The 111,093-nt window shown below is 38.2% G+C and overlaps 9 protein-coding genes across 15 annotated transcripts; all 9 read left to right on the top strand.

Annotated features, from left to right (window-relative positions):
* Positions 1 to 234: 234 nt before the first annotated feature.
* LOC144667505 (gamma-aminobutyric acid receptor subunit alpha-6-like) lies at positions 235 to 7,236 on the top strand. The gene is made up of 8 exons (XM_078528932.1): positions 235 to 317; positions 1,411 to 1,481; positions 1,917 to 1,990; positions 2,416 to 2,636; positions 3,728 to 3,810; positions 4,087 to 4,215; positions 5,259 to 5,608; positions 6,241 to 7,236. Exons 1-8 carry the CDS (start codon positions 241 to 243, stop codon positions 6,559 to 6,561), a joined length of 1,326 nt encoding a protein of 441 aa, XP_078385058.1. The 5' UTR covers positions 235 to 240; the 3' UTR covers positions 6,562 to 7,236.
* A 3,842-nt stretch (positions 7,237 to 11,078) lies between these two features.
* On the top strand, positions 11,079 to 24,835 carry LOC144628606 (gamma-aminobutyric acid receptor subunit alpha-6-like). Of its 3 annotated transcripts, none has more exons than XM_078486736.1 (10): positions 11,079 to 11,168; positions 18,026 to 18,080; positions 19,852 to 19,932; positions 20,058 to 20,131; positions 20,558 to 20,631; positions 21,524 to 21,744; positions 22,411 to 22,493; positions 22,917 to 23,045; positions 23,704 to 24,053; positions 24,486 to 24,835. In XM_078486736.1, exons 3-10 carry the CDS (start codon positions 19,856 to 19,858, stop codon positions 24,798 to 24,800), a joined length of 1,323 nt encoding a protein of 440 aa, XP_078342862.1. In that variant the 5' UTR covers positions 11,079 to 11,168; positions 18,026 to 18,080; positions 19,852 to 19,855; the 3' UTR covers positions 24,801 to 24,835. The 3 variants fall into 3 exon arrangements, with proteins under 3 accessions (XP_078342862.1, XP_078342860.1, XP_078342859.1); XM_078486733.1 differs by lacking the exon at positions 11,079 to 11,168 and adding an exon at positions 17,270 to 17,345; XM_078486734.1 differs by lacking the exons at positions 11,079 to 11,168; positions 18,026 to 18,080 and adding an exon at positions 11,309 to 11,882.
* Positions 24,836 to 26,698: 1,863 nt separating this feature from the next.
* On the top strand, positions 26,699 to 38,670 carry LOC144667432 (gamma-aminobutyric acid receptor subunit rho-2-like). 3 transcript variants are annotated; one of them, XM_078528844.1, is made up of 10 exons: positions 26,699 to 26,827; positions 27,124 to 27,211; positions 32,083 to 32,170; positions 32,359 to 32,429; positions 33,537 to 33,610; positions 34,061 to 34,281; positions 35,012 to 35,094; positions 35,768 to 35,896; positions 36,438 to 36,784; positions 37,851 to 38,670. In XM_078528844.1, the coding sequence occupies exons 2-10, from the start codon at positions 27,202 to 27,204 to the stop codon at positions 38,160 to 38,162; spliced, it is 1,335 nt and encodes a 444-aa protein (XP_078384970.1). In that variant the 5' UTR covers positions 26,699 to 26,827; positions 27,124 to 27,201; the 3' UTR covers positions 38,163 to 38,670. The 3 variants fall into 3 exon arrangements, with proteins under 3 accessions (XP_078384970.1, XP_078384971.1, XP_078384972.1); XM_078528845.1 differs by lacking the exons at positions 26,699 to 26,827; positions 27,124 to 27,211 and adding an exon at positions 29,338 to 29,609; XM_078528846.1 differs by lacking the exons at positions 26,699 to 26,827; positions 27,124 to 27,211 and adding an exon at positions 29,338 to 29,613 and having other exon boundaries at positions 32,085 to 32,170.
* Positions 38,671 to 42,039: 3,369 nt separating this feature from the next.
* On the top strand, positions 42,040 to 50,153 carry LOC144629339 (gamma-aminobutyric acid receptor subunit beta-3-like). The gene is made up of 8 exons (XM_078487576.1): positions 42,040 to 42,160; positions 42,364 to 42,428; positions 43,105 to 43,178; positions 44,617 to 44,837; positions 45,353 to 45,435; positions 48,588 to 48,722; positions 49,052 to 49,401; positions 49,695 to 50,153. Exons 1-8 carry the CDS (start codon positions 42,063 to 42,065, stop codon positions 50,007 to 50,009), a joined length of 1,341 nt encoding a protein of 446 aa, XP_078343702.1. The 5' UTR covers positions 42,040 to 42,062; the 3' UTR covers positions 50,010 to 50,153.
* Positions 50,154 to 56,240: 6,087 nt separating this feature from the next.
* LOC144629340 (gamma-aminobutyric acid receptor subunit beta-3-like) lies at positions 56,241 to 67,323 on the top strand. 2 transcript variants are annotated; one of them, XM_078487578.1, is made up of 9 exons: positions 56,241 to 56,365; positions 59,773 to 59,858; positions 59,994 to 60,058; positions 60,718 to 60,791; positions 61,529 to 61,749; positions 62,293 to 62,375; positions 64,507 to 64,641; positions 65,619 to 65,968; positions 66,660 to 67,323. In XM_078487578.1, the coding sequence occupies exons 2-9, from the start codon at positions 59,779 to 59,781 to the stop codon at positions 66,966 to 66,968; spliced, it is 1,317 nt and encodes a 438-aa protein (XP_078343704.1). In that variant the 5' UTR covers positions 56,241 to 56,365; positions 59,773 to 59,778; the 3' UTR covers positions 66,969 to 67,323. The 2 variants fall into 2 exon arrangements, with proteins under 2 accessions (XP_078343704.1, XP_078343703.1); XM_078487577.1 differs by lacking the exon at positions 56,241 to 56,365 and adding an exon at positions 58,507 to 58,598.
* Positions 67,324 to 70,887: 3,564 nt separating this feature from the next.
* Positions 70,888 to 79,148, top strand: LOC144629342 (gamma-aminobutyric acid receptor subunit alpha-1-like). Its single transcript, XM_078487579.1, has 8 exons — positions 70,888 to 70,995; positions 74,640 to 74,710; positions 74,806 to 74,879; positions 75,610 to 75,830; positions 76,418 to 76,500; positions 76,767 to 76,901; positions 77,560 to 77,909; positions 78,772 to 79,148. Exons 1-8 carry the CDS (start codon positions 70,919 to 70,921, stop codon positions 79,078 to 79,080), a joined length of 1,320 nt encoding a protein of 439 aa, XP_078343705.1. The 5' UTR covers positions 70,888 to 70,918; the 3' UTR covers positions 79,081 to 79,148.
* Positions 79,149 to 81,123: 1,975 nt separating this feature from the next.
* LOC144629343 (gamma-aminobutyric acid receptor subunit alpha-5-like) lies at positions 81,124 to 88,732 on the top strand. Its single transcript, XM_078487580.1, has 9 exons — positions 81,124 to 81,211; positions 84,172 to 84,253; positions 84,568 to 84,642; positions 84,749 to 84,815; positions 85,454 to 85,674; positions 86,270 to 86,352; positions 86,893 to 87,027; positions 87,479 to 87,828; positions 88,016 to 88,732. The coding sequence occupies exons 2-9, from the start codon at positions 84,177 to 84,179 to the stop codon at positions 88,325 to 88,327; spliced, it is 1,320 nt and encodes a 439-aa protein (XP_078343706.1). The 5' UTR covers positions 81,124 to 81,211; positions 84,172 to 84,176; the 3' UTR covers positions 88,328 to 88,732.
* A 2,158-nt stretch (positions 88,733 to 90,890) lies between these two features.
* LOC144627999 (gamma-aminobutyric acid receptor subunit alpha-3-like) lies at positions 90,891 to 97,096 on the top strand. 2 transcript variants are annotated; one of them, XM_078486038.1, is made up of 9 exons: positions 90,891 to 90,957; positions 91,970 to 92,082; positions 93,116 to 93,204; positions 93,322 to 93,389; positions 93,885 to 94,105; positions 94,598 to 94,680; positions 94,995 to 95,123; positions 95,662 to 95,993; positions 96,675 to 97,096. In XM_078486038.1, exons 2-9 carry the CDS (start codon positions 92,003 to 92,005, stop codon positions 96,981 to 96,983), a joined length of 1,311 nt encoding a protein of 436 aa, XP_078342164.1. In that variant the 5' UTR covers positions 90,891 to 90,957; positions 91,970 to 92,002; the 3' UTR covers positions 96,984 to 97,096. The 2 variants fall into 2 exon arrangements, with proteins under 2 accessions (XP_078342164.1, XP_078342163.1); XM_078486037.1 differs by having other exon boundaries at positions 95,662 to 96,002.
* A 3,668-nt stretch (positions 97,097 to 100,764) lies between these two features.
* On the top strand, positions 100,765 to 110,373 carry LOC144627960 (gamma-aminobutyric acid receptor subunit alpha-6-like). Its single transcript, XM_078485986.1, has 8 exons — positions 100,765 to 100,822; positions 102,275 to 102,360; positions 104,383 to 104,450; positions 105,683 to 105,903; positions 106,689 to 106,771; positions 107,349 to 107,477; positions 108,287 to 108,642; positions 109,551 to 110,373. Exons 1-8 carry the CDS (start codon positions 100,767 to 100,769, stop codon positions 109,854 to 109,856), a joined length of 1,305 nt encoding a protein of 434 aa, XP_078342112.1. The 5' UTR covers positions 100,765 to 100,766; the 3' UTR covers positions 109,857 to 110,373.
* Positions 110,374 to 111,093: the final 720 nt, after the last annotated feature.

The following is a 111,093-nucleotide window of genomic DNA, read 5'->3' as shown; positions in this document are numbered from 1 at the left end:
GACAGCATTGTAGAGGGAGTTCATAAACGTGAGTGTGAGGTACAGTAAAAAAAAAATAATAAAAAAAATAAATTACCTCTATTTAGACACGGTGAGGTTTAAAGCTAGAAGCTTGTGGGGCCGTGTATTCCCGATCGAATTGGGAAGCGAAAGTTATTATACGACTATGATAAAATTGGTAAAACTCTTGTAAAGGCTTCAACCATGTATTTTCACTGTTCGGTCCTTAGCTATAAAAAAATGAAAGCAGTGAACGAAATGCAGGCGTTGGGGAAGACGTATTTGTCAATCATGTTGTTATTGGCCTGTTCAAGATCGTAAGTACTTCTCAATAAGTTGTTTCTATGTATATATATCCTTGTTTGTTTTCTTTTACCTCATAGACACGCGTTACAATGATGCGTGTAACTGTTTTCAGTTGATGTCATCACACACACATACGTGGTATTTAAATTCGCCCGACATTTATTGCTTACACCACAAGCAAACATTGAAAAACCGCAAATCAAGAAACTGTGTACTGCATGTGTGGTACGAACAAGGTGTAACATAATTATGATTGATGCACTTAAATCCGGACTTTTCGGGACTTGTTCTTTCTCTTCAACAAGCGCGTAAAAAATGCCATAATGTGGCATTTTTATGCACCTGATGAAGAGACAGAAGTCTCGAAACGTCTGAATTTTAGCGAATCAACAATACTTTTGTTTTTACAAGCAATGATTGACGTTTACAGTTACGTACATCTAACTACAGTAGTGACAATAGCCGGACCAATTAGCCAAAACAAAAAAGAAACAACTGCGGCTTCTTATTATTACTTTGGACAGACTATAGCCAGAAGGCAGGCTGCGTAATTGTTTAAAGTTTTGCGCAACTGCGCGTAACAACATTTCGCACCATTGTGCGCAATGCAGATAGTCTAGAAGCTAAGTAGACTGTTCACAACCTCTCTATTTTTCAACGCGAAAGAAAAAGCACGCAGCACGCAGTACGCAGCACGCTCCCCGCCCCCACCCCTAAGAATGTCCACAGCCCTCTGTTTTTTCGTATTCTTTCAATCGTTGAGCGCGGGGAAAGAACGGCGATAGAACTGGACGCCAGCACGAAACGAGAGGCGCGAAAATAGACAGGCTGTGGACAGTCTACTCACTCCCTCGAGCGACTTGTTTTCTCACGATTCTTTTTCCGTGTTCAACGAACGAAGAAAATTACGAGGAAATTGAGAGTTGTGAACAGACACATGGTTAAAATTGTTGCGCAAAATGCATAGCATGCGCAGCTGCACAATTGGAGTAGAAAGTGATTTTAGATGTACCTCTATAAAAGTACATGTATAGCGCGCAACAACTTCACGGAATTTCAAACGGCATTAAAAAAATTCTCACGTACCTTTATTTACTATTGTAGATTCAGTTATGGAGAAGACGTTGTAACCAAATTCTTTACTGACTATGACAAAGCTGTACGACCTGGTTTTGGTAAGTAGAAGATATTAATTTTAACTACACAACAAATTAATGGATAGTAGTGAAAATATGGTTTAAAGCGGTTTTCACTTGAGTGTCGTAAGTAATTTGCGTTTACGTAAGTTTTGCATTACTACCCTTAATGATTGGTTTAAAAACACTCGCGCCATTTTCTCAGCCAATCAGATGTAATACCAAAAGCCAATCGTAACTCGCTCACAAACATTTTCGAGTCGCCCACTACCTCTCGGAACGAGTTAATTCATTGGTTCTTAAAACAATAGATAACAATAGAGGTTCCAGCGAGGTAGGTATCTTGCTGACATTTTCCCGCGCTTCGCGCCAGCTACATGTATTTATTTCGAGTTTTGATTAGCTCACTGGATTGTTTTATAAAGAGACAAATATGAATTTAATTGCTATAAACATTTTTTTTTCTTTTAATAGGTAAGGGAAAGCCAACTACCATCATGGCAGAAATATACGTGGAGTCCTTTGGCAACATAGAAGAAGCGAATATGGTGCGCAAGTTTTTCTAGCTTGTTTTTTTTTTTTTGTACAGCCCTTTACATCAGTTAAAATATCAGCCCATTTTTCTGCAAACAGCAAATGTTCCAGATCGCGGATCACAAGTATCAGCTGAAAAATGCGTCATCTCTCAGCCGACAGTTGAAATTTTGACCAATCCTTTCTGAGTTACCAGTTAACTGGCCCCATTCAAACCATCTATTAGTCTTACCGAAAGCTCCACAACTGCCCGTGCTTAGTTTCTGTTTCTGGAGTTTTTAGCGACGAGGAGTATTACTACTCCCCCTTGCTAGTCAATCTCAGGGTTACTCCAGCCTTTTAAATTCTGGTGCTAAACAATTTAACATATTTCACTTTCTCGATTTTTTTCCCCAAGTAATCCCCCGTCAATTTCCAATATGTTTTGCTTTGTGTATAGGAATACAAAGCATACACCTACTTCCGACAAAAATGGACAGATTCCCGTCTAGCTGGAAAACTAAACAGCACCCTTACCATAAAAGGAGCTGAGATTGAAAATATCTGGGTCCCAGATCCTTACTGTTATAACGCACGTGAATCAAACATGATGATGCCAGACGCTGAAATCCACAGTAGTGTCAGTATTCAACCCAGCGGGGATGTCTTATACAGCAAAGGGTATGTACCCATCTGAAACAGATATAAGGGACCTTTAGATACATGAAGCAGTACAGAGGGTCTGAATGGGGTTTAGTGTTTAGTGTTATTTGCTCATAATTTTTAGTGCTTGCTGTTACATTGGCTAATTTTTTAATGTGTACTGTTTTCGGAAAAAAATACTGTTAAGTGTTTGTAGGTTTTTCATGAACAATTTTAACATTGTTAATTCTTATCTGCTCTTCAAAAATTGAATTAAATCACTCATGAACTTAGAGAAAAATTTTTGGCTTTCTTTTTGGAAATCTTCGGTAGTCTTCGGATATCTTCGGTAGTCTCTGGACATCTTCGGTAGTATTTGGAAATCTTCGGCAGTTTTCGGAAATTTTCCGAACCGATCGGAAATCGTCGAAAAATGGCCGAAAACTTCTTCATATACTAAACAAAATAAAATTGGCCTTTTTGGAGCCGTTTTTGTTTCTTTTTGGAGAAAATTTACTGTTACAGTCAAATTTTTTTACTATGAGTGTTAAAATGCCTAAAATTTTACTGTTTCATGTTACAGAGGCAAACAATTATGTGTTTAGTGTTATCGAGGTACTCCCATTCAAACCCTCAGTACAAGAAAGAGATTGAGTATGAGTACGACTTTCGAATTTCAATCCACTTACGTTCCTTCCACTCCTCCCTGTTGCCGACTAGTTGAGTAAGAGACTATCGGTAAGAGAATGGTGTGGAATTTGATAATCGAATCCATACATGTAAGCACAAAGTTTGAAAAGTCGTACTCATACTCAATCTCATTATCGTACCAGCCGGTTATGAGAATTCTTAAAATGAGTTTCGACGCAGATGGCGCAGATATCACTGCGAAACGTGCAAATGTTTTTTTTTTTAATTATCAAACGTTTTACTCTTTTCTTTGATTTCAGTGAAAAAAAAAATCCAATTAAAACTCAAAATATAGTTATTGTTGTTGTTATCATTGTTATTGACAGCACAATTACTTATTTTGATGCCGATGCGACGAAAACTACGTACGCTACCACGATCCAAACGGTTCATTTCATAGTTTTATTTTTAAATTTTAATTTTGTTATTACCTTTCACAGAGTTACTTTGCTCGCTTCTTGCATCATGGATCTGCGGAGTTTTCCACACGATTCACAAACTTGCCTCCTAAAGTTTGGAAGTTGTAAGTACAGTACATGATAGAAATAAAAAAACAATGCAAATACAGCGACAGATCAATTAGAACCAGTGAAAATACATATATTCTTAATGATGAAGCTTTGAAACGTGATAGCTGCTAATTAAAGAATATCCATTCATAGCGTTGTTTATTGAATAACCAATATCAGGTATCGAGAGTTAAGTCGTGTTTTATTTTGATAATTTTATAGCACTTCGACAAAAATATATTTAGTGCTTTAAATTGATGTTAGGTTATTATTTTTCGTGTTAAATACAGATAGCTATACCACGGCGGACATCGTGTTTAAATGGAACGCGACTGATGTGAATGTAGGAACAAAAGAAATGGCCCAATTTGAGTATAAGGGCGCTGAGCTATCATCAGATATAGAGGTCTTCACCATAGGTTGGTAATAGTATCCCTTTCTCTCGCTCAAACAGTCATTTAGACCCCTCCCTCCCTTCTCCACACCCTCGTTTCTTCCCTCCATCCGTTCCTTTCTCCCTCCCTCCCTCCCTCCCTCCCTCCCTACCCTCACACCCTAGTTTCCTCCCTCCCTCTTTCGATCCTTTCCTCCCTCCCTAACTCCCTCCCCCTCCCTCTCTTCCTAACTTCTTTACACCCTCTTTTCCTTCCTCTGTCTTTCGTTCCTTCTCTCCCATTCTCCCTCTCTCCTTCCCTCCCTCTCTCCTTCCCTCCCTCCCTCCTTCCCTCCCTCCCTACCTTCTTCACACCCTCGTTTCCTACCTCCCTTTCTCGTTCCTTTCCTCCTTCCTTCCCTCCCTCCCTTCTTCATACTCTCGTTTCTTCCCTCAATCTCTAGTTTCTTCCCTCTCTCTCCGTACCTCCATCCTTGGATTTTCCAATCCCAATCTTTATCTATCATCACAACGCGTTTACGCATGCAAGTTGAAGGAACTGAAACAGACTGGGGGGTACTCCTTAAAGTGGACTATACGGGACTCCGCCCGAAAAAGGAATTTTTTTCCAGGCTGTACATGAAGGTTCATAAAAGGATTGGGATACACGAGTTGGAGTACATTGTACATGTACAGAAGAGTAGGAAAAACGAGACCTTTCAACTATCTCGAACAGACCCATCGAACAGTCGATTCATTTAAGTATTTTAAGGTTATTTTGGTTAAAAATTAAGAAAAATGATGGTATCCCTTTTGTAAGTATGTGTAAGGGATATCCTTTTCCAATCGAAGGTAGGGGAGGGTCTGGACCTTAGGGTGGAGATTCCCCATTTAAAATTTTTGAGTACTTCCTCTTCCCGGAAGGAGGGGAACAAGCAGAATATAGTTTAGTTATTTAGCGTTGGGGAGGGCAGACACGTACAAAAAACAAGCGCAGTGACTTACGAGAGTATGTTGCGTTCGTTGAATATAAAATAAATGACGAAAATTAAGCAGATAAGAAATATCCTGTATGATTTCCTTTTCTAGGAAACTACTCCACCATCACAGTGACGTTCTCCTTCAAAAGACGAATCGGTTATTACCTGATTCAAGTCTATTTTCCAGACATCTTTGTCGTAGCACTTAGCTGGATCGTTTTCTGGATGGATAAAGACGACATGGGCAACAGGATGGCTCTGGGAATCACCACAATCTTAACCATCATGTTTCTCCTTGGAGCTTTGAACGGAACTCTCCCTAAAGTCAGCTACCCGAAAGCGTTAGACTGGTATCTGTTGGTGTCGTTCGCGTTTGTGTTCCTGTCGTTGGTGGAATGCATGATCGTGTTTATTTTGAATTTAAGCGCTACTGAGGATAAAGAACAAATCAAATGCAAGGTAAGTTTAAGCTAAAAAAATCCGGAAAATGACGGTCACAAGCTCCCTTCATCGTTTGTATCCCATCCCACCGCCTCCCCTTTGCGGTAATAGACCTATCTGCCTCTCTCTCCCCCTTCCAAGTTTTCCATTTAAACTACTGTACTTTAAATAGAAACGGCTTTTCAGTTGTTCCTTTATCAGCTTACTTTTTACGATTTTTAGTCTTTGATATTTTTTTTTCTCGGATATAAGCGCTCCCCCAGTAATACGTCTGCGCAAAACCGCTAACCAATTTGTATAAGTCCAGGGCTTCCAAACATCACGGCAGTAACCTTTCACTCATCTTGGGAGGCGCCGTGGCCCATGCAGTGGTTAGTGCGCTGGGCCCGGATCGAGCGGTCTGGGTTCGTACCTTGACTGGGGCATTGCGTTGCGTTCTTGGAAAAGACAATTTACTCTCAAAATGCCTCTCTCCACCCAGGTGTATAAAATGAGTACTGGCGAATTTAATGTTGGAGGTAAACCTGCGATGGACTAGTACGCAGGCTTTACCTTTTGCCTTTTTTCACTCGTCTTATCTTTAACTATTGGTCACTCTTGTTCTCGTATGGCCCATACTTTAATTCTTTTTTTCTGACTTCCTCTTCCAGGTCAACCGTGTCCCAATCTCAAGAAAAATTTCCCAATCCATAAAATCTGCCATGGGTACCAACAAGGACGCAAAGACCCCGGCAGCAAACGGCAATGTCATTAAAAACAGGCGCTTCGAAGATGACGACATTGAAATGGCGGACCAGGCGAGCAAAGCAAACAAGTCTGTGATGGACGACGTGGCGATTGAAGATTTTATTGGAACCAGCAAAAAGGAAACGGCTGCTGACTACATTGACAAGGCATCCCGAGTTCTATTTCCTTTGTCATTTGTCGCATTTAATGTTGTATACTGGGTTTATTTCACCATTACTGGCTAGAAATTGATTTGGAATCACTATCGGGACTTTACGCGTGAACACGTCGTCCATGAATCGTGGCTCGAAGGATTCCGCGTAAAGGGTTCTTGCTGTCGACGCGACCACACCCTGCAACATTTTGCGCAACATTGCTGAAGGAGCAAGCGAATTGTGATTCATATTCTCTTGTTGTGATGAAAATAATTACGTAATCAAAATGGCGACTGCAGCCGTAATCAAGTACCCAAGAAAAATAAACCACAGCTGTGAAAAAGTCCTAGCCCTTGATTTGAGTGGCTCATTTTGAGCTTACCAGTACTAAAAATTGTTGAGGTTTTAATTATTGGAAATAACATAATTGCTTGAGTGTTTTAGGCTTTGACTTTCTCCTTGCCGTCAAAAGAGCCAAAGAGTATGCTTACGCCTGAATTTTTTTGCTGTAAATTGGTCGTTGTCTGAGTTGTAATTAACACTGATTGAATATGGCGTCAACTACATGTAAATTGTTATTAGTCGACTTATTGCTTTCATTTTGAAATGACGATTGCAGCGATCCAGCATTTTTCATTGAAAATAATAATAAAAAAAAACACGCAAAAGATAGCAGTTGAGTAAATAATAAAGACGGTAAATTTTAAGCTCGGTAATAAATAATGAAGATGAATTTTTCGACATGACACGAGCATGGGACAAAGAAAAATTATTTATTACCGAAAAATTATTTATTACCGAGCTTAAAATTTACCATCTTTATTATTCACTCAAACTTGATGATTTCGACACTGCTGATCCTAGCAGTATGCAGGACGCGTGTCACATATCAATAATAATTTATACATTTATATAGCGCTAAAACTATAAATATTCTAAAGCGCTGTTTACTATATGTAAAAATAATATAAAAATATAAAAATTAGAATGAACCTACATACAAATCAAACTAGAAACAGTGTAATTGAAAAGTTAAAACGCTTAAACGCGAAATGCTTTCTTAAAAAGGAAAGTCTTCAATTGACTTTTAAAAGTCTCCACTGATGACGCTTTGCGAATGTCAACAGGAAGCTCATTCCACAGGGAGGGGCCTGCCTTGGCAAAGGCTCTATCCCCAAAAGTTTTCAGCATTGTCTTAGGGACAACTAGCATATCATGGCCATCGGAACGCAGGTTGTACCGACCAACAGGCTTGGCCTTCAAAAGGCCAGAGATGTAAGGCGGAGCTTTTGCATGAAGGGCCTTGTACACCAAGTAGCAGTATCTTAAACGTCACCCGGTACCGAACAAGAAGCCAGTGTAGTCTACTTAAGATGGGAGTAATATGGTCAAATTTAGGGAGCAAGCAGACCACACGTGCCGCGGCATTGAGAACCCTTTGTAGACGGTCATATTGGTATTGTGGGAGACCAGAGAGTAGTGAGTTACAGTAGTCGAGATGTGAGGTGACGAAAGCATGCACCAAAATCTTCGTTGTTTCCTCCGAAAGGAATTTCCTGATCTGCCGGATGTTATAAAGACTGCGGAATGCCTTACTACACACTTTCCCAATGTGAGAATTCATTGACATGTGGGAATCAAACCATGCTCCAAGGTTGCGCACCATCTTCACAGGTTCGATCGTTGACTCTCCAACTGTAATCTTGTCGATATGAATCTTGGACAATTGCTGCCGGGAACCGATGATTACAAACTCGGTCTTGGTGTCATTGATCAGAAGGCGGTTAGAAAGCATCCAGGCACGGACATCAGCAACACAGTTCTCGATACTCCCCAGCGCAGCATCCTGAGACACAGGTGGGTGTGGTCGGAAAGACAGATAGATTTGGGTGTCGTCGGCGTAACTGTGTAGGTTGGGTAGGTGTTTCACATATCAACCTAGTAAATGGCCCAGCTCACAACGAGTCTCTTGTAGCTCAGTTGGTTAGAGCGCCCAACCGGTATCTGGGAGGCCATGGGTTCGATTCCCGTCGGGGACTCAGAATTTTTCTTTGTCCCATGCTCGTGTCATGTTGAAAAATTCATCTTCATTATTTATTACCGAGCTTAAAATTTACCATCTTTATTATTTACTCAAACTTGATGATTTCGACACTGCTGATCCTAGCAGTATGCAGGACGCGTGTCACATATCAACCTAGTAAATGGCCTAGCTCACAACGAGTCTCTCGTAGCTCAGTTGGTTAGAGCACCCAACCGGTATCTGGGAGGCCATGGGTTCGATTCCCGTCTTTTTTCTTTGTCCCATGCTCGTGTCATGTTGAAAAATTCATCTTCATTATTTATTACCGAGCTTAAAATTTACCATCTTTATTATTTACTCAAACTTGATGATTTCGACACTGCTGATCCTAGCAGTATGCAGGACGCGTGTCACATATCAACCTAGTAAATGGCCTAGCTCACAACGAGTCTCTCGTAGCTCAGTTGGTTAGAGCACCCAACCGGTATCTGGGAGGCCATGGGTTCGATTCCCGTCTTTTTTCTTTGTCCCATGCTCGTGTCATGTTGAAAAATTCATCTTCATTATTTATTACCGAGCTTAAAATTTACCATCTTTATTATTTACTCAAACTTGATGATTTAGACACTGCTGATCCTAGCAGTATGCAGGACGCGTGTCACATATCAACCTAGTAAATGGCCTAGCTCACAACGAGTCTCTCGTAGCTCAGTTGGTTAGAGCACCCAACCGGTATCTGGGAGGCCATGGGTTCGATTCCCGTCGGGGTCTCAGAATTTTTTCTTTGTCCCATGCTCGTGTCATGTTGAAAAATTCATCTTCAAGATAGCAGTTGTAGTTTTTAAACAGAAGAATAAAGGAATATTTTTACTCCTTGCAAGGCGAAAATCATGAAATTAAATTGAAATGACAAGCACTGATCACTAACTGGAACAAAGGGCGGCGACATGTTTTCTCTGTATTTTCCAACTGGTCCTCTCGATTAATCTCCAACACGGATGACGCTGTTGGAGTTCTTATTCTACTGTCTTGCGCCATGTTGTTTTTGGTCTCCCTCTTACAGAAATCACAAGGAAAGGGAGGTTCCTATACCGGGAAACAAGAGAGGATTATCTTCCCTTGCAGGAAACACTCAGCTAGGAAACGCGCCTATCTTGGGAGCAGCAGAAAACAAAGCGACATCCGGCATAAGAATAATAGCCTCCTGCGCAGACGTTCTCTGGGATTGTCACGCGTTTCTGACGAACCCAAAAAAAACCTCTGCGTAGGAGGCTACTAAAGGAAGGAAAACAACCTTTTCATATGCTCCTTTACTCGGCGCTCGTCGCTTAACTGTCCCACTCTCTCCTCGATCCCCCTTCCGCCCATGTTCTTTCTCGTGGCTCGTCCCGTCCCAGCCTTCCCTTTCCCAGTTTTAAAGTAATTTTATGAAAGAAATTGTTTCATACTACTAATCTTAACAGCAGAACACCTGAGGTTCAATTTAATTATGTAACGGTGTATAGAACCAAAGTTTTTTTAAAAGGAAAGGAATTCAAAACAAATTGCTCTAATGCAAACATAGTAATGGAACTTTTTAACAAGTAGTAGCTATACAACACATCGGGTTTTAAAAGGCAGCTGATTATATACTGTTCAATAAACTCCTCAAGGAAATAGCAAAAGCTGAGACTAGCACGTTAAAGTGGATGAAACCCGAAATTGTTTAGAGAAAAGGAATTCAAAACAAATCAATCGATAGTTTATTTATACACGTAGCGCCCTGGAGCTAGTGAGCTCGTCAAAAGGCAAACGAGTGTAAACTAAACAGTGATGGCGTTTGCGGAATGAGCAACTTTTAAGCAAGTTGCTCCCATACAGCGTGTTAATAACGATAGACAACCAAGAAAAGCAGAGGCAAGCACGTTATGGTGGATGGAACCAAGCTTTTTTTAAAAAAGAGAAGGAATTAAAAAAAAACAGTCAATCATTCAATCAAATGATCGATCGACTAATCAGTCCATCAAACAATCAATCAATTGGTCAATCAATCGTTTATTTATATACATTAAGCACGTAGAAGCTGTTGAGCTCGGTAAAAGGTGTACGTGTATATAAACTAAACAAGATTAATAAGATATGTCTAAAGTGATGGTGTTTGAAGAAGTAGTAAATTTCTAACAAGTAGCTATACGACACACCGTGGTTGTTAACAGTGACAGGTCTACCTCAGCCCCAATCAGCAAAATCCCCAAGAAAATAGCAAAACCAGAGGCAGAGAGGCTACCACGTTACCGTAGGTAGAACTTAAGCTTAAGCTAGCTTAATTTTTTAGAGAGAAAGAATTTAAAACAACTAAATCAGCTTTCTTATAGGCAAGCATACAGCGAAAGATGTTGTTCGGGCAAGAAGCAACTTTTTTAGCAAAACAGCTGGATTATAAAGGCAGCTTACTTATTCCCAACCGATATTTCTTTGTTGATCGACAAACCACCTACGGAAATACATATAAAAAGGAAATTTAGGATGAAGGCGCCAAGTTGTACCAAGTATAATTAGCATAATTTATTTTGCAAATTGTCGGTCAAGTTCAAAGTTAACAATTCTTTTCGGTGGGCAGTTGAGGTTTTTTCGTTTTACGTCAGTTGTCCGAGTCATCAGGAGTTTGTCACTGTTACCCAGGGCTTTTATAAATGTAAGTACATTGCTTTAGCAGTCATTTACTTTTTGGTCTTCTAACGCTTTGGCATATACACTAAAGTAGTATTTTTTTGTGTCTGCGTAAACCGTGAATTTCTGTTAAGCGTGTAGCGTTTTAACCTCACTTCATGGTTCAACAGTTTGCGGAATGAATCGCGATCATTGGAGTCAAAGACCTTTTTTAAAAGCTTAAAAGCACTGAGTTCTCAACGCAAGAATCCCAGTTCTCATTAGAGAGAGTTTAGTTGCGTTTCTAAAGAGAAAAAAATAGACTAAGAAATCAGTGCTTTATGATCAGTCGTGTGGAGTGTTTATTAATAGACATGCAAATCACTGAAAGCAAACACAAACTGTGAACATTCTATGTTTGTCTTTTGTGACTGTCGATCTGTTACAATTGGTAGGTCTGTCAGCTTAATGTCTCTCTATGTTGTTAAGGTCATGTGTTTTGCTTAGCTTCTTGTTAAAAGCTTCATTGTGCTTTGTCTCAGTGGCATTCTCTGAATATTAACCCTTGCCTTATCTTTTCAGTCAATCAGCTTTAATAGCATTGTTCTATCATCAATTGTTGGTTATTTTACATTCCAACGTAGCCATCAGTTCTAAGGAAACTGTTGAAGTTGTCCACTGACTGTTTGTCAACTTTTTTTTCAATGTCATAAGGCGGTGACGAAAGGGCAATAGGGAAAATGTGAGTGCTGTCTTTCAGGTCAGTAGTTTAGTAACAAAAACTTCCTTTCAAATAATTCCTGCACAAGGCTGCTTATCAGTAAAGCGAACAAAGCTGGCGAGTAGTTTCTAAAGGAACTGCTGTGTTACCTGCGTCGGCGGGCTATACAGCTAATTATCTACCTGAAGTCGATAAAGGATGGTCAAACTCCGTAGCAAATTTGGAAAGTTTGAATTTGGAAGTTAATGCTGTTAATCTACCGTAAAGTTATTAACCTCAAGTTGTATATAAGTGTTTGTAACAATCAATGCCTCTTAGGCCCTTAACAGGCAGTTTTCATTTAACGCTTTTGCGAACACGCGAGGAAACTGCATTTAAAAAAAAAACTGCGTCAGTGTGAACTTTGTTATATTTAAGATCTACTTGCCTAATTTTTTCGACTTTTTTTGCTTGTTTACAAGCAAAAAGAAGTAGAATAGCGTTTACCTGGGCTAAAATCTGAACCGGAAGGGATTGCATTCTTGTTAACTCTCAAGGGACTGTTTTAATTTCTCAAGGGAATACTTTCCGCTGTGGGTGATCAAAGCGCGTGACTTGTAAAGTGTCACTCTATAGTTGTGCTTCAGCACTTCCGTTCTTGTAGAAAAAACGTGACTTGTCAAATTTACAAACATTATATAAGAATAAAAAACGTGAGTAGCCCAAATCTTACGTCACATAACCAATTAAGAATGTAAGGGGTTCAGCGCTCGAAGGCAGCGAAGTTTAAAACGATTAAGAACGCAATTTTTACTAGTACAAGTCTTTAGGCGCTAATATTTATTTAACCTAAAATCACATAGCGAAAACAAAGACCGCTTGGACATGTCCAAGCTATGTAAAACTACCACTACGTCAGACCCATGTCACGCGATCTCTCGCTTGTAGCTATAAATAATCATTCACCTATTTTCAGTTTGAATACTCTGCGCTCTGTTTGTGTGAAATATTTATTGTTGTGTTACTCAAGCGTTTGGCTCGGAGCGAGTACAAGTCGTACAATTTACCCGGAACGTGTTAAATATTGCAAAACAACGACTTATTTTCTGGATATCCCAATTTTTGTTTTGAGTTTACGGTATTTTGAGAATCGAAACGTTATCGAAACGTAAGTTGCAAGCTCAGCAAGAATGTGTCAAAGCACGGGATACACGTCATCGCGCCAGGGGAATTACCAAAAGCTTGTCGGAAGACGCTAAACGGAGAAACACAATGGGATAGCCTTTATAGTCTACTCTTTATTTTGGCGTGATTTGGCTTTCTTTTAAATGAACTGGTTTGGGTTATTTTATTGAACATTCGGAACAAAATAAATATTTGCATGCGTAAGCAGGCATTTTTCCGGCTAGGCATGTGGTTTTAAAAAGCAAAAGATGACGTGGTAAAGGAAATTCATGTCACGTTCACTCCGTGACTAACGCAAACACGACTTGTGTGTTTCTCAAGTGACTGCTTTTCTAAAGATTTTACTGTGCGGCGCCGTGCCTTTAATTTAGCCAAAGCACTGAAAGAGGTCAGGAGGTCAAACATTACCCGCACGAACACACTAAAACGTTGCTAATAGTTAACCAAAGGGAACTCATTTCGTGACAATTGATTATTTCTGCTGAGTTGCACAATTTAGAATTGCAACATCATCTAGCAAAGCGCACTATTACTAAAAATAGATTTCGCCACATGATACCCCCCCCCCCCCCCTGCGTGAGTCGGACAACAATTTTAGTTTTGGCAAAGGCTTTGTATGGTGGGGACGCATTCTTGACAAGAAAATAAGGGCGAGAAAGGCACAATTTGAGGCCGAGATTCTCGAAAGACTCGAAAAATGATAGATTTCAAACATTTTTGCTTTAGTAAGTGAAAAACAGATTGAAGGTATCCAAAAAATGGCCCAAAATTGAATTTATTAGTCGAAGATCCGGTAATGACACCTTGATTTCCACTGCAAAATTATTCAGGCTGCCGAGAAATTTAAGCGGCGGATAGCGAATTACTATCGAATTATATAATTGCGAAGGATAGCACTTGTATGTTTGCTTCATTTAGGCACCGGAAAGATCGTCGGTTGCAAGAAGTTCAGAATTCTTCCCGAATTTGACGGCACTGATCGCCGGCCATCCGATCTGTTTCGACACATGATAGATAGAGGGCGAAAATATTATGCTATTCAAACGCCTTTCTAATGGAATTGACGGCGGGTTTGATTTAAATAAAGCTATTATTTATCCCCATTACTATTACAGACTGCAGCTACAGTTGCCGAGCTCGAACAGTGTATATTAAATAGTATTTGCCGCGACAATTGTGCCCGGGGGGGGGGGGGGGGGGACTCCCATATGAGAGTGACGGGGATGCTCGTCGTCTCGCTTAGGGGTATAAATGTCGGACTTTGGGTCTCGCTTAGGGTGTTCTGAGGAAAATGCAAGAAAATCACAATATTTTTAGCCGTCAGGGTCTCGTTTAGGGTTACACACGAAGAAATATACCAATATAAGTTTTTTTTCTCAGAATTTTGGTATCTTTTAGGGGTTTAAAATAGCTTGAGCCACGCCCAGATTGGTCTCTTTTAGGGGTTCTTTTCAAAATTTCCGACGAGCATCCCTGTCCCTTTAATATGGGAGTCCCCCCCCCCCCGGGCAATTGTGTAACGAAATTGACCTCTTTAAATATTCGGGTCAGGCAAGGGGACCGATCGGACGAGCGTTTCTTTGTGTAATTTTGTGGTGGCATAAATCTGAGGTTAGCTCTGTTGTGTTGCAAAATGTGCCACTAAGAACAGTGTAAACGTTTTGCATTTCTCATAAAAATAAATGTTTTCTTTCAGCAAATCCCGGCAGCAAATCGGGCCTTTATAATCCATTCAATAACTGAGAGTAAAACATTTTACACATTTATTGAATAATCGCTCTGTTTGACAAACCTTTTGTTTCAAACCACGGTTTGAGCTTTCTACGTTGCACAGGTAAGGCTTTCCGAAGTCCGAGCCAATCTGGCCATGGTTTTGTGAAACAATCGCTAAATATGCCTCCAAAGTGCCCGCCAACCATACATTGCTCTTACAGAGCGGTTTGTTTGTCCGAATTTTGACTCACACCGGGGGTCAAATTCTGTGACGTCATTAGTGCGCTTCGCTAATTGCAACATTATAAGTGTTTTTGTAGCCTGTTGTGAAATTACTTCCGGTGGAAGCAGTAAACGTTAAACGTTTCTTCCGTTCAGAAGTTAATGCATCGCCATAAGAAAAATAAACAGCAACTGTTTTGCTGGAAATGTAGTCGTTAGAAATGGGATGTGTAGCCGTAAGGTAAAGAATAACGAGGAGAAGCGGCTTTTGGTAATATCCAAACGAAAATTTACTTCTCAATGTGGGGTTAAGATTGCGTGACGAGACAAAAGGTAACTCTGTCGTGCGTAACCTAACCTGCGATCAGGCGTTATTTTTCTGCATTAAGCCGAGTAGAAATCTTTCTAACTCGAAAGGAAACAACTATTTCGATTAAACATGTTAAAGGCAAACGTCAAAGTTTACCTTTTTTAACCAAGCCAAAGTATATGAGTCGCAAAGCACCCAGCCGTCGCAACTGACAAGTACAGCATTTACTCCGCGAAAATAAAAAAATGCTTGAACTGAAAGACGTTTGAATTCTCCCATGATATGTTCGAACAACAATGCCCAGGATAAACCTTCTACTCATACTAACTTCATGCAAAAAAAGTCGATATCTCGAAGAGATCTTTGATTTTACTAAGTGTTATATTCTTGCAATCTCTTTGGAAACTTTCTTAACGATGATAATTATGACAAAAATTATATTAACGTTTTTAATCTGCCCATCGATGCACATTTTATCCATCAATTACTCTCAATGATTACAATAGAAAAAAATTACTTATCTCGTGAAACAATTCCAAGTATTCTATAGTCGATCTATTAGTTCCAGACACCAAACAACTTCATTTAGACTAAAAAACGTAATATTATATGCTAAGCGGTATTTGCTGATTAAAAAAAAAGTGCCAGTGTACTGATGTCGTCAGTAGGTAGCTATCATGCAACTGCAGTAATATTTGTGATTATAGCCCACCGATTAATTTCCGCGTGCTCTTATCGGCCAAAACATACCACGTGGTACAAAATCGGACGACGGGTACGAGACAATATATAGCCAACCAAAGCTTTCTGGAGCAATAGTGTAGCAGCTCTCGAAAGTTTGTAACTCTACTGTTCCTCTAATGTAGACGGTTGCTATTGTTTTTGGGACTAGGGGCATTGTTTCTGTTGTTTGTTCTATTGTTCTCTCGAAGAGTACTGCGAGCCATTCATGTGAGACCTTGTGAGCGCTGCTACCCGATCCCAGTGGTGAAGCAAAATGTAATATTTGTAGAGTACGGAATGTATTGCAAAATATCACACACAGTCATACAATTCACGCTATTATTGGTCTTTATTATATGGAAGAGAGTGTTTTTACTGGGAACTAGACCCCTCGAAGATTCAATACGCCACTTCATCCGGAACTCGAGAGGCGTATTTTCCGTATGTCACTCTTGCGAGTGTCGTATCGCTAATTGACGTCACGACTCTCGCCTATGATTGTGTTTGGGGAATGAGCAACTTTAAATCACTTAAGCCCAACCACTATTATTTTTCATACGATAGACATCCCAAGAACAAAGCAAAAGCAGAGGCTAGCATGTTGTGGTGGATAAAACCAAGCTTTTTAAAGAGAAGGAATTCAAAACAAATCAGTCAATCAAATGACAATCGATCAATCAATCAATCAATCAATCAATAAATCCACCAATCAATCAACCGTTTATTTATATACATTAAGCACGTAGGAGCTATTGAGCTCGGTAAAAGTTGTATATGTATAAACTAAACAAGATTAAAAATTTTTGTTTAAAAGTGATGGTGTTTAAAGAAGTAGTAAATTTCTAAAGAAGTTATAAGACACAGCGTGGTTGTAAAGGCAGGGCTGGCTCAGCCCCAATCAGTAATATCCCCAAGAAAATAGCAAAAGCAGAGGCTACCACAATACGGTAGATAAAACACAAGTTTAGGTTTTAGAGAGAAGGAATTCAAAACAAATCAGCTGTCTTAGGCAGGCATACATTTTTTTAAACGTATTGTCATCTTAAAAGATGGTGTTGGGAAAAGCAGCAACTTTTTTACGACACAGCATGGAAGGCTTAGAAAGGTAGCTTACTTATTCCCAACCGATATTTCTTTGTTGATGGACAAACCACCTCCTGAAATACATATCAAAGGGAAATTTGGCGCGGAAGGCGCCAAGTTGTGCCAAGTATAGTTAGCATAATCAGCATAATTTATCTTGCTAATTGTCGGTCAAGTTCAAAGTTAAATATAACATTTCATTTTCGTGGCCAGTTAAGGCTTCCTGTTTTACATCAACTGTTCAAGTTATCAGGCGTTTGGGACTATTACCCAGGGCTTTTACAAATGTATGTGCATTGCTTTTGCAGTCATTTCCTTTTTGGCCTTCTTGCGATTTAGCTGACACCATAGTTCTACTTAATATTTTTTGTGTCTATGTAAACCGTGTATGTCTGTTTAGAACGTGTAGCGCTTTAACCTCAGTTCATGGTTCAACAGTTTGCAGAATGAATCGGCGATCTTTGGAGTCAAAATCCGTTTAAGCATTGAGTTCCAAACGCAAGAACCCCAGTTCTCATTAGGAAGAGTTTAGTTGCGTTTCTAAAGAGACAAAATTAGACTAAGAAATCAAACAAATCTTCATGATCAGTCGCGTGGAGTTTTTATTAATTGATATACATGCAAATCACTGAAAGCAAACACAAATTGTGAATTTTCTTTGTTTTGTCGTTCGTGATTGTTGATCTGTTGGTAGATCTAGCTCTGTAAGCCTGATTCTTGTCTTTTGGTCTTTCTAGATTACCAAGGTCATATGTTTTGCTTTGCTTAGCTTCATTGTTAAAAGCTTCATTGTGCTTTGACTTAGTGGCATGCTCTGAATATTAACCCTTGCCTTATCTATTCAGTCAATCAGCTTTAATAGCATTGTTCTACCATCAATTGTTGGTTATTTGACATTAAAGCGTAGCCATCGCTTCTAATGAAATTGTCAACGCTGTCCACAGGCTTTTTTTCCACCTTTTTTTAGTGTCATAAGGCGGTGACGAAAGGGCAATTGGGAAAATGTGAGTGCTGTCTTTCAGGTCATGATCAGTAGTTAAGTAACAAAAACTCCCTTTCAAATAATTCCTGCATGCTGCTTATCAGTAACTAAAACGAACAAAGCTGGCGAGGTGGTTTCTAAAGAAACTGCTGTGTTACCTGCGTCGGCGGGCTATACACCTAATTATCTACCTGAAGTCGATAAAGTAGGTTAAACTCCGTAGCAAATTTGGAAAGTTGGGTTTTGAAAGTTAATGCTGTTAATTTACAGTTTAGTTGTTAACCTCAAGTTGATATAAGTGCTTGTAACAATCAGTGGCCCTTAACAGGTATTTTTTATTTAACGCTTTTGCGAACATGCGAGGAAACCGCATTAAACTGCGTGTGTGCCATTTGTAATAGTTAAGATTTGCTAGCCTAATGTTTGTATTGCAAGCTCTAGCTTTCTTAACGATGATAATAATGATCAAACTTCCATTAACATTTTAAATCTGCCCATCGATGCAGATCTTATTCATCAATTACCCTCAATGTTTACAATAGAAGAATTTTACTAATCCCGTAAAACAATTCCAAGTATTCTAGTCAATATCTATTCAACCCAGACACTAAACAACATCATTTAGACTATAAAACGTAATATGCTTAGCTGTATTTGCTGAGTAAAAAATATGTGTAGTGACGTCATCAGAAGATAAATAACATTGATCAACTGCAGTGATATTTGTGATTATAGCCCACCAATATATTTCCGCGCGCTCTTATTGGACAAAACATACCACGTGGTGCAATATCGAAAGACAGGTATCAGACAATATATAGTCAACCAAAGATATCTCGAGCAGAAGTGTAGCAGCTCTTGTAAGTTTGTTATTCTACTGGTCCTCTAATGTAGACGGTTGCCATTGTTTTTGGGACTAGGGGCATTGTTCCTGTTGTTTGTTCTGTTGTTCTCTCGAAGGTGTAGCAAGCCATTCATGTGAGACCTTGCCAGAGCTGCTACCCGACCCCATTTTTTTTTTTTTATATATATAAAAAAAAAAAAAAAAAAAAAAAAAAAAAAAAGTGCTGTATAGCCAAATATCAAATACAATCATACAATTCAAACTATTATTTGTCTATATTAAAGACAAAAGGCAAGATATTCTTGCTGCAGTGGCAAGAAGAATTTCATCTAGCTGATTCCGGCAAATTGTCTTGTAAGCACACAAGTTTGAACTTTGAAATTTGAAAGAAGAGTTCATTAAAATGTCGTCCTTGCTTATCCAAAACCTGCACCAAAACATGCATAGAAATTTTTCCGCCATCTTGGTTCCTAAATCTCCTTTTCTGTTACAATTTCCATATATGGAAACTTCACTTCCATTAATGGAAACTGACATTATACCACTGTCACTCAACTGTTCAGTGCTTGACCACGACTGAGCAGCCTTAGAACACAAATGGATTTTCAATTCATCATTCAGTGACAACTACAAGCCAAAAAAATTCAATTTAGAGTTCTTTTGCAAAATTGCAGAATTCGTATTTCTTAATGGATTATAATGAGTTGAATGGGGAAATTTTTGAGCCTTTTGCCGATATTACAAAAAACGACAATGTGTCATTACAATGTGAGACAGCTTGGATTATTACAAATAGCAAAAACATTCGTTATTGCAAAAATACATCAATCAGTCTCAATTTACGACAGGTATAATAAAAAGCGACAATATTATTATTACAATTCATGACAAGTTAAGTATTGCAGAACGTGACTTAATATGATAATGTACGACAGCGAAAATACCACTTTCTCTGTTACTCTTGTAGGAAAATGAAAGCAGGCTTCAGAATGGCGAGGATTACCAAAATATATTGGTCAGTTGTGTTGCTATTGGGCTTTTTTAGATCGTAAGTATAGTACACTGTTCTAAAATTGAGGTAGATTGACTCCCTTTGTTGCCTGTAGTAACTTTTTCAGCGAGCGATGTATGAAACAACTCAAAAAAGATTTTTTGTACGTTTATTCTTTACAGGGTTGGTTGTGCCGAAAATGATGTGATCACCAAATTCTTTGCTGGCTACGACAGAGTTGTGCGACCGGATTTTGGTAAGTTTGAGCAACGCGCGATGCTAAATCTTACTCGCAGTATGAGCGATGCATGTTAAGTTGGGTCGGTTAGTGCAACAGTGGTGTTTCGAAGGCAAATCAACTTATATGTATGTTGATTGCAACAAAAAGCGTTGTTGTAGGATCAGCCAAGGTTTAAGGTATACGGTTTACAGAGGGATTTTAAATTGGGTGTACAGTATTTATACGCCAATATTGGGCCTTTTGTGGGTATAAAGTATACTGTGTTTTTCCAACTTTTGGTATTTTGCATAATTTAGCGGGTAAATTTTGGGTGTACTGGGTACATTTTTTTAGGTGTACAGGTATACCACTTGCCACCAAAACTGGCAGACCCTGTTTATGAAGAAACGTGGGCTTCTTTGCTTAGAAATCAAACTTAAATTGTATTTTTTACTTTACTAGACGAGGGAAAGGCGACGGCTATCATGGCAGACATATATGTGGAGTCCTTTGGAAACATAGAAGAAGCAAATATGGTGCGGAATCCAAAAGTTTTAATTATTCACAAAATATAAGAAATTTTGTATTGATTCTACAATAAGCCACGCTCTAGAGCATTTTATCACTATTTCACTGTTGCCTACCACTAATTTTAGAAGAGCCTGAAAAGTTATCAATTTATACCAGTGTAAAACGCCTGTTATCAAAGGTTCAAACTATTAAGCATTCAATACCTCACTACTGCAGCTCACTAGAAAAATAGGCACTATTGACAAAATGTTTGACTGTTGCCAAGGGCAAAAGATAAATGTAGTTAAGGCAAAGAAGTAAAGCAAAGTCAAAATACAGACTTTGAAAAGAGAAAAGCACATTTAACTGGCCATACTTAAAAATTGACTTGAAACTTTTAAGTCCGACGAGAAAGGTCGAACATCAGTTTCAAAATTAAGAACTTGATATAAAAACCGTATGAGACACTTGAGTTCGAGGTTGAGTTTTACGTTTTAAATGTAAATATGCCAGAACCCTCCCATAAGTACAGTTTACAAAGAAATGGCCCTCCCCAAACTGGCGCTCAAAAAGAAGTGACCCCCCTCCCGGCCCCCCCCCAAATATAGTGGCCCACCCCCTCACCCAATAAACTGGTCGCTTAACTATAACATCATCGACTGACAACAACTTCTCACTTAACTCTTACTTAACGTACATTTCATTCGCTCAGGATGTCGAAGCGTTAGTGACCAAGTACAGTTCTTTTCAGAATTACTGTCACCCGGACGATCACATTATACAAACTGCTGCTAACCCTGGGTTCAAACCATTTGCTATTGTATCTAAAGGCCGCTCTTGATCATGGATACTAATCTAAGTTGTTTATGCAAGTGTTTATGTGTTCAGAGAAACGTTATTTTCTTTTTTTATCGACAGGAGTACAGGGTTTACACCTATTTCTATCAGAAATGGAGGGATTCTCGCCTTGCCGGAAAGCTTAACCGTACACTGGTTTTAAACAAAGATGTTATCGAGAACATATGGGTCCCAGATCCCTACTGTTATAACGCACGTGAATCTAACATGATGATGCCTGACGAGGAAGTCCACAGTAGTGTTAGCATCAAGCCTAGCGGCGATATCCTGTACAGCAAAGGGTATGTTGTTGTTGCCGCTACTTTTTTAGTCCCCACTGAACTCGCATAACGACAACAAACTTGATTTTGACACTTTTTTAATGACCAAAGACACGTCCAAGTTTTTACAAAATCAGTTCCACGTGAGTCCGTCCGGGTGGTTACAAAGCTTTGCAAGCTACTTCATGTCATTGACACGAAACGTCACGATCAAAATAAAACAAAAATAAAATACTGTTCTTCGGCGGTAACAGTTGTTGCAGGACTTTACTCAGTACTATTCTGTGGGTCGATCTTGACATGTATTAGCATGTTTGACCAGTGGATCCTTTAATGAGGACAAAAACGCTAGAAAATCATCTGATCTGTATAGATAAATATCGAGAATTTGCTAAGTAAGCTTAGTTTCCGCGCAGCCGTTAGCTGGATCGTCAAGGACGGAGGAGAGAAACGATTTCGTGCCATCCCTAAATAACAACTGCAAAGCTAAGGAGACTAGAGTCAGCCTGACAAGTTATACCTTATAAGGCATTCTTATATATAGTGTACAAAAGAACTATCCCCCTTGAACTGGCCCCTAGCCAATACACTTTTGCCTCTTGGCTTGTTTAACTGAAATTTCACATATCGGGTACGTCGGTGTTACACTCGAAACGTACAATTCCTTGTTCTTTACTATTTTTACAGAGTTACTTTGCTCGCTTCCTGTAACATGGACCTTCATAGTTTTCCACACGATTCACAGGCTTGCTATCTCAAGTTTGGAAGCTGTAAGTATTGATATACATGTCACAAAAATCCACGCCAAAAACCTGCAGTGTAAAAGATTCTTACCGATTTTCACAATTTTCAAACCAGAAGAACAAAACTGCATTAAATTTAGTATCCGTATTATGATTGGATAGTTTCGTAGTTTTATTTTTCTTCAGAAAGTGAAGTGAAACTTAACTATTTACACATCTACAAAACTACAAAACAGGAAAACAAAATGAAATCATTCGGACAGTCCCCGAGATCGACTCAAATAGGCGTGGTTTAAGCTAAAACTTATCAGTTGACAAAATACTGCAAAATAAATAAGTTGTAAGAAACATTTATCTGCACATTTTGGTGACATTAAATACAACCACCAAAAACAACATTAATTAATTAATGTTATCTTCTGACGTTATCCATCTTTCATTAAAATACAGATAGTTATTCCACGGAGGATATTGTGTTTAAATGGAACGCGACTGACGTCAAAGTGGGAACAAAACAAATGTCCCAGTTTGAGTACAAAGGTTCCGAGTTATCTTCACACACAGATGTCTTCCCAACAGGTTAGCAATGATTTCACTCTTTCCTAAATTGCTCAATTCTCCTCAGTTACTATTCCTCCTCAATAATTTCATGCAGCAAAATTAGTGAAATACAAAAAAATCCCGTTGCCCTAGGCCTGTTTTTGACATATAGACAGCACACACAGTCATGTCACTCACTTGTTAATCCCTCACTTATCCCGCCTCTTTGCCTCTGTTAGTGGATCAGAGCATAAGGCTGACAAACAACGCCTTCCATCCTTCACGGTCATTTGCTCGCTGTTCTACCTCATTCCAGCTAGCCCAGCCCAGGCCTTTACGCTCACCCCAGTTCTTCTCTACGTAATCTTAGCTATTCCTCGCCTTCTCTTGCCTTCAGGGGCCCAAGCCGGAGAGCATCTCGGCAACTGTTATCTTTTTCCCTCCTCAAGATATGACCGATCCATCTCCATGCATCGCCTGACCGCATGTCAAATGACCATAAATGGCATTACATTCTCCCCCTTCTCCCCCCCCCTTTTCTCCCCCCCCCCCTTCCCTTCCCTTCCTTTTTCTTCCCCTCTCTTTCCCCCTCCTCTCTTTTCCCCCCTATTTTTCTTTTCCTCTCCTCAATATACCATCCACTTCATTCCTACCTTCCACTCAAATAAATTCTAAAACATTCTTTTCTTTCCTCTAGGAAACTACTCCATAGTCACTGTCACATTTTTCTTCCAACGGAGAGTCGGTTACTATCTCATTCAAGTGTACCTTCCAGACATCTTTGTCGTAGCTCTAAGCTGGATTGTGTTCTGGATGGATAAAGAAGATATGGGCAACAGGATGGCTCTAGGAATCACCACCATCTTAACCATCATGTTTCTTCTTGGATCTCTCAATGGCAACTTGCCTAAAGTCAGCTACCCAAAGGCTTTGGACTGGTATCTGCTGGCGTCATTCAGCTTTGTGTTCATGTCGCTAATGGAATGTACGATTGTGTTTATTTTAAATATGAAGGCTGCTGAAGACAAGGAACGTGTCAAATGCAAGGTATGCATTGATTAAGATTAATGAGCTTTGCGAAACTGTGACGACTGCCTTTAATTTTGAACTAATTAACGCTTGCGTGTGTCGTATCATGCAGAATGTAACAAAAAAGTAAACTGTTGTACGTTAAAAAGCTAATTAATCACTAGTCAATAATAAGAAAACATACTCAATTTTGAGCGACATGTTCAAGAAATAAAAGCAAACAAAAGTTAAGGGTGTTCTGACAGGATATGTCGTTGATATGGTAACCTGTAGGTTAAAGGATAGTCACGAGTTCACATGATTAGGTATGTGTATGATACGATTGTTTTACCATAATTTGATAAACTATCAAATAGTATTTATCCATCAAACCTATTATTAAAATTTGTTGTGATTCGAGCAACGTAAACGTAAGAGGTTAAGCCCATCTGGTCTGGTTTCCACTTTCAGGTCAAGGAAGTACCTCTCGCGACAAAAATTTCTTCTACCATAAAACAAGTCATAAATGTCAACAAGAACGGTACCACCAAACAGATGGGTTTCGAAGATGACGACCTGGAAATGGTTAACTTGGCGAGCAAAGCAGACAAGTCCGTGATGGATGATGTGGCGATTGAAGATGTTATCAAAACCAGCAAGAAAGAAAAGGCTGCTGACTTCATTGACAAAGCATCAAGAGCTCTGTTTCCCTTGTCATTTATTATATTCAATGTTGTATACTGGGTTTATTACTCGTTTTTGGCTAGTAATTACCCGGAAAAGTAAAAAATTGGGGGAAATAGTTTGTGGTGATAACATTTGTTTTTCTTGGTGCTTTCAATGGGACGCCTCGATAGCTTTCAATGTACAGTTGATTGCGAAGGACCGTTTCACTTCTTATCTTGTGTTATTTTTTTTTCTTATTTTGCGTAATTTGCCGGTGTAGCTATTACTGCAAACTTTAAGTGTTGATGGATAGAAAAAGTAACATATTTCGATGTAAATACTTTGTTTAAAGGAACACTGTCATGGGGATTTTAATGGTTTTCGATAAAAAGTACTAAAATTGGCGAATAGGTCTTCTCGTACATGAAATGCACCTAGTACATCAAGCTGGAGATATAAAAATAATTAAAAATTGTTATTGAAGGAAGAAGGGAGCTATAATAATTTTTAGATGATTTTCCAGTCCACAGGACAAAACTTGAAAATATCAGCCTGACTTTTTCAAGTTGAGATCTAAGGTCACTTGTTTATCGCTCTAGTACACTTGCATAGTGCATGGTTTTTAACAAAATTGGGCCACCATTCGTAGTTTCCATATGTCTTTCTTCTCTTGATTTTTTAAGTGAAACTGGTGACAGTGTCCCTTTAAGGATTATAATATTATGCTAAGCCAGTCCCACTGAACTGTAACCAAGTTCAAGTTTGAACAATGTGGTATTTTTAACTCGGAAAGTCGCTTTTAAGGCCCTTTCGGAGGTTTTAGTGAGAAGGCGAATTTTCCCTCTAGAAAGCGTGTGGAAAAGTCTAAGAGTGCTAAATCACCATGCACAAGAAGCTAGGTATTCAGTGAAGCATATACATTATGTTAGCTGTGTTTTAATGGCGCACGCCAAGTGCGTATAATACATGTGATAAATTGCAATAAAAATTGTCACTTTTTGCAGAGCCTATCGTAAATTGATCTAAAGTAATTTAAATGCATAGATAGAATGTCGAATCTGGACTGGATGGGCCACCCCCCCCCCCCCCCCCTCCCCACACACACTTCTCTTGCTCCATCTCCATCTTTCAATTTTAAATTAAAATAACTTTATACGTCGATTATTCATAAATGTTTACATATAAGTTTTTACAATGACATCTACAGAAAATAATAAGTTGTTTGTCGATGTAGAATCAGAATTAGCAAATAAGCGTAAGTTGAACAACAAGCTAGTATGAAAACATTTCACAAAGCTGTCAGCTTTAGCGGGTGGCAAGATAGCGTTAGTGCTACGGGCAATGATGAATGATCGCAAAACACTAAGGCAAGAATTGTGTGGTGTCATCAGCTTTAGGAATTAAGATTGCTTTAGGTTCGAGAGCCTTGCGCATTATTTTACCCTTTTAATTTATTAGAGTATCGTCTCGTTCTGTAATTTTAACTAACTTGGATTAACTTCGTGGCCATCAGACCTGATGTATCTCAACATTAATCAGGGACGGCGGAGCCGGGGGGCTGGGGGGGGGCTTTAGCCCCCCCCCCCCCCACTTTTTTCGAAAAATAAAGACTTATTAAGAGAAGAGTCTCTTAAGCCCCCCCACTTAAAGTCACTAGTCAGCCCCCCACCTGGAAAACTGCTCCGCCGTCCCTGTTAATGCGAGTGTCCTATTTGCACCAGTACTAACTGCGAAGCCTATTGAAGTGTAGAAATCTGACGGACACTTTAAGACAAGACGTTAATAATAGCCCAAAACGTAAGCTAAATTAGTTACCATGACGAAATGGTTATCTTCACCCAATTAGGACTTCACTAAGCTTATACTGGCTGTCTTTTAATTGTCTACAAGTGAGACATTGGTGATTAATGACAGGCATTAAGGGTAACATGCAATCATTTGAATAATTATACAAGAAAAACGTGTATAATTAATGCATCTTCTTGTTTGCAGTTGCTATTGGGAAATATAATTCAGCCAAATAGTCACACAGCATTTCAAGCTACCCTTCGAGTCTGCTGTCTGTTATCTGCTTTTATCTCTTGATTCGTGGTATTTTTCGTCGTGTTATTGTCCCTGGTGTCCAAAACAAATTGAGCTTTACTCAAGTAAGTTTTTTTTTCAGTTCTTTGTGAATGCATGCTCTTGTAGTACGCTTTTTTCTTAAAAGACATCGTGGTGTCGCTAATCCAAACGTTAACGGTCTACATGTTGGCTCCCGATACTAATCATACTACAGTGGAAACCCGATATAACGGACCCATTTAATTATAACGAAGTCCCCAGTAAAAAACGAACGATATTCATCAGCTCGGCCAAAGTTTCTAACTGAAAAAGTGTATTGTAACAGAATCCCAGTATAACAAATCCCCTTTACAACGAGCAATTTTTCTTGATCCCTCAGGCCTTGGCACCTTGGCATGGCACTTCGTTAAATCGGTGTTCACGGTAGTAACACTCACCGCAAGCTTAATGACATGATATGCCGAAAGGTAATCCGGATCTGCCATAGTCCAAAACGTGATGTGAATTCAATTTGAAAAACTGCTGTTATAAGGAAATAAATAAAATCAACTCAAATATTTAATGAGCAAAAAAAAATTACTTTCATGTTCAAAAAGTATGGAATAGTGAAAGCCAAGTCCTCTTACGCGTTACTCAATTGACTATTTAACGTATCTAGTTCGAAACGACAAAGGCATAAATACGGGCGGAAACACCACAACATACGGGGCCACTTATATATAGGAGAGACACCATTTTTATTTGGAACTTTATTATCTGGCGACGATTCAGATTTCAAAGAAATACTGCAAACCGATGGAAAAGACCTCAGTCGTGTATTCGCAAGTTAATTCCTCGATGATTTTGTTATACATTACTCGAAAAAAAGTTTTCGTCATACTTCAAAACAGAGGATAACAGTCAGATTTTAATATAAATTGCCAAACAGTTTTAGGCACGGTATGAACAGTTCCTTTAACATTTACTCCGAAAAGTTGATGAACTTAATTCAGAAAGCAGCATTGCAAACAGTGGCCAGAGTTTCGAAGTGTTAAACAACATTGCAGGTCATTTTGGCGAAGATAACAGAAGACTCTAACTCCAAATTTATCGCTTTAACAGGTGGCTTTGTGATAATGAGTTAATGCCATGATAAAACAAAGCTTAGCCAATCAGAGCGCACGGATTATCCAATCTGTATACCATTGCCATTTATCATGTTCTGCCCTCGGTTGTCATTATTCCTCAGGCAATGGAGAAGATGTATAACGTTTTTACAGGTGTCTTTGCATAAAAAAATACTTATTACCAGTCACTCAAGGAATGATCGATGAATGCATTTTTCCCTATTCTTAATTAATTCTAATCTTCAATTTTAGGAAAAACGCCGGGAAGCTATTAAAGGGACAACATGTTTTCTATCAAGAGAGGTTGTCATTCCCTCCCTTGCATTTATCAAAAGTGGAAAGTCAGAAAAAGAGTGTCTTTTGTATAAGACGACAGATAAAATAACTATGTTATTAACCGGATATTACTGATAAGTGCAGAGATATATGTGTAACTAGGATCAAACAGGCGGACCAAGGCCAGTTATTTTCGTTTTGATGCTGCCGGTTGTTTTGCTTTGCTGCGTTTAACCATACAACAATTCAGACAAAGCTTATAAATGATTCTTCTTGCACTGCAACATATCAATCATGCTACTCTTCGTTGGCAGTTTACCTAGGACTAAATATGGATGTCAGCCACTGAGCATCGAAGTCAGTATATAGCGTCTATATGCCCTACGTGACCTTGCGGTCGAGATATCGGGCAAATTACGACGATTTCCTCTTCGTATTTCCTCCTACTGGACTAATGCTGATAATACTTCCCAGGCACATTTTACGGCCTGAGTAACCCGCCATGCAAAACTCAAGATATCACTATACATTATGTCCAAACTTGTTGTCCACGTACCTAACTATAAATCTAGATTTTTCTTTCGGCTGAACCGTAATTCTAAACAATTATATATCATATTTATTTTACGTTTACTGAAAACAACGCCAAAAATCTCAATTACGAATACGAACGAATTGGTTTTCGTTACGGTGTTGAAATGTTGTTCAGGATTCACTGACATGCATGCTTCTGTTATCAAATATATTAAATATCTTTAAGACTTCAAAAAGGGAAAACTACGTATAAAATTGGACAAGTATTAGCTAGTATTACACTTATCATATTGCATGTAAACTAAACATTGTCACGTGACATAATTTGGGAAGCGAAATAAAAAGTCTGTATTTGTGTCTATGCAAAGTTTAATTATTTCGTTTCAGTTTAATAAACGTAGCCAAATTAAAGTTATAGATTCTGAATTCCTTGACCTTATCATTCAATAAGTATTTAGGAAATCGAAAGGGAAAATATAGCAGCAGTTACACCCGAACACCCCCGAAAGAGAGCCCTCGCAGGCAATTAAAATTTCATTATTTATCTCCCGTCAATTCCAACAATCAGCCAAGGTCAGTAACAAAAAACACTGTTTACGTAAATTTTTAAATTAAAATGCCCCTTGAGCAATTACAGGGTGAAAGGCAATATATCATGTTTACGTTAAAAGATTAAATCGTCTTAAAGGTGCTTATGGGATCAAAGACATTTCTAGTGTCGAATATCGGATTAAAGGAATACGGGCAAGAAATTTCAAAGACAAACCGCTGAACTGACACGATAACAAGGCAAATACCAGGCCAACAGTTTTTAACACTAAATTCTTCGTTAAAAACCGGAAATGCAAATATCGTCGGAAACAACCACGCAAACGTGTCAATGCTAAACGCTCACACCATGTAAATAACGAACTGAGGCAGGGAATAACCAACTCAGGGATATTTTCTGGTAAGTCAATAAGTTTTAAGCACCTGCAAAGGATATTGAACGTATACGTAAGTGTCTCGCCAACTTTACTTTAATTCACTTAGGAGTTTTAAAACACACACTGTACTTATGCTGTGTGTGGGCTGTTGTCTTCTTGCAATTCGTACTGAATTTTGCACGATCGTATCCACGAAGAATATTCTCTCGAAGTAACCGAAGGTTTCCCATTAAAGTAAGAGAATTCTGTGTGTCTTGGCGATTCCCATTCGTCCATCGTGTATTGACTTTTTAAAGGTATATGTTGACTTACAACGATCCTTATATAACAAGGGCCCGTTATTCAACACCGAAAAAAGTTTCGAACATGTTTGTAAATTAATCTCTCAGTCATTCACACGCGATTATTTTCAAAAGTTTATTTTTTTAGGTAAATAATAACGAATGAATTTGTGCTACATGTAGCTTTAAATTTAAGTCAGTTTCTTTAAAACGATTAACCTTGTAGCCAGACTCAGCTGAAATGCACTCAGCTTATTTACTTGTGTTAGCGTGACTTTAGTTCCCGCTGTAGTTTTGAGGTTGTAAAATTGTATTCTGTTTTATTGCATGCGCATAAAAACAAAAACAAGAATGTATGTATGTTGTTAAAGAATCCAAACCGGTCATGAACAGTCTTCTGAGTCTTCAATTCTGCTTTATCGATTATATTAATATGCATGAAATCGTTTCCACAAATTTCAACTGACTAGAGGCAAACACCTAATAACTATTTGTTATAATCAGCAGGGATTAGAAGGGTTTTCGATATTTTCTTTATTATTATATTCTCTGCATTTATTTCGTAACCATTGGTAATTTCAAAAACAATTATCTGCTAAGATATGTTGCTATACAGTCAAAAATGTAATTTCATTTTGAGCAAATTTAAACAAAACCAAAATGTATTACAGAGCTACTTTAACTCCGTTTTAATTTTATTTTCATTCAGTGCAAGATTGGATAAGGGATTTAAAGAAACCCTTAAATTAGTTCGGAATTCGAATAAAACATCAAACCTACAGTACTTTGTTCACCCCCACGTCGCAAAAAGTATGACTGCTACTGATGTACATGTATTATCGGCTATAATTTAATACAGTATCTATTCCGTTGAATGACACATGTCAATTGTGAAACTTAACAAGAAAATGACCGATCAAGTGCTTCGTGGAAATGAGATATTACAGTTAAAACCTGGCATGCGAATAGTTTGATTTTTAGATTATAAATTTAACAATTATAACCTATTTCTTAGTTATTCCTAAACTACCGAATTCAATTTGTCAGATCTGTAACATTCAGCCAGACAGTTCAAATATTAATAACTTTCGATGTATGTAAACATTGGTTTATTCGTACGCGTATGTCTCAAATTTAAAATTTTCCTCAAGGCAATAGACGTCTGGGTAATGTATATCACATATTCAGGATTAAATAAATTCCAGACATTTTGGAGTACTTGAATTGTTTTGTCCACTATTTATAACGAAAAGCTGCTTAATAATGCATGATTTAAAGTTTTTCTAGTTTCCTTCCTGAAATTTAACATACCTAGTAAATCTTCCAGATGTCATAATGAGGAAATTCATGTATGATATGACTCTTCGATCGATGTTCGATAACGAAATTCGACTGTCTGCTTAGAGATTGCGGAATTTGCTTGTCCAGTCCGCGATTTGAATCATCTGCGCCAGATCTCATGTCAAAAATAGAGAGGTCGGAAGACTGGGCTAGGATTTCAATTACGTACAGTCGAACCTCTCCGTAAGGACACCTCTCTAATACGGCCACATCTCTATTACGGACAATCTCCGATGTCCCAACAAAATTAAATTCTCATGTATTTTCTTTAGAAAAAACCTCTATAATACGGATACCTCTCTAGTACGGACAACGGACACCAAATCTTGGCCCCTGGGAACAAATTCATATAAAGTTAACCTCTTTATTACGGACACTCCGGTGATCAGGCGATGATATTTTGCGTTTGCAATTTCCTGTTTGTGGTTACAAAAACAACAACGTAACGCTTTATTCATCTTAGACGTTTTCGGGCCGGATTTGTGCTTAGTGTGTGTTTTTTTTACCTGCAGCATTGCGTTGCAGAGCATTTCGAGTTATACTTTTACCTGCCAATGATGTCAAAAGTGACGTCATAGTGGTTACCTCTATAATACGGACAGCTCTCTAATACGGACACTTTGCTCTGTCCTTTCGGTGTCCGTATTAAAGTTAAAGAGGTTTAACTAAATTTAGGAATTGACAAATATTTATCAATTACAGAAGTTATGATGAATTTTACTTTGAATGAAGCGATGATATAATTTTTCTGGCATAAAGTTAACCGCCTTGAAACGCTGATTATTCTGAAATTTGTTATAAGTCCACTCTCCAGATTTTGCCATATCTTGACGTCCAGGTTCACAGAATTTATATCTTGTATTTTAATTTTCAGAGAAGATGACAAAAATCTGCAGGCAGTGTGCTTTATCCAAGTCAAGTGTTTGTTTTTTAGTAATTCTTCTTCTGAAAAGCACTGGAATGTAAGTATTTTCTTGTCATGTCATATTCCTAGTAAAAAAAAAACGTGCCGATATGTAACCTGCCATCAGGCGTTCCTTTTTCGATAAGTAGGGAGGGAGGGCATGCCGATATGCAGCCTTTTAGTCAATGCAATCATTTTGTTATTAGTTTCATCAGTTGTTTAACCGTTGTACTATTCGATTTCCAGGGTCGTCAGCGAGAGTGATCTGCTTACAAAATTTTTTGCTGGATATGACAGAGCAGTTAGACCGGATTTTGGTAAGTCTGTTTGTACACGTAAACGAGATGCTTCAATCTGTATTCAGCATCTATTTTCTCCTTACGATGTCAATACATTGTCAAGCTGACAGGTGATGAGAATAATGGAAAATCGTCAATAAGGGAATATTGTCCTGACCTTACCTTACCTATGTACCATCTAATTTATGATCTGGTTAAATGAAGATGATAATGATGATGATGGCGATGTTGCTGTTGTTGCTGCTGATGATGATGATGGCGATGATGCTGATGATGCTGCTGATGATGATGATGGCGATGATGCTGTTGCTGCTGATGATGATGATGATGACGGTGTTGCTGATGCTGCTGATGATGATGATGATGGCGATGATGCTGTTGCTGCTGCTGATGATGATGATGGCGATGATGCTGTTGCTGCTGCTGATGATGATGATGGCGATGATGCTGATGCTGCTGATGATGATGATGATGATGGCGATGATGCTGATGCTGCTGATAATGATGATGATGGCGATGATGCTGTTGCTGCTGCTGATGATGATGATGGCGATGTTGCTGATGCTGCTGATAATGATGATGATGGCGATGTTGCTGTTGCTGCTGCTGATGATGATGATGGCGATGATGCTGTTGCTGCTGATGATGATGATGATGGCGATGTTGCTGTAGCTGCTGATGATGATGATGATGGCGATGTTGATAATGTTGTTGATGACGATGATGATGATGGCGATGTTGCTGTAGCTGCTGATGATGATGATGATGGCGATGTTGATAATGTTGTTGTTGACGATGATGATGACGATGCTGCTGCTGCTGATGATGATGATAATGATGATAATGCCGATATGTCCAGGATTGAACGCTTATGAGATGCACGTTCCTCATGATAGCCATCACAAAATGTCCTCATTAATAAAAGTTCACTAAAACACACCAAAATTTGTCAAATATGAAGTAATATGGGAATGTCAAATAACACAGTCAAACATGAAGTACTCATTAAACAATACTTGCGTTCAATCCTGGACATAAGTGTGATGATGATGATGATGATGGCAACATGTGCCTCAGAATCTTTTTTATACATTTCTCACGTCCCGTTTCGTTCTTCGCTTTCAGATAAAGGCAAACCTCTAACTATCACAGCTGATTTGTACGTGGAAGCTTTTGGAAACATCAAAGAGGCCAACATGGTGAGTTGCTACAACAACTGGCAACAATCAAAAAACAACAACAACAACGACCCAAACAACGAGCAACAACAATAAAATGTAGATTTAGCCAAGCCTAAACGCGGAGCTCCATAGTTAGTTTAAACGGTCCTTATTTGATTTTTCATTTACGTGGTGACTTATTTGCATTAAGTGAGAGAGATGTCGATGAACGCGACATTGTGGTGTCTTTTTGTGGGTTCCTCACGTACGCTTCAAAAGAAAAATATCATCAAAAGCGATAAATTTAAACCCCTTTTCACTGACAGCTGACTGGAATATAACAGTCGTGCAGAGATACCAGTACAGTACGGATTTTTATCTCTTTTCATCTTTCTTGACAGTTTTAACATATAAAGTAGTATCTGATTAAAATGGCAAGGCTTACCGTTATAGACAATTTCATCTTTTTTTTTTCTTACCAATAAACAGGAATATTTAGTATACGGCTATTTTCGTCAAAGGTGGAAAGACTCGCGCCTGGCTGGAAAGCTTAACTACACACTTACCTTAAAAGGTTCTGATATCGAGAACATCTGGGTACCAGATCCGTACTGTTACAATGCGCGCGAATCAAATATGATGATGCTGGATACACAACTCCACAGCAGGATTTCTGTTGACCCGAGTGGAGATGTCCTTTATAGCAAGGGGTAAGTGTTTGACTTTAAGGCGCGCCGTCGTTTCTTTTAGCAAGTAGTCAGCCAGTCAGTCAGTCAATTAATCAATCTGTCAGACAGTTAGACCATCGGACAGTCCGTCAGTGGTCAGTCAGTCAGTTAAACAGAAATTCAGTCAATTAGTCATTCCTTCCTTCCTTCCTTCATCCATCCATCCATCCATCCATCCATCCATCCATCCATCCATTCATTCATTCATTCATTCATTCATTCATTCATTCATTCATTCATTCAGTTAGTCAGTCAGACAGATAGACAGATAGACAGACAAACAGACAGACAGACAGACAGTGAGTCAGACATTCAGACAGTCGTACCTGTGGACACTCAGACGGTCGACAGTTAATCAGTCAGTCGGTCAATCAGATAATTGATTATTCAGTCAGTCAGTCAGTTAGGCAGACACACATTTAGTCATCTAGTCAATCAGTCAGTGAGTCACTCAGTCAGTCAGTCAGTCAGTCAATCAGTCTTTGAGTCAGCCAGTCAGTCAGTCAGTCAGTCAGTCAGTCAGCCACTCAGTCAGTTAGTTAGTCAGTCAGTCAGTCAGTCAGTCAGTCAGTCAGTCAGTCAGTCAGTCAGCCAGTCAGTCAGTCAGTCAATCAATCAACTAATCACTTCGAAAAATTATTGCCTGAGAGGACGGCTCTTTAATCATTATCATTTTGCGAAAGTATACAGTGTTTATGTATTTACTTTTCAGTGTGACCTTGCTGGCGTCTTGCAACATGGATTTACGGCATTTTCCTTTGGATTCACAAAGCTGTTGCCTTAAATTTGGAAGCTGTAAGTGGTACAAAATACTACCTTGTATTTTAGAGACAAAGCACTAAAAAAATACTATCTTCCTTCTTTTTTTTCTTATAGAATAGTATAACTACCATATTTGGCAGTGAGGACCTCCTTGTGACTCATAGTAGCATGCCCAGGGGGGGGGGGGGGGGGGAGAGAAACTCTCTTTGCGACTCAAAAGTGCAGCATAGCGGTGTCAGGCAACCGAGTGCACGCAATAGCTACCAAATGGTTTCTAAGGGCATAGAGAATAGCTTAACAAAGTTCTTTGCTTAGTTCGCATGTTTTAGTCTTGACCGTGCACAAAACACAATAGTTTTAAGCATCTTGTTAAGTTTGCCGGTCATCAAAACAACTTTCCGCCATTAACTATGCTAAAGGAAAAGGGAAAACAGTGAAAACGGTGACCAGCCTGGCAATAGTGAGGCTTGCGAATTATACCAATTCAAATATGGGTGACGTCTTTCTTAGCAACGTCTCGCTTGACACGGATTTTCACCGTTTCACGGCACCGCTATGCCGTCAAAGAAAAGTGCCGACTTCCCCCCTCCCTCTCGTAGCATGCATATAGCCGTGAAAAAACGCACCAACCCTATTGTTTATGATAGTGTGCCCCGACTCAGTTTTATAATTTTGCTGTGTGTGTTTTTTTTTCACAATTTTACAGACAGTTATTCCACAAAGGACATTTTATATGAATGGGAACCTGGTGGCGTCGTTGTTGGAAATAATGAAATGGCTCAGTTTGAATACAAAGGCAACAATATCTCCTCTGATATTGATGTGTTTAGCGTAGGTAAGAAATATTTTCAAGTCTTGAGATGAATATGAAGAAACATTTGATTGCTATAGTGCTATGCTTTTTAAGATTCACCGGCGCTTTCCTGTGGCAATACAAGCAAAGACATCTTATAAGATATATAATTTGCATGGATTATATGCTCAAGTATTTTACTAGAAATTTTCTTGTTCAAAACTAGAGATAGACGAGAACGTTATCTATACGAGAACGACTAGCTTATATGTTTTTCAATTACGTGACTCCCGAACGACGTAGCTAAGATTTTACACAGTATTACCATGGCGTTTGAAACACCAGAAATTCGAAGCGGTCTGATAATTACCTTACAGACTATTTGACTTAATTACTTATTGACCTATTTATTTATTTACCTTTTTATCTATTTACGTTCTCACTTGATAACTGTTTACTTATTTATCCATCTCCGTATTTACTTATCTGTTTATTTATTTATTTAATGACCCTACCGATCTTTTAAATCACTGATCTTCGTTTTGTTTTAGTTATTTGCTTATTCGTTTGTAATCCTTCACAGGAAATTTCTCAACAATATCAGTCAAGTTTTTATTTGAACGCCGAATCGGTTACTATCTCATTCAAGTCTACCTTCCGGACGCTTTTGTCGTAGCACTAAGCTGGATCGTTTTCTGGATGGATAAAACAGAAATGGGAGACAGAATGGCGCTAGGAATCACCACCATCTTAACAATCATGTTCCTCCTTGGATCTCTTAATGGTACCATGCCAAGAGTCAGTTACCCAAAGGCTTTGGACTGGTATCTGTTGGTGTCATTTACGTTCGTGTTCCTGTCGCTGATTGAGTGCATGATTGTGTTCGTACTTACCTTGAAGTCTAATAAAGACAACGAGTCAAAGCACAGGGTAATGTACCCCAAAACTATTTTTGCAATGGGCTTTAAGGCTCGCGACTGATTGATCGATCGATTGATTGATTGACTGATTGATTGATTGATTGATTGATTGATTGATTGATTGATTGATTGATTAGATGACTCGTTCCTTGGTTGGATGGTTGATTGACTGATTGATTGATTGATTGATTCATTCATTCATTGATTGGTCGGTTGGTCGGTTGGATGAGTTGGTTAGCTAAATAAGTGAGTGACAGATTGTCTGACTGACTGACTGATTGACTGACTGACTGTCTGGCTGACTGACTGACTGATTTCTTAAATGTATTAGTAAATGTTAAAACCTTTATTGTAAACGGACCAATACCTCCCTTTGGAGAGTAAGGCGCAATAAAGATAAACTATTACTATTACTGAATGACTGACTGACTGACTGACTGACTGACTGACTGACTGACTGACTCACTGACTCACTGACTCACTGACTCACTGACTCACTGACTCACTGACTGACTGACAGACATACAGACCCACACAAACTGACCGACTGTTTGTTTGTTTGATTGATTGATTCGTTGTTTGGTTGAATTGGTTAGCTAAAAAAGTGTGTGAGAGACTGGCAGACTGACAGACGGACTGACCGACTGTTTGATTGATTGATTTGATTGATTGATTGATTGACTGATTGATTGATTGATTGATTGACTGATTGATTGATTGATTGGTTTATTGACTAATTGATTGATTGATTGATTGATTGATTGATTGATTGATTGATTGATTGATTGATTGATTGACCAAATACGAAATATACGATTGTTTTTACAGTTTTATGGATAACGGAATTTCTCGGTCGAAAATTAAAATTGTACAAATTCAGTGTACAAGAGATAAAAGTCAACACTGAGCCAGGATGCATTCTGTTGCATACGTCAAATTTCATCTCTATTTACACTCTACATGGTCGCTAAGGGGTGGGATAAGGGGGAGAGGGCCGAGCCCAGGTTCCATTAATTCCTCGCTTTGTAACGCTCTGGGGTTCAGACTCTAATCGCTATCCTGCATTTGATTTACAGTTGAACACAATTCCTCTCTCAAGGATGAATACCAACAAGGTGAAGTTACCTCCTGTCGAAAACCACAGTAACGGACTGAAAACATTAAAACTCAACGGTGAACTTGAGGCGAACTACTTGACGGAAAAAACAGAAACAAGCGAATTGCCATTGGACGATCGGTTGCCTGGAGATGTGATTCACGTAAGCTGCAGTCGTACAGCAGCTGACAGCGTTGATAAAGCATCTCGAGTGTTATTTCCAGCGTTGTTTGTTATTTATAATATTGTTTACTGGGCTGTGTACGCGCTTCCTGGAAACAAATCCAACTAGGCCAAAGAAACTGGTCTCTGGTCTCAGTTAAACGTACATCAAGTTTTCCAACAATACTCTCTACGTGAGATTTATAGCATGTACTATGAATAGAAGTAAGATGATGCTGAACGTAGGTCTAAAATAAAGTCTTAAAAGACGACTTGGGTAGCAAAATATAAGAAAACCCTGGAAAACTTTACCGCAGTATATAAACTGTGGGTACGAACGCATTTTTGTGACGATTTTAGTGTACCGGTTTGTTTACCAGTTTGTTGTTGTTGTTTTTTATTTTTTTGTTTTGTTTGTTTCTCTAGTTTGAGAAAAAAGACATATTTAAAAACTGGCGCCTCATCTTACACCGGAGCTTATAATTAATTCCAGTTTCAGTAGCTTGAAGCGACAAGGAGTTCTATTATTTCCCCTAGAAAGGATTATCACCAACCACAGGTTTATGCTCTGCATTTCATAAAGATGCACCAACAATTTCCGTTATATCCAATTATACTTTCTGGACCATGAAAAGCAGTGAGACGAAGAAGAAAATATAATAAGGTTTGCATGCAACTATATTCTTGATTTATATCAGAATGAAACAATAAATATTCAGAACTATTTTTTACGTTTCTGCTGTGTAAAGGATTCAAGGATGGACTGTCATTTACACAGGCATATGACACAATCCTCTCTTCTCGGTTATTTAACCGAAAAGAGAGGATTAACCATTTAAGATGGTGGAGTGCAAGTCGAATAAAAATCGGCACTCATCTACTCATCTCCACAGAGATGATCATGCAAGGATTACCAATTAACATGATCCAAGTACGATTACAATGATCACTTAGGATTGACTATCTCGCTGATAGTACTTCTGCGATGACGGAATTTTCTCTAGCGGCCGGGCTGCGAAAACCCAGCCTAGAAATAACGCGTTTGCTTCCAGCTTTGTTTTGCTGCGCAATTCATAACAGTAAGGTGTACTTCCATGAAAATACGAGAAGGCCTAGACTACGCTGTGGAGATTCAGTAAATGGCAGGCTGATCACACGTAGTAAAAAGCTCTTCAAAGAATTATTTTGACTACTTTTGAAATGATCTTTTTGTTTTCGCTTTTTCTCTGTACCCATTTTGTATTTGTGCCTTAATGCGCACTATGACACGCTGTGTAAATGTATTTATTTCACATCGTGTAACTGTTGGAGTAATAAAAGAAAAGAATAGAAACAATTTCCTGCAGCGAGGCCAGCCAAAGAATCTGCATTATTATGATTATTAATAGAAATAGACACAATGCTGCTAGTTAAAATGCAAATATTTTCAAAACATGTAAATTTGAAAGAAATTACATCAAGCCTTGTTATTAGTCGTGTTTGGGTCAGTAGAGTTACACACGGGATTACGAAAATTCTTCTTGGACTGATCACGGTGAGTTAACCAGTCTTCGGCTGTTTAAGGTCAATGCTATTCCTGTATTAATGGGATTTAGAACTTACGCATTAATGATTGTTCTAAAAGAACTTTGATCTTGGTATCGGACGATCTGAAAGACTAGAGTCGACGTGCTTCGAAAGCGCACCGACTCCCACGCAACTGCCTATAACGTAACTTTTCAAGAACAGCGTTGTAACATCCAACGTTTTACTCTGCCAACTCTCTTTACACGTAACTTTAACTGACTGTGACCCAACGTTTGTTTAATGATCAATTTGTTTCACTGCTCATGTGTAGGACTGTTATTATTGCGTGATCCACTTGACTCTCTAACGGGTCATTTACATTAAAACTTCCGCTAGGTTTCTTTAAGAAACATCGCTCGTTTTATTCTTTTAAGAGTTTCAACGCTTGTATAGCTGTTCTCTGCCTTTTACAGTAACTGCACATGCGTTTTATTTGTTACATGGCGCGCATCATGAAACAACTCAGTTAAGCCACTTAAAATCACGTCGGTAAAACACGCAGTGTCCCATGGAGCGCTAATGTATACATAACGATTTTCCGCTAATGTCGTGTTCTGATGAATATGATTTAAACTCGATCTAGCTGATCATAGATATATGACTTATTTCTACGGCCTTCAAAGGAAGCGAATTGGTAAGATCCTTAAATTTTTAATGCGCACGAAGTTGGATCCTATATGTGTTTATTTTATACGTCCAGTTGTTTCAATAAGAGAAGCAACTTTTTTTTTAAAAAAACAAACAAAAACAAGCATGCAGATCTTCATGAGATGTTGGATGAAGTCAAGTTGTCGATGAACTTGAGATGTGTGAAATATATTCTTGAGTAAGCATAAACGCAGATCGAACATATCTTTATACTTAACAATAATTACGAATTGCTTAGAAATTCAGAGCTATTATTAGTAATTTTGTTTTACTCACAGATAGGCTTTATACGGCGAAGTAGGGATGTAACCCTTACAACCCCTAACCCTAACCCATTCTTTCAAAACCTGTTATTTTGGCAATTTGTTTCTGACTGGTGTATTGACATACGGTCATTGCAATGATTAAAGGCACCTTTAACTATAGCAGTACTAGTTCAGTTAAATTGCGAAAAATTTCTTTTAGCCTCGAGGCACAAATAAAAGAAACAATAAAGCAGTATTGTTAACGAAAGGGACAAAAATACTAATACTTTAAACGCCATTAAAATTATTGCTGACACATTCCTGCAAATACTGACTTGTCATGATTCATTTTTAGTGGTGTCATGTCCCGGAGAAGAGCTGACCATTGATAATTTATCTTTAATGTAATTCATTTTTACCGCATACACAACTAATATTAAAAATATATGTATGATGCAAAATACAAACATACACACACACAAAAATAATCATTAAAGAGAGTGCCGAAAAATATTCGCTAGTCCGCCCATCTGATTTTCACTGGTTTTAAGAATGTCACGATACTACAAATCAATATCAAGTAATTTATTTATTCTTGTTTAAAGGTGGATTTCCACTGACGCGTAATTTTTTACGTGCGTTAACGTGCGTGAAAAAAAATTAGAGACAATGTATGAACGACCTACGTAAACGTGTACGCACGTCGATTGTCTCGATTTTTTTTTCACGCATATAAACGCACGTAAAAAAATACGCGTCAGTGGAAATTCACCTTAAGGGTCAGATATCCCTGGTACATTAATATTCAACACAAATTACAATTAACAGAATTAACATACATTAAATGAATACAGGTCTTTTAATAGCTATCTGTAAATCACGCACTTGATATACACATGGATAACTTAGAAAAAACGATATGCAGTGTATCCAAGATTCTTAATACTGATACCGTATTCTACATGTACTGACTGACAATAAATAGAGCTTTTAGACCATTTAGTACAAAGTTGCTGCCTGCGCCAGCTGCAAAATCTTTTTCAAAACTAAAAAAGACTCCGTTACCCACCCAATTGTCAATTTCATGTGAATCAAACCCCTTTCAAATATAATCTATTGTAGAAACATCGTTAATTTTTAAAACAACAACAAAAAGAAGCAAATCAGCGGTAAAACAAAGTGGGACTTGGGTTCGCTATTCCTTCACCGCTCACGTCTAGAATTTTCCGTCGATTTGTTTTAATCAGTCTTTCTCGTACCATCGAAAAGTTAAGAAAAGAGTTAAAGAGACGCCTAGCAGTCTAATTAATACTGTTCAGCTTAGCTGATTAGAACTAAGAGATAAAATTTTAATGCAGTAAAGTGCATTGATCTTGAAATATATAACTGAGAAGTTTGCTTTTCGATGTAACAAACATGTTTACTCAGCCATGAATCTCTAAAAGCTAAACTTCTCTTCTCTAAAAGCTCTAAACTTCATGCCATAGGAAGTTAACATAAGTGAGCTTGGTGCTAGCTAAGGTTCGCAACGAACAAATTATCGTGACAGAGATTTGGCAAAGATTTGAATCATGTTTTTACCTTTTTACAGGAAAAAGATTATGTATTCAGTTTCTGCACGGAGGCTTATATTCAAGACAATCTGTTTCACCACACTTCTGTTCGGATTGTAAGTACATACAGGCCATTTGTTTAGTTACGCATTTTTGGTACACTTGTTAAAGCGTAAGATCGCATAAAAAAATCATTGTAATGGAAGTTGTCATGATACGCAGCGTGTTAGAAAATACAGTATAAAATATTTTGGGGCCTTTAATTTACTTTACACAACTGAATACATAAAGGCAAATTTAAACTTTATTACTCATACAGGACTTATGGGGATGTGATTTCAACGTTTTTCGCCAACTACGACAAAGCTCTTAGACCTGATTTTGGTAAGTAGGATAGATAGATTCTTTCAATGATTTTTGTAGATAAAATAATGTCAGCTAGAGACAAACCTTATAAAATGTGTGTACTTATCGCGTTGGAATCGTGATTGAGCGCTCCAGCGGGGTTGGCGCGCAAGCCGGAGTAGTCGTACAGGTGCTGTTTCCTTAGGGACGGACCATTATTTTTTTGGAGGGGGGGGGGGGATAAAAATATTGAAAAAAATTGTTTGCAGGGCCTGGAAAGACAAAATAAATTGTTTGCAAACACGATATGTATAACAAAAAATAGTAAGAATTTCGAAAAAAAAATGTTTGCAGAGGTGCATAAACTAAAAAAAAAAAGTTCGCAGAGGAAAATTTTTCATCCCCCCCCTCCAAGAAAATAATGGTCCGTCCCTTACAAGGTAAGACAAAACACTTATTCTCACAAGGCCTCTCTACATTCAGTAGTATAAATGGGAACCGCAGCCGTACTGTTAACATATACAGCATATAGGCAACCCTGGAAAAATGCCTTGGATGGGGTGAAGGGGGAGAGACCTTAGTACTTCGTACTACGGAAAACTGACAAACTCCGACGATTGATAGCTACGATTGAGAAATCAACATGTTACGTCAGTTTTTCTAGTCGGATAGATTCTACCAAGTTGAATTTGAATAAAATTGTATTTTTTTTTAGAAAATGACAAACCCACCATTGTCCAATGCAGCTTGTATGTGGAATCTTTTGGAAACATTGAAGAGGCGAACATGGTATGTATCGCTCTTTCACCACACGGCGGTCAAACGTGGGTGCGCGTGTGCGTCGCACGTATACATGTAACATGATAAGCCTTATATATAAAAACTAGGCTTTTGTACATTATGCTAGCATTTTTTCGAGCATTTTAGTGAGGCAAAAGCATTGAGCATTATTCGAGCATTTAGTGGCATTTTCCTGGAAATTTTTTTTTTCGAGAAAATAAAAAAGAAATTAATTTTTTAGAGAAAATGAAGACTAAAACTTCAAAATTCAACTACAAATAGCTTTCTAGAGATAGTCAACTACTTTCTGTATTTTTTGACTGAATTTATGAACTTGTATACGTTGTTGTTGTAACTTGCAACACTTGTACGTTTTTGTAAGTGTTAACAGTTAACACCATGTTAAAAACTTTGAAATTAATTTAAAAAAACCGTTTGTACAATGAGCATTATCCGTGCATTTTAGTGACTTTTTTGGGGGAGACTGAGCATTTTAGTGGAAAAATGGAGCATTAAGGTGGAGCATTTTAGTGGGGAAACAAAAGCATAATGTACAAAAGCCTAGTAAACACCCCAACACATGTTGAATACAAGTCAATATAAAAATTTCACTTCTCAACTCAAGTCCATGAAAAGGCTAGTATCACGTATTTCGGTATTGGTGGTCTGAATGAGGCACGCATAATTATTTAATTCTCGACTTCTTAATCAAACCGATGGGCAACTGACCGTCAAATTCTTCCTTGGGGTGCAGTGGCGAAACTTGTCCTGACAAGTACAAATTTACGCAACCCACTTCCCCATCGCAGCTAAATTGTCACGACCGACAATTTTCCGATTAGTCACGAGCTTTTCCGGTTAGCTTCGGCCAAAGTCCCTCAGCGCAACCAAGAACAGAAGCACTATTGTCTAGTGCTTAATGGGAAAAGTTGAGCCACAACAATAGACTATTTCTTGTATCGGGCGAATCACAAGTCATCCACATTAACGGAAAATAAGTGGCGTGGTGGCCTAATGGTTAGCGCGCTGGACTCAGGATCGAGCGGTCCGCGCGGGTTCGAGCTCTGGTCAGGGCACTGCGCATGCATTGTGTTCTTGAGCAACACACTTTACTCTGATTGTGCTACTCTCATCCCTGGTGTAGAAATGAGTACCGGTTAATTTAAGGGATAAGCTCCGGCCTGATGGGCGTCTAGGCCAAAAAAATCGAACGCGACTTTTTAACTTACCTACCTATAAAGGCACTTACCAAACACATACTCTTTATTTGTCATTCAGAAACGTTTAACATCTCGGCTTTCTTCACTCAGGTTCAAAAATGGAGTTACTCTGTAGTGCAATGCACTAGTAAGGCATCCAATTAGGAAGCTTGATTTAATTCCCATCTGCTTTAAGCCACAGAAAGAGAATAGACACATAAAGAAACAATATTTCGTTTGTTCGGCAGGAGTACAAAGTGTACACATATTTCCGTCAGTACTGGAAAGATTCACGCCTTGCCGGAAAGCTGAATCGCACCCTTGTTTTGAAAGGAAGTGATATCGAAAACATCTGGGTCCCAGATCCCTACTGTTATAACGCACGTGAATCTAACATGATGATTCCAGACGAGGAAACCCACAGCAATGTAAAAATTGATCCCAATGGAAACATCAGATACAGCAGAGGGTAAGTTTTACACATGAAACCTGACTCGTCCCCAGTCGTCTCTTGTGGTCTCTTATGCGAAAATTGCAGGACGCGAAGACTTCTTTTCTTCCTTTCCATGATTCCCTCCGTGTTCAGCTCCCAAGACTCAACCTGACAGTCGACTCAAGACGGACTCACAAGACGACTGTGGACGAGTCAGAAATGAAACCATGAATTATGAGAATTAAAAAATGTTTTTTTTTTATTCGGTTTAATTTGAAGAATGCAATATAGATTTGAATCGATCGAGTTAATGTAGTTTTAAGACATTGTAAAAGTTGAAAACGTAAATTGTTGTCTTCGGCACCGTATTTCCTTCAGACTATTATAATTACATTTTATACACACTTTTCTTGGCAACATGCTCCTCAGACTGAATGTGGGAGATGCCTTTTCTGTTCTTTGATCATTTCCGACCAATATCATCATATCATCATCATCATCATCATCATCATCATCATCATCACATAAGGTTTATTTCTTGTTTATCACAGGGTAACATTACTCGCCTCTTGCATTATGGATCTGCGGCATTTTCCCCTGGACTCTCAGGAGTGCACCCTCAAGTTTGGAAGTTGTAAGTGACACTACGCACTAACATTTAAAGCAAGCCAGTTGAAGTCATATTCTGTCTTTAGCATTTAAGGTATGTTATAACATAACTTAAAATTGTCGAAAGGAATCAAATTGGTGCTAAAATGAGTCATAAGTGTCAGAAGTCCGGTTCGCCAACTTGGCAACGTCATCTCAGATATCAGGTTTTTAATTAATTTCTAATATATATTTTGTCAGAAAATCGCAAAATTGTTTTTACTATATATAAAGCGAGAATTTTAAGCAATAAACCTTGCAAATAAAATTCTATATTTGCTATATTTCACATGTGAAAAAGCGATATGTCCAATCAACTTCGCGTATAGCTTTCTTCACATGTGAAAAATATAACCAATCAGCATCTAGAGTAGTACGACCTAACCAATCACAGCGCCAGAATTCAAATGGTTTCCAACGAGGTTGAGAAAGCGAGCGGCAAGTTTGCTCTCGACGGCAATTTATGTTTTAAAAACATGCCTACACGTTTTGTTTCTTTACAAAGCTCTGCCTTTTAAGAACTTAATGGAAAGGCAAGCCAACAGAAACACGCTAAGCAAAACCTAAAGAATACGGCAGTGATAAAAATCATTCTTCAAAGGCGAAGTGAAGATAGGCGAAGGCGAAGTGTCGATAATTGAAAGCGAAGACAAGACTTTTATCGGAACTTACAACACATCCGAGGACTTTCTAAGAATATTCAGGCACTTTTGGGATCGTCTTGGTAAAGTAAATTGCATTTTTAATCTGGATTTACGTCCTAATTATTGTTTATTTAATCGACTCCTTGTGTATTCACAATTTGTTCAAAATTCGCCAATTGATTCGCCAGCAATTCATTCGCTTGTAGCGAAGTTCCTCGATGCGATACGAAGTTTTGCTTTTAACGTAAATGTAACGCAGTGTGTTTATTCAAATAAAGTTTTTGTCTAGGAGAGTTTGTCGCCAGTAATTTTTTTTTTATATTATTGAAATAGCGAATTCGCTTGTAAGTAAAGCTAGTGCATTTGCAGCTTTGTTTTCTCGCGCCGTTAACTGTTGTATGTCAAAGGTTACAAACTGAAAAATCGGCGTTAGGTGTTCAGTGGTTGAATTCTCGTTAAAAATATAATAAACAAATTACAGCACAGAAAGTGCGCCGTACGGATTTTATTCACTCGTTGCAAAACTTTGGAAAACTCACTCGTTCGCTACGCTCACTCGTTCGTTTTTCAAAGTTTTGCAACTCGTAAGTATAAATCCGTACGGCGCACTTTCTATGAAGTAATCTTTAATTCCGGGAAAATCAAAATCACCAACTCAAAGATCACACAGCACATCTGTTATGGGGGGTAAAGGGCTTTATTAACCATGCACATAGCGCGTAAAGACCAATAACGCTCCATAGGAGAGGGGAGGGTGGGAAATCCGCGCGAACTACTCGCTACGCGTGCAACAATCCTATGGTTGGCACAGATGTCTCCACATCTAATAAAACGCTGTTGCCCCTTGAGGCTAATACATGTCAATCAAAAACCGGAAACATAGCCGCCAGTCGAAACGTAATTAAACACGAATAAAGTGTCCATTATTCTAATCTTAATTCCGGGAAAATCAAAATCACCAACTCAAAGATCACACAGCACATCTGTTATGGGGGGTAAAGGGCTTTATTAACCATGCACATAGCGCGTAAAGACCAATAACGCTCCCAACCCCCCCAAACAGGAGTGTGCGTGATCAGTGAAGTAAACAAAAACAACAAAACTCCGTTTATGTCTGATTTGCAAGTATCTAAGCTTAAGTAATATTCGCTGCCATTGTGGCGACAGTTTGCAGTCTATATATGAAGGATTTGTCCAGGTATCGTTCGTAGGCGGATGATTTCCAATCACCTTGCGCTTGAATTAGGTTATGAGGGATGCCCGCTTTCATAGCAAACGTTGCGCCACCTCGCCGGAAAGAGTGGCCTGAGTACTGCTCAGCAGCAAAGCCGCAATTCTCTAACGCGCTCTTTAGCTTCGTTGTAAATGAACTGTAGGTGTACGGAAAAAGTTGAGTTCCTTTAACGTACGTAAACGCTGGGCCCTCGGGATCTGCGGATGAGGCTAGCTGGAAGGCTTTGTGCAAGGCTGACAACGGGCATAGATCTGAATTGGGTAGTTTTGGCAGAGGAATTAACAGACGTTTTTGGCGAAACTGAATCGTTTTCGACCAACGAACCACCAAGATAACTCCCCAACTGCAGAGAATGACATCTTTTCGTCTTAAGTGACAGTTCTTGTCGAAACCCGCTGCTGACGGTGGGAGAAGGTTAGATTTCCGAAAGAAACTGAAGAATGCAACCAGACAAGCTGCCCAGAAAGTTATATCAGCAGATAAGTTCAGATTGAGTTGGGTTTTAATGGAGCGTAAAATGTGTGGTGTAATGGGAAGCTTTTGTCGAGTTGGTTGACCATGTTCACGTTGTATACCGCGTAGAATCATATGGTAGCGCCAGTTAAGCAATGGTTCCTGAAGGGGGTTAGGCAAGCCGTTCTGAAGGTGGAGTATCCGAATAACATTGAGATAGTTTGGAATGCTGTTCGGTGAGAGCGATCTCGCGAGGAAGGCAATGTATCGGAGTACTGTTGCGGACGTGCAAGGAACTGCAGAGTAGCCAAAGTATAGACAGAAACGAAGAAATGCTCTGAGCTGAGACAGAGCTTGAATTAGGTTATGAGGGACGCCCGCTTTCATAGCAAACGTTGCGCCACCTCGCCGGAAAGAGTGGCCTGAGTACTGCTCAGCAGCAGCGTTTTATTAGATGTCTCCACATCTAATAAAACGCTGTTGCCCCTTGAGGCTAATACATGTCAATCAAAAACCGGAAACATAGCCGCCAGTCGAAACGTAATTAAACACGAATAAAGTGTCCATTATTCTAATCATATTTATTTACAAAAATTGAAGCTAGTATAAGTGCGAAAGCTATAAAGATATTGGATAAAAACTAGGTTAATCGTTTAAAACATCATCATTATCATCGTCAAGATCTTAAGTGCAAGCATTAAGCAAACACGTAACGCTCAACATATTCTCCCATATATTTTAGTGATCATTGTTAAGGTAAACTTTAAGTTTTAATTGTAGACAACTTTGTGTCTCCTGATCACACAGACGGCCATACTACGAAGGACATCATCTTCAAATGGGCACCAGGAGAAACTAAAGTCACTATTGCAAACAAAGAGATGGCTCAGTTTGAATACAAAGGCTCCACACTTGAAAATGGTGTAGAGGTATTTGACACAGGTTAGCCGGATTAAAGTCAATTGCTCCCTAATGTTTGATAGACTGATTCTGTCAACTGTTTGTTTGTTTGTTCGTTTGTCAACTCGTTCGGATTTTGTTCGTCAGTTCTTTCGTTCGTTCATTTGTTCGTTCCTTCGTCTGATCGTTCTTTCATTGGTTAAGATTCATGTTCATTATGCGTTTGCAATCATTTGTGCGGTGCATTTTTTTATTTCTTTTTAATTTGTTCCTTCTTCCATCTAACAGTGTTTCTTTTCTGAGTATGTGTTATTCTTTTCCATATAAAATTCCACTGCTAAAAATATTATATTGTTTTTCTATTTTCTTAGGGAATTTCTCAACTATGACGGCCACATTTTTATTTGATCGACGAATCGGCTATTTCCTCATTCAAGTCTACTTTCCAGACATTTTCGTCGTGACGTTAAGTTGGATTGTTTTCTGGATGGAAAAAGATGATATGGGCAACAGAATGGCGCTAGGAATCACCACCATCTTAACAATCATGTTTCTTCTTGGATCTCTCAATGGCAACTTGCCTAAAGTCAGCTACCCAAAGGCTTTGGACTGGTATCTACTGGTGTCATTTAGCTTTGTGTTTCTCTCTCTGGTGGAATGCATGATCGTGTTTCTTTTTGCATCGAGTGCTAAACAAGACAACGACAAGATTAAATACAAGGTAACTTACTGCTTGCTATTGAAATAGACTGCTCACAGCCTAGTTCAGTCCAGTTCATTTAGTTTTTAATTTCTTTATGGTACATTTCTCGTTTCCCACCAGCCACCCCGGCCCCTCGCACTTTCGCCTTCGCGCTCTGAAAACAACACGTTAGTAAATTACTCTTATTAGTGTGTATGGATGTGTAGTTTCGAGATACATCATATTTTGAGTAACCAACTCAGGGATGAACTAGTAAAAATTTACAGCGGAAGGTACATAAGATATATTTATTTTAATTGATTTTATTTCAGAGCAATGACATTCCTCTGACGACAAGAATCTCCTCATCACCAAGATCCGTGATTGGTCAGTCAAAGAATGACGTCAACTCTCCCACAGCTAACAACGGAGGAGTTCCAAATATAGGATCTGATGATGACCTTGAAATGGTTTACCGCGCAACCAAAGGTAATAAGGCCGTGATGGAAGATGGGCCACTCCATAGCAAAAGGAGCATCAAAAACAAAAGGAGGGAGAAAATAGCCGACAGCATCGACAAAGTGTCACGTGTTCTGTTCCCATCGTTCTTTATTATCTACAACATCTTCTACTGGGCGTACTATTAACTTGTTTAATTTAGAGATACATCTTCGACCTCAGCAGTCATACAAAGAGGAACTAGTTTATTCGGTGGATAACTGAATTTCCCATCCAGCAAGCTGTAAAAAAATGTTGATGTGTTTTCAGTGCATGTTTTTACATACAACAAGAGTGAACCCGGATTGCAGCAACTTGTTTCTAAATTTGGTAGGGACAGGGGGATCTGAACCTCCTGCTTCCCGTACCTTTTTCTCCCACTTCCCGCCCCTTTCCGCATAACGAAATGTTAGGAAATTTTTCAATTTCTCACGCTTCCCGCCCTCTCTTCTCTTCTTCTCTCGCCCCTTTCCCTGTTGCTCCCGCCCTCCTGTCCCCCTCCATTTAAACGTTCATGGCTGGAACAAAACTTGTCTTATCTGAGTTAATGAGAAGAGCAACACTGCTACCAGCTACGCTGCTTTTGTTTCACTTACTATTTAGATAAACATTTTTAGGAATTAAAATTGTAGCTAAGCTTTCTTGTGATAGAAGATAACATATCTTTATCCTCAGCTCCTTCACGTAAGCAAATCAACTGTAAAAATGTAAAAACGAGGAGGGACTTGTCGTTTCTTACGCGGCTTCCGATTCTCAACATGATTTTTTATTTAATTTTCTCCATCGTGGAACCTTCAAGTTGTTCTCGTGCCATAGAAAATTACGGAAAAGGAATAGCAAGTGCTAGCTTGACGTCCAATTTTATGTTCATGCAGCTTGGAATAAGAACTAATAGAGTAGTAAAGTGTCGATACATGTCGATACATATAAGTATCGATACATATCGCGCATGCTGAACTTTTACGATGTTATATTAAGGTGGATTTCCACTGACGCGTAATTTTCTACGTGCGTTTACGTGCGTGAAAAATTTAGAGACAATGTATGAACGACTTGCATACACGTTTACGCAATCCAGCTTTAGATATATTTAGGAATTTGCCGTGGATTTCAGTCCAACGTCATTATATTTACTGAAAATCATGCCATAAAAAACTCGAGTACATGCATGACCTGTATTTTAATAATTCAGCAAAAAAAAAAAAACATTGGATCGGATACATTAAACGTTGTTCCTAAAGAAAGCATGCGAATTAGAATTAGAATCTTCCTCTTTGTTTATTTAGGGAAGTGCGTAAGCGTACGCAACAATACGATGCCGAAAGGTGTTATGGGTGATGGCAGTTTACCGCTGCTGGTATCGAAGTTTACGGCGTTTTGTTTGCGACGGAAAGAAGAAACAAATAATGTCTGTATCCATGCTTTCTTTTTCTATAAACTATAGCGCTGAAACGCCGTGAATTTCGAGCTTCTATAGGAGAACACTTTTCAGAACAGCAGCTGCATACAAACTCTGTAACTAAATGAACGCGCTGTGTTGCTAGCAAAACAGGCCCTATGTTGAAATAGGCCCTATGTTGAAATTAATTAATATGTAAAAAGGATGATATACAACTGAGACCAAGTGGAAATTTAATGTTCCTAAATGTGTTCTCCAAACTGAATTAAAAACAGCAGCTGCGAAGTGCGAATTTTTTTGCGTGTGGAATAATTGAGTATTTGTTTTGGTAGCTACGACTCAAAACTACAAGACGAACTTAATAAGAGGTAGCATTTTTTTGCGTATTTAAAGTATAGTTTTCCAAAAATTATATATGACAATTTAGAAAACACGCTTTAAGGAAGCGAGCTTAAAGTCATACTTTTATAACTCGATAGAAACCGGCACAGAACCTAACACGTAATGATGACGCGAGCAAAGAGTAATGTTTGCTTAAAGAAAAAGAAAATAATTTCTGTGTTTCAATCAAGTTATAAAAGACACGTGACACTTGGTAGAACTCGAAAAAGTTGTGGAAACACTCTTCTGTGACAGGTCTTCCCGCACGATTTCTCGTTCTCCCAAACTTTCATTCGTGTTTCTATAATTCGGATTTTCTATTTTTAATTATTAGAGAACTAGAAAGACCGACGAACTTTCCCACTTTATAAACCTTTTTCGCAAATCTTTATTAACACTGCCCAAAGTAGTTCACGGTTCAAAAAAAAAAAAAAACTTTGCGCTCAAATAAACATATTTTATTGAGTGGGTGGGGGTGTTTCAGGGGATTTTTTTTCACGCAGCTGTGACTGCACTGATCATTGAGAAGTCAAAATCATGCAGTGCAACAGCCGAATCTTTCTCAAATTTGGCATGACCTTAGATCTCAGGACAGTGGTTCTTTTGGAAAAAAGATAACTGTTGAAGAAAGACTATTTCTCGGCGAGCCGTGTAAAAGATATAAAATGAAAGGGAATACAAGAAACAGATCTAGAAAATTAAAAACAGCACAGCCGTTTATTGAAAGAAATGATGATTACTACAGTGTACTTTAAATTTGAATAATCACGAATAAAGTAATTGTTTAAACAAACATATGTAATCTCTGATATATTCTCTGAACTTGGCGATCTGGAAAATTCAAGCAATGTCTTGTTCGTTATATATCACACTTTTCCCATAGTCTTGCTCCATATAAACTTTATCAGAATTGTGTCAATTTTTCTCTTCCATGTAAACTTCAAGAATAAAAACTAAAACGAAAGTAATTACGAAGAAGCAATACATAATGAGCGTCGTGTGGTCTTCCAATTACCTCGAATTGCCTTGCTATTAACGCGAGCTACCTTTCACCCTGACAAAAAGTCAATCAAAAATCGATATCCATTAAATTTACAGCTGCTACAAGCTATTTTAATGTATTTGTTCATAATATCAAGCGACTGCACACTACTCAATACAGGACCTGTATTGGATCTGAAGATAACTGCTATTTTTCAGGTATTTTTATGTCACATTTTGTGTTAAAGATAAGACCTTGTTTAGCGAGTCTTTCTACAATTAACCAAATTATACAGCCAGGAAAATATTACAACCATTTATAAATTGGATGGTGCTACCGGTTTATTTACTGTGTATTTTTTATCCTTTATATTTTGTATTACGCAGCTAGAGGTCTACAACAATATTTTCACAGTGATTTACAAATTATGCGCTAGAAAAGTTAAAGATCTAGAGATCATGGAAAGGTGACTCTTTAGCAATCGCTCGGAAAAGTCGTAGGTCGGGTAGTTAAAAAAGCTCTCTCAGTTTTTACTTGCGCAGCCAAGGAAAAACGTAACGACCACATGCAGTTGCACATACATTCGAGAAAACAAGAATTCGACCAAGCACGTACCCAAATCTTCGTTCCCCTTGACCAGCGGTCGGAAAAAAGTGCGACCATGATCACTTTTTTTTGGAAGTCCGAAATGTCAGACTTCCGGCTGAATTGCGAATGCTTGGCTTTCAAAAACAAGACTCAACGAACTTCTCGGCGTTTTTCTTCCAGTGGTTTTTCAGGTGTTTAAAAAAACAATCAAAATCGATCCTGCAACGGAACTTTCGAGAGTAGTTCGTTTTGTTAAGGTTGTTCAGTAACGAACGAAGACTCGAGATACGGGATTGGCATTTAACCGAAGGCTTAATATACAATATTTATGAAAATTTAACGCCCATTTGCTGTGTATTACTACTAGAGATGCTCATGCCCTGCTAGAAGAGATAAGAGTAGCCATAAATAAACATATAACTAAAAATTTAAACATATATAAAGAAATTGCGAACAAATTAAGGTAAATACGTCCTAGAAACTTTCTTATCTTTAAGTTTCATTCGAAAGTAATTCGCACTTGCTTTGGTTTTGCATTACTATGCTAAGAGGTTGGTTTAGAAAACTGGCACCACTGTCTCGACCAATCAGAAGTAAAACCATAACCAATCGTAATTCGCTCACACACTAGCCTGCGAATACAGCCGCCTATCATTCGCTCCCGCTACGAAGAGCGAACACACATTTTCCCGCGCTTCGGGCCGGTTGCATGTATTTGATTAATTCACTGGATTGTCTTGTTCTTTGTGATTGGCTAAAGTGATAGCTTTTGATTTTAGGACGCTCAGTTGAAAACCGCCCTTTAATGAAATAATCATGCTATCTTGACGTACTATACACTCTCCAAGTACCCATTGACTAGTAGCTTCAGTGCTCTTGGAATTAACGTGAGGAGTGGGGGCGAATTCGCCCCCTCCTCCCCCTCTCCCCTCCCCCCTAAAACTTCCGGTCGAAAGAGAGCAAAAAAGGCACATCTCTGAATAGGATGATTTCATATCAAAGAAAAATGTTGCTTGACTAAAACTTTTATATATCTTCGAGATAAATTTCATGTCGCCACCCAACATACGTGCGCTTTGTTAATTGAAAATGCCGTATTGAAATTTGCTGATTAAAAATAGAGCACGTCAACCAAAATAATACTTTCTAACAAAACTTTATTATCGTTTTACCCTCTGGCAAGAGACAAATTATCAGAATTCGCAGGTGAAAATTAAAACGACCGTGAGCATTGACATCGTTTTACAACCGTGGCCGATTGTTAGAAAGGGAAGAGTGCGCCTCTAGACCGAACTCCTCATACTTCGTTTATCCTAGTGAAATAACACGATATCTTGCTGTAATGCTCAAGCACAGATGGACCACCTGGGAAACCATTACGATGCTTACTTATTTTTCAATATAGAATAACCGAAATACAAAAAGGATCATGTAATTTTCGATAATTTATTCCGACCCAGAATGTGCATGCTGCAAGACACGATTTAACTGCTACTTAACACAAGAGTTATTAACAAACAACGCTCTTTTGCAATAAGATCGACAAGCTATAGTACAAGAGGCGCTGAACGAGGCCTAGGTTCGGTGAGTAAGACACTATTTGATGTAAAATTAAAATAGTAGTACTGTTTATGCGCTAAAACGATTCAACTCTCGGACGTTTCGGCACATCTTTCTCTTCATTAGCACGGTTAAAAAATGCGTGTAACCAACAGCACGCGCGCGCTTGTTCATTTTAAATTATTAAAGTGCATCTTCGAAATAAAAGCGCGCGCGATTCTAATGTCACAAAAACTGAGCAAAGTCAATGTTCATCCCCCTTAGATGAAGAGTCTTGAGGCTGAAAATTAGCCTTGCCTCTTCTCGGCGTCGAGCCTGCGTGCTTTTAAACCCCGGCGCAGATAACTGACATTAACATGTCGTTAACACTATGGTCGGGACACTAAGTTATAACCAGAAGAAGGGATGCTGTTCTATATAAGCTGCATATTGATAAGTCATTAGCGTACACCAGAATTTTAATGAAATTTTGTAAGGTTTAAAGAAGGGGTACAAGAAAGATAATTATTTTTTGAAACACCACCAGGCAGTTGACCCCCACGTAAAAGCACTCCAGGTTATCAGGGGACTGTTTAGGTGTCCATCTACTAATTTTTAAACTCCAAATTCTTATTTAAAAACTACATTAAATCTTTAAAATTTATTATTTCTCTAAATATTACTTATCCTTTGTGGAAACTATTTCCCCAAAACAAAAACATGCCCCAAAATCACCCAAAAATTTACAAAACATCCCAAAACATAGATTCGTGTATTAAATGAGCATAGAATTTTTGAATTGCTTGAAATGCAAACGAAATATTGCCGTTAAACTAATGTTACGTGAGGGAAAAAGGCCTTAAGGTGTGTACCCCCGCCTTAAATCAGCTTTAGTCACGTAACTGTTGTTATTAACTATGCGAGCAATCAATTTTTTTCTTGGTGCGCGTGTTCCTTAAAAGCCAAAATGCGTCCTATCTATAGCAAGGCATGGACGTATTCAGTCACCATCCAGGATTATGGTTCAGGACATAATAGTTAGGCTTACATCGAATGCTACCCCACACAGCTCGTATACACTTTGTAAGTTTTGGCCTCGCTTTTTCCTAAAGAGGTACATTGTATTGTTTTCAGTTACAATAAAAAATGTGTAAGTTGGAGCACTGAGCTGCGAGCAGGAGTCGATAGGGAGGGGAGGTTTAAATTGATTATCCATGTAATGACTTTATTTAAAGGGACTAAAAGGAATGGTACACAATGACCCTGTTTAGTAATAAGAACATTTTTAAGGCCCGTAGGAGGTCGTATTCACTAGTACCACTATTCTATACCGCTGTATTTTACTGTCCGCACACGTGTTGGGGTATAAAAATAAGCAAAGAGCAGTCGAGTGTAACACAAAAGGCTACACAAAAGCTTTCAAAACTTAGTTATTGTTCGACATCAATCACTCTTGACAATATTAACAATAAAACTGTATGCAAATATTTCAAACGCATGCGGCGGCTTTGAGCGGAATTACAAAACATTGGTTTTTGTTCCGCTTCGAATTTGGGCGCACTGAGTTCAGCTACAGTTCAGTTCGCACTTAAGGGTATTCCTCAAGGATTGTTTTGGTAAGTTACACCTATTTTATCCTAAAGAAGGCTTAACTTTGTCGTTTAAAAACTAAAGTGTAGTTTTAATGTACTTGCTAAGTGAATTCTGATCACTGAAGCGCTTAGAACACGCATATCAACGTGCCGTAGTTAGATCGGCGCTACAACATTGAACTGTTCTGTTCATTTTTCCACATAGTTTTCACCCAGCCCCCTCATGAATGATTGCTCAGTTGTTTGTTTCGCTGTTTCTGATTCAGTACGTTTGAATATCGAAGAAGAATATTTCTTGGCGCGTTTTTTAATTATGTTGCCTCCAACCATTTACACAGTTATGTCATAATCTCGACTCGTCGCGTCATTTTTTCTGGCGATTGCGTCGTTATAATGTATTACCTTTCGCTAAATTCTTCAGCCGATTTTGTGACTAAAACAAGTCTGTGAAACACTTCTGGCCACTTGAAGTCGATAACTTAACATTTCAAATTTGCTAAGCACACATATTTTGCTAATTGTTATGCCATGACAGATAAATGTCGTCACAAAGAATCTAAAGTTATATCTGTGTGTCACAAACTTGCCAAGATCAGAAAACAAGTCGATTCATTGTTGTTTCGTGCTATTTACAAAACTTCTTTACTCAAATTAATTAAGCACGCGAACTTCAAATGTCGTGAGTATTTTGCATTTTAAACTAATTTAGGGCACGAAATCAATCTCCCCAGTCAATTTCGTGTCCAAGTGAAGTAAAACATGATTATTCCGGAGTTAACTCAGAAAGTAAACAGGGAAACTATTTAGAAATAGGAATAAATTGTCGAAAATTGCCCCTCTTAAACAGCTAATGGCATTTGACGCTAACAGTTTTCGCTTATAATGTACAGCGGTATTTTCTTGCTCAGTTCTCTTTACCACTCAAAAGGTAGCCACATTAGTAAGAATGCATCTACAGCGGTGAGGAATGTATACAACACTGTATTTGTGTCGACAAATACCTGCTAGAAACAGCAATGTAGTGTTTGTAATGCCAAGACAAGCTAAAATAAAAAAAAATGCAGCATTTTTCTGTATCCAAGAATTCATTTCAGCCCTAAGGCAAAAATAATAACAGCATAGGTAGGCAACCAACGGAACCGGCTAACAGAAAGAGCTAAAATAATTTAATTAGTTTTTTGAATCACCATTGCAAACAAGCTGAGTTCTAATGCAAATTCAATTTTAGAATTACTTTGTCCTTGCCTTTGGGTTCCGGGTGTATTTAACATTTTGTTCATAAATTAGATACAAAGGGCTACAGATCGATTACGGTCATCTGCATACTAGCCACGCGTTTGCTACACAGTCGGATGATTAAACACAAAACCTGCATAGTTAAAATTCTTTATACTTCCGCGCTAACAAAAAACTTAACAGACCACTCCAACTTTTGTCTCATCTTCAGACTGATAAGGCCACAAATAACTTTTCATATGAAAATAAGTTACTCAGTTTTTAGATTGATATATAATATTAAATTTTAATTTTAATCTTGCTCGATATTTTAGACTGATAGCGATTGTTGAGTTTATAATTTTTAAAATTATTCAGTGTCCCCAATTAGCCCAACAGCTAAACACTATGACACTTAAATAAAGTTTATTTATTCATTTCAATTAAAAACATGTAAACTGTTCATGCGAGTTGAGTTTTCAAACAAGAACATTTTACCCCAGTTGCAGTCTCTCCAGGCTCCGCGCGCTTACTTTTCACCTCTCCCCATTTCTCAGCCCGTACGAAACACGAAAGAGGCCTCTGCGGAGGAGAGAGCCGCAGTTGGCTTAATATTTACGCAGTGTAAAAGCCACCAAGGTCCTTAATTACTTATATCAGCCGGCAGCACTTATCATCTCGAAGTTGATAAATTGTGTAGTTAATTATCGTATCAGTGATAATGTACTAAGTGTTTCAATTGGCCAATAAGGCAAAACAACAGTTTCTCAAGAAGGCTGTTGCGTAGGCTGGTCCTTTTACGGTCGTGCATCGCGTGGTGCTTGTTTTCTTAACTTTTTTAACACAATATTGGTGTGCCACAATTCAAGCCTGTGATTGGTTTCAACATTACAGTTGACAAAGTGGACCTTTATTGGGTCGCTCAATCGCGTAAGCATCAAAAGTTAAAAGTTTTTCGTCAGTCTTTGAACCGATTCCTGTCCGTTGATCGCAACTTCCACAACTTGAAGCCATTCGAGTTTGAAACTACCCGACTTCAATGGTATGTCAATTCGATTGCTGAAAGCAGTTTAATAACTGCGCAAATACTTCCAAGCAGTTTGTTTATCTTCAGTTTGTAATTCACCTGCGCGCGTATTTTCAACTTTATGGCGTAGGTTTGCTGGATAAATTTTCCCGGCCGAGCTTCGAGTAAAATAAGCTTTTTGGCTCCTTGCCCCTGCGAGGAAATTTACGCCGTCTGAAAAAGCAATTTCCGACCAGAATTTGAGTTTCAGTATGAGGAAACAACAGTGGCAAAAATAATTTAAAATAATGCTTAAAGTAAATGATAACAAACGCAAAATAATGATAGCAACATTTTTTTAAGATTGATAATTGTTGCTTCAGTGGACTAATACAATTATCGAGAGAAGAACTACGAAGATATACATGAACTTTGTCGCAGGCACAATTGAATTAGGGCAATTTTCGAGCGTAATTTTTTCGAGGTTAGGGGAAAGTCATGGATTTTAAGGTAGATACGGATGAAAAATACTTCATGTAGCCTGATTAGACAGTTTTATCTTCACTTTACATTTTTGATATACGTAAATGGTTAATATGGGTAATACGAAAAATAAATTGCAGTATTTAGAAATAAATTGCAGTATAAAGTGCAGTATTACAATTAGCCTATATTAAAAATTAATGAATAAAAAGCTGCTGGAGATACTAAGTTGACGTATTAACACACTTTTCTTGTTTCGAGAAGGCAAAATAATGTCATTGACGTTATATATAACTATTTTCATAAAATTCCGTCACAGGGGTCACCTTAGTTTCATTAGATTTTAAAGAGGGTCTGTTCTACCGACATTTTTCTGTTTGTTTGTTTTTTTTTCAAATTTATCAAACAGCCTCTATGGATCGATTGAAACATTTTGCTGATTAAACAAAACTATATTATATAATAGCCTATAAAAGACAAAAGCAGTAGATATTATAGATTTAACAATTTATATTATTTTATATATCTATTGTTTTTTGGGGTGGTAAACTTGTAAGGAAACTTTTTATTTTGCTGTGAAGTGATTAAAGTATAAACTTGTGGGGTTCCACCCACTCCCCCCTACCTCCCTTTCCAAATGGGTTTATTTTAAACAGGTGTTTCTAGGAATCTATTAATAGGTTCCTATTATTAGTAATTTTAAGTTGTTTTTGTTTTTGTTTTTTAGGGTAAAATGAAACATTTTTCAACACAGAGTGTTTTAGGGAAGACCACCTTTTTATTCACTCTTTTGTTAACAGCATACCCTGGATTGTAAGTATATTTTAGCCTATCTTGTTACTTAAAATATTTCTATTTTCAATCAGTTGACTCGGCTGCGTTATTTCGTCAGTAATTTATTATTCCACGATTGTAAATTAAACAGACCTTCTAAATTGTTTCTTACAGATCTCATGGTGACATCATTTCAAAGCTTTTCAACGGCTACGACAAAGCCCTAAGACCCGATTTTGGTAAGTAAAGATCTTGCACTCAATCGCAGGATAGAGAAAATCTACCAGTTTGTTCCAACGTAAATGTAGGGAAGGGTTACAGGGCGGAAACTCAAACGGGGTGGGAATTCTACGGGGGGCGGGAGCAGAGAGGATGAAAAGTGGGAAGAAATTAGGAAAAATTTCTTCACCATCATCATCATCATTATCATCATTTATTAGCCACTTTAAGATTGGAATATTACAGTAATAATTATGGTAAGGCGAGGAGTCCTCCGAGAAACCACCAGGCTTATAGGGGAGGCAACCTCGGTTATCAATTTGTTAGAAATTTAGTTGTGGATGTGCGGCTAGGTCAATTCAGATTCAATTCATTACAAATTCAGTTATTTTTTTTTAAAAAAAGTAAAAAGGTTGTCGAGCCAGTGATCGATATTGGGAAAGAATTCCAAATTTTAGGACCCTGGTAAAGTATTGTAAACTGCTTAACATAGATTCTTAACATTGTGTAATGCTTTGCAGCAAAAATAGCACAGAGAGGGGGGGACCAGTAGGGGAGGGGTGGGAGCCTGGGAACCTGGAGGATCTCCTATCCCCACCCCCACATGTGTAACTGCTTGCTTTGAACGCGCGAGACTTTGGTCGATTTCTCTTTGAATTGACTTTTTCTTTTTCATTAGAAAACAACAAACCTACGATCGTACAATGTACTTTGACAGTGGAATCTTTTGGAAATATTGAGGAGGCTAATATGGTAGGTACCCTTCAACCACTCGCAGAACCCTAAATTCCTTTCTTTCACGATTTTATTTTAAGTAGGACGATATTCGCGCAACAATACATACAATTCAAATACATTATGAATAATTAAGATAACTAACTAAAAAACAAACAAACAAACAAAAAGCTGTGGAGAAGGATCGAGACAACCAAAAGCGCAGTGGCACCATACTAGCTAGGGATGTCCCCACTTATTAAAATTTAAAATATATACACAAATATACAAATACAAATATTCTAATTATCCATAAGAAAACTTAAAACATTCCTTTTAAAAGTTGCAATACAATACAATAAGGAACGATCACGGTTTTCACCACCTAAATTTGGAAGAAAGAAGAAATGAAATATACTGGACTAAAGTTAGCACCTAACTGAGAACACAAAGCAGTACTCCGGCCAGGGCCGCTGGAACCCGGTCCAGCACACTAATCATTAGGCCACCGCTCATCCGACTATGCAATAGACCTTATTCGTATTCTCGGTATTGGACTGGAACTAGCTTGCAATGGAGGCTAATGCGCGGGAATATCATTAAAAACAGCTTCATGTCATTTGCATTTGAAAGATACCCGCATTAGCCTCCATTGCAAGCTAGTTCCAGTCCAATACCGAGAATACGAATAAGGTCTATTATGATACTTATGATAATTTAGTGCCACAGAGCAATAGTTATCTAGAGAAACGACATTTCTTTTCTTTTATCAACAGGAGTACATGGTGTACACCTATTTCCATCAGTATTGGGTAGATACCCGCCTTGCTGGAAAGCTGAACCGTACCATTACCATAAAAGGAGATGATATTGAAAACATCTGGGTCCCAGATCCCTACTGTTACAACGCGCGTGAATCCAACATGATGATGCCAGACGAAGAAACGCATAGCAATGTAAAAATTAAACCTAATGGCGAGATCGAATACAGTAGAGGGTAAGGTTTTAATCGTTTCAAACGTTTGCATGAAAATATTTTTACGGTCTAAAAAGTCGCTTTCATGAACGTCCCAATTTTAGCACTTCACACAAGTAGCTCGATGAAGCTAACGAAGAACATTTAAAGCAGACCTTATGTCGTTTGCCAATGGAAAAAAAGTGGACGCATTTGACGTCGAAATAAATTGCCATGGCAACGTGACAGGGAGTCATGCGCACACCATAGTTAGCTTTTTGAGGTTCACTTACTGATAACTTAAAAACCAATCGGTAATAGTTTCTCTCAAAGATAACTGTTAGTCCAGTCATGCAAAAAAATATATTGCAAATTGCTGTGGAGCCACCTTTAATTACTTCAGAGAAACCCTTCTCTTAGAATAGCTGGTTTGAAATTTACATTTGAACTAGTGGACATACTCACTAGCCTTACATTTTTCTACAATATTACTGTATTATTTATAGTGCCCAAGTTGCAATCACCACCGGTTTCTAAGCTGCCCGAGAAATATTTACGACCATGTTTATATCTCGTTTATCGCAGGGTAACTCTGCTCGCCTCTTGCATAATGGACTTGAAGGATTTCCCACTAGACTCGCAGGAATGCACCCTCAAGTTTGGAAGTTGTAAGTGACACTATTCAACATAAAAGAGATGGGGGGGGGGGGGTGGGGAGGGACGAGCTCGAGGCTTAATAAATTTCGCGATCCAAAGAGGAGAGAGGAATGTTCAGTTAGTTTAGTTAGTTTAGAAGAGTTTAGTTAGAAGGGGGGTGTTTAAAAGAGGACAGGGCTTAATGTAGGATTTACAATATGTTTTTCTCGATCTAGTAATTGCTGTCGAGCCTTAGCGAGACAGCACACTATTCTTTTCTGTAGGGCGAAAAATCCAAAATTTTCTCGGATGTAAGACTCGAAGCCTGCGCAGTAGAGTATTATCCGGGACAGTTGAAACGACAATCACGCGCACATCACATGGCTGTCAACTTCGAGACGGATTTTTTTCTTCCGCCGTTTCTCTCTCCTCCGCAGAGGTCTCTTTCGTGTTTCGTACGGGCTGGGAAATAGGGAGAGGAACGGGGAGAGGTGAAAAGTAAGCGCGCGGAGCCTGGAGAGAATCGTGTTTTCGCCTTCCTCCCCCCGTGTTTTTTCGCCTTCCCCCACGAAAGAGGCCTCTGCGGAGGAGAGAGGTTTGATCTCGTGAATAAACACGCGCCGACAACAATTAAATCTCCGCTTCTACAAGGTTTACGAAATTGTTTCTAACAGTAAAAAAAACTCTGTACTCAAAGAAAAATAATGTGATTTAGCTAGAAACGATGCACCGAGTATGCTTGCGACATTTTTGCGAGCGAATTTTCTTGTTTCATCATTGAATAGAAACACGCGCCGACAACTGCGGATTTTATCTTCGATGTTTAGTCTAGTTTGAGAAGCGTCGCGACAAGAAATAAATCTCCGCTTCTACGAGGGTTTCGAAGGTGTTAACAACAGTGAAAATCTCCCCAGTCAAAGAAACAAATACGCCGAGTATTCTTGAGCGAAAGATAATCACGCGAGCGAAAGTGATTGTCTGTTGATAATTAACACACTCCGAAAAACGTGATTTCATATTTCGTTGTATCGAAAGCGTCACGACAAAAATTATATCTCTGCGTCCACGATGCAAAAAGTTAATTTAAGTGGCGGAAGACTCTTTTCAACCACTTTCCCCACCCAGCAAACAACAAAGCCTTTTCAGCAATTTCCCAGTGTGGATCAAACAACTCCGTTAATAATTAACACTTGCTGTATTAATTATTACAAATTATCAGCTAGGACCTACTCTGGACACCCCTACCCTAAACTATCCAGACCTGTTGACTGTTCAATTCAGTTAACCCTGTTTCATTCACCTTCGACAGCACTCACTTTCTTAATGAAATTCCTAGTTATAATTTGCATCTTGTCAAACTTATAAGGGAAAAATGCAAACTTATAGGTGCCACAAAGTTTTCGCCAGTTTTCTTAATTTTCAGGACGGATCGTATTTGTCCATTGTGACATAGCGAGGTTATCAGGCCGGAGCTTATCCCGTTTCCAACAGCAGTATTAAAGCAACTAGGAGTATTTCTTCTTCTCCCTAAATTGGATTCTAGTCCATCGAAGGGTTACCCCCCCCCCCCCCCCCCCCCCCCAGCATTAACTTCGCCGGTACCCATTTTCACGCCTGGGTGGAGAGGGGCCCAATAATACAACTCAGTGAAGGAAGATCACAAGCTGGCTAACCGTCTACCGTTTATGGCCAGCTTTCATGCTCAGCGTTTGAGAAATAAAAGACGTTTTTACATCCCAGTTTGCCGCACCGATCTTTTTATGATATTGTTTATTCGGTTAGTCATGCGATGTAAATAATTTTTTTTTACACAATTGTAATTTATTTTAAAAAAATTAAACCATTTTTATTGTAATTGTTAAAATTTGTACGTAATTAAGTCTTATGACTGCAATGCATGATATTTTTGTAATAAATGAGTTATCTATCTAATTTTAAAAAAGCTTTTCTTTTGAAAAATGTTACACATATATAAAAAAAAACCTTATTCTCCATGCAAAATTAAGGTATCGATTCAATGCGTTTTGAAATTTCTGATGCCCTGGATAAACATGTTTCGGGCTGAACTTTCCTTGCCTTAGCACCTTTTTGATAAAAAAAATATAACAAACTCCCCGTAATAGGTAGGACCCCGTTTAGCCTGTTCATTTCTCCATTGTACAGACGGCCATAATATGGAGGACATTATCTTTATGTGGAAATCCGGAGAAACTGAAGTCCCAGTTGGACACACACAAATGGCTCAGTTCGAGTACAAAGGCTCGAAATTGTCATCAGATATAGACTACTTTGCCTCAGGTTAGTTTATTTATTCTTTTATCGACTGATATATTCATTCCCCTGTTCATTAAATAATTAACTGATGGCTTTCTGACGGGTTGATACTCCCTTATTGAAGCTACTATAGGTGACAAAGTGTGTGGTTTTTCGCCATTTCGGTTCAAATAGAGTATAGATGTTGACCATTTTGGTCTAAATGGGATATGTTTTGTGCGCTTTGATCAGCAGTTAAATACGATTCTTAGAATGGTTATCATTGTCATCAAATATCGCCTTTAAATAAAAAAATTCAAACAACGTCTTATGTGATCCAAATTTGACTGTAAGTCCCCCTTAAGAAAAAACAAAACAAAAAAGGTCAGCTTCGAGCCAAAGTGGCGCATACTGCCGGAGCTTATCCCGGTTTCCTTAGCATTAAGCAGCTAGGAGTATTTCTACTCCCCCCCTGGATGGGATGCTAGTCCATCGCAGGGAACCCCCCCCCCCAGCATTATTTCGCCGGTACCCATTTATACACCTGGGTGGAGAGAGGCACTATGAGAGTAAAGTGTCTTGCCCAAGAACACAACACAGTGACCCCGGCCAGGGCTCGAACCCGGAACGCTCGCTCCGGAGTCCGGCGCACTAACCATTAGGCCACCGCGCCTCCCCCCTTAAGAAGTTCATTTTAATTTACTGTGGGACTTCGAAGCCCTTCTCAAATGTTTACGCAAACCGAAGCAGTTCTTAGCTACGGTCTAGTCTGAAATAGCAAAGGGTGTTCGTTTTTGGATCAGTTCTGAAATACATCTGGAAAATCTCATAATTTGGTCTGATATAGAGTAATAGTTTAAGAGGTGCGCCGCATACACACACCCAATTTTTTTGGTGCACCCCCTTCGGTTTCTTGTACACATATAAGGTCTGCATTCATTCACCTGAATCTTCAATGCTGGCTCACCTTTCTAATTTGCTTGTTCTTCTACCTTACATTTCTTTTTTAATTGTTTTCGTAGGGAATTTCTCCACCATGACAGTGACGTTTTCATTTGAACGACGCATCGGCTATTACCTTATCCAAGTCTACTTTCCAGACATTTTTGTCGTAATACTTAGTTGGATTGTGTTCTGGATGGATAAAGACGACATGGGCAACAGAATGACCCTGGGGATCACTTCCATCTTAACCATCATGTTTCTTCTCGGATCTCTCAATGGCAACTTGCCTAAAGTCAGCTACCCAAAGGCTTTGGACTGGTATCTACTGGTGTCATTCAGCTTTGTGTTTTTGACCCTGATTGAATGCACGATCGTTTTTCTCTTTGAATCGAGCGCCAAAGAAGACGAGGAGAAGATTAAATTCAAGGTAACTTACTCAATTTGTTTCCACTGGTTTATGGTGGTTGATCCATAGGTGCTCAAAGGGAGGAGCCATTAGACAGAGGCGTTTTAAACAGAACGGAAGACGAGGGGGAGACACCCCTAGGCCTCCCAGACTCCTCCCCTAGATCTGCCTATGGCTCACCCGGAAATTACAAAAGATGTGTGACATTCACAATTTCCCCTTAGGAAAGACGAAAGTGAAGCAAATTCTCCATTCATCCGTATTTGTACATAGTCTCAAATCTCCAGTTATATTTGACTTAGTTAAATAATAAAGATGGTAAATTTTGAGCTCGGTGATCAATAATGAAGATGAATTTTTTCAACAATGACACGAGCATGGGACAAAGAAAAAAATTTACCATCTTTATTATTTACAACACACTTCAGTGATGATTTCGACATTGCTGATCCTAGCAGTATGCAGGACGCGTGTCACATATTAACCTAGTAAATGGCCCAGCTCACCACGAGTCTCTCGTAGCTCAGTTGGTTAGAGCGCCCAACCGGTATCTGGGAGGCCATGGGTTCGATTCCCGTCGGGGACTCAGAATTTTTCTTTGTCCCATGCTCGTGTCATTGTTGAAAAAATTCATCTTCATTATTTATCACCGAGCTCAAAATTTACCATCTTTATTATTTGTTGTTTTTTCTTTTTATTCCGCTTATTTTAGAAACATGACGTTCCTCTCATGACAAGAATCTCGTCATCAATAAAGTGCGTAGTAGGATCGAAGGGTGATGGAAGAGCTCCCCCAGATGACACCTACAACGGAGTAGCTGATAATGACCTGGAAATGGTTTACCGCGCATCCAAAGAGAACAAAGCCGTTGTGGATGACGTGTCACTCCATAACAGCAGGACCACCAAAAGCAAAAGAAAGGAAAAGATAGCTGACAAAATTGACAAAGCGTCACGTGTTCTGTTTCCACTGGCCTTTGTTGTCTACAATTGTTATTACTGGATTTACTACAGCAACTGATTTGTTATATCCAGAGCAGTGCCCATAATGTAGAATTTGGTGAACTTTTCCTGGCTGAAACGATTCCTGGACATTTGCAAACACATTTTAGTTAATTTTTAACTAACACGGGAAACGTATGTCCAGTTTTGAGAGCCAGCTATGAATACATCAAGGCTTGTAGCTTCCAGTCGGGATCCGTTTCGCTGATGTTTTTATCTTTTTTTCAGCTAGGATGGATACTTTAATCCTTGTTATCTTAATCTCGGTTTTAACCGGTATTTCGTCTAGTTTATCGGCCGAATACTGCTAGACTTACTATATCTGTATTTGTTTTTAGAGATATCTTTCAGCCAGATAAAATTACAAATAATGCAATAGCGGTACATAATCCTCAAAGCCAATCAATTACACACAGAAGATTAATCACTTTGTCGCAGCTGTATTGAACCTATCCTCTTGGTTGAAAGTAACAATTGAACAAAGGGTCTTGTAGAGTAAGTGCTGCTTTTTCTACGCTGTATGTAATTTTCAATATCTTTCGCGTCTCTGTAGTTTGGAGAAACAGATTTTAAGTATAGGGACATTGTTATGTGATTGTCCTTTCTATAAGACAAATTATGTTGATATAATATAAGACAATGTATGGGGAAGTTTTCTATCTTGGTTCATTTAGCTTCTTTACTTAAAAAGTCTCGAGAGGACTAGGCGCCAGCTTATTGTACTAGGATCGTGTAGTAAGGGAGCTTTAGGTTGGCATTTTATTAAATTCAAAATTGCCAAAACCAGGGTATTTGCCCTGTTCAAGGCAATGTACCCACGGAAGACAAGCTTATGAGTCAATGTACGGTCTTTATTTTAAATGTAAATTGATAGCAGCTTTACTCGTATGGGTGTACGTTACTGCCGGTTTGAGCTATGCAGGGGAGATGTTAACTATTCTGGGGTAAATAATAAATATAAGCGACCATTAGTTCAAATCGTTGGACTAATTTCTTTTTGGCTGTATGAATTATGGTAATTGTGCTATGTCAGAATAGAGATTAAGAGTACTGTTGTTTTTGCTATGCTATTCAAAAAATCGTATGCTCCCTTTACATAATGATTATACATGTCTTTCATTGTTTTGATATGGATATGAGTGTAAATAACTGGAAAAGGGCTTCAAGTATCTTTCAATAAACAATACCAGCTTATCGTATGGTCTAGGTATGAAGCTGTCAAGTAAAACTTGAGTGCAAATAAATGCAAAAAGCAACACAGAGAAAGCATCTTATAAAGTGACACAAAACAATAAAACGTAAGGGGTTTTCTACTCAAAGGTGTAAGGTGAGTCACAGACGTCAGTTTTCCCACACCGTGCCCTTCTTCACCCCTATACAATGTTGAATTAACTTTTTGAACATTAATTGATCATGATTTCGCCCGTGGACAAGCTTCGAAAAATTCCTCACTGGAATCGTTCAAGCAAGGGCAAGATATTCTTATATACAGTAAAAAGAAAGACAGACAGACAGACAGACAGACAGAGGCAGAATGTCGTAGGGCTACAGACAAGGAAACAGACAGACAGAAAGACAGACAGACAGACAGACAGACAGGCAAAGGCAGAATGTCAGACAGACAGACAGAGCCGGACACAGACAGACAGACAGAGGAAGAGAAACAGATAGTCACAGAGAGAAACACAGAAACAGACAGATAGACAGGACAAACAGGACAGACAGACAGACAGACAGACAGACAGTCAGGCAGGCAGGCAGGCAGGTAGGCAGACTGTCTGACGCAGATAGACAGAGACAAACAGAAAGACAGAGACATCAAGGCACCACTCAGTTCACTTAAGTATACCAGTTGACAGTTTAACTGGATCAGGTTGGGCAAATAATTCAACAGTACACATTCAAAACAAGGATAGGGAGAGACATACTATGCCAAAAAGGAAGTGCTTAGCCTGCCTGGCAAGTTCTCTGGGAGGAGTGGCTGGGAAAGAGAAAAGGAAATAGAGCTTGCACGGATGTCTTGTGGATTTGAATAGTCTGTCATCTTTATTTATACTTTATCCCCATGGCAAACTGACAGCTACCCGCAGTGAATGCAACAATAGAGGACAAAAAATTAATCAGTACAAATATTTGTCTATAAGGCCCTTTTCTAATTCAATGAAGCACAAAATTTAATGAAAACTTTCATTCTCTTAAGCGTGCTCGAACAAGCTGTTGTTGGTTATGCAGTACGTCTCCTTGTATTCTAATTCTGGTGAGTTTGGTGCTACAACTTTTTATTTGATTTTCCTGTAACATGATTCTGTTATCGAAAGCATGCATCATGCCAACCTCAAGTTCTTGAAAGTCCCGGTGATCACAGAATCGAAACGAAAAGCGTAAATCAGGCGCGAAGGCAAAATTGCGTCATTGACGAAGGTGACTTCAAGTACTGCAGCAGTCGCTGAATTCCATTGACTTTCCTTACACCCAATGGCAGCCTCTCGGCTGTGTATGCTGTTAAGTCTTTTCACTAGCTAGACTTGCTTCAGTGTTACATTGGTGGCTTATCTACTTGCAAGACACAACGCGTTTATAGTGTTATCAGTAGCTCCGTTCAAAACTTGGTTTTTATAAAAGGAGTCATTTAAAATCGTCACGAGCCAGTCTTGTCTTTCGTACGTAATCATAAAGGCTGATGAAATGAATTTAATGTTGGTCGATTAATCACATATTAAAAATATATATTAAGAATAGATGATTGTTCATTGATAGATGATATATAGCGTTGGCGTCGAAAAACTCATTTGCAAAATTATCGTTGTTTTAATAAGCCGTTTTGTCTAGAGATCGAAAAAAAAAATGTTTGTTGGTCTGGATAGTCCAGTGCATTTGAAACCTACACTATAAATAAAAAGGCAATCAAATGCATTGCACTCGTTATTAAACTTGGTTTTAATATTTTTACGTTATTTAGTGAAATACAAACAGCTAGCACGACACCGACCGGTTAGCATGATACCCCGAGGCTCCGTAATAAATATCTGTATCCCAAAATAGCTTTGTGGTTAACTTTGTTTCTTGCTACTTACTCTAGTCTTGATTTGTTATGAATATGTAAGCGATTAACCTATTTCAAAACTGAAAAATAGTTGCAGTATTATTCGGAAAAGTATTGAAAAGAAAACTACAGCACAGAAAAATATGTTGACCGCTCGGCACACTAGGGGTTTCATCCATATATTTTATTTATCTTAAGTGATGTTGATAGTGTTTAACTACGCTCAAGCTAAGGATTGACTCTGGAAGTGAAACAATTATAAGTTTAAGTAAAAAAAAGAACAATTGTTACATGATACTCTTTTGCTGGCATTTGGTACATCTGATAAGCAAAAAATGAAATATACAACCAGGAATGTTTGCAACGCTAGTCATGTTAAAGATTACTCGTTCGTGCGGCTGGTTATGTCATGCGTGAACATGTGCTATAACTGGATAATTTGGAGTTCCACTGTCCCTAATCATTTTGTTTGTTTGTGTGTGCTATTGGTAATGTACAGCTGGAGGCAAATGCATTGATTGATTAACTGATTGATTGACTGACTGACTGACTGACTGACTGACTGACTGACTGACTGACTGACTGACTGACTGACTGACTGACTGACTGACTGACTGACTGACTGACTGACTGGTTGGTTGGTTGGTTGCATGGTTGGTTGGTTAGCTGGCTGGCTGGCTGGGCCGGATGACTGACTGCCTGACAGAAGGATCGTGTACACCAACCTTTAATTTTTAAAAAGCTTTACTTTTCGCTTCTTTATAATCACAACCTAACATTTGTTCAAGCAGATATCCTGATTATACAAGTTTTAGACTCATACGATCGCAATTGGATTATTCATTACAGTCAATCTTAATTTAATAATTAACGTCTGTGTATGGGAGGCTACTTACAGTAGTTTTTGCCCATTTTTTTCAGTAAAGATGAAAGTTCTTTCTACGCACAGCGTTTCATTTCAGTCAAGCTTTTTAGTCATCATCCTTTTGACATCTCTTAGATTGTAAGTATTAGCCTTTTATTTTGTTTATTCCTATTATCCAGGCATAACTAATCGATGACATCAATGGCATCAATGAAATCAATGAGTAATCAATAGCTAGGTAATCGATAGGTAATCAGATGATTAATCATTGATTATTGCCGATGATCAATGAGTAATCGATGACTAATCGATAGGCCACAAAATGTTTGGTTATCGATTAGTCATCGATTGCATCGATTAGTCATTGATTGCATTGATTAGTCATTGATTACATTCATTACTCATAGATATCGTCTCATTCCGGTGCGTAAGCATGCACCATTGCGTACTAAACGCATCCGTGCACGCAAATCAGATTGGATCACACCTCAGCTGAAGGAAAGAATGCATTTTAGAGATACCCTCAAAATAAAAGCCACTAGATCTGGAAGTGCGAGTGACTGGTCACAGTTTAAAAAATGTCGCAATGCTGTCAACAATGAAATCAAGCAGGCCAAGGAACAATACTTTAAAAGTGCATTGCGCGTAAACGAAGGTGACCCTCGTAAGACTTGGCGTATCATTAATGAACTTACTTCTAGACAAAATCACACCTCTTCAGTAAAAGAGATTAAGTTTAACAACAACAGCATTAGCGATTCTCATGAGCTGTCGTCTGCTTTTAATAATCATTTTTCTAGTGTTGGACTGAAACTTATTGATGATATTCAACAAAGTGGAAATATTCCATCTTATTTCGATTACCTTGAGGAGACCGAGCATAGATTTGAACTCAACACGATAGAATGCTCAAAAGTATTCTCTCTATTGTCTAAACTCTGTAAATCTAAAGCGACGGGCCTGGATAAAATCTCCGCACGACTTCTTCGCGAGTGTGCTGATTTGGTCGCCAGCTCTCTTTGCTGTATCTTTAATAGATCTATTATATCTGGTATATTTCCCACAGAATGGAAATTCACCAAAGTCGTTCCACTATTCAAACAGGGTGAACGTTCAGATTTAAATAACTATCGTCCTATTTCTATAATTCCTGTTGTCGCTAAAGTCTTTGAGAGAATCGTTTACAATCAATTTTATGAATATTTAACTGAAAACAATCTAATTTCCAGTAGTCAATCAGGGTTTCGTTCACTTCACTCCACTGCTACCGCCCTGCTTGAAGCCACTGAAGCCACAGATAACTGGGCTTTTAATATTGACAAGGGCAACGTTAACGCTGTTGTTTTTCTAGATTTGAAGAAGGCCTTTGACACCGTCGATCACACAATCTTGCTATCAAAATTGAAAGCCTTTGGTGTCACAGGTGTCACGTATAACTGGTTTAATTCCTATTTGGATGATCGAAAACAAAAGTGTTTTGTGAACGGTTGCAATTGTCTCTCGGACAGTAAACCGCTATTGTGCGGCATCCCCCAGGGTACAATCCTAGGTCCACTTCTCTTTTTACTCTATATAAACGACTTGCCCAACTGTCTCTCTATTTCACAACCTAGGATGTACGCAGATGACACGCACTTAACCTTTGCCAGTAACGATGTTACCCTATTAGAAGAAAACATGAATAATGAGTTAGCTAAAGTTTCTGAATGGTTAATTGCAAATAAACTCACTCTTAATAAGTCTAAGACTGAGTTTATGTTGCTAGGGTCAAGGCAAAGGTTAAGTACTTTGAGTGGACCTTTGTCCTTCTCAATAAATGGTGACTCTATAAAGCAAGTTGAATTTACAAAATCCCTTGGTGTATATATAGATAAGAACCTAACTTGGAATCTACACATTACAAATATTTCTAAAAAGATTGCATCTGGCATTGGCATCCTAAAGCGTAGCAGGTCTTTTGTTCCATTTAAGACATTACTATGTATCTATAACTCTTTAGTACAACCCCATTTTGATTATTGTAGTGTCGTTTGGGGGAATTTCAATAAAACTCTGGCAAGTAAACTACAAAAACTGCAAAACCGTGCTGCACGTATCTTGACCTCTTCTTCCTACGATGCCAATGCTGATGATCTTATTGCAAGACTTGGCTGGAATAAACTCGATGTCCAATTTAAATTTAAAACAGCCGTCATGGTCTATAAATCACTCAGTGGTCTTGCACCTGACTACCTTAGGACAATGTTTTCTAATAGAAGCGATACGTGTACCTATTCACTGAGAGGGTCCGCGGGTAAACTAACTGTTCCGCTGCCCCGCACTAATTTTCTTAAAAAAAGTTTTAGCTATAGAGGTGCGGTGCTGTGGAACAGTTTACCTGTCGACCTACGGCAAGCACAAACTCTCACTAGCTTTAAATCCGGCTGCAGCAGTTTCGTTTTTGGCTAGAATCAATGTAAATATTAACAACACACGGCATTCATGGAAAGCAGGCATTTCTTTTATTATAATTTATTATAATTAATCATTGTAGACGACTAATGTAATTTAAATTTATTTATTATGTAAAATAGGTATAAAGTAATTTTAAATAATGTATTATGTAATTTAAGTCCTGATGTTTTTACCGTGTTGAAATAAAGTTTTCTTAATACAACTGCTTATGCCGGCTGTTTCCCCGAAGCAGTTTTACTTTGCTGACAAACATCAACCGAGCAAAATCTATAACCACGTAGTCGATTCTTATCAGCGAACTTGTTAGTTTCATTTTCAGACGAGTTAGTTCGTGTTAAGTTGTTTTGTTAGTGAATAAAGAGTTGGGTAAAGTGAAATATCAGAAATATTGCACAATTAAGAATCATCTGTTTTTGTGATAAGCACTTCACGTCTCGACATGCCAGAAGGTTTATATTTGACCTTTTATGAAGGTGTAATTTCGTCAGCAGAAACGCCAGTTACGAAGGAAAATACGTCTTACACAGATAAAAAATCACAAACGAAAAAAATGGTACAAGAAAGCAAGAAATGTGTCTTTTGTGCGCAGCATTATAGTCAATGAGTAATCGATGGGTCATCGATGAGTTATCAATAACATCAATAGGTAATCAATTACATCAATGAGTAATCGATGTCATCGATGAGTAATCGATAGGCCACAAAATTTTTCGGCTTCGATTAGTCATCGATTACTCATTGATCATCGCCAATAATCAATGACTAATCAACTGATTACCCATCGATTACTCATTGATTACCAATTGATGTCATTGATCATCGATTAGTTATGCCTGGTATTATACGTGATCTTAAATAATATAGATTTAATAGGTTTTAAATTTCTTGTCGTTTGGGAGCTTTCTGAGCCTTTTCAGATTCAAACCAGAGATTTTTTTTAACAGTCACCCGTAACTATTTGTAAATTACATGCTATAAAGTCTGTGGCATATAGCTAAAATCAGCCAATAGGAATGCTTTATTATTGCTGATCCAGCATTTTCAAAGTTCTCTCGTGCACTCGATTTATGTACTAATATGTGCGGGCCGACTAGCTAGGAGTATATAATAATGATTGTAGAACTTAAATCTTTCATTCCCAGGTGAAGGATTATTTTCTTCTTGCTGGCTGCTGTTTATTCAACTGTCCTACTGCTTAAATTTTTAAAACAGCATTGAAAATCAAAAGCTGCTCAAATGCATGACTCTAGAATTAAACGGAAATTTCTGCTGCACGCCCAGTTATTGCATACACAGTCAGAGTATAATTTGCTTATTACTTTCAACAGTATTGCTGGTGATGACGATGTGATTTCAAAGCTTTTCTCTGGCTACGACAAAGCTATCGGACCAGATTTCGGTAAGTACGTATGACGGAGCCTAGATTACGTTACCGCTGACTGCTTTTATATTCGTGTCTGAAGCAAACTAAATTTTTTTTCGCATACCTTTTAGGAAAGGGAAAACCTATAACCATTTTTGCAAGCATCTTTATCGAATCGTTTGGAAATATTGAAGAAGCTAATATGGTATGTGCTTAAAATAATTGTGCCTTTTACACTGTGTAGACCGACTTTATTTTCCATTTACTCAAATAATGCTTTGTTATATTCAAGCTAAAGCATCATCCTTCTGCTATAAATAAATGAGCCTGATCAAATACGAAGAAATATACTCGGAAATCATCATCATCGTTATCATCGTCATCATCATCATCATCATCATCATCATCATCATCATCGTCGTCGTCGTCGTCGTCGTCGTCATCATCGTCATCATCAAGTACCACCACCACTATCACTACCAACCACCGCCACTACTACTACCACTAACCACCACCGCCATCATCATCATCATCATCATCATCATCATCCAGTCATCATCAACAACCACCACTTATTGACCACCAACACTATCACCACCAACCACCCCACCAACGCCATCATCATCATCATCATCATCATCATCATCATCATCATCATCATCATCATCATCTTTACCATCTTCATATTCGTCGTCGTCGTCGTCAAGTTACCATAATCAGGGGAGGTTGAGGTGATACCCAACCCCTTACCGGCCCTGGGGTGTCAGGGTTTATCTGTCTGGCTTGCTCTCCCCTTATTCACAGGTGCCAGACACTCGCATTTCAGCATTTTTGGGAAAAGCACTGAAATTTTTTATCAGTACCTTGCCGCATAGCTCCCTGAAGTAAAACCTAATGTGTAATATTTTCGATCTCTGCGTCTTTCAAATCGACAGGAGTACAGAGTATACAGCTATTTTCGACAGTCATGGAAAGACCCACGTCTGGCAGGGAAATTTAACAGTACCTTTACCATAAAAGGCGGCGAAATAGACAATCTTTGGGTACCAGATCCCTATTGTTACAACGCACGTGAATCGAATATGATGATGCCGGATGAGGAAATTCACACCTTTGTTCGCATTGAACCCAGTGGAGATCTTTTATACAGCAAAGGGTGAGTCCTAAATTCTAACAAGCGATCAGTCAATCAAATCATATTTTAAAGGCTAATGATACAGCTTATTTTAGTAATAATGAGTGGCTTGGGAAATAACTCTTATAAATGCGATAATATTTTTTTGTTGGACCCAGGCTCAAGAGCCGTTAGGTTCGAGATCTGGCCGAAGTTTTTTTGTTGTGTTCTTGGGCGAGACAATTAGCATTCACAATACTAACTCCCTCTCCACAAAGAGGTGAATGAGTACGACCAAACCTTTTAGGGCAGTGTGATAAAATTTTGCAGGTAAATGAATGCTACAGAAATCGTAATTGAATAACCGGCACATACTGTCAATATAACCCCCCAGGCTGTTGTGCTGCCTTGCATGGTGATGCTTATGCGGATTAGTAGCTTGCTTGATCGACTGATTGATTGATTGCTTGCTTGTTTGATTGATTGATTGATTGATTGATTGATTGATTGATTGATTAATTGATTGATTGATTAAGTGAATGATCTACATGATATTATGAGTACGAGATCCCTGTATGAAGCCTCTAAATAGTTAAGTACAAGTTATATTTTATATCGTTTTGTCGCAGGGTAAATCTCCTCGCCTCTTGCGTGATGGATCTCAGGCACTTTCCCCTGGACTCTCAAGAGTGCTCACTCAAGTTTGGCAGTTGTAAGTGTTGTGCTAGCAAGATTAATGAACAAATAGGAGTAGATTTTTATATAAAAGACAATAAAGTTTTGGGGAAAAAAAAAATAAAAAAAAAAAACCAACCGGACATACCAGGCCTTGAACACATAGTAAGGATGCACGTGCACGCCCTTGAGACTCCTTAGCAGCTTACCCAAACATTTGTTATTGAAGATAACGACCATAAATTGCTGAATATCCTGCTCCTGATATTAAGTTTCTGTGTTTTTTTTTTCTCTCCTCTACAGATGCGTATACCACTAGGGACATCATCTACGAGTGGGTCGCTGGGGCAACTGAAGTTGTTGTTGGAAACACAGAAATGGCTCAGTTTGAATACAAAGGCTCCAAATTAAAGTCTGGTGTAGTGGTAGTTGATACAGGTTAGGATTACAATCATTTCTCTCTAAAACGGACACAATCGGGACCGGCTCCAACTGTCCGTTTAATTTTAGAGAGGTGTCCTTCTTATAGGGAGTTTATATTAGTTACAGTAAAATGACTGAAAAACGGTAGGGACGGGACAAACACCATGTAGGGTCCGTCTTATAGAGGTGTCCGTTAAGAAAGAGTTGTCTGTACAATCAACGCTCCCAATTTCAACGGTTTTAGATATCTTTAGCGTTCGTCAGCAGAGTTGAAATGTTGCATCTATAGCCATTGTTTTCTCCTTGTTATTCTACTTTTGTCCATGTATCCCCCCAGCACTCCACCCTTGATGTTGAGCGAGACCTTGTTCCCAATGGGGGGGGCCGGGGGGGCCGGGGCCCCCCCTTTTAAAACCGGAAAAAAATTTCAGGGGGGGCCCCCCTATCTTCCTAGGTCGGTTCCCCCACAACCTGAAAGTCTAGGTCCGCCCCTAAAGCTGCAGAAGTAGAATCGCTTGCATGCCATTTCTGCAGCATTGCGGGGAACATTTTCCATGTGTTTACTAAGTTCACAGTCAATGTTGTGGTATCTGACACGGTCCGGGTCTCAAATTATTGCAATTACGCTTATCTCCGATCCCTACTAAAACAATGCTTACCTTATCTCTTACAGGGAATTTCTCAACAATAACGGCCACGTTTTCCTTTCAGCGGCGCATCGGCTACTTTCTTATTCAAGTGTATTTTCCAACCATTTTTGTCGTAACGCTAAGTTGGATTGTTTTTTGGATGGAGAAAGATGATATTGGAAACAGAATGGCGCTGGGAATCACCACCGTCTTAACTATCATGTTTCTTCTTGGATCTCTAAGTGGCGACTTGCCTAAAGTCAGCTACCCAAAGGCTTTGGACTGGTATCTGCTGGTGTCATTTAGCTTTGTGTTTTTGACTTTGATTGAATGCATGATCGTGTACCTTTTTGCGAAGAGAGGCAAGCAAGATGAGGATCAGATGAAATTCAAGGTAAATGCTGTGCGATATGCAATAACTTACATAGCTGACTAGGTACAAAAACTGCCACAATGGCAATACCACTGTGGTGTGATACCCCGGGGGGGGAGCCCTGTATATTTTTGGGTGGGGGTGTGCCGCTGCGAATTTAAAGCCCTTACCCAATACCAGACCAGCTGATTTCTGCAACCCTATGCAAGACTAGATACCAAAAATCCCTACCTATCCCAGACTTTCTTTTTTAGAACTCAGTGTTTTAATGGAAAACCATCTGTCAACAACCATGCCGCGATGATTTTATTTACGTTTAGGAAATCCTCTTTCTCTTCTGAGTTTCTATTCCGATTCTGGACTTAATTCGTCATACCAACGATCAGTTTCACGGCAAATGCTACCCTTTGCTAGACCAAAACTTTCTGATTTCTATACCCTATCCCAGACTAAACTGCCTGAAAATCTGATACCCTTCACAGCGGCACACACCTATATAGCTCATATATGGGAGTGTCCCCCGGGTGTAATACTAAAAAAGGAACAAAAAGATGGATTTCCGTGGGTAAGATTGAGAAGGATTTTCTTATAAAAGACAGACTGTCAAATGTAGGCCAATTATTTTTTCCTAGTTTTTTTTTTGGAAGGGGAAGGGTTATAGGGGGTTTGAAAATTTCACAATATATCACATACAATATATCACATACCGTGGCTTCTATACATGTACAATACCACTTAGTTAAGCATAGCCTAATTTCTGAAAATGTGATACATTATAGTTGATTCAATTCATCCCAGAGTACTATATCTTGTACTTGTATTGTATGTTGTAATTAACCTTTGGAAAGTGTAACTGTGCTTGTTTTACACATTTTTGTTTTAGAAAGATAAAATTCCCCTCTCAAAAAGAATGTCCTTATCATTTAAATCACTGATTGGCTCCAGGAATGACGTTAATTCTCCCTCAGCCAATGGCGACATCAATGGTGGTACAAATATGGGCTCAGATGACATTGAGATGGCTTACAGAGCAACCAAAGCTAACAAGGCCGTAGTGGATGACGGGCCTTTTGATAGCAGCACTAAAAACAAAAAGATGTCCAAGATAGCTGACGCAATTGACAATGCGTCGCGTGTGTTGTTTCCATCGGCCTTCATCGTTTACAATATTTTCTACTGGACATACTATTAACTGGCTATAGAAAAGGTCATTTTCGTTTTTTTTTACAGGCGACTTTTGATGCGATTTTTGTCGCCTTTTCCAGTTATTAATTGAAACTTTTGTCGCGCTCGAGCTTGCGATCAAAATCGCCAAAAAAATCTCAAGTGTAAAACAAGCGGTTATTTCAATGCGATTTTTCCCGCAAAGAGACAGATCGCGCCCAAATCTCCGCAGCTTACACTTGCGATTTTCGTGCGATTTTCATCGCGAGGTCAAGCACGACGAAAGTTACATTGGAAAGCGCCACAAAAGTCGCGTCAAAAGCCTCTGTGTAAACTGGCCTTTTGAAAAGACACGTCTGTGACACTTACGCATGCAAAAGGTAACCTGATGGCAGCTATTTTATGGGTGCAAGTTGCTACCAGTTTTAGCTTAATCTGAACCTTTTTTAGGATACTGTTCGAGGACTGTGTAAACTGGGCGTTCGGAAAAACACGTCTGTGTACCGTAGGATGACACTTACGCATGCAAGAGGTAACCCGATGGCAGCTATTTTATGGGGGCAAGTTGCTACCGGTTTTAGCTTAATCTGAACTTTTTTTTCAGGATACTGTTCGAGGACACACGCACTGACGTTATTTGATTAAACGTTCGACACGTATGCGAGCATGACGTGTATTATTGAAAAAAAAAAAACGTCTGAATGTACGGTACTATAATTGTTAAACTAATTTTTCTTTCCTGCACAGATAGGGGAGCTGTCTTCAATAATTTTAATGATCGTAATATTAGAATAGACTGCAAGAGCATCTGTTTATATGCTATTCAAAGTCACATTTGAAGACTTCGTTAAGACATGTAGCTAAGTGTATATTTGAAAGGGGCTTTATGCATCCTTCAATAAATAATATCTGCTGTATCATAGTGTTGTTAGCTGATTTAAGCTGTGAAGTAGAGCTTGAGTATAAATAAAGGCAAAAGGGATTTTCTACTTATAGATGCAGTATATGGTTAGCAATAGACTTAACTCTCGCTGGCCTTGCAGCTAACAGCACTGATAAACCATCCTTGCATGGCAGACATTCCGAAATACTAATTATAATGCATGGCTGGCACTTTGGCAATGGACACTTTTAATGGGCCAACATTTCAACTAGTACATCTAGTCTTCTTCAGGGCCAGTGCTATAATGAAAGGAATAATGGTTCTGAGAGAGATCCGGCAACAAATAAGTACTGGGTTTTACTCTGCGTTGTCCCTTTAAAAATTTAATTCCGAAATAGCTAGTGGGTAATAGGTTCACCAGGCCCACACAATGGAATTCTTTATGCTTAGACGAGTCATATTACACAGATAGACAGACGGACACAGACAGACAGACAGACAGACATAATTAAATAAAGGAGGTAGAAAGACAGAAAGAGAGGGAGACCTTTTGACAGACAGGCAGATATACAAACGGACAGACTGAGGCAGTGCGACAAAGACAGACAGATAGATAGATAGATAGACAGACAGACAGACAGACAGACAGGCAGACAGGCAGACAGGCAGGCAGGCAGGCAGGCAGACAGACAGACAGACAGACAGACAGACAGACAGACGGACGGAAGGACGGACGGACGGATAGACAGACAGACAGACAGACAGACAGATAGATATATAAAGATCTAGTTGGCCTAATTAATCGCCATTACCGATTTAGACATTTAATATAGGGAAAGACAATTGACGCACAAAACGTGGCGGTATATTACCAACGAAAATATCGCTCGTTAGCTCATTTCCGTGATCAAGCGTCATGCATGATATATAATGATGACCCAAGAAGAAAATGACTGTTCTTTTTTAAAGTTCACTGAATGGAAATTAGCATCTGATCTTGAAATAATTTAATTACAGTAAGTAAGCAGCTATTATTTGTTTACTGAAAGTCTAGTATTTCTTGCTTATATTGGTAATATTTATGTGGTTTATCATGATCTTCATATCAAAGTGCCGGCCACCCGCAGTTAATGCTAACAAAAGCCTACTAAAATGTATTGTAGAAAATGCAAATACTAATCCATGCGGCTCTTTTCTAAGCACGAAACGTAATTATAGCTTCCAGACATTTTTCTTGCGTGTCTACACAAGTTGTTAAACGTATCTTCGTACTCTGGTGAGTTTGGTGTTAACTTGTGTATTGCTTTTCCTATAACACGATTACGTATCCTACTTTTGAAGCAGAACAGTGATCAAAGAAGCGATAAAGTAAGTGAACGCATGAAATGTTGCGTCACTAAGTAAACGAAGACAGCTGCACTACAACATGCAGTCGGTTATTAACGTTCCATTGACTTATCTCACGCACGCCTTTAGTCACTCAGTTGCACATGATAAAAGCCTGTCATGTTTTACAAAGTTTGTCTTTCTATGTGCTTTTGCATCTAAAATATTGCAGGACACTTACAAATAGTGTTTTATCGTCTAACCATGTAGCCCCATTAAATTTGTTTCTGATTAGCTTTCACTTGAGTCAAAATCGTCAATAGTCCGTTTCGTTTTTGAATGAACATGCTACAGTCACGAATTTGCTGAGTTATAAAGGTTGCCGGGTCACTAACGAATAGAATTGCTCTCGATGCTTGTCGATCGACCACATTTATTTTTATGATGGCGACCAGACTGATTTTTCAAATTACCATAGTTAACTTGTTTAGAGGACGAAAATAATCTTTCATGAAGGATAGTATAGTACATGGGAAAAGTGCATGTAAAAATGCAACCAAATGCATTGAACTCAATTACTTGGAGTTGATAGCAGTTTGACGAATTATGTAAGCGAGGACACCAAAAGCTAAGCAAACGTTTAACACCCCCGAGGCTTCATTAATAACTGAATTCCTTTCTGTGTCAAAAAATATCCTTGTGGTTAACCCGGTTTCAGTTGCCACTTTGGTTTGATTGGTTATGACGTGGCAAGGGATTTTAAACTCTTTTACCCTCTTAAACTTGAAGTGCCTACTTAAATCTGGTAAACTAATCTAATCATTTGACAAAATATTGAAACACAAACAGCAGCACACAACCCATTTGAATACTCCGCAGACTAGGGTTAAATCCATAGACTGTAAGTATGAATGCAGTATTAATTATTGTCTTGACATTTTTCTCTGGGATCGAGTCAAGTAATTAAATTAAAAATTTATACAGTTGCGCTTTCGTTTGATACATCTGATAAGCAGCAAATGGAATTTACAACCAGGAATGTTTTTAATATTGAAGATGGACAGTCCTATGGAAAGATCTATCCAAGTTCTATAAGATGCAAATCACAAACATCTGCTGACGTGTAAATTGCTGACGTCATAAGTGGCAGAATGGCCATTCCTCCAAATCCCGGAATAATCCGGGCTTAGCATGTTAAGGGTTAAGTGCTGTCATTTTTCTGATGTACAAAATTTACCTTCAAATTGACGGAAACCTAAAAAAAAAAACATCTAAATAATAGTTTTCTAAGGCAGAGAAACACCAAATAAGTAATTATAAGCCCAAAATAATAAACAGGATGGTTACGACTGTGTAGGATTAAGACAGATTACGAACGACAAACTTGTAAAACTTGGCCAAGTTTTTCGAGATGCGCTGTCGTCCATGACGTAGTCTTGTCTGCTTTACTTTGCAAAACCTCCATTACGAACAATACTAAAATTAAGTTCATACCAAAAAGCGTTTGTTGTTAGTCCCCTGACTCCAACTGTATGGTAACAAACTGACACACACATCAAGCCACGATTAGCAACAGTGGTACTTCAAATAATCTAATTATAGCATTGTTTACGCATGACATATTCAGCGGAACGAACGGCGACTATTGTTGCAAATATTGACTGCATTCCGACAGAGCTAATCGAAAAAAACGTGATCAGTTTTTGGTGTAAAATTGGTGCTAAAACAGGCCAAAATACCCGTACTTGATCATGATCTCCTTTCCAGGGTTTTCCATTGATTCAGGTCAAAACTTTTCAGGCCAGTAGAAGGGGTGCACAGAGTAAAAGATAGAGAGAATAAGAAAGCAGAGAAAAACGAAAAGGAAAGGAGCAAGGAAAAAAATCGGAACGGTTCAGCAAAAAAAAAAAAAAAAAAGTCCAAATTTTGGCTTATGCGCACGCGCCAAAGTAAAACATTGTACATTTTTACATGGAAATTACATCAAAATCTTCCTGCATTGTCAGAAAGTGCATTTTTAGCAAATTTAGAGAAAATTTGGACCGTAGAGCCAAGAAAATCGATTAACGGTTAAAAAAATCGCGTTTTTGGGAATAATTAATTTCAGCATATTAAGGGTTAAAATATTGTGACATAACCTTCTTTAACTTCTGTGCTCCTATCAAACATACATCATACTACAACTTTCTGTATTTTATTTGTGAGTTGAGACCAACCGAATGCTGTTTAATGAGTCGACAAAATCGTTTATTATATTTGTTGTATAAGCCGATCTATAGCTGTTAGGGAATGGAGCATTAGAATCTCTAATGTTTTATTGCCATGGAGACTTCTTATAAAGCAGAGCCTTATTAAAGGAGCACTAGCTAATCATGAGTATGGCTTTGAAGCGTGAAAAGCCAAAATACGTATTTACATCAATGGAAGCCCAAAAATAATGGTCTAGTCTCATTAATAATTATGCTTGTGCATGCACTGAAGCTATTAACAAGGGGGTTTTCTTAAGTTACCTATCTTCAAAGTTTTGAACTCAAATTGAACAAGTCGGCAGACTTTTTCAAATTCTTCCCGAGTTGTGTCGTGGAAAAAAAATCGCTTTTAACTAATCACATTTTTCTCTCCTTTCAATACTTTCAATAATTCACGTAACGTCTTCATCTTGGTGTACTTAGACACAATTTTACAACCATTTTGACCAAACCTGTAGAAAACCTTGTGATAGTGCCTTTTAAACTTTGCATCAAGTGCAATAACTTTATACTAACCGTTTTTCGATTGTTATTTATACAACTACGGGTTTGTGCAGCTTTCTCATCATAACCCAGTCTCTAGTACTAGTCGGACTTTCTGGATCACAACTTACGGGATTAGCTTAGCCTCTTACTATTGGTTGTTACTTATTTCTTCCAGCAAAGATGAACGTTCTTTCCACACAGAACGCTTTGTTTCAGTCAAGCTTTGTAATTATTCTTCTGTTGATATCCCCTGCATTGTAAGTATTAACCTATCCTTGTTTATAATTATAATGGTCTGTACAATTATACTTACTTATGTTATGTTCCCGGGTTGGAAGGTTTTAATGCATTTCATTGTCAAAATAGAGAATCTTTTTTTTTTTTACCTATATCAGTCTTATATATATGATCCGATATCTCGAGCTAGTTGATAATAATCTATTCTTTGACTCCCATACCTTTTTCGGCATAAAGAGTACAACAAGCAATAAAAATAGAAAAATATGCGTCTCTTATTTATAACTGATAAAATAGATCGAAATAATTTGCTTGTAATAATTACTTCTAACAGTATTGCTGGCGATGGCGATATGATTTCAAAGCTTTTCTCTGGCTACGACAAAGCTACCAGACCGGATTTCGGTAAGTAAATAAATATTTGTTAAAACTTATTTTAAATATTTCGGATATAAGACGGGATACAAAATCATAAAATGTTTCCATACTTTTTCTCTTCTCCTTTTCAGAAAAAGGAAACCCACGACCATCCATTCAAGTATCTATATCGAATCCTTTGGAAATATCGAAGAGGCTAATATGGTATGTGTCAATCACTGCACTCATATTGCGTTTGCCCAACTTAAAATACGGCAACATCTTTTCGTTATATACGAGTGGATTACACTGATCAAGTAACCGAGAAAGATACTCCGCGAATATATTGCCATCCAGTTGTCAGTAACGGGTTAGCTAATGACGGATAAACTGTACTTGCAGATTTTAATTTTATCAGGGGTAAGGGGTTTTTCTGTCAGGATTTCCTTCCCCTTGGCACAGATCAGGTTATTTGAACGTGTAAGATTCTCGCCACTGTTGCTTAGTATTATCAGGGGCTACAGTATCAAAGAAGGTGAGCTAAGGTGCGACATACAGATTCACTGGCTAAGCTTATGTTTTGACGAAAAGGTTTTCTTAGCAGTTGTTGGCAAAGCATTGAGGCCACTTTGCCCTCAGGTTCTCAGTCTGAAGTACTAAATAATGTGTTCGAGTCGAGTCCGCTATGTGAGAATATGATAAATATGGGCTCGCCCTACCTTCATGTAAAAACTCATGAAGTGACTTACCAGATGGCAGAAAGTACCCCCGACCGGAAGTTGGGAGAGGATTAAGTCGCTAGCTACATAAAATCATTTATTTCCAGTCTTCCTTGTCATCAATATCTTTTTATTAATCATCAGGAATTCAGAGTATACAGTTATTTTCGACAATTATGGAGAGACTCACGGCTCGCCGGGAAGCTCAACAGTACCTTTACCATAAAAGGAGGTGAGATCGACAACATTTGGGTCCCAGATCCCTTCTGTTATAACGCACGTGAAACGAACATGGTCATGCCAAACGAAGAAATCCATAACTTCGTACACATTCAACCCAGTGGAGATATAGTGTACAGCAAAGGGTAAGTTAAAAATTCTGACAGGGGCGCATTTGCAGCTCGAAACAGAGATTGACTTGAGTATTCACGTTTCTCAAGCTTTTTACTTTATCACTGAGTACACGAACACAAATGTAGTTCAGATAAGGGAAGAATTATTTTACCAATTAGAGCATATTTGCAACAATGGGGATTTTTCAAAGCAAATAGCAAACAGCCAGAGGAAAGTTATCGGTTCTCTCTAATTCACTACGTTGTGCTCTTGGGCAAGACACTTTCACCTCACCACTCTCCCCCCGGTGGGGCTTTTTCCAAGGAAGGTTACAAATGGGTACCGGCGAAGTGTAGCAGATCTCGCAAGCTTCTAGTTTGTATCATAGTCCTCTAGTGTAGGTCGTCTAGTGAAGCAGTTGCTATTGTTATGGGGGCAAGGGGCATTTATTCCTGTTGTTTCTTCTAGATCTATTGTTCTCTCAAACGGTAGCGAGCCATTCATGTGAGAACTTGCGAGACCCTTGAGTTGTCGAGTTCGACAGCTCTTGTTAATATAGATTCAAACATACTATAAGTGTAAATGTTTGAAGTTAAAATATTCGCATTAATGTCTTCTGTATTGCAGAGTAGTTTTGCTTGCTTCCTGCGTGATGAATCTGAGGCATTTTCCATTGGACTCTCAAGAGTGCTCACTCAAGTTTGGAAGTTGTAAGTGTCGATCTTGTAAGATTGTGAGACAAACGACATTCCATGCTAGAATTTCTCAATATACATTATATGTCAGGATAGTGGAAAATTGTGAACAGTGGTCCTGATGTAAAACAGACTTGAGAATTTCCATCTTATGAGTTTAGGGCGGCTGTAAACAGCTGATACTATTATTAACAATGGAATCAAACGAATACCCAACCAGGGTGTAGTCATTTTCTTGTTGTAATACCATACCATGGATACAGTATAATCTGTTAAAAACACCCATAATGCTTTCAACTCAAAAAAGAGTAAATCAGCAGGTTAAGGTCAAAAAAATTCTGTAAAGGGAATTCAGAGCCACCTTAAATTATCGAAAACTTAAAGGTGGCTCTGAATCTTCTGTACGGAATTTGCTAGTTACTGTTGCCAGCCTCCTTTATATGAGAACAGTGTCCGACTCGGGAACATGAGATCAGGATCGGACCATGATTGTTGAACATTGCACTCCTGCCATCGTTCTTGACATGTTTTCTTTTCCTTTTTCCTTCTTCACAGATGCATATTCCACAAGAGACATCATCTACGAGTGGGTCCCTGGAGCAACTGAAGTGGTTGTTGGAAACACAGAAATGGCTCAGTTCGAATACAAGGGCTCCAAGTTAACGACGCATGTAGATGTCTTCAGTGTAGGTCAGCAGTCAGATCAAACATTGCATCCACAACTGTCTATTTCGATCATAATTTCCCATTTATTATTCTAATTTTGAATTGCTTCGTGTGCCAGTTATGTTGCTGTGGACGGTGCGCAACTTTGCACGCATTATTGCAGAAGATGAATAGTTTTCTATTCTTCCAACGTATGAATCGAACGGTTAATTTCCATGTGATTCTCCAATATTTACCGTGCAACCTAACGCACAATATCGTAGCAAAGTTATCAACCATTTCCCGCCCTTTGACTATTCAATAACTATCTCACTACCTAAATCACAGAAAAAAAAGAACGACAGCTACAGGTTCCGTCTTCTTGCCTTCTTGATTCAGCATCTCTATGACGTTATTTTAAACAACAGGACTGGCATGCTCCGCCAGCAATATTGTGCGGGTGTTAAAACAGTTTTGTATTCTTATCTTTTTGCAGGGAATTTCTCAACAATAACAGCCACGTTTTCCTTTCAGCGGCGCATCGGCTACTTTCTCATTCAAGTGTATTTTCCTACCATTTTCGTCGTGACGCTAAGTTGGATTGTTTTCTGGATGGAGAAAGATGATATTGGAAACAGAATGGCGCTGGGAATCACCACAATCTTAACCATCATGTTTCTCCTTGGATCTCTCAACGGCAACTTGCCTAAAGTCAGCTACCCAAAGGCTTTGGACTGGTATCTGCTGGTGTCATTCAGCTTTGTGTTTATCACCTTGATTGAATGCATAATCGTGTACGTTTTTGCATCGAGAGCCAATCAAGACGAGGATGAGATTAAAATCAAGGTAAGTTGTGTGCGTACATACTAGTATGTTAACTTCACCGTTGTGTAACCACTGTCTTTTAAGAATTTATATTGGTACGTTTCCTTTCGCTAGCTGCTTGGTTTTACCTGGAAATACACTGAACTTGGACGTTATAGTTAACCTTTGCATAGCAATTATGGTTTCTTTTGCTTTTTTTTTGTTCTAGAAAGAGAAAATTCCTCTCTCGAAAAGAATGTCCACGTCATTTAAATCAGTGATTGGCTCCAAGAATGACGTCAATTCTCCCTCAGCCAATGGCCACATCCCTGGTGTTACAAATATGGGTACTGATGATGACCTTGAAATGGTTTACAGAGCAACCAAAGCTAACAAGACCGTGGTGGATGACGGGCCACTGGATAGCAGCACTGAAAACAAAAAGATGTCAAAGATAGCGGACGCAATTGACAAGGCGTCACGTGTGTTGTTTCCACTGGTCTTCATTGGCTACAATATTTTCTACTGGATTTATTATTAACTGACGGCAGAATGGGCCATTTTCGTATTCTCGGTTGAACTGGACCACGCTTGCAATGAAAGCTGGCGCTAATACAGGGAATCTTCTTTTCAAATGAAAATGACATATATTCTTCAGCAGTAGTTTTCATTGCAAGTTAGTTCTAGTCCAATACGGAGAATATATATCAAGCCTATCGTAGACTTTGTTTACGCAGATGAACAGAAGGGTGATTAGATTCTCCTTTTGTTTTCACGTACTACAGTTCTCGTGATCGCCTTTGATCCAAATAATATCGACTAGGTAGTGTGGTTCGTTGTCAGTTGAGTACCTAAAGTAATCTGTTCCCCTAAAGAGTTTACTTGTCTAAAGTGCTTTAAACACAAACATTACACTAATTTTGCAAGCATTTTTGGGTAAGTAAAAAGTAGAGTTAAGCTTGGTTTTCACTAGCGACGCAAGCACAAGCGCAAGGATAACAGCTCTTATTAAATTCGTCTCAAGCAAAAGCACAAGCGCATTGCACTTTTGGAAGCTTGTGTTTGTGCTTGCGGCGCGCACAAGCACAAGGATTAAAATTTGTCTTTTTTGTGTGATCCCGCTTGTGCTTGCGTCGCTAGTGAAAACCAGGCTTTAATATTACTATAAAAAGTCCGGGTTGGACTGCTTGAGTCGAGCACGACACTGGGCCAAGAGAAACACTTTACTCTCACAGTGCTTTTCTTCGCCCACGAGTATACATGGGTAACTGCGAACTGCGAAGCCGATCTGACAAAAAGATACCCAAGGGTACGGTAGCCTGCGATGGATTAGCGTCCATTTTAGTGAGTACGTAGCAAGGTGTTTGGTCGCTTTGTGCTATGGAAACCGTTATACGTATGTTGTACAGTGCCGCCGGTTGTGGGTGACTAAGTTCAAGAAAACCTACCTATACTGATATATAGGTTGTCAGGCTCAAGTAGCTTTTTTTCCTTTTGTATATACCTTTTTTTATTATTTTAAGCGTTTTAGACTGATATTAAGCTATGTAAAATAAAGTATTTTGGTGAGAATAAAATTTGATCGTATTTAGTAATTTCCAAGTGGTTTTCGTTTAATAGTTAGAGGTCGTAAAGTAAGAAGATGCTTTCCTTGACGTCTGTCTATAAACTAGCGCTTTAGCCTGCGAGTGTCCACAATAAGAAGAAAAGTCTGGATATCCCTTCGCAGCTGTTCCATCATAAAACAAACTCCACTCATCGAAAATGCATGTGCTGCCTTGAAGGTTTTTGTAAAGACATAGTGATACCCTATTTAAAACCAAACACATGGCACCAAATCAATAGCCCCTATTTCAGAGTTTTTAGTGACATGTTTGAGTATACTTTTTTAAGGGAACTTTTTTAAACATGCCGAGCAAGCAACACCCAAACCAAAAGTGGAAAATTGTATGATGAAACATCGTATTGTATAAAAGTTCACAACGAACTCTAACAACGAAAAGGAAATAACTGCAGAAGAGATCAACAAAGCGGCTTGCTTTTTAAGTTTAGTTTGAACTCAATGGCTATGAAATACAGAAGTACCCAACGGAAATACTCCGCTCGATTTAATTCTATCTAGTTTTATTCTGTCAGTTCTAACAAGTTCCATATCTTTTCAGAGATTTGTCTTTCAAACTCCCACACTAATCATGGTCGCAAAAAAACATGTTGTTTTGCTTTTGATAATTTTCCTACAGCAATTTTTGTTCGAAAGATGAATTTGTTCAAAAGCCCTGCGGATGCATGCACGCAGCCAACTGTAAATACTCTTTGAAGAATTTTCTCGTTAAAATTAGTTAAATTGGACTCGAAACCATATTGTTTACCATATGTCTTGATTAGCAATGTACTAACACACAATTTTTGATAAATATAATATTTTTCGTTTTTGTTGGGTTTACAATCCTTGCCTTTTTTATTTTTAACGATTCCTGGCTAAAAATGTATCCAATGCGATGCACTCTTTGCGTTTTCGTGTTCCGTGAGATGTTTGGGAAGAACTTTTTTTAAAGTTCTATTAACATCACAATATCCACAATTATTACTTTTACTTCTCAGGCAAACATTTTTTTATGACAGCTTTTTTGCGACAATTAAAAATGAATTACATTTGCACTTTAAGATATTGGCCTGATAAAAAATTCAGCGTAAACAATTTCATAATTCAATGCTATTTTATAAGGTGTTGCAACGAGAAACTCGCAACCAATGCCACATTTGATCTTAATCTGGTTTATTCTAAATTTTCTTCGGGTCAGTGTGTGGTTTTGTTCTTAGCACTTTGTAAGTAGGTAACAGACAAAACGTGCATAAATTTCCTAAACATCTTCATCGATAGAACATACTCGTTTTTTAGCTTGCTTTTAAATTTTTATTGACAGCAAAGTAACATCCGTGCGTCCAGATGTTGGGCACTTTTTTTTCCTTGGCAATTCTTACTACAAATTTAGTGAATTTTTGTTTTCTAAACAGATAATTGTTGTTCCGGAGACTTATGTATTTTTAATGCATGTTTAAATGATCCGCTTCTCATACTTTTGTAATTTCTCAACTGCTTGGCTGTTTTTGCCAGACGCTATGCAGTGTAAGTCGCATTTTTTTTTCAGGGAGGAAACATGACGAATAAGGGTGAGTTCCAATGTTTGTGTTTATTATAAATATTCACTTAGAAATGTATCTCACAGCTGTTTTGTAATAAAGAAAACATCTATTTGGGCTTTTTGCAGATCGTTTCGGATTTGCTTAGTAAAAGCCCACATGGTACAATGATCAAGCATCATTTCATCATTTTGTTCGAGATATATTTAAACCAAAAAATTATAAAATAATTCTTATCGAAATCTGATCCAAATTATTTCATATATGAGCTATCATTCATTCATTGACTAGTCAAGTCTGCATGGATTTCGTGGTCGTACACTCAGATATCATAAAATAAGAGAAATGTTATGTGTTCTAGGATGTTATAGAAGGATATCATCTACGCAGATGATACAATTTTTTTTATATAAGAACGCGTAAAATTTGGCTGTGCCTGAGGATGTTCTTATTTTAGCCCATAGATTTTCTTAAAATTGGGGGCAAATCTATGCCTCAATGTTCTTATAAAAATGGTTCTTGTACAAAAAGAGTATATTGAATGGTTGTGCTTGATAATTTATGGTGAGCGTGCAAACTTGAATAATGAATGCCCGTGAAAATTAATCTTACAAAATTATTTTCTATGTAATATTAAAATGAAAACCTTAATATGTCGCCTTAAATCGATATTTCCTTATTCTCATAATGATAGATTATTAAATTAAAATTACACGGCACCATTCATCATGAATTCGAGTTCCAATACCAGTCTAAACATTTCTATCGCCAACGTAATGTTTCTAGCATTTTCAAGGGAATCATTAAAGCTTTTATTCTTTAAAGGAGGCCGTCTCCATTTTCCAACACCCAAAGGGGGGACGAGGAGACCACTGACACTTTAGACTATAAAGCCTTTTTAAGGCCTCTGTAAAGTCTCGAGTAGGCTCAGACCCAACGGATTATATATGGATAACAAAACCTCAATAATCATACTCTGTAGTAAGCAATTAACAATTTGTTATAACTGAAATTACTACTATTATCATTACTACAATTATAGGTAGCTTCCTCTAACTCGAACTCCATAATAAACATGGCAATAAGCTCGGTTGGAAGATTGTCCTCCCGTCAGGTTATTGGTGTTATACTTACTTTCATCCTGACTGTAAAATTGTAAGTACGATTGGATCTATTAATTTGTTTCTCGAGATTAGTTCCTCACAATATTGCTCAAGTTCAAACTAAATACCCTAAGTCTTATTATGTGAAATACTGTACGATATGAAAGTACTGTTCAGCAAAGGTCACACCCTTGGGCTTCAACCAAGGGCGATTAAAAGTTAAATCCACCTTGTACAGCATATATATAATAAGCATAACCACATGAAATTACTGCCTAGTAACTTCTATCTCAATGGGCACACACTAGAAGTTCACCCACATATCTAAAAAGTAGTTAGATTCAAACCATTTACAGCATAATAAACGTAATACTGCTCAGTAGCTTTATTCACAGACTAAAGTGAGTTAAAACTATATCAACTTTCGTAGGTTTTGTCTTTGGAGAAAAGGGTTTACTCGCAGCTTGCTTCTTTTCATGCATTCTATTGAAATGAGTCTGAGTTTACCTCCTTTTTTCTTAGCTCCTAATTTACACAAGGACTGTAGTTATGTAGAGAGACAAGTCACTGCATCGCCTTGGACAACAACTTAATAAATAACGTGCCCGCCAGTGGAATCAGCCACAACACTAATTTGCGCACACTGCGGCGTGGCGAACAAGAATACGAGAAATAAAAGACTTCACATCCGGCAGAACGAGAAGATTTTTTTGGCTCCATCTCTAACGGCTTACGCAGCTTCACATCTTGTTTTGAAAAGAACAGGCAGACTAACAAATGAAAATAATTAAAACTTGATTTAAGTCCTGAAGCAAACAAATTACGGTTAATAAGACGCCCAATTTTCCCAAAGTTCTAAGAATTCGTCTGATTGGCTTAATAGTAAAATGTTTAATTCATTGCTTTACCTTCGACTCCAGTAATGAATGAATTTGATTGGCACTCTTTTAAATAATACATACTAGTATGTATGGAATATCCGGCAGTTATTTTGTGTAACGGCCTTTATTTCTGCTCTTTTAAAAATCACCTGTTTCAACATCACTCTAACACCTTATCCATTTTCGCTTTCTTTGCATCCACAGCGGCTCAACCAAAGAAAACAGCAGTTCTAAATCTGTCTTGACAAGATTATTTTCTGATTACGACCACGTCGTGCGTCCTAGCTTTGGAGGTAGGACAAACTTATAATCTCATTATCAATTTTAAAATTTAAAATTTTAAGTTTTAAATTTTAAATTTTGAAATTAAAAAATTTCATAAATTAATTTGCTTGCATTTTACCTTATAGCGCGACCAATAGAAATTCTGACAGATCTTTACGTTGAATCATTTGGCAATATAGAGGAGGCAAACATGGTAAGTCCAATACATAGTAAAAGAATGGATAAAAAACAGGTGGTTAGGGGCGAAGAAAACAACACATATGCTTGTAATTACAAGCAAGCAGACAGAAATTCTTGATTGCTTAGAAACTGTGAGATTGCCGTGTTCCTAAAAACACTTGTTCGGCAAGTTAGGGTGAATTCTAGAGAACACTTATAAGAAACGGTTAAAAGGATGACTTGTAATATAGCTACTTTTTTTTAGAATATATAGTTTCCAAACAGAAGCACGTCAAGATATGAAAGGCGTATATCGAACTTTCAAAACCCTTATTATATCATTCTGATCTTAAGGACCAGTTATCAAGTTGTCATACCATAAGTTTCTATGACATCAAATTGTGGACAATTCCAAACAAAAAAAAAATATCGCGGTCGCGTGGTAGATCAATGTAAAAAGTTCATTCGAGAAAAATTGATAAAATAAAAAAAAAATGATACGAAAATAATGATAAAATATTTCCTTCAGGAATTCAAGGTATTTGGTTATTTGCGACAGCAATGGAAGGACGAAAGACTCGCTGGAAAGCTTGACAAGGCGATTACCATAAAAGGAGAGAACATTAACCGTCTCTGGTTACCAGACCCCTTCTGTTATAATGCACGTGATTCCAATTTAATGCTGCCAGATTCTGCAGTGCACAGCAAAGTTTTGGTTGATGTTCAGGGCAATGTGCTCTACACGAAAGGGTCTGTGCTAATGTTATGATATATAGAGGACAGTTTATACAACGGTGTAAAGTGCGCCGGACTCCGCGGATAGAGAGGTCCGGATTCGATCCCTAGCCGGTGCACTGCGCATGCGTTGTATCTGTTTTTGAGCAATGTATTTTACTTTCATAGTGCCTCTCTCCACCCAGGTGTATAAATGGGTACCGGCGAATTAACTGCTGAGAGTAACCCTGCGATGGACTAGCATCCCATCCAAGGGGGCGTACAAAAACTCCTAGCCGCTTAATGGTACAGAAACTGGGACTAAGCTCCGGCCTGATGAGCTACTTGGCTCTTAAGCAGGCTTTACCTTTTACATTTTTATACAGCAATTAGCTTGCTTATTCCTACTTTTTGCTCAGGATCTTTTCCAAAAGGCTTAAATGAGATATAAGATATAGTGTGGGCTCTGTTGTGCAATTCAGTTAAAGGCCTCATCAAAAACTAAAACACTATCAATTTTTCTTCCAGGGTGACTTTCCTAGCGTCTTGTGAAATGGATCTTCGTCATTTCCCGTTTGACTCCCAGGAATGTTTTCTTAAAATTGGCAGTTGTAAGTCAGTTTACTAATCAGTAATGATTTGATTTTTCCAATCCAATACGCTTTCCCATCTTCTATAACTAAGCATATGCTAAATTTTTCCTGAGAGAAAAAATGAGAATGTTATCTTAAAGCTAAGATTGTTGTATTGTCAAAATAAGTTTGCGCTCAGTTTGGAAACTTCTGTTTATATCGATTGCGTTAACCAATCGGGGCTCGCCAAATGAATACTGGACTGGTGCACACTTAAAGGCTTTCAGTTACGTAACAAAGCAATTTTTGTTTACTAATATCTCCTTGAACTTATTTTATGTCTTGTTAACAAGATGCTTATACAACGGAGGATATCATTTACAAATGGAAGTACAAAGAAGTGGAAGTGGAGGCGACTCAAATGGCGCAATTTGACTTTTGCAGGGCCTCACTGTCGACATCTGTAAATATCTTCAAAATAGGTAAATCATACTTTTCAATCTGGCAGTGCATAATCATAGAATTGTTTTTTTTTTTTCATAATTGTCGATATTACAACGAAAGAAAGACAAGGAGGGAAGTTAGGGCACTGGTCTTCGGTAATCTGGAGGTGTCAGGTGCAAGCCCCCTTCCCTTGACCTCGGGGTGAGGTCTCGCGTTCATCCCCTTGCAAATCGCTCGTTAGCTTCCTACCAGTTGGGATTCTGATCTTATCCTGGTTTAATGTGTCAGAGTGATATTCCTACAAACTAACTTTGAACCCCACTGTATCCACTGTGCAAAGGACAGTTTTGGTTTCCGATAACTGTTCGCTCACGAAAACGTATAGGATATATGGGCATATTGAAATGCCATTTTGTGTTCCCAAATTAGTAGGGGAAACTTCCCTAGCTATGTGGTTTAGAAAAAACTTATAAAGTTTTTTTTTTCTTTTTCTTCTTCATCATCAAAATCACGTTTTTATAACAAGGCTCTTCAAAAGTGAATAATTTACTAACAAAACGCCTGTCCTTATTTCAGGAAATTTCTCCACGATAACGGTGACTTATTTCTTCAAGCGCCGCATGGGATACTACCTCATTCAAGTCTATCTTCCAGGCATCTTTGTCGTAGCTCTAAGCTGGATTGTGTTCTGGATGGATAAGACAGACATGGGCAACAGAATGGCTCTGGGAATTACCACCATCTTAACCATCATGTTTCTTCTTGGATCCATCAATGGTACCATGCCACGAGTCAGTTACCCAAAGGCTCTGGACTGGTTTCTGTTGGTGTCATTTGCTTTTGCGTTCTTGTCCTTGGTGGAATGCATGATCGTGTTTATCGTTTGGCTAGGTGGCAATAAAAGAAAGGTGATCGAGGTTTGTGAATATATTGCTAAGTTGTTGAAAATAATTTTGACTCTTAGAAGGTCAGGTAACTTACAAAATCCCCTTATTCGGTACCGTAACGTTGTGATTTGGCCCCTTTTTCCATTAAGCACCACTGTGAAGGGTTTTCCTTGGTAACAAGCATCCATACTATAATAAACACCCTTAGTATATACCACACAAGTGAATAGTGCTTTTTGCGCGCGCTGATTTGTTAACTCGGAGGTGATTAGCAAAGTACTTTTTACCTCCGGACAGCTAAAGAGAAACAAACTGCCTTCGCGTGTCACTTTGTTTACCAAAAGTGATTTTTTGGTCTGCTAGTTATTCATCTTGTGTGGTATATACTCAAATAATTATTCACTTCAGTGTCAGTTAATGAAGTGGATATCCACAACTATCCACCTCCACTGTGAATAATTGCTTAATTAAAGCAATAGGCACTGCTTCTGGAGTAAGCCCCCTATTGTTAATAAATAAACACAATTTGCTTGAACAAGTTGTCTTTAAGAATGTATATTTAGCCATTTATCTATGGAGATGAAATAACCAAATTTTGGTCGATAGTTGAGGACTTTGTTCACTACATTGGGATACATACTGCGGTCAAAAGATAAGATAAAAATAAGCGCCCCTTCTCTAATTACCCTTCTTTTTTAACAGGAAAAAGATTCTGCAAATACAAAGTCACCGCCAACAGTTAAGGCGTCATTTCATGCTGGCGAATATGAAGCAACTACTTCAATTGCACTTAACGACAATAAACATCAAGATGATGAGATTCCTAACCATGGATGTCTCTCAAATACTGAAAGAGTTACGCGTGAAGATACTTCGTTTATAGGTCACAAAATGCCTTGCAAAGTAGATGATACTGCTGATTTAATTGACAAGATATCACGGGCGCTGTTTCCGCTTATCTTTTTAATTTTCAACATTGTTTATTGGTGTCATTATTCGTTTACAAATTAGAAAAAATATCAATTAAAATATATTATGTATGGACCAGACCTGGGAACTCAAACCAATACGTTTGTAATGTTTGTGTGGGTGGAGTTTGATGGAATAATTGTTTTTTCTTTTTTAATTTTTTGTTCCATACTGCATGCTGACTATTCCTTTAGTTAATTTTATTCATCATAACATGTCATCGGTATTGATATAAACTAATATTGTCGAAAAATTAAAAGAAGAAAAAAAATTGAAACATATCGTTTGATTTTGAGTCTTGTGTAGTCAGTCAGGTCATTCCCATTAAAATTTATGAAATTTTGTCGGTTTTCCACAAAGCCATAGTAACTGGGTTAAAACTGGGTAACTGGGTTAATTTATAAAAAAAATGTTGCCAAAATGTACTCTGAATGTGTGCAAGTGATAAACCTCAACCGGTTTAACGTATTTTGACCGCAGTTTAAAGATATGTATACCGCAGAAATTTTTAAAGTGATTCCTTTAAAAGGGTAATAAAGGTAATAATATGAAATGACTCGCATTCTAGTCTCAATAATTTTAGTTAAGAATTGATTAGCAACGAAGCTGATAATTGAAAACAAAATGTGACTGTTTCAAGATGTAACAGCGTTTTATTTTTTTGTGCTGTTAGGTTTTGAAGCGCTGATGATCTTTTGAGTAAACTGTTTTCGTAGAGGAAGCGTTCGTATCGTCGATGGGATTTATGGCCAGAAGTAGCTGGACTGTTGAGGCGACTAGTCAGTTTAAGTATATATAAAGGCAGGTGCCAGTTTTGTTGTGGCTTTATTTCCTCATAAGACTTCATTAAGATAGCAAAAATAACCATCTACTCGAAGGTAAAATAAACGATTGCTTTATTACAGTCAGTGCTCTTTTATAACAAAGGTACAACATCAACTGAAATGAAATATATAATTTTTTCCTGTATCAAAAATAACCTTTAAGACGTACCATACATGATCTTCCCACTTTATTGTGGATACCTTAAATGGCTTTAAATTACTGGCATTTGTTTTCTCTGCCGTCCAAAATTATTTAAAACAGGTTTCAATTGCTTAACTTTAAGATAGTAATGAATATAACCAAAATTTCCTTTAAATAGCATGAAAACGCCATTTTTAACGCCAGTTTTAAATTCATCACGTTCTTCTAATTAATGCGCCATTTATTTTTTTCCGAGATAACAATCCAGCCACAAGTGAGAGGTGGACATAATAAAAGAACAGCTGGATAACAATCATATTCCGTAATAACATGCTGTTTCTGTATTTGCATTTCACAAAAGGAGCCTTTCTAATCATTCTTTTTCAATAGCATCGCATCACAGGAGGTAAAACAATGCTAGAAGAACTCATTTTTGTTTTTACTTCATCACACTGAAACAGTCTCGAATACTGATTACCTTCGTTTCTTAACGTGGAAAGTACGCGATATTAGGTAAGTGTTGACCGCGTAACATTAACCATCAAGTCAAGTATACTTTGAAGTACTTGATGTACTTGAATTCTTCAATATAAATTGGATTGAATTCTGTTTTCATGCAGGGTTTTTAAGTCTTCGCCATAATCATTCCTACCAGTAGCTATCAACCTTGCTGAGAAACAAAGAGAAGTAATTTTAGGTATAGCATCTTCAACGTAACAACACGTTTTCGTCCTTCTTCTACCCGTATACTATTACTACTTGATAATGAATTACTAAAATCATTCAAGGAAAAGGCACCACACTTTATGCTACACTATTCGCTAATTATTCGCCATGAAAATATAACGAAAACTTTTGAAACAAATTTCACGAAAGATGTTAAAACGTTGTCATGGGACAGTCGACTGAGTCGACAGCCGAGAAGAAGGTAGCTACGTTTCGACGGCAGCAATCGCAAGACGAGTAGTTTTACCAACATAATTAGACAGTGTTATAATCGACAATTCGTGGCGAAATCGGCATCTTTTAGCAGAATATTAAATGAGATCATTGCAGCATCGATTAAATTCATGAATTGCTTTCGAGTTCCACGAAAAAAATGCACCGAATAACATGATCAACTTGTTCTGGCACTAAAAAAATACATAAAGGAGTACAGAAAGCTTTTACAGCAACGGACAATATGGACTTACAGGGTTGAAGCCACAGCGAAATTTACAAATATTTGCTAAAAACAACTCCCAGTATTACGGAGTCTTGATATGACAAATACGATGCAATTATAATCCCGGGAATCGGATGTACGCTCAAAAGCATGTTTTTTTTCTTTCTTCCTTTTTTTTTACCTGGCTTAAAAAATTTAAATCTAGAATATTTCCCATTCTACAAAGAAATGGAACAATAATTAGTATTATTAATCTGGATATCGTAAGGGCACGCGACCAGTATTAATCACGCGACTGGTTTGTTTTCAAATTCTCACAACAGTTTTTTCAAAGGGTTAATAGTCGATATATTTTGTGCATCTCAAAGTTATATCTCATGTATGTAAGCTAAATATTGCATGGAGCCGCCGACAAAACCTTCATTCTTAGAATTGTTTCCCAGATTAAATATACCTTCCTTTTATTCCTTTTTTAGATAATTATTTTAAGTTGGAGTAATTTAAGTAATAATTTATGGATTTACCAGTTTGCTTAGCTTTTAAATTTAATCTTAAATTTCGAATTTTAATTAGGTTTTAAGTAGATTTTAAATTAGATTATTGATTACAGGCCCGTAGGGAGGGGGTGCGATGGGTGCGTCCGCACCCCCCCCCCCCCACGAGCCTTGGAAGTCCGCTCATTGTGAAAAAAATATGAAAATAAATAAATAAATATATGGAAATGATATTTCTGTACTTTGACTATTTACATTCAATTTGGTCCTCTGGGTTGAAGGTTCACCATTTGTACATTCGTGTGGTATATTTTGGACCGAAGTGTGTGATTCTAGGTTTTAAATTTCAACTATGTTTCTCCTGTCTTCCTTTTATGTACTGCCGTCATTGTTAGCTAAATAAATTGTAAATTACGTTTTCAAGGTTCTGTTTCGAAAAATATGATTTGAATTTAAAAATGTACCAGAATTATTGTCGTTGTTACCTTCACTTTTACCTGCCCTTTTCCTAACAAACTGTCTTCAAAACGCACGAAATGCTGTCTCAGAAAACCTATTTTGTTCAAAACAGGAGGGAGCGACGGCGGGGCAGAAGGAAAGAAAGAACGCGCCCTCCTGGTTCAAAATTTCCTGGAGGAGGATACCCCCAGACTCCCCTACGTTATCGCGGCCGCGGCGCTCAAGATTTCGCCCCGGAGGCGCTCATACGCACCCCCCCCCCCCCCCCCCATGCAAAATCCTGGTTACGGGTCTGGATTAAAGTAGATTTTTTTAACTATTAGTATGTTTATTATTAGTTGCAAAACTATTACGTGTCACCCTCGTTAAATAAAGTTTGATTGATTGACATGAATTGATTGTTGGTCGATTGATCGATCGATTGATTCTAAGAATCAGTCTGTTTATACCAGGGGATGTACTACACATGCAGCTACAGTCGGAAAAGAGATGAAAAAAAGCTACTAACCCTCTACGTTTGAAATCCAAAGGTTCATTTTAATCTGGGAAACAATTCTTAGGAACGCTATTTAACAGCGAAAAGAAGGTTTGTAGACGAGACCAAACAAGGTCTTACGTCAATTATAAGCAAGCACTCTTAGCCGATCAGTGTATACAGTAGGGCTTCCACTAACGGTCACTTTTCTATAACGGCCAGGAATTAAAGTCCCGATTGTGCGCTGATCCAGACACCTGTATAGAATGACCTGTCCAGACTTGGATTTTTACTTATTTCGGATTTGCCTGTTGCTTGCGAGGTGAGTCAAGTTCTGATCAAATAAAAAATTAGTACGTGGCTGTTTAAATTGTAATTTGACTTCGCTTTTTCGTTTTTGTTTCGCTTCGTTTTACTTTTCTTGTTGCTATAGCCGTATAAAGTGTGGGTTTGAAATTTAGTTTTGCATTGCTTTCCCATTGAGCTATGATCGGATAAAAAGCCTGCACTACTCACTTACTGATTAGTTGCAAAAGGAAATCTATTAGCGACATAGTCACATCCGTTTTCTCGTGCTAAAGTTTGAACGTTCTGATTGGTTCAGTCATTGTGACGTTGAATTGTTTTAGTTTTGGTTTTGCGACGATCAATTAAAAAAACCGCTTTGTGTGAAATATTATTGAAAAAATTAAAAAGAGCGGAGTCAAGGTAAACTAATAATATTTAAAATAACAGTTTTCAGAATGCATTTTGCGTTGCCCAAGACGTTTACAAACGATTTAACAAATTTTAATGTAAACATTTTAAGACGCACGGTGAAATATTGCGCGCAATGTGTATTTTTACAATAACTGAGTGAATTCTTGCGCGCTGATTGGCTACTTTTCATTGTCAATAAGAGTACAGACGCATGAAACTTGTTGCTGACGTAAAGGCAGCGAAGGTTTTGCCAAACTTTTCAGCACTGATTTAGCGCTGTATTCTTGATGAGGTGAGAATTACACCACAAAACTAGAAGTCTTCAATGAGGAAATCATCTCAAATTTATTGGTTAACTTAAGAAACCATTGCAACCTGGGAGCGGAAAGATGAGGATGTTTATTGAGAATTAAAACCTGAAAATCGGCGGTGAGCGAGAATGTGTGCTGTCAATTAAAGAAAGAAACTGAAACGTGTTTTAGCGGATTAAAGGTTAGTTCAACAATTCGAATTTTCTCTTGTATTTCCGGTGGTATTCTTACCAAACCTTTAATTGACGAGCCTGTGAATGAGATTCTCCGAATTACAGCGACGAAATTTAGATTCTGCGGCCGTACGGCAATCGCATCAGTCCCCGTGCATTTCGAACCTTCGTTTCAAAATCAGTAGTAGATCCACTCGCCTAGCGGCTCCTGGATCTACAACGTTTTGACAATGTTAAAACGCAATTTATCATCATTAACAGGACAGACGTGTAAAAATCTGATGTCAATTTGTTAAATAGCTTTGCGTGCAATGCTGCAGAAAATGAATCGTTACACGTCTGCATGATTGCGTCAACAATTTTTGAATCAATGTCGCGACTCAATGCGTATGTTCACCATCTAGCGACACTTCGAGCAAGGCTCAAGCCGTTGCCATTTTAGCTACGTTATCGCCTGACATCATCATGGTGTAAAGTGATATCTGAGTACGTAAAGACAACGATACAATTGAAGCAGCGAAGAAGTATATGCGCGGCTAACACTTTAATTAATTTCTAATAAGTATTTCATTTTTATTTTCACATTTCCAGCTTAATTGCAGGAATTAATACCAGCTCAGTGAAGAATACGCTATTTGCAGGTTATGACGCAACATTAAGGCCTGGATTCTATGAAGGTAATTAAAAATTGATATGCAATCTAAGTCGCAGTTAAACAAGAAGTTCCGGTATAAAAGGGGCCTGGCCTGGCCATTCTCACGCCCAGTTGTCAGTCAATCATGAAAGGGTAAACAACTGGCAAACAATCTGCGTATTTTTCACAACTGTTACTGATAAAATGTGATTCATTTTTGATAGGAGTATTCTGTCAAACGTTAGGGAGTTATTTTTCATATTTTTGTCAATGATATTTCTTGGTTTTATGAGATTTTGAAGCATGTTAAGCTTGAAGGATGCTCAGCATCACAACGTGCCACGACTGCAAAAGTACAAATTTGCATTTCGCGCCCGAGAAGTGTGAAATGTGGGAGGTGCCATCCCTTTTATAGTGGAACTTCTTGTTTAAGGTCGCGGGGGATACCTACGCATGAATAAATTCATGAAGCGAAATTTTGCTTGACCTGCATCTTTTAAAACGCTTATTTCTCGGCTGTTATGGGTGCGATTTAGCTCAAATTTTACAGAGACATAAAGAAATGATGAACGATTATGAATGTAATCTTTTATTTGGCAGATTGCACTTAACAGCGATGTTATAGCCACGTTACTGCCAAATTGGGAAGAACATGATTTTGTGGCAGAGTTTGCGGAACGAGTATGAGACAGCACACTGTGATCTTGTCAAAGACCAATCAGTCAATACCTCTAGTGTGTCATAACAGAAGCGGATTTTTTAATTTAAAGTTTGCCAGCAAGTTATGGAGGTTTAAATGAGCAATTTTGAATTTAATGCCTTCTACCTCTTACTAAAACGGCTCTTTTAAAATTCCGCTTCTGTTATGACACACTACAGAATTCATAGTTTACCTATCTGCAGTGACAAGTAATGAAGTTTTGTATCCGCGCTGTATCTCTGCCACAAAATTGTCGGAAAAGTCCAAACTTTGAAATTTCCGAAGGTGTCCCAACCAAAACACGATCAGAGATGTAATTGTATGGTAATTATATTCACGCACGCTTTTATGGTGAGAACAATGCGTTTTTAGAAAGGACACGATTGTTTATGCCGAATATTATTGTGATTACTTTGAGTTGCAGAAATATTCAAATCTGAATGAAAACTAACTCATAGACCTCCTATTATACAACGTAAAATGCAACGCTTTAAATTGGTTAAAATATCAAAGAAACAGGGATATTTTTCAAATCACGCGCACGCGCCCATATTTTTATTCAGTCATAAATATCTCGTAAAGTTGTCGATGTCAGTCGTTGTACGTCGTGCATACGCTTTTAATAAATACATAATGATGAACCTAAGGTGTCCCCCGCGACCTTAAGGTGATTCCCTAGTATTGCATTGCACACCCTTACTGCGCAGAATTTTACGCGTAATTAGCGCGCGCACATAAACAAAATGGCGGCTTTTTTCTAAGCGGCTTGGCACGCGAGAGAGATAAATCATCGTTTTCTCGTAAACGATTTCGGTGACCTATCATTTTTTTCTCTTAGTTCGAAAGTAGCGATCAAATTCTTTCAATAAAATGAATACAGATCAATTTCTATGGCAGAATAATACATTATCACCGAAAACGTGTACTTTCAGCAGTACTCGCAAAGGAAATATAAGGAATTATATGGTAAATACAAGGTCTTCCTGCTCCTAAACGAATACGGTGACCCCCCTTTTTTATTTCAAAATTTAACTTCCCTTAAGGTAAACAAACAATTGGTAAAGTTTGGTTGGAAATCTATGAGCAGTTCTATTTCTAGGGAATTACCTTAATATCACCATTTGTGAAAAGAAGGTACGGCTCTTAATATCATTCTAGTGTCAAAAGATTTCCTTAAGCTATTATTAGTAAAATAATGGCATTCTATAAAGTTCTTGACCAACCGATTCTTGGGGTTATGAATATATTGAAGAGATTCAAATTCGAGAGGGGTGATCAAAAAACAGAAGAGCTAAAACTCTTGAAGAACCTCGTTCACGTTTGACAAAGCCTAAATAAAAAGTTCTTCATTGATCACCGCTACAGATTCTCCTGTTGAAGTGTTGGTACAGCTGCATGTGGAATCATTTGGAAATATTCACGAGCCCGATATGGTAAGTTTTAAAAGGCAGTTTGAAATGCTGAGTACAGTACACCAAGCCCTGCAATAACTGGAATTGAAATTAGTTGAACTGTAATTTAAGGAGGCTCGATGTAGTTTTTTTAGCCGAAGGGTGGTTGTTTTGAAAATTAAAATTATCTAGGAAGCCAAGCCATTTTTGCCAAAATACACCATAATGATCAAATATGACCAATTTTTAATTTTTTACCCGTCACTTAGTCACAAAGGTTACCATAGCAACGATTGACGTTTTCTTTTGTTCTCAAACAAGCTTAATTTTCTCGAAATCTAGATTGACTCTTAGTATTTATTTTTTGACTTAACTGTTGACTAACTGTTGACGAAATTTTAGAAAAATCTGTAAGAGCGTTTTCAAGTAAATCAAGAATGAAATTTTCCAAAAAACACCGTCTTAATATAAAATAGGCGCTTTAAAATTGCTTCGTATTACTTGAGCACAGTTACTCTTACTGAAATATAATACTTACACCATCAAAGACCATTAGCTAAAAGCGAAAGACTTTTTGCTTTAATGTGATAAAATTTATCGACTGCCGATTGTAGGAAATTATACGAAAATACCAAAAACTTCATTCTTGATTTACTCTAAAACGCTCTTACAGATTTTCCTAGAATTTTGAGTACAGGTAGACAATCTACCATACTTGAACATATCAAAAAATTAATACCAAGAGTCAATCTAGATTTCGAGAAAATCAAGCTTGTTTGAGAACAAAAGAAAACGTCAATGGTTGCTATGGTAACCTTTGTGACAAAATGACGGGTAAAAAATTATAATTTGGTCATATTTGATCATTATGGTGTATTGGGCAAAAATCCAACATTGGCTTCCTAGATAATTTTAATTTTCAAAACAACTACCCTTCGGCTAAAAAAAACTACATCGAGCCTCCTTAAGCTTAAGGCTAACATGTTTTGTTATCCAAAGCACGAATATTGAAACCCAGAAACTAGGACACAGATAACTCACTGTGGATGTCAAAGAAATTTCTGATCGCAGATCTCTGCCCCTGTGACATGAAATGACATGAATTTTTTTTAGCTTTTAACATCAGCAGTTTTTACGCTTTTTTGTGCATAACAAGTTTACAGCACCTTCCTTTTCACCAATTCTGTTAAATAGCTTGAGTTATTTTTTGGTTCCGACAGTAATTTGTTGTATAAAATGTCCTTCCTGATAATATCTTCACGCTTTTGTTTTAGGAATTCCAGGTTTACTCTTACTTTTTGCAAAGCTGGACGGATAAAAGACTTGCAGGGAAAATAAATCGAAGTATTACACTAAAAGGGTCTGATATCAACCTCGTGTGGACTCCCGACGCATACTGCTACAACGCCCGAGTGACAAATCTGATGTTACCGAATGTGGAAACACATAGCAAGGTCTCCATCAGCCCTAAGGGCGAGCTTGTTTACAGCAGAGGGTAAGCATATCTTTTGTTACTCTTTTTTTATTAAAAAACAATTCTTGAAATGATTATATACCTGATTGAAGAATCGTTGGCCCATGGAAAGCATCAACCATGAATGATGCGACCCAAGTGTTTACTGGGAAATCGGAGAAAATAATCGTCGTCTGTGACAGAATGAACACGAAAATAAAACAGGTTGTACAAATCACGATTTAAGGCGCTTAAAGAAAGAAAATATCTTGATTATAAATAAAAGGAACATTACAAAGCTATCCAAGGCTGTTTACCCAGAATACTAGTGGGTAATATGTTTATTCCTTTTCAAAGGGTCAACGTTTCTTCAATTAGGTATAACTAATCGCGCTAACAGATTTAGAACTAGAACTAACTTTGAAAGCCGAAACAAGGACCTGCTCCCTGCGTAGCAGATGTCTTTGAATATATTAGGCTTATGACCACACCCATTAATTTTGTCGCACACGTGTCTACGACTCACGTTGTCGCTCTACGCTAGTATTGCCCAGTTCCCTCTATGCAGAGTGTCTGCAATGCTTCATGGTAGGTTTTTTTAGCATAGCAAAATAAAAGATAAATTTACGCATACGGCATTATCAAAAGTTCGTTTTACAGACAAAGCTATTCGATTGTTCCACGGCTGAAATAGTTCGTTACAAGACCAAAAACGACCACACCCTGGCCAGACGCATGTGGCGTTAAATATAACTACCATGTGGCACTGAAGGCGCGTTTCATAGAGAGAACTTGGCGCTAACGTGCTTCAATATATTATCTTTCAGAGTGTCATTCACTGCATCTTGTGTGATGGATCTGCGCACTTTTCCTCATGATAGACAGACCTGTCATCTAAAGTTTGGAAGCTGTAAGTATCGAGCTACGATGTTCATCATAGGTAATATTATCATGATTCAACGTAACATTTGTTTGAAATTTAACGGCAAAGCTGCTATAAGTGAATAAGCTTTTACTAGAGACATTTAGACCCACGTTCAGTTAGCTGCAGACCGCAAAGCACTGACATACACTTGATAGGACCAGGTGTGACGTTTTTGGTGTTTCTGTCACTTTTTGAATAGATTTGAGTGGGGCACTTTTTTAGCATTTCTATGAGATTAATTTACGATGTGCTGCCTAAGAATGCTGCAGCTATACAAAAGACGCCTTTAGCTTTTGATTGACGCGAATTTTGAGATCAATGAAAAAATACTGCACTTTTTATCCTTGTTTGGAACGCCAATGCTGCGCGATAATGTTGTTCAATATGGCCGCCGAATTACAACGCTGATGAGTAATCTCTATATAAATGGACAAACTAATTAATGGGTTGAAGTTAGCCTTTACACGAACAACCTGGAACTAAAGGTCTGTAGCTGCTTGCACTCACACGCACAGGAAATGTTATTTACTATTCTTTTTTTTCTTTTCCGTATGATTTTCAGATGCTTACGACGACAGTGACGTCATTTTCAAATGGAAAAATGCCGACGTTCATGTCAGCCGTGATAATATGGCGCAGTTCAAATTCCTGGGCGCAAGCTTTTTTTCTGAGAGGGACAGTTACTATGATGGTATGAACGAACTATACCCCCCCCCCCCCCCCCCCCCCGCGCCCCCAAAAGCCGAAGAGAGTAGGGACTACTAGTTAATGTCAATTATGGCAACAAAATTTTAGTATCCATTTAATACATACGTTGTTGTCCAATACCACCCACGCGGTGCAATTACAACAGTATCAAGCAACATAATTCCGGTTGCCGGTTATAACTCTTGTCAAAATAATATGTAATTTTTAAATCTTTCGATTTTATACAAATGTAACACAATTTTAGCTTAAATCTTAGTACTCTTATATATTTTAATCTTTTTAACTTCCATTTTAGGTACACTGTAAGGCTTTTAGCGACTTTTTACTTTTTACTTTTTACTAGCTAGGGCCTCTATTGAAAACAGTTTTTATTGTAAAAGCTGATGGAGTAACCCTATTTAAATAAAGGCTTTCTTCTTCATAAAATAGTTTGTTTCTGCGCTTGCTCTGGTTGGCTGAAAGACATGCTTATTGTTTCTCAAGTGCATAAATTTGAAACAAAAGCAAAACACGACTCGTACTCCCGCTTGTTCCCAGATATCCGTAGTTAACTTTTTGGCATTCAGTTGACTTGTTCTCTTTGTGTTAAATAAACAATAACATTGGGCGAGAAATCTGAAACTTGATTTAGGTGAGTTGCAACTTTTAGCCAACAAAAGTACAAGACACCTTGTTGCTTTTCAAAAAGGGACCAACCTAATAATGCTGTGCAATTTTAGTTGTCCGAATAAGAAAAGTAAAACAAATATTTCCTTGTTTAAAACTTTCTTCTCCAATTTTCTTCCTTCTTAGTCAATTTTACCACCATAACAGTCAACTACACTTTCCAGCGTCGCCTTGGCTACTACTTCTTACAGGTTTTCATTCCTGATATCCTGATCGTCCTGATAAGCTGGATTGTATTCTGGATGAGCCCGGATAACGCAGGTGACAGGTTAACAATAGGAATAACCACCATTCTGACAATCATGTTCCTATCTGGAGCTATAAACGCTTCCATGCCCCCCGTCAGCTATGCCAAGGCCATGGACTGGTACCTTTTGGTATCGTTTGGGTTCATATTTTTGTCGGTTATTGAAAGTCTGGCTGTGTTTGTGCTGTCTTCTCGGCCGCTTGGAAAAGGATGCAACTACAAGAAAGAGGAGACGGTGAGTATATTGCAGGCTGCAAATGTAACTGAAGCTTCGAATTGGTTAGAATTTTATCTGTCAGCTGAGACAATGACGCGCCTTTTTAGCTGACAGCTGAGATCTGATCTCTGCAACATTACTGATAGCTGAGAAATTGGCTGAAATTTAAACTGATAACTAAGATTCTAGCACCCCCACTAAACCCTGTTTTCCACTTTAAAAATAAAGTTTTATTTTTGTTGTTGTTATTATAATTGTTTTTTCTTTTACTGTTGTTGTTGTTGTTGTTGGTTACGACTGTCAACCTCTTTTCACTTGTCATCCAGAAGTACAAAGCCAACTGAACTGTGACGTACCCTTCTCAAACATCATTAATAATTTATCAAGTTAAAACAATGAAAATCATAACCGTGACGGTGGTTTGGATATCCGATCTTAATAAGCATAGACTTTTTTCCGGTTTTTTTTTTTTTCCCGTTTACTCCTTGGTATTTGTTTCGATTGAAAAGATATATCAAACACTCGAGACAGTGTTTCATCGGCTATCCAAACACCTTGAATTTCGTCAAAAATACTCCGCTGCGCGTCGTATTTCCAACTTATCTTCTCGGTGTTTGGATATCCCGATGAAACACTGCCTCTCGTGTTTGATATATTACATAAAAAGTGCTGTTTACAGGCTTTTATTTGTCTTCAAGTTAATTATATAAAGGGGCACTATTATGAGCGTGACTCCGAAAAGTCAAAATCGAAGGACATATTAGCATCGATCGAAATCTAGAAGTAATGCATAGTTTTGTTAGAAATTACTTTACTAAGGCACTGAGGCCACAAAAGGGGCGTTACCCAGTGTTACGCACGCACAAGTTTTTGACACTAGTAGCCTATAACCATTATCTAACTATGGGCCGTTTTACATCCTGCAGATTTGCCACTCGCTTAAATCCAGACTTCTGCCTTGCCTTAGGCATCGCAACAGGAAAGCAAAAATAACAAGAAATCAAGTCCCGGATGAAGAACAGACCACTGAGCTTAACATGAATATCATGGTAACGGACCAATCACTGCCCATGTCGTTAGAAGACCTAGCCACCATTGAGCAGAAAGAGCGCCATCAGGCGGGCATGCACAGAAGTAAGAACACTGCAATCCGAGTCGACCAGATATCACGAATTTTGTTTCCGCTCACTTTTGCAGGTTATACCTTCGGATACTGGTTCACTTATTCGTAATCAGTCATTTGTGTGTCTGACTGGGACTTCCCTGGCTTAATAATATATGTTTTATGTATCAGCCGAGGGCTAAAGACCGAGTCGGTTTCATCATCGATGTTGCTAAGATACATGCATCACGTGATCTACATTTTTTCTCCTTAAGCAATGATAAAATCATAGCGCATGTGCAATAAAGAAAGAAACAAAAAGCATTGATGATGCGCAAACTTGGAACTTTTTAAACCCCCCTGCATGCCGCGCAGAATACAATCTAAAAAATGTAGAAGGTAACCTCGCCTTGCCTAATCCGCATACAAATAAAATATAACGAAGTTTAGCTATGGTGTGGCCCTGTTACGGAACAATTTGCTCCAAGGTTTGAGAATTGCTGTCTCTACTGATCAATTTAAACAAAAGATCAACCACTCCTTCCAGACCGTAACACGGCAATGATGTAAAACAGTAATTTACAAGCACTTTTAGCTTAAACTGACGAATGATTGTAGTAATCGTGTTTAAATAAAGATGATGATGATGATGATGATGATGATCAATCAATCAAAACCTTTATTTAGACACGATGGGGTAAAAAAGCTACATAGCTTGTGGGGTCGTGTGTAAATAAAACATTAATACTAGTAGATAAAAACATTAAACTAAATTTTAAGGTAAAAACGCTAGACTTATCGCTAAAAATGATGATGATGATGATGATGATGATGATGATGATGATGATGATGCAAATGATGATGATGATGATGATGATGATGATGATGATGATGATGATGATGATAGCCGCTCCACGAAAAAGAAGACAATGCCAAACAAGTGTCTAGTCAATTAGGCACAAACAGCATCATGCACAGTAAATATAGTTTACCATTCTCACTCATTAATTATGCCGCTCATTGTCCGGCGTGGATAAGATATGGGAAAAGATTGTGGCCGAGGCAATGAGCGACTGGGTGAGAAAGCACTATAGCTGTGTATTACGTCGCCGAAGGGGAGGTGGGAGGGTCGAAAATTTGTTCGGACTTCCCGGCTTGCGTATCTCTTTCGAAATGTCCCGAAACTAAGCAAAGAGATCTTTAAATTCCGCGATTGTGCACATGCTGATTAGGCATTATATAATACAACTATCTATAAACAAACAGGGTTATGTAATCCACGCACTTGTGAATTCCGCGTCATAATTATGAATGAGAATAGTTTACCATTCTCACTCATTAATTATGCCGCTCATTGTCCGGCGTGG

Source organism: Oculina patagonica, chromosome 10 (genome assembly GCF_052425735.1).
Source record: "Oculina patagonica isolate OP01 chromosome 10, crgOcupat, whole genome shotgun sequence".
NCBI classification, from domain to species: domain Eukaryota; kingdom Metazoa; phylum Cnidaria; class Anthozoa; order Scleractinia; family Oculinidae; genus Oculina; species Oculina patagonica.
This window is presented reverse-complemented; position numbering and strand designations above follow the sequence as displayed.

Bases quoted from the DNA above. Each gene is read 5' to 3' on its own strand.
- LOC144629340 (XM_078487577.1), top strand. The intron at 60,059-60,717 runs GTAAGTAAAGAT...CTTTTTCATTAG, and splicing joins AGCCCTAAGACCCGATTTTG to AAAACAACAAACCTACGATC. The intron at 65,969-66,659 runs GTAACTTACTCA...CGCTTATTTTAG, and splicing joins AGGAGAAGATTAAATTCAAG to AAACATGACGTTCCTCTCAT.
- LOC144627999 (XM_078486037.1), top strand. From the start codon at position 92,003: ATGGCAATAAGCTCGGTTGGAAGATTGTCCTCCCGTCAGGTTATTGGT. The intron at 92,083-93,115 runs GTAAGTACGATT...TTGCATCCACAG, and splicing joins TTCATCCTGACTGTAAAATT to CGGCTCAACCAAAGAAAACA. The intron at 95,124-95,661 runs GTAAATCATACT...TCCTTATTTCAG, and splicing joins TGTAAATATCTTCAAAATAG to GAAATTTCTCCACGATAACG.
- LOC144667505 (XM_078528932.1), top strand. From the start codon at position 241: ATGAAAGCAGTGAACGAAATGCAGGCGTTGGGGAAGACGTATTTGTCA. The intron at 1,482-1,916 runs GTAAGTAGAAGA...TTCTTTTAATAG, and splicing joins AGCTGTACGACCTGGTTTTG to GTAAGGGAAAGCCAACTACC. The intron at 3,811-4,086 runs GTAAGTACAGTA...TGTTAAATACAG, and splicing joins CCTCCTAAAGTTTGGAAGTT to ATAGCTATACCACGGCGGAC.
- LOC144627960 (XM_078485986.1), top strand. From the start codon at position 100,767: ATGACCTGTCCAGACTTGGATTTTTACTTATTTCGGATTTGCCTGTTG. The intron at 105,904-106,688 runs GTAAGCATATCT...ATTATCTTTCAG, and splicing joins GAGCTTGTTTACAGCAGAGG to AGTGTCATTCACTGCATCTT. The intron at 108,643-109,550 runs GTGAGTATATTG...TACATCCTGCAG, and splicing joins ACTACAAGAAAGAGGAGACG to ATTTGCCACTCGCTTAAATC.
- LOC144628606 (XM_078486736.1), top strand. From the start codon at position 19,856: ATGAAAGCAGGCTTCAGAATGGCGAGGATTACCAAAATATATTGGTCA. The intron at 20,632-21,523 runs GTGCGGAATCCA...TTTTATCGACAG, and splicing joins ACATAGAAGAAGCAAATATG to GAGTACAGGGTTTACACCTA. The intron at 22,494-22,916 runs GTAAGTATTGAT...ATTAAAATACAG, and splicing joins CTATCTCAAGTTTGGAAGCT to ATAGTTATTCCACGGAGGAT.
- LOC144629339 (XM_078487576.1), top strand. From the start codon at position 42,063: ATGTTTTTACCTTTTTACAGGAAAAAGATTATGTATTCAGTTTCTGCA. The intron at 42,429-43,104 runs GTAAGTAGGATA...ATTTTTTTTTAG, and splicing joins AGCTCTTAGACCTGATTTTG to AAAATGACAAACCCACCATT. The intron at 48,723-49,051 runs GTTAGCCGGATT...CTATTTTCTTAG, and splicing joins TGTAGAGGTATTTGACACAG to GGAATTTCTCAACTATGACG.
- LOC144629343 (XM_078487580.1), top strand. From the start codon at position 84,177: ATGAACGTTCTTTCCACACAGAACGCTTTGTTTCAGTCAAGCTTTGTA. The intron at 84,254-84,567 runs GTAAGTATTAAC...TACTTCTAACAG, and splicing joins CTGTTGATATCCCCTGCATT to TATTGCTGGCGATGGCGATA. The intron at 86,353-86,892 runs GTAAGTGTCGAT...CCTTCTTCACAG, and splicing joins CTCACTCAAGTTTGGAAGTT to ATGCATATTCCACAAGAGAC.
- LOC144629342 (XM_078487579.1), top strand. From the start codon at position 70,919: ATGAAAGTTCTTTCTACGCACAGCGTTTCATTTCAGTCAAGCTTTTTA. The intron at 70,996-74,639 runs GTAAGTATTAGC...TACTTTCAACAG, and splicing joins CTTTTGACATCTCTTAGATT to TATTGCTGGTGATGACGATG. The intron at 77,910-78,771 runs GTAAATGCTGTG...TTTTTGTTTTAG, and splicing joins AGGATCAGATGAAATTCAAG to AAAGATAAAATTCCCCTCTC.
- LOC144667432 (XM_078528844.1), top strand. The intron at 32,171-32,358 runs GTAAGTATTTTC...TTCGATTTCCAG, and splicing joins CTTCTGAAAAGCACTGGAAT to GGTCGTCAGCGAGAGTGATC. The intron at 34,282-35,011 runs GTAAGTGTTTGA...TTTACTTTTCAG, and splicing joins GATGTCCTTTATAGCAAGGG to TGTGACCTTGCTGGCGTCTT.